General features: G+C 49.5%; 41 protein-coding genes across 41 annotated transcripts in view; 16 read left to right on the forward strand and 25 right to left on the reverse strand.

The window, feature by feature from the left end:
* Positions 1–3,863: 3,863 nt before the first annotated feature.
* Positions 3,864–5,117, forward strand: Triagg1_2797 (uncharacterized protein; the record flags this gene model as incomplete). Its single annotated transcript, XM_062897017.1, has 3 exons — positions 3,864–3,912; positions 4,074–4,721; positions 4,795–5,117. The coding sequence occupies 3 exons, from the start codon at positions 3,864–3,866 to the stop codon at positions 5,115–5,117; spliced, it is 1,020 nt and encodes a 339-aa protein (XP_062758414.1).
* Positions 5,118–13,364: 8,247 nt separating this feature from the next.
* Positions 13,365–14,097, reverse strand: Triagg1_2798 (uncharacterized protein; the record flags this gene model as incomplete). The annotated part of the gene is made up of 3 exons (XM_062897018.1): positions 13,365–13,789; positions 13,866–14,013; positions 14,068–14,097. 3 exons carry the CDS (start codon positions 14,095–14,097, stop codon positions 13,365–13,367), a joined length of 603 nt encoding a protein of 200 aa, XP_062758415.1.
* An 832-nt stretch (positions 14,098–14,929) lies between these two features.
* Positions 14,930–17,525, forward strand: Triagg1_2799 (CAZyme family GH3; the record flags this gene model as incomplete). Its single annotated transcript, XM_062897021.1, has 2 exons — positions 14,930–14,999; positions 15,079–17,525. The coding sequence occupies 2 exons, from the start codon at positions 14,930–14,932 to the stop codon at positions 17,523–17,525; spliced, it is 2,517 nt and encodes an 838-aa protein (XP_062758416.1).
* Positions 17,526–18,378: 853 nt separating this feature from the next.
* On the reverse strand, positions 18,379–21,922 carry Triagg1_2800 (transcriptional regulator family: Fungal Specific TF; the record flags this gene model as incomplete). Its single annotated transcript, XM_062897022.1, has 5 exons — positions 18,379–19,399; positions 19,665–20,073; positions 20,372–20,877; positions 20,919–21,373; positions 21,806–21,922. The coding sequence occupies 5 exons, from the start codon at positions 21,920–21,922 to the stop codon at positions 18,379–18,381; spliced, it is 2,508 nt and encodes an 835-aa protein (XP_062758417.1).
* Positions 21,923–22,962: 1,040 nt separating this feature from the next.
* On the reverse strand, positions 22,963–24,950 carry Triagg1_2801 (uncharacterized protein; the record flags this gene model as incomplete). The annotated part of the gene is made up of 3 exons (XM_062897023.1): positions 22,963–24,184; positions 24,249–24,810; positions 24,881–24,950. The coding sequence occupies 3 exons, from the start codon at positions 24,948–24,950 to the stop codon at positions 22,963–22,965; spliced, it is 1,854 nt and encodes a 617-aa protein (XP_062758418.1).
* Positions 24,951–31,608: 6,658 nt separating this feature from the next.
* Positions 31,609–35,151, forward strand: Triagg1_2802 (uncharacterized protein; the record flags this gene model as incomplete). The annotated part of the gene is made up of 5 exons (XM_062897024.1): positions 31,609–31,652; positions 31,698–31,726; positions 31,790–32,367; positions 32,494–32,900; positions 33,036–35,151. The coding sequence occupies 5 exons, from the start codon at positions 31,609–31,611 to the stop codon at positions 35,149–35,151; spliced, it is 3,174 nt and encodes a 1,057-aa protein (XP_062758419.1).
* Positions 35,152–36,287: 1,136 nt separating this feature from the next.
* Positions 36,288–39,547, reverse strand: Triagg1_2803 (CAZyme family GH31; the record flags this gene model as incomplete). The annotated part of the gene is made up of 3 exons (XM_062897025.1): positions 36,288–38,208; positions 38,278–38,899; positions 39,067–39,547. The coding sequence occupies 3 exons, from the start codon at positions 39,545–39,547 to the stop codon at positions 36,288–36,290; spliced, it is 3,024 nt and encodes a 1,007-aa protein (XP_062758420.1).
* A 3,709-nt stretch (positions 39,548–43,256) lies between these two features.
* Positions 43,257–44,620, forward strand: Triagg1_2804 (uncharacterized protein; the record flags this gene model as incomplete). Its single annotated transcript, XM_062897026.1, has 2 exons — positions 43,257–43,860; positions 43,953–44,620. The coding sequence occupies 2 exons, from the start codon at positions 43,257–43,259 to the stop codon at positions 44,618–44,620; spliced, it is 1,272 nt and encodes a 423-aa protein (XP_062758421.1).
* A 462-nt stretch (positions 44,621–45,082) lies between these two features.
* Positions 45,083–46,914, reverse strand: Triagg1_2805 (uncharacterized protein; the record flags this gene model as incomplete). Its single annotated transcript, XM_062897027.1, has 3 exons — positions 45,083–46,588; positions 46,662–46,716; positions 46,778–46,914. The coding sequence occupies 3 exons, from the start codon at positions 46,912–46,914 to the stop codon at positions 45,083–45,085; spliced, it is 1,698 nt and encodes a 565-aa protein (XP_062758422.1).
* Positions 46,915–47,355: 441 nt separating this feature from the next.
* Positions 47,356–50,104, forward strand: Triagg1_2806 (uncharacterized protein; the record flags this gene model as incomplete). Its single annotated transcript, XM_062897028.1, has 3 exons — positions 47,356–47,360; positions 47,427–49,779; positions 49,859–50,104. The coding sequence occupies 3 exons, from the start codon at positions 47,356–47,358 to the stop codon at positions 50,102–50,104; spliced, it is 2,604 nt and encodes an 867-aa protein (XP_062758423.1).
* A 259-nt stretch (positions 50,105–50,363) lies between these two features.
* Positions 50,364–51,713, reverse strand: Triagg1_2807 (uncharacterized protein; the record flags this gene model as incomplete). Its single annotated transcript, XM_062897029.1, has 3 exons — positions 50,364–50,843; positions 50,899–51,025; positions 51,073–51,713. The coding sequence occupies 3 exons, from the start codon at positions 51,711–51,713 to the stop codon at positions 50,364–50,366; spliced, it is 1,248 nt and encodes a 415-aa protein (XP_062758424.1).
* A 2,218-nt stretch (positions 51,714–53,931) lies between these two features.
* Positions 53,932–55,508, reverse strand: Triagg1_2808 (uncharacterized protein; the record flags this gene model as incomplete). Its single annotated transcript, XM_062897030.1, has 2 exons — positions 53,932–55,287; positions 55,347–55,508. The coding sequence occupies 2 exons, from the start codon at positions 55,506–55,508 to the stop codon at positions 53,932–53,934; spliced, it is 1,518 nt and encodes a 505-aa protein (XP_062758425.1).
* A 979-nt stretch (positions 55,509–56,487) lies between these two features.
* Triagg1_2809 (uncharacterized protein) lies at positions 56,488–60,627 on the reverse strand (the record flags this gene model as incomplete). Its single annotated transcript, XM_062897032.1, has 5 exons — positions 56,488–56,759; positions 56,874–57,491; positions 57,607–58,338; positions 58,822–59,294; positions 59,363–60,627. 5 exons carry the CDS (start codon positions 60,625–60,627, stop codon positions 56,488–56,490), a joined length of 3,360 nt encoding a protein of 1,119 aa, XP_062758426.1.
* Positions 60,628–61,284: 657 nt separating this feature from the next.
* On the reverse strand, positions 61,285–62,583 carry Triagg1_2810 (uncharacterized protein; the record flags this gene model as incomplete). The annotated part of the gene is made up of 1 exon (XM_062897033.1): positions 61,285–62,583. The coding sequence occupies one exon, from the start codon at positions 62,581–62,583 to the stop codon at positions 61,285–61,287; it is 1,299 nt and encodes a 432-aa protein (XP_062758427.1).
* A 491-nt stretch (positions 62,584–63,074) lies between these two features.
* Triagg1_2811 (transcriptional regulator family: Fungal Specific TF) lies at positions 63,075–64,739 on the forward strand (the record flags this gene model as incomplete). The annotated part of the gene is made up of 1 exon (XM_062897034.1): positions 63,075–64,739. One exon carries the CDS (start codon positions 63,075–63,077, stop codon positions 64,737–64,739), a length of 1,665 nt encoding a protein of 554 aa, XP_062758428.1.
* Positions 64,740–65,091: 352 nt separating this feature from the next.
* Positions 65,092–65,861, reverse strand: Triagg1_2812 (uncharacterized protein; the record flags this gene model as incomplete). The annotated part of the gene is made up of 2 exons (XM_062897035.1): positions 65,092–65,646; positions 65,709–65,861. 2 exons carry the CDS (start codon positions 65,859–65,861, stop codon positions 65,092–65,094), a joined length of 708 nt encoding a protein of 235 aa, XP_062758429.1.
* Positions 65,862–66,748: 887 nt separating this feature from the next.
* Triagg1_2813 (uncharacterized protein) lies at positions 66,749–67,789 on the reverse strand (the record flags this gene model as incomplete). The annotated part of the gene is made up of 3 exons (XM_062897036.1): positions 66,749–67,207; positions 67,267–67,686; positions 67,757–67,789. 3 exons carry the CDS (start codon positions 67,787–67,789, stop codon positions 66,749–66,751), a joined length of 912 nt encoding a protein of 303 aa, XP_062758430.1.
* Positions 67,790–68,382: 593 nt separating this feature from the next.
* On the forward strand, positions 68,383–70,269 carry Triagg1_2814 (transcriptional regulator family: Fungal Specific TF; the record flags this gene model as incomplete). The annotated part of the gene is made up of 5 exons (XM_062897037.1): positions 68,383–69,278; positions 69,362–69,458; positions 69,522–69,793; positions 69,844–70,160; positions 70,214–70,269. 5 exons carry the CDS (start codon positions 68,383–68,385, stop codon positions 70,267–70,269), a joined length of 1,638 nt encoding a protein of 545 aa, XP_062758431.1.
* Positions 70,270–70,595: 326 nt separating this feature from the next.
* Positions 70,596–71,582, reverse strand: Triagg1_2815 (uncharacterized protein; the record flags this gene model as incomplete). The annotated part of the gene is made up of 3 exons (XM_062897038.1): positions 70,596–70,838; positions 70,932–71,179; positions 71,285–71,582. 3 exons carry the CDS (start codon positions 71,580–71,582, stop codon positions 70,596–70,598), a joined length of 789 nt encoding a protein of 262 aa, XP_062758432.1.
* Positions 71,583–75,286: 3,704 nt separating this feature from the next.
* Triagg1_2816 (uncharacterized protein) lies at positions 75,287–76,514 on the forward strand (the record flags this gene model as incomplete). The annotated part of the gene is made up of 2 exons (XM_062897039.1): positions 75,287–75,320; positions 75,505–76,514. The coding sequence occupies 2 exons, from the start codon at positions 75,287–75,289 to the stop codon at positions 76,512–76,514; spliced, it is 1,044 nt and encodes a 347-aa protein (XP_062758433.1).
* A 425-nt stretch (positions 76,515–76,939) lies between these two features.
* Positions 76,940–77,833, reverse strand: Triagg1_2817 (uncharacterized protein; the record flags this gene model as incomplete). The annotated part of the gene is made up of 3 exons (XM_062897040.1): positions 76,940–76,982; positions 77,059–77,455; positions 77,560–77,833. 3 exons carry the CDS (start codon positions 77,831–77,833, stop codon positions 76,940–76,942), a joined length of 714 nt encoding a protein of 237 aa, XP_062758434.1.
* A 2,412-nt stretch (positions 77,834–80,245) lies between these two features.
* Positions 80,246–81,805, forward strand: Triagg1_2818 (uncharacterized protein; the record flags this gene model as incomplete). Its single annotated transcript, XM_062897041.1, has 1 exon — positions 80,246–81,805. One exon carries the CDS (start codon positions 80,246–80,248, stop codon positions 81,803–81,805), a length of 1,560 nt encoding a protein of 519 aa, XP_062758435.1.
* A 198-nt stretch (positions 81,806–82,003) lies between these two features.
* Triagg1_2819 (CAZyme family GH28) lies at positions 82,004–85,731 on the reverse strand (the record flags this gene model as incomplete). Its single annotated transcript, XM_062897043.1, has 8 exons — positions 82,004–82,116; positions 82,173–82,596; positions 82,649–82,708; positions 82,755–83,585; positions 83,657–83,945; positions 84,054–84,109; positions 84,474–85,085; positions 85,135–85,731. 8 exons carry the CDS (start codon positions 85,729–85,731, stop codon positions 82,004–82,006), a joined length of 2,982 nt encoding a protein of 993 aa, XP_062758436.1.
* A 1,960-nt stretch (positions 85,732–87,691) lies between these two features.
* Positions 87,692–89,551, forward strand: Triagg1_2820 (uncharacterized protein; the record flags this gene model as incomplete). The annotated part of the gene is made up of 7 exons (XM_062897044.1): positions 87,692–87,720; positions 87,777–87,888; positions 87,947–88,033; positions 88,091–88,806; positions 88,865–88,953; positions 89,010–89,166; positions 89,224–89,551. 7 exons carry the CDS (start codon positions 87,692–87,694, stop codon positions 89,549–89,551), a joined length of 1,518 nt encoding a protein of 505 aa, XP_062758437.1.
* A 238-nt stretch (positions 89,552–89,789) lies between these two features.
* Triagg1_2821 (uncharacterized protein) lies at positions 89,790–92,270 on the reverse strand (the record flags this gene model as incomplete). The annotated part of the gene is made up of 5 exons (XM_062897045.1): positions 89,790–90,396; positions 90,467–90,814; positions 90,866–90,934; positions 91,042–91,938; positions 92,053–92,270. The coding sequence occupies 5 exons, from the start codon at positions 92,268–92,270 to the stop codon at positions 89,790–89,792; spliced, it is 2,139 nt and encodes a 712-aa protein (XP_062758438.1).
* Positions 92,271–93,101: 831 nt separating this feature from the next.
* Triagg1_2822 (uncharacterized protein) lies at positions 93,102–93,847 on the reverse strand (the record flags this gene model as incomplete). The annotated part of the gene is made up of 2 exons (XM_062897046.1): positions 93,102–93,704; positions 93,815–93,847. 2 exons carry the CDS (start codon positions 93,845–93,847, stop codon positions 93,102–93,104), a joined length of 636 nt encoding a protein of 211 aa, XP_062758439.1.
* Positions 93,848–94,556: 709 nt separating this feature from the next.
* Triagg1_2823 (uncharacterized protein) lies at positions 94,557–95,816 on the forward strand (the record flags this gene model as incomplete). Its single annotated transcript, XM_062897047.1, has 3 exons — positions 94,557–95,239; positions 95,298–95,524; positions 95,584–95,816. The coding sequence occupies 3 exons, from the start codon at positions 94,557–94,559 to the stop codon at positions 95,814–95,816; spliced, it is 1,143 nt and encodes a 380-aa protein (XP_062758440.1).
* Positions 95,817–96,102: 286 nt separating this feature from the next.
* Positions 96,103–97,741, reverse strand: Triagg1_2824 (uncharacterized protein; the record flags this gene model as incomplete). Its single annotated transcript, XM_062897048.1, has 3 exons — positions 96,103–96,339; positions 96,401–97,429; positions 97,502–97,741. 3 exons carry the CDS (start codon positions 97,739–97,741, stop codon positions 96,103–96,105), a joined length of 1,506 nt encoding a protein of 501 aa, XP_062758441.1.
* A 651-nt stretch (positions 97,742–98,392) lies between these two features.
* Triagg1_2825 (transcriptional regulator family: Fungal Specific TF) lies at positions 98,393–100,694 on the reverse strand (the record flags this gene model as incomplete). Its single annotated transcript, XM_062897049.1, has 5 exons — positions 98,393–98,899; positions 98,953–98,987; positions 99,039–99,138; positions 99,183–100,434; positions 100,501–100,694. 5 exons carry the CDS (start codon positions 100,692–100,694, stop codon positions 98,393–98,395), a joined length of 2,088 nt encoding a protein of 695 aa, XP_062758442.1.
* Positions 100,695–101,507: 813 nt separating this feature from the next.
* Positions 101,508–103,047, reverse strand: Triagg1_2826 (uncharacterized protein; the record flags this gene model as incomplete). Its single annotated transcript, XM_062897050.1, has 4 exons — positions 101,508–101,917; positions 101,986–102,001; positions 102,065–102,562; positions 102,619–103,047. 4 exons carry the CDS (start codon positions 103,045–103,047, stop codon positions 101,508–101,510), a joined length of 1,353 nt encoding a protein of 450 aa, XP_062758443.1.
* Positions 103,048–108,599: 5,552 nt separating this feature from the next.
* Positions 108,600–110,435, reverse strand: Triagg1_2827 (uncharacterized protein; the record flags this gene model as incomplete). The annotated part of the gene is made up of 4 exons (XM_062897051.1): positions 108,600–108,721; positions 108,794–109,184; positions 109,243–110,100; positions 110,160–110,435. 4 exons carry the CDS (start codon positions 110,433–110,435, stop codon positions 108,600–108,602), a joined length of 1,647 nt encoding a protein of 548 aa, XP_062758444.1.
* A 3,000-nt stretch (positions 110,436–113,435) lies between these two features.
* On the forward strand, positions 113,436–115,388 carry Triagg1_2828 (CAZyme family AA2; the record flags this gene model as incomplete). The annotated part of the gene is made up of 5 exons (XM_062897052.1): positions 113,436–114,107; positions 114,189–114,247; positions 114,320–114,614; positions 114,684–115,049; positions 115,116–115,388. The coding sequence occupies 5 exons, from the start codon at positions 113,436–113,438 to the stop codon at positions 115,386–115,388; spliced, it is 1,665 nt and encodes a 554-aa protein (XP_062758445.1).
* A 1,392-nt stretch (positions 115,389–116,780) lies between these two features.
* On the forward strand, positions 116,781–118,010 carry Triagg1_2829 (uncharacterized protein; the record flags this gene model as incomplete). Its single annotated transcript, XM_062897054.1, has 4 exons — positions 116,781–116,945; positions 117,016–117,408; positions 117,465–117,908; positions 117,966–118,010. 4 exons carry the CDS (start codon positions 116,781–116,783, stop codon positions 118,008–118,010), a joined length of 1,047 nt encoding a protein of 348 aa, XP_062758446.1.
* Positions 118,011–118,505: 495 nt separating this feature from the next.
* Triagg1_2830 (uncharacterized protein) lies at positions 118,506–119,426 on the reverse strand (the record flags this gene model as incomplete). The annotated part of the gene is made up of 4 exons (XM_062897055.1): positions 118,506–118,581; positions 118,638–118,780; positions 118,835–119,296; positions 119,367–119,426. The coding sequence occupies 4 exons, from the start codon at positions 119,424–119,426 to the stop codon at positions 118,506–118,508; spliced, it is 741 nt and encodes a 246-aa protein (XP_062758447.1).
* Positions 119,427–122,456: 3,030 nt separating this feature from the next.
* Triagg1_2831 (uncharacterized protein) lies at positions 122,457–124,102 on the reverse strand (the record flags this gene model as incomplete). The annotated part of the gene is made up of 2 exons (XM_062897056.1): positions 122,457–123,511; positions 123,571–124,102. The coding sequence occupies 2 exons, from the start codon at positions 124,100–124,102 to the stop codon at positions 122,457–122,459; spliced, it is 1,587 nt and encodes a 528-aa protein (XP_062758448.1).
* A 1,635-nt stretch (positions 124,103–125,737) lies between these two features.
* On the forward strand, positions 125,738–126,826 carry Triagg1_2832 (uncharacterized protein; the record flags this gene model as incomplete). Its single annotated transcript, XM_062897057.1, has 4 exons — positions 125,738–125,988; positions 126,054–126,229; positions 126,301–126,622; positions 126,688–126,826. The coding sequence occupies 4 exons, from the start codon at positions 125,738–125,740 to the stop codon at positions 126,824–126,826; spliced, it is 888 nt and encodes a 295-aa protein (XP_062758449.1).
* Positions 126,827–127,242: 416 nt separating this feature from the next.
* Positions 127,243–128,478, reverse strand: Triagg1_2833 (uncharacterized protein; the record flags this gene model as incomplete). Its single annotated transcript, XM_062897058.1, has 1 exon — positions 127,243–128,478. One exon carries the CDS (start codon positions 128,476–128,478, stop codon positions 127,243–127,245), a length of 1,236 nt encoding a protein of 411 aa, XP_062758450.1.
* A 1,268-nt stretch (positions 128,479–129,746) lies between these two features.
* On the forward strand, positions 129,747–130,637 carry Triagg1_2834 (uncharacterized protein; the record flags this gene model as incomplete). The annotated part of the gene is made up of 4 exons (XM_062897059.1): positions 129,747–129,806; positions 129,861–129,993; positions 130,067–130,323; positions 130,389–130,637. 4 exons carry the CDS (start codon positions 129,747–129,749, stop codon positions 130,635–130,637), a joined length of 699 nt encoding a protein of 232 aa, XP_062758451.1.
* Positions 130,638–131,569: 932 nt separating this feature from the next.
* Positions 131,570–132,786, forward strand: Triagg1_2835 (CAZyme family GT109; the record flags this gene model as incomplete). The annotated part of the gene is made up of 2 exons (XM_062897060.1): positions 131,570–131,899; positions 131,947–132,786. 2 exons carry the CDS (start codon positions 131,570–131,572, stop codon positions 132,784–132,786), a joined length of 1,170 nt encoding a protein of 389 aa, XP_062758452.1.
* A 65-nt stretch (positions 132,787–132,851) lies between these two features.
* On the reverse strand, positions 132,852–134,963 carry Triagg1_2836 (uncharacterized protein; the record flags this gene model as incomplete). The annotated part of the gene is made up of 1 exon (XM_062897061.1): positions 132,852–134,963. One exon carries the CDS (start codon positions 134,961–134,963, stop codon positions 132,852–132,854), a length of 2,112 nt encoding a protein of 703 aa, XP_062758453.1.
* An 812-nt stretch (positions 134,964–135,775) lies between these two features.
* The window catches only part of Triagg1_2837 (uncharacterized protein), a gene marked incomplete at both ends in the record, with an annotated part of 1,994 nt that continues 1,215 nt past the window's right edge, over positions 135,776–136,554 (reverse strand). Inside the window, 2 exons of the mRNA XM_062897062.1 lie at positions 135,776–136,274; positions 136,325–136,425. Coding sequence (XP_062758454.1) covers positions 135,776–136,274; positions 136,325–136,425 — 600 coding nt within the window. The remainder of the gene's footprint in view (positions 136,275–136,324; positions 136,426–136,554) is intronic.

Below are 136,554 nucleotides of genomic sequence, written 5' to 3' on the forward strand. Positions count from 1 at the left end.
GGTTTCTGGAAAGATTCGAAAACTTCGCCAGCCCACTAATCCTGCGTACCGGATGCCGGGATTTGCGGCGGTTCCGGCTATGGTTGGGCGCTAATGCCGATTTTGACAGATTTGACGGATGTCAAATGTCAAATACGAGTGTGTAGTAGCTGTCGCGATTGTGATTGCGATTGTGACCATCTGATGAGATTGGAAGCCCGTTCGCTCTAGATCTTTGGCCGCGCTACGCCGGAAGACGTCGGAACGGCATGGCATGGCATGGCATCACCAGCGTTTCGTTTCGTTTCGTTTCCGTTTCCGCTGGTGCGTAGGACTGGACTGGACTGGACTGGACTTGGATGTCGAGGTACTTTGGCGAATTTGCTGACATTTTGCAGTGGCGAAATGCACGATGCTGCATGGGGAAGACGCGATAAAGAGAGAGGGTGGTGATGCTAGATTAGCTCGCTGGTGGTCCCAAGCACACCTTTTGCCAATGAGAGATGAAAAAAATTGATCATTTGCTGATATGGAAGTTGATGGAGTTGAGATAGAGAGAGAGCGTATGGATTACCTCATTCTTGCTAATGACGTCGTCTGTGACCCAACGTTTCTTTTTTTCTTGTCTCGCCCCTGTACCTGGTTGCGCTGGCTTGTACGGTGCAGGTACTTGCCGGGTTCGGGTTCAGCGCTTTTGCTGACAGAGCAGAACCTCAGCCTTAGGTAAACTCATTAGTTGGGTTGTTTGTTACCTGCGAATTTCAGCAACAAACAAACAGATAGACACAGACGAATGAAGCCAGCAAATTCTGCATCGCCACCACGATGGCTAATGATGATGATGATGCTGAAGATGCTGAAGATGATGCATTCCTTGATGGCAACTCCCGAGCATCCAATCCCAAGCCCTAGAAATCTCGATCCAAGTACCTGTACTCCGTAGTCTCTGCCGCGTGGTACTCGCGCTTGTTGCTCTGCTCTCCTTGGGCTCTGGGTTCTGGGCTCTGGGGTTCCAAGGTTCCATCTTGCGGCTAGCGACTGGGCTCAATGCTAAAGATGTGAAGTCTTGGCGAGGCGGTCAGTGGCTCTAGGCCGCACATACCTGCCCATGTGCCCATCTACACCGCGCTAATGCACTAAAACTGCAAATGCAGCGTGCTACAGTGCAGTCCGAGTACAGGTGCCGCCTGTGTACTCGTAGTGCAGTAGAGTACCCGTGCAGAGTACAGGGCATGTACATGCAACCTGGACCCTGCTTGCCTGCCGCTGGCCTGGTCCGTAGGTCTTAGTACTTGCACTTGTACTTGGTGCTCTTTGCTCGCTCAACCTCCATCGAATTCTCCCTGGCCCAACTAACTTCATTTTGCTAGGCCTCTTGACCTCTTTTCGCCTGCCGTCAGCGGTATCCAACGTAGTCCTACACCAGGCTAGACGGGGGCGCCAGCCGCAGACGCCATTCGCTCTCAATGGAAACGTGTGAAGCGACAGTCGAGAGGCAGCGGCGCACACCAAGGCGTTTTAGCTGCATCTGCCGTCTGCAGTGCATGGCCAATGGCCAGAATGCCGCAGACGCCGACGCCGACGGGGGTTTTGGTCCACAAATCGCCGCCAGACGAGAACGAAGAGGCTGTTGAACGTGAAAGGAAGAGCAAACAAGAAGAAGAAGAAGAGAGAACGAGCCGGAAAGAGACGGACGGGAAGCGAAAGCGAGAGTAGAGGAGCAACAAAGAGAAACAGAGCCCAAAGAGCGAACTCGTCCGAGGCGCTTCTATTATGTCGGTTCAAGGGCAAGCCGAGGCACGGCAAAGGCCATCAACTCGATTTATGCCATTTGGAATCCATGTCGGTCAACCGCATTTCACAGCAGAGTTTTTGCTTGTCCCCTGGTGGTGAGTCCCCCAATTCGTGTTCTGGAATATTGCCATATGGCGAGATGGGGGTCCAGGGCTCTCTCTTTTTTTTTTTTCACCTGGGCTGGGACACTAACGAGGTATCGGTGGATAGGCTTCCGTCCGCTCGATAGGATAGGCGTCCCATCATCAAACCTGACCCATCCGACAAGACTCGTACTGTACGATACAGCACGTGTGTGATGGCCGGGGGCGGGCAGAGGCCATCACGGAGTAGGGTCGGAGTAGGAGCTAAAGCGACTACGCCTGCTAGCATTGCGACCCTCCAGCCCAGATCGCGATCCAGTCCATCTGGTGGAATACTGTGCGGACAGTACTGCAAAACCCCGACGTTTATTGCCGCCAGCTCGGCACTGCAGCATGTCCCAGGCACTGTATCGACGAGACAGAGACAGAGACGCAGCCGGAGCGCCTGACCATGCCTGAAGCACCCTAGCAGGCGAGTGCCGTCTTGTCAGCGAGGGCCGCCAGCACCGTCTGTCTGTCTGGCCCGGCAGAACCACACGGGAACGTGCTGTTGAGCTCCATCAGTCAAAAGTCAAGGCCGACGCGAGAGACAATAGCGTCACAGCAAGATCGGCCTGCAGGCCCCTCTCTGTCTCTTGGTCTCCCTCCGCTCTCTCCCTTGCCGCGGCCTGGAGTGCCGAGAGACGAGAGCTGCTGAAGAGGCAAAACGATCTGAGCTGTGCTTTGCAGCGACGGGCTGTCATGTCTGTCTGATGCCTCCTGTACGGTGCATCAACGGCTGGCCTCCCGCCACGACCCAGCTGCTAGCCCAGCGCCTCCCCAACGTCCACGTCCACGTCCACGTCCACGGCTCGCCTTTTCCTGCTTGCTTGCTTGCGTCCCCCAGCCTGCGGCGGTACGAGTACATGGAGTACGTGCGAATACATGCATGCGTTTCTTCGGCTGGCACTAAGGCAACGCGGTCCGAAGCAGCAGACGACGCTCTCTGGGCCTTCTCGTACAGTACTTCGCACCAAGCGTCCCGAGTGGCGTCGATGCCCTCACCCCGCAGGCTGGCTGGCCATGCCGGTCCACGCATGTACCGGGCCAGTACCAGCCAGGACCAAACTCGCAACGCCCATCTGCTGGTATCCTGCCAGTACTAGTATACGACGCCACGCCATAGCCCGCGTGCGCGAGAGCCTGCAAGTCTCGAGAGACCCGGTCGTCCGCTGGCTGCACTGGATATACAGCCACGCCCCCCCTTGGCCCCCTGGTCGCCTCCAAGTGCTTGGTCTGGTGCCTTGTATGCAGACACCCCCCGGCCTCTCCACCCAGTACAAGTACTTACCTGAGGTAAAGTACTGTCATCCCTGTCGAAAGGTACGGAAACAGAGGAGACGCTGTTCGGGGTCCACACCACCGCCTTCTAGGATGGATGGCCTCAGAGGTGTAGCAGTATATTATTATAATACGGTACCTGACGGCTTCATATTCTGGGCTCGTTTTTTTTCTTCTGTTCCACTCATTCAAAAATCACGGTCCGGATCTCTCGCCATTCGCATCCTAGACGCAATTTCCCGCCTGCTTCTGACTCTCCGTTTGTCTCAGAGCAGCACTTGAAAGCCTCGTCTACTACAGACATTGTCCAACGTCTTTTGCTCACGCTCGTGCTGCAATTGCTTCTTGACGTGGCGGCATCCGCATCTCTCATCTTGGCTCCAGCGTTTGGCGCACTCACGGGCTTCTCTGTCGTGATTGCTCTGTTGACGCCGTTGAAACAAAACCATCGTCAACCAAAGCGAAGCGGGCCCTCGTCTCTTTTTCGTAGCGCGACCCACGACAAGCTGCCTCGAATCGTTGCTGCTTCTCCATCGCCTTTGATACCCTATTTATTGCGATAGCTCCCCCACTCGATCGCCTTTGCACGGCTCCTCTGCCCTCGTCGCAACAAAAGCCGCCTAGACTGCGGCCAGCCTCATCCGACCCTTTGTTTGCATGTCCCTCATATACAAAATTGAACACACCATGCCGCGATCATCTTCCGGAGAGCCGACCAAACCGTCCAAGCGAAAGGGTAAGTTGAAATCCCCCACATGTCGACGATTGCTTGCTCCAATGCCCGCTCCGCTGGCGACAATCGCCGGTTCCGTTCATCCCAATTGCCGTTTCTTTTCACCGCCGTCATTGGGAATAAAAATCAAAAAGCTAATTGTTCAATGTCTCTGAACCCCTTAGGCACCAGAAGTGTTTCGACCCTGACGCCCTCACAGCTGGCACGCAAGCGGGCCAACGATCGTGAGGCTCAGAGAGCCATCAGAGCCAGGACCAAGGAGCACATTGAGCGTCTGGAGCGTGAACTAGCCGAGCTCAAGGGCGTCCAGAGCCGCGACAGAAAGGTGCAGGAGCTCCTCCGTCGGAACAAGTTCCTCGAACAGGAGATTGCCCGGCTCCGGGAGCACATGGGCTACACCGCCACGGACTCGTCCTATTCCTCGAATTCCGCAGGTACGCCAGGTACCATGCCCAACAACGCTCATGACCTTTACTTTGGGCCGCTAACTCCAGGTCCATCAGTCTACGACGACAATCTCAGCTCGGGCAGCGGTGCCGTGCCGAGCCCGAGGGTGTCGCCTCTGCCCTCCAGTGACTTCAACCAGATCCCCGACTACGCACAGCAGTCGTATGGCCACATCACAGGCGCCGGCGGCGAGGCGTGGCCAGCGTCCGTTGCGCCAAACCCCGTCCTGGGCAACATTTCCAGCCCCTCGTCTCCCGCCCACGGCGAGGAGTACAGCGCAGCCTACATTCCCACGAGCGTCCCCTCGATGATCCCGGCCACTCTCAAGGACATCAAGCAGGACTACGACGAGATGGACCACGGCAGTATGTATCCTTATCCCTTTCGCCACGCACCGAGGGGCACATGGGCTGACTTGAATTGCTTCTCTCCCTCCAGGTGGCCTCAGGCTCAACACCTCAACTCTGCATAATTTGCCACAGGCATATATGCAGCAACACCAGCACCAGCAACAGAACCAGCACCAGCATCAGCACCCTCAACACCCGCAGCACCACCACCACCAGCAAGCGGCGCCGCCGCCGCCACCGCTGCACGCGTACGCTCAACAGCACCAGCAACAACCGCCGCCTCACCCTGCGCACAGCGCATCGCCTCACACGCCGCTACAGCAGCGAACTCCGCAGTGGAATGCCGCGTATTCTTTATACTACCCTCCAGAGATGGCCGATAGCCACGCCAACCCTGGCATTCCTCGATGATTCGGCTCCCCTGGGACCAACTGGCCGCGTGCGTCTTTTGTGGCAAGACGCCATCCAACCAAGCTCGCATCATTGGCAACACTAAATCTTGACATCACCGAACCTTGGGATTTCGGCCACGACATGCCGCAAGCAGGACATGACTGAAGGGCGAATACAAACCCGCAGCGGCCTCCATGGCCCATCTGCATGCTTACGACGGTACAACCTTGAGGGGGCAGCAGCCAATCGGCACAATCGTGGAAGGGAGAAAAAAACCAGCTCCGACAAATGGCAAACGAATCTCGGTTGTATACTGCATCGCAGCGGTGGGCACTCAGACCAAGAGTCCAGCATTTGTCGCACCAAACAGCCACAAAGCAGGGTTGCGTTGGACAAGGCCGACAAGGCAGAGTGGAGCTGCCTTTATTTACGTGGCATCAATGAGAAGGGAGAGCAACAACGGGCTACGATGAAGCGGATTGGGTTTTGACAATCATGACATGGAGAACCAACGCAGCCAGGTCACTGAGAGCGGTGACGGCGGGTGAAGAGAGAGGCGGGGAATAGGCAAGGCGATCAAAACTTGCGATGCCTGTTTTTTTACGACTACAGAAGGGTGCTCAGGTCTGCTCTGGGACAAAAAGGAAAGCCGACACCCCATACACATATAGCATTCATCGGCGTTTGGGTCTTGCATAATGCATTTCAATCTTTGGGCGCACAAACAAACAACGGGACGACGGACACAGCACGATGCATCAGCGGGGCAAATGGGATTCGGGCGGCTCAAGATGGGAAGGGTGGTCTATTTTCTATTTTCTTTTTCTTTTCCTTTTTTTTTATCTATATCTTTTTTTTTTATCTCATCTCTTTCGCTTTTTTTTTTTTTTTTTTTGTTTCTTCGCCTTGGGAGATACCATGAGGGGAGGATTTTACTCGGCCGGCAAGTCGACGGGACTGATAGACGGATATATATACTGTTTCTTGCTTTTTTGGATACTTTTTTTTTTGTACTCGGTTTTGTCATCTTCGCTCTCCTCTTGAATGTTTTTTTTTACGAACTATTTTGTCAGGTTCCTTGGTCTTTTTCTTTGTCTTGTTCATGTATTTGTTTCTATAGACTTGCGCGTTGCTACGGATTTTAGACAAACTTCCTATAGAGGAACTATGAGACTATGAAAAATTAGATGCCATTTTATCGCCAGGCTTTTATATGTGGTGCAAGTTTGATGTGGATAATGCTGTGTCATTGGATTAGACAGCCTATTACCCATCTCACTACCTTGTTAATGTATATGTAAATGCAGTAGTACAGTAGTCTAGTCAGCAGTTTATTGACCGGTTTACGAAAAGAGCAAGCCCCAAATTTCACTCACCTCCGCCAAACCAACCAACCAACCAACCAACCCCAGATATCAAACCACCGAATCTTCTTTCAACTTGTACCGCGACTTACCGCCTCCATCGGCCTTCGCCAAATCTAGAACCCCCCCAGCCTCGGCTGCATCAAAAGCTGCCACATGGCGTGCCGGAAACGAAGAGCCAAAGTGCCGGCGGTTTTTGCTGCGCTCCTAGTTCGACCAGACTAAATTAAAAGCCAGGGGGGAGGGGAGAAAATAAACAGGCTATTGCCCATACTATAGGCTACTAGCACGGGGGTTTTTCATTTTATTTTAGCAACCAAATAAAAATATGCAGAGCAACAGAGCAAAAAAAACGCAGGAAGCTCAATTAGGGGGGCGTAAGCGCCGTTTTTTTTTTTTTTTTCTTCTTCCTCTTCTCTTCTCGAGGCTATTGTTGGGTTCGAGCCATGCCTTTTCCATGCGGACGTGCATGGCGGGCGAAAGCTTTAGCATTTTCCGGCCGCAAAAATAGTTTGGACTGGGGGGCGTGGAAGGATTGACCTGGTGCTATTTAGCTCTTTTCTGCTCTGTTTGTTGTTGGGGGGCGCGGCGGGATGCTTATATTAACTTCACTCGAGCATCTGGTTGGCCGAGGGGGGGAGCGTGAGAGCGTGAGCTGAGCAATGGAGCAAGATCTGGGCTGAGCCAAGATGGTGGATGAGCCGGGGGTGAAGGCGGCTCATGAGCTACTGTCGATGGAGAAGGCTGGTTCATGTTGTGTGCTCGTAAGAGCAACCTAGTAGTTTGATTCGCTCATCATGTTCCATTTTCAGCTTCAGCTTCAGCCTCACTCTCACAGCAAACCATGACCACCGCCAAGGCAGCTTTCGCTTCTTGGCGCTTCCCTCCCTGTATGTAGCTGGGTTGAGAGAATGAAAGAGCAAGCAGCTGGGGAATTCTGGCCAAGTACATGCATGCATACGTACATACTCGTACATGATTGTACGATATGTGAGAGTGAGAGAGAGTGAGAGAGAGAGAAAGTGGAGTTTGGAACAAAGAGGGGAACAGGAGAGAAGAGGGGCGTCTAAGGGGGGGCGTGTGAACGAGAAGGGAAAAAAAGAGAGCGTCCATTTCCACTCCTGGCGGTGATGGGTACAGTACAACCAATCTACTTGGCCTTGTGCTATCCGTATGAGTAATATGGACGTGAAATAGAAAAAGAAGAGGCACGTATCGTACCTCGTACAGTCTCCATTTTTAGACGCCCGCTGTGTGTCAAAGCCGATCCTATTCACGCAGAGAGTCATCATGTGTCCTCTTTTGACTTGGATTAGGAGATCAAACAAGGGCTCGCGTCGAATACGCCCGGTGAGCGCATATACTTGCGTAACGATGGGCGTGAGTCTGAGTGATCTGCTAGTAGGAGCATTAGCCAACACGGCATGTGTCTGATGTGCGGTCCAGATGACCCCCAACATAGATGGAGCCGTCTCCTTATTCATGGAGTACATGGTGCTTGACACTACTGCAGGCGGGAAAATAGAAGAAAGAAAGAAGACGTACCCGAAGTGGGATTTGACAGATTCGGAAGAGAGTGCCGAAGCATTCGCAACGCATGATTCCGGGCAAAGAAAGGTGATGAGGAGCTGCCACTCCCAATCTCCTTCCGCCCGTGAACCATGCGTCAAAAGAGCATGATGTTATTTCCCCCATGCCAGGTACAGTATGCTTGCACGGAGAAACATGTATAAATAGAAAAAAAGAACGCGGCACTGGCACCGCCGGAGGAATATCACGACGCTAAGGATGCAGCAAAAAGGCAATGACCGACCTGCAAGCCAACGCTAGCGGCTCTGTTATATCGGTATTCACCTCAGAGCCCCAAAGAACATGGGTCCAGGCCTTGTCCTTATCTGGGCGGGAATAAGGGCAGTGGCAGCGTTGCTGTACCTTGTGCTAATCAACGGCTGCCCCGATCTGAAGTTTGTGTCTGTTCTCCTCCCCCCTCTCTTCTCTCTTCTCCCTTCTCTCTTCTCGACAGACCCCTTCCGTGGCCCATCGGCCTCACTGCGGCCGGTCTAATTCAGTTAGATCTGTGCTCCTCAATGCCATTGTGCTCATGTCTGGGGTATCCAGGCTGTTTCGGGGATTATGACGGCCGCGGCGCGTCTACAATCCCTACGTAGTTAGCAAGGTGCATCATCTCAACACTCTAAGCTCGTTGCAGAAATTGAGTCGTTTCTTAGCACGGCCGCTTCGATTGGGGCATCGTGAAAGGAATAGCGGCATCACCGTGTCGAGATAACCTGGGGAAAGGGGGAATGCATGAGGGTGTTTCGGTTTCGTACAGCTGGTCTATCCCATTCCAGCGCCCGTTGTAAACCGAGTCCTTTCGCACAAAGGAGATGTGGAAGATGCGTTATCCTCTGCAGCAACTGAAACACCAGTGACGGCATGAAGCCAACTCCAAGAAGAGACGATGGAATGCTTGCAGTGGACAGAGAAAAGCAAAGGGCTTCACAGAATGCTCACGAGTCTCTGTCATAAGTAAACAAGTTGACGTGCGCGTAGCTGTCGATGGTGTCGTTGTATCAAATCCAGCCTCCTATCAGAGGCTATGAACACCCTATCGCCGCCATATGCAAACAACCACTTGCCAGAGTAACATGGTTCAAAAACAGGCCCCAGAAGCAGATGCCGATGTAACGGGATCACCAGGCACGGGACGTTGGACATGGCCACCGCACCTGCAGGATGGCGTTTGAGGCGGGACAGGGCCTCCTAATCTGAACACCGAACCGATTCCGGGCTTCTGCGAGCATTCGAAACGGCAGCAACTGGCGGCTGAGTTGATTCCGTAATTTGTGGCTTGCGTACTCGTATGCACGACGAACATGGGCCCCAGTCTCATAGCAGTGAAAAGCGAATGCCGTGCCCTAAGCCCCCAAAGACTGATGAGATAAGCCTTCCGTCCACTGCCTGGCTTCCATCTGCTGGAGAAGATGGAACCAATAGAGAAGCACGCCGAGGGCTCTAGCATTGGCCCAAAAGGGGAAAAGCTGTCAAAAATGAAGAGAAAAAACTTAAACAGCGGTATGGAGATGTCAAGCGGCACGGTACATGAGGGTACAAACGGTACAAGCAAGCACAACGACCCCAGTTTTGAGCGTCTCATCATTTCTCAGAGGGAGGGGCGTACAAGTATCTTCTTTTGCTCTCACTCTCCTTTCGATCCGCCGCGTGCTTTGTTGAGGAAGAGAAAGCCCACTGAGAAAGCGCCGGGGCTCCTGATCCAGAGAGCAGAGCATATCCGCTTCCTGCATGCACCAACCTGGCAACGACCCTCCTGTCCCCTCCCAAAGGGCTGAAAAATAAAAGAGCCCACCGGACCGTTCCAGACGCTGGTTGGACAGCTGGGCCTTATGCGGTGGGTTTATGGCAGCGGAGCAGCGAAAATAGCGAGTATCAAGTGTGAAGAAATTGGCCGAAGTTGACCGAGCCGTTTCGGTGGCTGACCAAGGGGGAAGGGCGGGAGAAGCGCGCTAGAAGGACTATCGAAGCTTTGCTGTTGTTCTCTGGTAATCCTGGCCCCGCAGGGGGGAGGGGGGTGTAAGAATCTCGGGTTGAACAAGAGCCTGGCATCTCGTGTGTACTCGTACTGTACTTCCAACAAGAACTGCACTAGCACTCGTACTTGTGCAAGCATGCACACCCCTCCCCACCCCTCCCTTTGCTGTAGAAATTTCCACGAGGAGACCCTGTTAGGCCAGTTTTGGCCTGGATGATGACATATGTTGAGAGAAAAGAGGGTGCCAGGGAAAAGGGATAGCGTTGTGGCGAAACGACGAAGCACGAGGAGAGGGAAAAGCGAAAATCCGAATACCAGACAAAAGGGAAGAAGAAGAAGAAGAAGAAGAAAAGAGAAACAAATTCCCCCAAGGAGAGCAGAAAGGATGACAAAGCAGATGAGCCAACCGGTTGTCGATTCGCGTGGATCAAGCAGCGCTTGAGCTGAGGGCACCAGCTGGTGGCTGGAATCCGCCGCTGCCCGTAGCTCCGATCACAAATATCCTCCTCCATTCAGGTTTGGGACATGGGGGTCACAAATTGCTGGTGCCTGCTGAGAGCTGAAGGGTTGCGACTCCATCGAAACCCACCTGCTGTCTCCGTCCAAGTGCTCTAGTTTGTATGCATCAATGCGCATCTGCGGAGAGGAAGAACAGAGCACTAAACTGCATATCGTGGCACTCGCATCGATGACACGAATAGTTGCTGTAAGCTCCCAAACTCCCCCTCCTTCTCATGCGTGCTCCGTACTCGTACAGTACTTGTACTTGCAATCAATATGAAGTCGGTGAGCCCACTTAAAAGACGCATCGTGAGACTCGGGTACCAGCAACCCCGAGGCACCTCGATTCACGCCCAAAGCATTATTGCGGAAGAAGAGGGAGAGCGTCATGGTCGTCGGGAGACCCGAGAGGCGACGCTTGGACGAATAAAATGAGATTGGAGCCTCTTCGTAAAATGCTCTTCGCACGTGCCCAAGGATTGACGTTTCCCATTTGTGCTCTGTTACTCTCAGCCTTTGCTGCGATTTTGGAGCAGTACCTATGTAAAGACGGGATCAAGCGATCCAATCCAAAGAGGCCGCCTAACCACCTTGGCTTCCTTGGCCGCCAAATCACTCACACAGATACACGCCCCTTGCGCATTCGTCCATGTTTTCGATGCAAATGTACCTGTACTGTGCATGCTTCGTTGTCCATACTTGCTTGTACCTGTAGAGCTGCCCGCTTCTACTGTACGGCGAGATGCGTCGGCAGTTGAACCAACAGCTGTGGATACGACGATCCAATGGAGAAAGGGGGCTCCGCCGAGCCTGTAACATCGGTTTCCTTTAGTGCCATCCCCATCCATCCAGACTATCGTGTCTAGATAACGGTGGGATGAAGCCATCAGAACCTAGACTGCTCGACTAGACGTTCTAGTGCCAGGCCGTTCAGGGGCTCTCGCGTCGATCAACGCCAATTAGCTCCCTTGCTTGAGCGGGAATCGCGCCTATGGTGTGCTGCTGTAATTTCTCACAAAGGCCGTTGAGCAGGCCATTTGTGCGTCAACTCGGCAACAGGCCTCATCGACAAAGGCGATTGAGCGGCGATAGCAGAGGTGTGAAGATGGTTTGAGACATTGGGTAGCATCGCCAGCTGAGAGTGCCCACCCCAATACCACTCCAATCCCCATTGGCTACCTCCAATGAGCCGCGTTTGCAAATGCCAAAATCGGCGTCTTTATGCCTCTGCATCGGGGGGGGAGGCGTTTCAACATGACATTCCATCGAAGCCACGCTTGGCCGTATTCTTCGGATTCCGTAAAACCACCACGCTTATTCTTCGAGGAAGCGACAAGAGAAAGCGGTCTCAAACCGATACGAGCATAGTATGCTCTGCTCGCAAGGTAAAAGGTGTATCCGCTCAGGTTTGCGCCCCGATTATCCAGCGGCATTCGCCTATGTCCGTCGCTACGGAGTACATGCCGCCACGGTCAAGATGATGTGCAAGACTAAGGAGGCGACGGGACCAGGTTCTCCGCATGTTGTAAGAGGTTTTGATGCCGCGAGATAAAAGACACGCCGCAATGTATCAAAGTACAAGTCCTCACGCAAGCAAAGCATCAATACTCCCTGAAGTTGCTGAAATGAACCCTCGAATCCTTGATCTGGCCCCTTTTCTTCGTGCCAAGTTTCGTGGCTGGCTTTTCCTGTGCGCTTGTTTTACAGTGACACTCGCGTGGCTTCATGACTGGAATTTAACTCAGACCACATCTACCCTTTTCTTCTTTCCCACGGCAATGCAATCGTAATCGAGCGGGGGTGCGAAGCGAGAAGACGAAACGGTGTCATGACCAAATCCCTTGCAGTCGACACAATCAGATTATGTGAGTAACGTCGGCTAACTGAACGTATACTGTCGGTCGATCTCACAAGTGGGATATCCGAGGACGCGGTTGAAATGGTGAGATTCTCATCGCAGGGCCCCGGATCTAGGTACCGTCGCCCCACGCGGACCATCGCACATGTGATGGATGACGACGATCCATGATGAAAGACTAGCAGAGCCTCATACAAAGACAAACGACGTTGGCTTGCTCTGCCCAATCCTGCTCCCACCTCATTTCTTGCTGCTGCAACGCCAATCGATGCGCGAGAAAGGCGGACCAGACTTGGAATTGGTGACCGTCGGAAAAGCACAATTCCAGTCGTAACAATTCCCGCAAAGAGTCTTAGCAGAAAGCCACCGCGCTGAGGAATTCCCCTGTCGAAAGCGTCATGGATACTGCCGTTCAGCCGCAGGAAAAGGAGATAAGGCACCGATGTGTCGATTTAGCCCTTTTGAAATATCTCCGACATACAGGTCCCCTGATTAGGAGACCAAGGTAGCATTGGGCGGGATCTCCAGGATCCCACCGTAAGATCACGCATCGTCCAGCCTTACCGGCCCCCACAAGCCCCTGCGCGGTGCCCTTGATGATAGTCCCGCTAGCCATGCAGCCCGTCCAACCCCAGATTATCTGTGGTAATCAGTGATTTGACAGAGCGTGGAGCAGAAAGCGTGGAGCGGGAAGGCCGTCGCATTTAGGTGCCAAACCTCTTCCCACTTTGACCCGTGGTTCGGCCACAAGAGACATTATTAGGGTCAGGAGAATAAGCACGGCGTCCTCTTGGCAAATTACCACGTCTGGGACCATTGTGTACACCGTCCAGGCAAACGCGCATTGCATGGCTGACCATCGCCATCGTCAATGGCAGGAGGTCAGCCGCATACAGGGAATGTCGTCCCAGGTCGAAACCGTTCGCTAAACCGACCGGTCTACTCTGTGGTACCGGTACTTGCGTGATGAGGATTCGGCATGATGTGACGGCTCATATTTTCCAGTCTGACAGCGGCGTTGACCAGGGACGGACAAGCATCCGGATGCTCCCAGTAGGCGGCGGAATGAGTGCGGCGAAAGAGTTGTACTGCCGCCACACAGCAGAGTCAATACGGAGTACCCAGCAGTTTACTACCAGGTATTCACACGCAGGAGTGCTGACAGAGGCAAGGACCCTGACTGCCAAGCCGACTGGGGGTGCGAGGATAGCTGCTGGACACAAGGTACGGAGCAGCATGCCGAAAATCTGTAACTGCCAGGACACCATGCTGTATGACGGCGGAAGCACCCCAGATTCAGCCGTGGTGTTTATGCCACCTGTGCCGAAGGGCCAACAATGTCCCTTGCCTGACAGCATGAAGCAGAAGCAGACATTGTCCGAGTGAGCCGGCGTGTCACGGCGGCAAGCTGGAAGCACTGCGTAACAATCAATGTGTTAGCCTCCCATCGTCAACACCAACGAGGCCCCAATCGTGACAAGTCAAGTGCCCACCTGTCTCCGTCTCCGTCCCCGTCTCCGTCCCCCGTTCCCGTTGTGGAACGCCCTGTGATCCGACAGCCGGGATCAGATCCACCGCGATCATCACCGTCAGTAGATTCGATGGTGGAGTCTCGTCGAGATCAAACGCGATACCCGTTGCCTTGGGATGTCGATACGGCGTTTATCCGAAGCCCGAAGCCCAGAAGCAACGAACCATCATCACCGCCCACATGACCTGGAGCATCTTTCAGGGTCGGTCGGGGAGCGTCGCTCGTAACTCACCGAGCCGACTCGGCCAAGCCTCTCCGCACCGGCTTTCGCTTGGGGATGGCGGAGTCCGATGTCGAACTCTGTGTCCAATAATTTCGGCGGGCCTCGCGCGGGTAAACTCGACAGCCTCGACACCGATTGGCTGTCATTCAGCCTCATCCTCGGCATAACCACGGGTGCTCGGCTATAGCAAGGGTATACCACGGCTGAACATCCCTGCCCGCAGCTAATGGCGGGGAGCATCGCGGGGAAACTCGTCCAATATCCTCCTCGTGATAAGAAGGTTGGGATGATGGCGCGGCTTCGGAGAATCCTGCTGCTGCTTTTCCATCGATACGAATCTGCCAAGCTGGGCGAGTAAGCCCGTTAGTGGCAGGAGGAGCTGCTTGCTTGCTGATTCTTTTTACGTTTCTCCGAAGTTCTCGCGACGAATCCAATTCCCCACGGCCAACATGGGGATTCCCATCTTTGTGACCGACGGCTATATAAGTTGCCCGGGCTGTTCGTCTTGCTGGTTCGTTTTTCGTTGACTTGCTTGTCTTCATCCCATTCCAGTGTCTCCGTGATAGACTCTGGTTTTCTCTCTGCTCTTCTTTCTCTTATGACTTGATTGCTGCGGCGTGCTAGAGGCTACCCTGCAGTCGGTGTGAATTATATTGTTGCTGTTATTGAGCATCTTTGTTTTGACATAGAGCGGTAACACGGCCGTGTTCTGTTGTGTGTCGAGGAAGAATTGCCTCGTCAGAAACCCCGTCTGACACGACTCCTCCCAAACCACTCTTCATCACCCCCTCACATCTCCCAACATGGCTGATATCGACGTTGAAGCCGTGCTGAAAAAGCTGACCTTGGCCGAAAAGGTCGAGCTGCTGGCAGGTGAGCTATATTGTCTACAGAGACATACCATCATATTCCATATTCACCGAATCAACGAGTGATTGACAACCCCTTCAAGGCATCGACTTCTGGCACACAAAGGCCCTCCCCAAGCATGGCGTCCCGTCACTGCGCTTCACAGACGGCCCCAACGGTGTAAGAGGCACCAAGTTCTTCAACGGAGTGCCTGCGGCTTGCTTCCCATGCGGCACTTCGCTCGGTTCCACATTCAACCAGCCGCTGCTCGAAGAGGCAGGTAAAATGATGGGCAAGGAGGCCATCGCCAAGAGCGCCCATGTGATCCTCGGGCCGACTATCAACATGCAACGCTCCCCTCTCGGTGGACGAGGATTCGAGTCCATTGGCGAAGATCCCTTCCTCGCTGGCCTTGGTGCCGCGGCTCTCGTCCGCGGCATCCAGAGCACCGGAGTCCAGGCCACCATCAAGCACTTCCTGTGCAATGATCAGGAGGACAGGCGCATGACGGTGCAGAGCATCGTCACCGAGCGGGCGCTGCGGGAGATTTACGCGCTGCCCTTTCAGATTGCCGTCCGAGACGCCCAACCGGGTGCGTTTATGACGGCGTACAACGGCATCAATGGCGTGCCGTGCAGCGAGAACCCCAAGTACCTCGACGAGATGCTCCGGAAGGAATGGGGCTGGAAGGGCCTGGTCATGAGCGACTGGTACGGGACTTACAGCACCACCGCTGCCGTCGTGGCAGGGCTCGACCTCGAGATGCCCGGCCCCCCACGATTCCGAGGAGACACGCTCAAGTTCAACGTCTCCAACGGAAAGCCCTTTGTCCACGTCATCGACCAGCGCGCCAGAGAAGTGCTCCAGTTCGTCAAGACGTGTGCTGCCTCTGGCGTCAAGGAGAACGGCCCCGAGACAACCGTCAACAACACCCCCGAGACGGCGGCCCTGCTCCGAAAGATTGGCAACGAGGGCATCGTCCTGCTCAAGAACGACAACAACGTCTTGCCCCTGAAGAAGGACAAGAAGACGCTGATCCTCGGCCCCAACGCCAAGCAGGCAACGTACCACGGCGGAGGTTCTGCCGCCCTCAAGGCCTACTACGCAGTCACCCCCTTTGACGGCCTCAGCAAGCAGCTCGCGACACCGCCCTCGTACACCGTTGGCGCCTACACGCACCGCTTCCTCCCCGTGCTGGGCGAGCAGTGCTCAACGCCGGGCGACGACGGAGCCCAGGGCATGCGCTGGCGAGTCTTCAACCAGCCCCCCGGAACCCCTGGCCGGCAGCACATCGACGAGCTCTTCTTCACCAAGACGGACATGCACCTGGTGGACTACTACAACCCCGACGCCGCGGACACGTGGTACGCCGACATGGAGGGCACTTACACCGCCGACGAGGACTGCACGTACGAGATCGGCCTCGTCGTGTGCGGCACGGCAAAGGCCTACGTCGACGACAAGCTCGTCGTCGACAACGCCACGCACCAGGTCGCCGGCGACGCCTTCTTCGGCTCGGCCACGCGCGAGGAGACGGGCCGCGTCAACCTCGCCAAGGGCAAGACGTACAAGTTCAAGGTCGAGTTCGGCTCGGCGCCGACGTACACGCTCAAGGGCGACACCATCGTGCCGGGCCACGGGTCGCTGCGCGTCGGCGGCTGCAAGGTCATCGACGACCAGGCCGAGATCAACAAGTCCGTTGCGCTGGCCAAGGAGCACGACCAGGTCATCATCTGCGCCGGGCTCAACGCCGACTGGGAGACGGAGGGCGCCGACCGCGCCAGCATGAAGCTCCCCGGCGTGCTGGACCAGCTCATCGCCGAGGTCGCCGCCGCCAACGCCAACACCGTCGTCGTCATGCAGACGGGCACCCCCGAGGAGATGCCCTGGCTGGCCGCCACGCCCGCCGTCCTCCAGGCCTGGTACGGCGGCAACGAGACGGGCAACTCCATCGCCGACGTCATCTTTGGCGACTACAACCCCTCGGGCAAGCTGCCCCTCAGCTTCCCCAAGCGCCTGCGGGACAACCCGGCCTTCCTCAACTACCGCACCGAGGCCGGCCGCACCCTCTACGGCGAGGACGTCTACGTCGGCTACCGCTACTACGAGTTCGCCGACAGGGACGTCAACTTCCCCTTTGGCCACGGCCTCTCCTACACAACCTTTGCCTTTTCCAAGCTGGCCGTCTCCCGCGCTGCCGACGGCGACAAGCTCAGCGTCTCGCTCGCCGTCACAAACACGGGCTCCGTCCCCGGCGCGCAGGTCGCCCAGCTGTACGTCCGGCCCCTGCAGCCCGCCAAGATCAACCGCCCCGTCAAGGAGCTCAAGGGCTTCGCAAAGGTCGACCTGCAGCCCGGCGAGACCAAGACGGTGACGATTGCCGAGCAGGAAAAGTACCTGGCCTCGTACTACGACGAGGAACGCGGCGAGTGGTGTGTCGAAAGGGGCGAGTACGAAATCATTGTTAGTGACAGCAGTGTCGTGACGGACGGGGTTGCGCTCAAGGCGTCGTTTACAGTGGAGGAGTCGTACTGGTGGTCTGGTCTATAAAGAGATCCACATGATATTGTGTGGGAAATAATACCATTCACTGTTTGATATTTTGCTGGTTTCTTATTTGTACCATAAAAGAACGACGTCATGGATGGAATTATCAAATCAACAAGTTGTTTTTCTGTCTCAACAGCTCATTAGAATGTTCGTATTGCTTGCATTAAAACTAGGTTAAAAAAAACACCAACAACTAATAATAATAGTAATAGTAACAACCCCCCTCGATACTGTGTTTCCACCTAAGAAGGCAAGGTAGATAGATCCCAGCAGCAGAAAACCTTGATTCGCCAGATTTGTTCCCCCCCCCCTTTACTCCCGACATATCCACCTCTCTTGTTGTTTTTTTGTAACCCCAAAAAACTGGCCTCACGAGGTTAACCCCGAAGAAAACAAACACATCGCCTATGAAGATGGTCCCCGAAAATAGTAATTCACCACTCCAAAATAAAAAGAAAATCAAGCTGGTTCGCGTCAGAGGCCGTTGGGTAAAGTCGTCCCGCTTGCCCGTTTCCCCCCACCACCGTGATGCATTCAGCCCCTGTACCATCCTAGTCCCGAAACAAACTCGCAACTCGGTATGCAAATCTGGCCACACCACTTCCGTGTAAGTCGAGTCGCTTCCAATCATTGGCCACCTTGCGTGCCGATTGGAAACCCGCCGGGAGCAGCCGCATGCTTCGAATATCAAAGGAAAACTCCTGCATGGAGCACATGCATATATATATATCACGCCTCCTCTTACCGCGGAGATCAAATCGTTCAGTCGTCCTCTCTCAGTGCGCCACTGCATGATGATACACCAGAAGATACTACCCTCCATCAAAGGCCCCAGTCGAAGAGCGGCTCCGATCTATTCAATCAGCTCATGATCGTCGTTGCACCGTACGTTGGCAACCACTTCCGGGATGCTCGCCTCACGCAGAATAAACCCATGCTTCTCCACCACAATCTCTCCCCCAAGAGGCCCTCTCTCGTACACCATGCCTCCCTGCTGGACGTGCCCTCCCCGCAGCCAGCGCTGCAGGCTCAGGGCAGTATTTGCCGCGTTGATGGCGACGTGCCAGTTTTCCAGCCCAATCGTCATCCAGCCGACGACGGACAAAGTCTTGATGAATCGTGCAGGCGGCGAATTGTGGCAGCTCGGCACGGCCGCCGCCATGACCCAGATGAAGACGCCGACGGCCGTCTTCCAAAAGGGCACCGTCACCTCCCACACCAGCTCCCAGAGCTTCAAGAAATCAGTCTCTCCCAGGATCTCGGTGGTGGGGACTCGAGCAATGATGGCGCGGTAGTAGACCGAGGCAGTCACACGGATGCAGCGATACATGGCGTCATTCTTGGTCCTGGCCAGGCGAGCACTCGCGCTCTCTTCCACGGGGGCGGGCGGCGAGCCGTTGGAGGACGCGGCATCGTGGCTCCTTGGCGAGGATGTGTCGTAGTCGGAGCTGCTCGCTGGGGAAGTCCCCGCCCCCTCGTATCCGGTAGTCTCCCACATGCAGTCGTCACCCTCGTCGGCCGGATGCCCCGTCGCCTCCTCTTCCTCGTAGAGTGGGATGTTCTCCGGCATCCGATCCAGCCTGTTTAGCGCCCACAGGGCCGCGTCTGTCACATTCTGCAGGTCTTGCGCGGTTGGCGATGGAGGCAAGGATTGCACGGTTTGGATAATGAGTCTTACGTCGTCCAGGATCTGGGCAGAGCTTCGATGAAGCTTCAATGCCGATCCCGGGTCGACAAAGTGTGGCCAGCCAGATAAAAAGGGGGAGTTGAAGGCGGTTTGATAGGGGACCATGAAATCATCACGAAATTCAAATTCACCCTGACCGTAAATGTCAGGCTCGATATCATGAGCAATGGCAATGGCAATATCGTGACTAGATGGGGTTTGAATAGTTAGCACCACAAAAACAAAGAAATCAACCAAAGAGGACAGGCTCAATGGCTACGTAGCAGTGAAAATGGAACGACGGGGGAGAGACGGGAGACGAGATGAAACTGCACGTTAGCTCTCGCACATGCAGCAAGTAGCACGGCGACTGACAGGCCACGCTTTCAGAAATCAAGGGGGTGGGTATGGTATGCAACGGGGGAAAAGGGCCATGATGGTACTACAACAACTAGCGGGAGGGCAACACTCACATGAGCACGGTTTTGGCTAAGAAACCACCCATCCCAAGGTCCTGGAGACCGCCCCTCATTCTAATCATGGTCTTGAGGCCCGCCATGTGGGCACGCAGTTCTTCAGTGGTGCCCCAGTACCAGGAGTCCATGACCATCTGGGCGGCTCCCATGATGGCGGCATCGCCGGTCTGCGTCCTAGTCGAGCTTAGGTGCTCGTTGAGCATACGGTGAACGACGCCTTTGTAGGCCCAGACGAGCATCTTGGGCACTCGGCCCGTCTCCTTGAGGAAGCATACCGCCGTGTAGAGCACTATCTGAAGCAGAAGAGGGTCCTTGATGGACAGCGGAACCCAGTGTTTCATAAATCGACTTTCAGGATCCGGGTTTCCGTCTATGGAAGCCTTGAAGCGAGATAGAAGTTGGAGATCTGTGAAGGACAAGATACGTGTTAGTGTTAGTGGCCAGAATTTCATTACCTTGCTTCCCCCCCTGCTCGACTCTAAGCTGGCTGGCGGCCCCCCTACCAAGCTCTTTGAAAATGCAGCACGCTTCAAGACAGCACTAGCAGCAATGCTCGTCTTTGCGCCACCCTGACGAGGAATCAAAGGCGATTTTCTATCACTCCATGCACACGCGCATGCATGCACATACTTACGATAATAGGAAAGAGACGAGGGGGGAGGGGAGGGGAGGCGATGGGATGGGATGGGAATTTTGTCACGTACGTATTCGGACGAGCTCAATGTTTAACCTGGTTGGCTCCATAGGCAGGTTCCGCAGTTGATCGTCCAAGCCTCCAATCATGACGGGCGGTTGAGCAGCCTGCTGTAAGGCGCGCATGAGTTGAGGGCCGTCGATGCTCCATTCGTCGTTGACGATGCGGTTAGTGACCTTCAAGCGAGCCTGCAGGATTAGGCGCAGCATGGCAAAGACAGACTTTGGCTTGAGCGTGCCCGTCTCGTCCGTGACTACGACGCGGAACGGGTCCGAGGCCGACGACGACCTGTGCGAAGAAGAGGCATCCTGGTCGTGCGAAGAGCGAGAAACCACCTCGCCTTGGGCAACTACCGGCGCAGCCGAGAGCCCGTCCGCAATGCCGCTGGCGGCGACGACGCCCTCGACCTGGAGAATGGCATCCTGGATGTCGGACAGGTTGAGATGGGCGTAGCCTCCTTCCAGCACAACCTTGACGTTTTTCGAGGTGCTCCCTGGAGATCCGGCACTCGCAGGCCTATGAGAATTTGGCGGTGATGTCAGCTTATCGTTCTAAACCTTTTGAAAAAGACAAGACCGGGCAGTAGTGCGCGTGCGTCAGTGTGCTGTAAGAGGCAAACGGCATTATAAGCCAATTTCCTCCCCCCTTCCTTTCTTTTTTCCCGCCTCTTCCCATGTCCTTCTTCCCCGGTCTTTTCTCTCTCTTCCCTTTTCTGTCTGGGTGCGTGCATTGGCACCCGATTGGGAGAGAGACTCGAGGCATCTGCCGGCGAAGCTCCAAACCAGGGGAGTGGGTTGGGCTGTTCGGCCTTGTGGGGGAGCTGAAGCCGTAGTCTGTCCATTCCCCACAGGAGCTGTCCTCCGAAGTCCCTGTCCTGTCTGGCCCCCCCAAGGAGATGGATAAGGGTGGGAGGGACGTGGGATGGTGGCAGACGAGTGGAGAGGGATCGGTTGTCGTTGTGGTTTGGTTGTGGTTTGATGGGAGGCGGGAAGCAAATACTAACCTCTTGTTGCTTCGTTTGATGTTATATTCGCACGTCGGCTGTGGGAATCGACGGACGCAGTTGCTACACGGTCGGCCTTGGTCGCACTACAAGCCACGCTCGAGTCAGTTTGTTTTTCTCTTCTCTTGTTCTTCGTCTTGATCATCATCTCTTCTTTTTCCCTTTTCTCCTTCTAAAACAGACAACCACCACACCGGGTTTAGAGAGGATTTGCGGTCGCTCTCACGCTGCCCATGTGCTACTGGTCGGTGACGAGGATTCGGAACATGCCCGTCCCTGCCAGCTCCAACCGCAGGGGGTTCGGACTTTGAACTTATATCTAAGGACTGCTGGCGCCGCGGGAAATGCAAAATGGAAAACCGCTCCCCCCCCCGGAAAAAAAAAAAAAGCTCTGGGCAGCAGCAACAGCAGCAGCAGCAGCAACACTTTGCATCTACTAACCTTTTGCTTGCGGCGTCGACACTCGGTGCACGAATTGCCCCTAGCCTTGATGGCCATGTTTGCGGCTAACCGGCGGTGATGGGGCAGATGCCCCTGCACCTGCATCGTGTCGGACATTAACGTGAGCACCGGCGCGCGGCCGATGGTCGTGTCTGTCTTGCTCTGTCCATCTACCTAGGTAGATGATTCTCAAATTCACGCACGTAAGAAAGCCAGAGCCAAAGCAAGCATAGCCTCGATAAGCTACACGCCAGATCGACATGGTAACAATCCTGCCGTGAGCCACCCTGGATGGACCCCTTTTGGTCGCGTTCATGGGCCTCCGAGCAGGCAGCCCTTTTCAAAGCCCTTTACAGTAAAAGGATTCATCCATCCTGTCAACCACGCCAAGTGCCATTAAATGCGTGTTGTATGCGGAATCAAACACCAAACGTACTCATTCCAGACAAATCACATGCCAGAGATCTGTAGCATCTCGCCATATTCACATAGTCAACCACCAACAAAGACATGAGAACCACCTCACCTACTTGGACAAATCAGAGAAGATAGCAAAATAACATGTCAAGAATATTGAATACTATGCGAGGGCAAAAAGGCGAAAAAGTGCCCCCCCATCTAAATTTAGAGTACATGCATCTAATAAGTGGCGTCCAATACGGAACAGAAACATGAACATGCCCCGTCTTACTACTGCTGACTCGTCGATCTGATCCAAGCAACACATCATTTTCCCATCCGTCACAAAATGTTTTGCCTTTCCCTTGCAGCTCCGTGGATCACGGCAAGCCACCGGGTGTACACCATGCCAGATCCTCACTGGCCACCCATTTTATATCCCGCTTGCCCGCCTCTCCCTCCCTCCGCAGTCACATCTCATATTCCCAAAAAAGAGCAACTGTTTTTGAGCCGCCGCCGTCCGTGGTATCGATCAAAAGCAACATGTTAGTCGTGAAGAACAAGCAAAAGATCCAACCCTTGCTCCTCGTCCTCCCAGAAAAGTGAATAGAAAAAAAAATATAGACAATGAAGAAGAAGAAGAAGAAGAAGAAGAAGAAGAAGAAGAAGAAGAAGAAGAAGACGAAAGAAATCATGGCATCATCGTATCACAAATCGTCATCCATACCGCCGTAATTTCCTCCCTTGCTCCTCGCCCACTAATACTGTAGATAATCCGGCTTCCGTGCCATGTTGACCGGGGGCGGGCATTCGTCGTCATCGACGGGATAAGGTGGAATCGACGTCTCCGAATCTCGCGGTCGATGGCCGTACTCGGACAAGGGGGTCTTGGGTGGCAGAGGCGGCGCCATCTTGGAGGGTATCGACAGCGGCTCGATTCGAGAGTACCCCTTGGGAGGCACTGCGGGCAGCTGATACTTGGATTCTTCGTCGGGGCTCGTAATGGCAATCGGATCGTCGGAATACGCGACCCTGTACTGGCTCGGCGCCGGCGACATGTCCACAGTCTCCTTCTCAGATGCGGGACTGACGGTTCTGCCGTAGCGTGAATGTCCGGTGCTTGGCCGGATGTGGTCGCCAGAGACTCTGGGGGAGGACAAGGCATTTGCCTGCAGGTGTAGACTGTCGGCCCCTGATTCGAAAGACGACCGACTCGGGGGGCTCTGCGGGCTGTGGGAGAGGAAGCCAACCGGGGAGTCGCCGGGAAGCTCCACGGCAAAAGGCTGCTCAAAGTTGTTCTCCGACGTCGACTTGACCAGCTCGGGCACGGTGGCGTTGTTTCGCTGTTCCCACCGTACCTTTGCCCTGTGAATCTTGGCCAGCCTGGTCGAGATGCCGTGGATCATCTGCTGCTCGTCTGGGCGGGACATGTATCGTCGAGTGCCGGTGCTGATGTCGCTCAGCCGGTTCCACTCGTTCATTCCAAACTCGCCGACTCCCACTTCGACGTTGAGGCGGTAGTAGTTTTCGACATTGACTCCGCGCTTCGCCAGGTGCTCGTGGAGCATGTACTCGTGAATCTTCTCGCAGCCTTCGATCTTGGAAATCATCTTCCTCCGCGCCTCGGCGAACTCGCCCAAGAAGCCTTCGTACCACACCTGCTGGTTTCCATCGCTTCCACGAGGGCGTCTTCCGGTGCCGACACTGACAAACACCCCGACCTCTCGTCCTGGCCACTCGTTGATGACGGCCTCGTCCAGAGCCTCGGGGGAGGGGTTGAAGGTGCCGGCTCCGTCATCGTGGAAGACGGACTGACCAATCTGGACGGGTTTAAAAGCAAGGCCAATAGAGCAAGTTGCCCGTCCGGCCTGCCAGATCTTGCAGTCGAATTCCGGCGGTGGCTCTTTGCGCGAATCGTAGGACCGTAACAGGACGGGGGGCGTCCCTCGTCCGGATCCTTTGTACATTGCAGTCACGGCACTAGGTCGTTTATCAAGTCAGCCATGTATGCGCAAAAACAATGGGCAGGAAACTTGGCTCTTACGTCTTGGTCCTATTCTCTCTCGCATCATATAATCTTGCATTTCCATTCCCGAATTTCAAATGGCCGGACGGCCGCGTGGAGACATGGCTGGAAGGACCGCGTGCACTGAAGCTGATGGTGCTGGCGTTGCTAGAATGCCGCTTTGGAGACCCCGACGACCGGCGGGACGAATCAAGCGGGTTGACCACTTCCGTCTCGGCGTCGTTGCCCTCCTTGTGGTACACGGTGTGCTCCCAAACTCCCTGCTTGATGGCGTCTTCCAGCCTGCTGGCCTTGAAAAGCGTAGATCGGTATGGGATGCCGGCAATCGTCTTGTCGGTCTCGAACACCATCTTGGTCATGCGAACGTACAGCTCCTTGCACGTCTCCAAGTCCAGACGCAGCCGGCCCAGCATGATTGCGATCAGCCCGCCCGTGCCCGTGCCGACAATCAGGTCGAAATGATCGCAGGGTTTTGGGATTTCATGCCTGCGAGGCGCGCGGCCTTCGATGTCGACAAATGCGCGGTGCATGAGTTCCTGGATGATGATGAGCATGGAGTAACCGCGAACGCCTCCTCCGTCTGTGCGAGTTGGGCATTAGCAAAGCTATTCGACGACATGAAAAAATGAAGGATGGGTGGATCATCATACCGAGAGAGAGAATGCGCAGAGGGGGCCCTTTGGTGGTGTCCGACCTCCGGACTCCGTACGAGTCCATCATTGCCGATGCGAAACAGTCGGGCTCTGAGATGCGTAGATTCGGATCGGATCGGAGAATGGAGGTTGTCGCGATGTGATGTGAGAGAGAGCGATGCTGCTTGTTCGGGTCGAGATTTTGCGCTTTAAGCGTCTTATCAAAGAGGAACCAACGTTTCTTGGAATGCGACCAATCAAATATCCAGTACCGCCTCCTAAATTCTTTGGTGCTGATTCGCAGCCAAACCAAAGTCGCAGTCAGTCGCAGTCGCAGATTCGGATGCGCTGGGTTGGCAAATGTCCAAATGTCGCGCGGTCGGTGATGACGGCTTTGTCAGGTGAAGAATGCAAGAACAGAATTAGAACGATAGGTAGGTACAGTAAGATACGACAAAGACAAGGTACGTGTAAGGTGTAAGAATCGAAGAGGGCACATGCAAACATGGAACCTCAGGCAGTCATGATGAATGACAGCAATCATTTATCATTACTCCCCAAAAGTGTGCCGTGACGCAATCGGCCGGACATGCCCAAGCCCAAGTCAAGGGCTCAAATGCTAGCTTGAAGCATCCATGGAAGCGGAGGGGTGAGGCGATGGGGCGAGAGGCGCAGCCGAAGAACCGCTAAGCAACGTCACAGGGTGCTGTGGGCCGCTACAGAAGCGCTATAGACGTGGAGCTACAGCGCCCGAAGCATGGACGAACGGCTTTTCTGCTTTGCATGCGCTGCTGAGGGATGATCCGGTGCGCTGGTCAGGAACGGGCTTCCCGGGATACGCGAAGCTTCAAGTACCGAAGCTGCCGTTTGGTTGCAAGAGGAGAGGGATAAACGGCAAATGGAGATGCGGTCTTTTGCTTCTTCTTCTTCTTTCTTTTTATTTCTTGTTTTTCTTGTTTTTCTTGTTATGCTTCGGAAGGTATGTAATAAGCGAGAGAAGCCGGCCGGGAGAATGGCTGAGAGCCAAGAAGCTGCGAAAAAAAAAAAACGACGCCGGTTGCCAAGTCTCACTTGTTGCCGTCACGAGGAGGCCGGGTGTGACGGCTGCAACACGATACGATATGACGATACAGTACTCTATACATGTGATTTCACTCTCTGTCTCTCTCTCTCATCTTTGGAAGCCCTCTGGCATCATTACAGATACAGCTTCTCCGTGTCCATTTCGATCTGGGAACCCTCGTTCTTTGTCCTTGTTCAAAAATCCCATCTTCCTTCTGTTTCTCTCTAGAGACAACGCTAACGAACCCCCCCTTGTCCGTGTGGGTGCTTTGTTTCGTGGGGATTGAAGTTTTTCCAGCCTTTGGGGGCTGTGCAGGTTGGCATTAATCCCAAGGGTGCCTGGCGGGGGGACAGAGAATGTGAGACGCTGGTTGATATGACTGGATGAGGATGGAATCCAAGCCACGTGATGGCTGCACATCATGATACCAAATGGGAACAGCGTGTTGAAGGTATTTCAAGGTGACCATCGCCAGAGTGTATTTACGATCAGATGGACCAAATCAACGCCCAGAGGATGGGTTAGATAAGAGGGCAATACCTCGCTCTCAGCCGGTGTACTGTAAGATTCCGATATCGAGGTCAACGGTACATACGTCTCCCGTTGGCACAAAGTGGTAAGCTGAGAAAGCCCTTTGTCAGGAGGATCGAAAGATTACACACATCGCTCTCTCAGACCGACTGCGCCCCGTACAGTATTCCATAAGGGTTCACGGCTACGAGCACTCGTACTCGACTCGTACTAGGGATGAGAATCTGATTCCCTGCCGCATCGCATGTTTATTCCATCATGGCGACTTACATAAGACGGCATCGCCAGCTTGGCCCAAAGTCAATATAGAGGTGAGCGTTGGCAAAAGCACATGCATGTTAGCGCCTTTACGTCAGGATTTCGTATTCAATGTGACTGCGAGTTCCCTCGCCACCTGTCGACGTGATGAGCATGAGGCCTCGTAGGAGGACATTCATCTGATTTGATTTCATTCCGGACAGCTGAGTTGAAGAGGCGAAGAATCGGTGAGGGTGAGGGCAAGGGTGAGTATTGGATGGATGACTTCGCTTCTCTAGCGCTGGCGGCTCGAGGCGCAGACGGTTTGTCTTGTACGGCACGCCACGTATATGGAATCGCTACCGCACTCGTACCTACAGCAAATGAATGAATGAATGTGTAATCCGTACGTGGACCTGCAGCAAGCATTGCTGATGAGGTTGTAGATGGGAGCTGATCACTTCAAATCATGGGTACATGTATGTACGAGAGCATGTAACGAGCCTGGCACTTGGTTGCACGACAGAAACAAAGAACGAGACGCGCAAGACAAAAATAGAATGTGGCTGCAACGTTAAAAACCTGTGGCTGACGATCAAGTCAAAGTCAATTACGCGTAGCCGCTAGCAATTCGCAGGCGCGGTGGCAAGTTTCTTGTTTCTTTGACGGGATTAGCACCCATGAGCTCTGGTGGAAGCTCCCACTTTCGTCACGGCAGATGTACTGGACGTGTTACCAAAATGGGAGAGTCGCGAGATGATCTTTAACCACAGGTAGGTATGAATTTTTGAAAGGCGTTCTACGGCTCCTGATTCGGCGGCGTGTTGTTGTTTGCATTGCCACGCTTCTCTGGGAGACCTGAACCACCCCCGTCTTCCGCGGACTCAGCCTCGCTGTACAACCTATCACACCTCGTATACGATTCTGGAGTACATGTACAGTATGTACAATAAAATCCCAAAATGCCCTGATGAGAGCGTTTCTATATCAGGCAAAGAAGAAGACAAAAAGAAACGAGCGTATGCAATCAAGTCTCGTAATGCCCCCGGAGTCTTGAGTATATTTGTGGCTACGCCGCCTGGAGCTTCAAGGTGCTACAGGTAGTAGATGGAGCTGCATATCTGTACATGCAGCATGTGCATTGCATTGGCTGAAAGGCCGACTTGGCTGACACTCCTATTCATCTCTGCCCTGCCGGGCACCTCAGCCCTTTCGTACCTGTACTGTAGCATGTCGGTGAGCTGCCTTGCATACGTGTAAAGTGTTCATCATGAGTCGACAACGCCAAAGGATTTCATATACTAGGATAGATCACCCAGTGTGTGTACGAAAAATGGGGGCAATGTGTGAGGTGCACCTATCAATAGGATCAAGGCTGAGAGATGAAGTGCACAGCACCACTACGTACGTGTAGATGGGAGCTACGAGGCTGCTGTGTGCGTGGTCATCGTATCTACATGTACATATGATGTATCGAGTAACGGGAGCAATCCCCTTTTCTCCAGTCCATTCCGTGTGCCATGAATGCCTCATCGGCGGTTCAATGCCAGCTGCGGTGATACCAACAGCCGCAAAGGCCATAGCTACATGTGGTAAAAACCTGAATCCTCCGCACGAATCAGGCGCAATCCGACTCTGTGGCGCTTCAGAGGCAATCAAACGAAACCCAGGGCAAGCTGAGCTGTGCGGCGGGTTTTGTCCGGATTGCATCGAGCCAGGGCATGTGTGCCGTCCCGCGGGCCAGGTCCATGTATGTGTAATAAGGTACATGTATTCATGGCTTTGAGCACAATTCTCACTAGGTAGCTCTCTGCCGTGAGATTAGTAGGTACTCCATATGTGTACAGGATATTGATATCAAATATTGTTGATAAGCTGAAGCAAGCGCCGCCAAGCAAGTGAGCAGCAGCACGGCGAATGATAGGCGGCAGCGTCTCTGTCGTGGACGCAGACCCGTGTGTGGTTTCAGGCGGCACGGCAGAAACCCCATTTGCCGGGGACGATCCAATGACGTGCATAGGACTCGTGCAATAGGTGCTGAGTGATGATGTACGAGTGCTCGTACGGTAGCATCCCCAAAGAGACAAGAACATCCATATCCTGGGAGGATAAATGTACTCACCTGCAGAAACGAGTGCCCGCAAGTTGCTCACAGGCCTCGCTCGCGTACATACACGGATGGACGCCGTGTACATGTGAATTGATGGATGACACTAGCAGCAGCACTTGTGCTTCAAACAGACGGACGAGAGAGCCAAGGCGTTAAGCGATGGCACTGTTCAGCCGCGGATGAGGAACCAAGAGGCCACGCCACGGACAGCACCGAGCTTCTGCAGCTTTTCCCAAGTACCTGGTCGTGCTGAATTGGATTCCAATAAGTCGCCACTGGCTCCAGGCACGGCAGACGGACGGACGGACGGGACGAAGGCGTTGTTGGATGGAGCCACCCAAGAAAAACGACGACTCGGCTCACGGAATCAATCAATCAATCAATCAATTGGAGATGAAGAGCAAACCACATCAACCCAGACGGTGAGGGTGAGCCTTGCCTTGCCTCGCCTCGCCTCGCCTCGCCCACGGCCTCACGGCTTCCGAGACAAGACACACCCTGATGCCGCCACCTTGTTGTTACCCCATGCGAGCTATGCCCGGCACAGCCTAGAAGCAGGACGCGACGTCGAAACGGTAAATTGGCAGCGAGTTTCGGCAGGCCGCTAGCCCAGGCGAGGGGGCGCCAATCAGACGGGCCTGGTTCCCTCTGGGTCCATGGCCTTTGGGGTTGTTCGGGCGAGGCTGCGAGGTGATTCGCCTGGGGCTGATGTGTCGAGGCTAGAAAGGACGAGAGAGCAGAGCCCTGGGGCACATGGCGAATCAAGCCAGCCCTCTCAGGCAACGCGTCAGCCCACACGCGGAGACAATCCGCTGCTGCGTGGTCTAAGCCGAGTCGAGTCAGCTGCGTCTACGAGTTACTGCCAGTCCAGTACAGTACAGAACATGTACGAGTGCTCGTTGGTATGACGAGGGAGGGACGGGATTCGAAGTGGCGTGGCGTTGGCGCGGGTGCCCGGGGCTGCGGTCCTGGGAACCGGGCCTTGCTGCTGAAGAAATTCCAAAGCTTGGGTTTGGAAACAAGGGCACACGTCTGGTTCGATTTGTGCATGTGCGTGCATGCATGTATGTACATCCAAGTACTGTAGGTATGCGAGGTCGGACCACCGTGTACTCGTACTGTTGAAGGAATCAGTGCAAGTAGGTACACGTACAGACGTGCGTTCAACATGACATGTCAGGTAGCGACTTGACAGTTGATGTTTGCCGGTCCCTTGCGCGAGACGAGATTGGGATGGACAAGGTCGAGGTGGTTGTTGACGTCTGGTGAGGTGAGTTTAGGGCACAAGGCGGCTGCAATCATGGGATCTTTCAATTCCAATGGATCACAGTATAATGCCAGACATCAATCCCGACTTGCACATGTATTTTCAGGGCACATGCCCGTATCGTATTACCGCTGGGCCGGGCATCCTTCGGAGTCGGGGTGCAAAGCTGCGTATTGCCGTGAAGGGGCACCCTTCAAGTTTAGTACATGTACTCGTACAGGGCAGCCAGTGGTTGGTTGGGCAGGAATACGTCGATTGCATTGCATGTCTCGAACGTTGCTCATCCTGCCGGTCAAGGATCAGGACTATGGCTTTGTTGAGCTGCAAGGCAAGGGTCAAACGTCGAGAGAGAGAGAGAGAGTGGATGAGCCATTCAATCACCTGAGAGGCGTGAAGCAACCAACAGCCCGTCCCTAGTACATGCAGTAACGGCTTTGCGGAGTGATCCATATCATTATGTGACCATTGATTCAATATATTGAAGGAATATGGGCGCTATTGACTACCTGAGTATTAGGTACATGTACGAATCTACTAGATGGAGCGAGCCTTGTCTGCTTGATGCTCACAAGCTCACTCTGCGGCGGTAAGAGGTACAACGGAAGCATCTGCAACAATCACGATACAGCAGGCCTACATGCACATCTACCTGAACGGTACTACACCAAGAGAGCTGTATCAACGTGCACAAAGCAAAGCACCCTCGTGTACGTGTGTGTTGCACCAGATGCATGCATGTATGCACCATACATACAGGTATACTTGACGAGTAATACTCTTTTGTATTTGCCCAAGCCGCAAAGACAGTTTAAAAAAGGGCAAACGAGGTGCCCAGAAGAGCAGCATCACGCACCCGACCCTTGGCGGATTAAAATAAAATAAAAATAAAAATAAAAACCCGCGAGCTTCTGCACCCCTTGCCCTGTGTCGTTTCATCCAAATAAACGGCCCCCTCTCCTCTCTCCCGTCCTTGTCCAGTCGCGCTGTACTGGTGCATGTGCCGAACTGCGCGATGGTACATGCGTGTACTCGTACAAGTGCCTCCCGGCTATTTTGTGCCTGTGACATGCAATGCCGTCCAGCCAATGATGGATCATGTCATCAATGTCGGATGTCATCAACGCTACATGTACCTACCTGAGGCCGCCACCGCACCGGCCCTCGATAGGCACGATCAATGACCTCAACTGTCAGTTTAGGCTGGGACTGGCACAGGCCAATTGCCGCCACAGCAGAACAGCAGATCAAATCGTGGCAATCAGTAGCCTCAAATCAAGTCAAATCAATCAAATCGAAGCACTGGAAGCGATCAAATCAAATCCACTGGGGACTGACTGGACCTAATGAAAAGAGCTCCAGCCGTCTGTCTGTGGACTGAAAGGCTCTCTCAGCAGTCTCCGTCAAACCTCGCCTACCGGCCAATGGCAGCGCCGCCGGGGGCCTGCACAGCCAGGCGGCCCGCCAACTAAAATATAGCGGCTTGCCCTTCCCTGAGCGCCCCCAGCGCCGGAAGCCGTCGGCCAGTGGACTGGGGCTCAATGGATGCGCTCAGGCTGGGCTGGGCTGGGCTGGGCTGGACCCGGTACCGCCCTCGGTAGCGCATCTCGCAGCGCCTACAGAGTACCAGTGCCAGTGCCAGTGCCAGTGCCAGTACCGGTACGGCACAGGGACCCGCCCGCCTCTCGATTAACTGGCAGCCACTGCACTGACGATTTACAGCCTCGCCGCCAGCCCAGAGCCTTGAACCACAACCTGACCTCCCCTCCCCCCCCCAAAACACCCAGCCTTACCCTCTTCTCGCTCCTTTGCTGTCTCACCTTCATTCTCTCAAACTGCTTCTCCCAGCCGGCCGTCGTTTTGCTCCTGTTCCTGCTCCTGCTCCTGCTCCTGCTTCCTCACTCCCAGCCTCGAATCCGCCCCAATTGCCGCGTGCCGCTTCTCTCTCGCCGCCTCCGACGCTCTGCTCTGCTCTGCTCTGCTCTGCACGTCCTCGCTGCATCAATTCCGGCGTCTGGTTCGAAAAGCTGCCGACTGCTCCGCCTGGCCTCGCCCAGCCTCAGTCGATCCGTGCCTCTCCAAAAGAAAGAAGAAGAAAAAACCTGCTACCACAACAGCCGTCTCGCCTCGTCTCGCCTCGTCTCTCGCCGTCCCACGTCGCCTTTCCTCTTCTCTTCTTCTTCTTGTCGCCGCCGAGCCCGTCGATGGAACCGTCCAGTAAAAAGCGGAAGCTGGCTCCCAAGGTCAACACCTCTGTGGCTCCCAACCCTCAGCCTGCTGCGCAGTATTCCCACGAAACGGTTAGCCTTGCGTCTCTCCCCCCAACCTCTCGACTACCTGTTTGCTACCATCTCTCTTCCATCCGCCTCCCTTCCCATCGCCTTCTTCGCCCTCACTACACTGTTCTCGTAATTCGTTGCTAACAGATCGTCGCCCATTTCCAGCCGCCACAGCAACAGCCTTACCCCGTACACGATGCCCCGGTTGCCGAACGACAAGACTTCGAGGCCTTTGCGCGTCATCTGCAGGATGCGGCCATGCTGATACAGCGCCAGACGGAGCGCCCGCCTCACAGCGACGTCTCCGTCCTGCTGCTGAGCTGGGAAGAGGATCGTACAGTGGACGAGGACGTTGCCGCGGTAGAGCAGGTCATGCAGAAGCAGTACGGCTTCACCACGCAGCGCTGGCAGATCCCCACCGTCCCAAACCCAAGCATCAAGCTCGGCGTCCAAATGGCGTCCTTTCTCGAAAACGCAAGGCCCAACCACCTCCTCATTATATACTACGCTGGCCACGGATATGCCGGTCCCGATGGCCAGCTGTATTGGGCCTGGTGAGTTTCATCCTTGGGCCCTCGCCATCCCCTGCCTCTCTCTCTACCTACCTCTCTGCCTCTGCATCACTGCTTCACTACACCATGCGTGTCGCCATCGTCATCGTCATAATCTCTAATCACTTGTCCGTCTAGCAATGCGCGCGAGGATGCTGCCAAACTCAAATGGGATGGTGTGCGGTGCTTGTTCGAAGATGCCCAGTCCGACATTCTCCTGCTTCTCGATACATGTGCCGACCCCGAACCCGCAGCTGCGGGTAGCCACGGTGTGAAGCAGGCCATTGCGGCATGCTCCCGAGAGCACAAGCTCCGACAGGAACCTGGCCAGCGCTCATTCAGCTCCTTTCTGGTGGAAGCGCTTCGCAAGCTGAGCGCGGGACAGCAGCCTTTCAACGTCCAGCGGCTTTACGACGAGACCCGTGCCCTGAAGCAGCAGCAGCGTGTCAAGAGCCCAACTCCCGCAAGTAGCGCAACGGCTTCCGCCTCGCCCGTCATGCCCATATTCTTCACCCTGACTCCCGGCAAGGGGCAAAACTTGATGCTGGCGTCCATGGTCGGCAGGACGCCCCTGCCTCCCCTGAATGGCGTAGATGCGCCGGATGGGCAGAGTAGTCGCGCACGTGAAGACCATCTCATCGACCCGGATTCCGTAGCTGACATCAGATTCGAAGAGCCCCGGATATTGGTCTGCACAACATTTGTCGGGGATGCGAGCCCGGACATGTCTTACTTTCACCAGTGGCTACAGAACAAGCCGACCCTGGGCGCCACCATCGCCGTCGAGGGCATGTTCCTTGGCCCGCCCACAATGCTTCTCATCTCCATGCCCCACTCCATATGGAATGTCGTCCAGCACGATAAGGTCTGCTGCTTCTTGGGCTACATTAGCTCTCACAACATGATTCATCTGTATGAAAAGCTGGTTGGGCCTGCCGGTATCCGCCCCTCTGCCAAAGAAGTAGAGGACGGCCGTATCCTGCTGGAAGCCAGGGAGCTGGCGGCGGGAACGCCTTCGCGGGCTCGGCGGGATCCCGATCCGTATCTGCACGCGGCAGCTCGAGACGGCCTCGAGTACAGGTCGCAAAGTAGTCCGTCCGGAGCGACCTACACTCCAGCGCCCCCTCGAGCCATCGCTCCCATCAAGCCAAAGGACGAGGTGGAAGATTCCGCAGAGATGCAAGAAGCCGCAGAGCAGCTCAAGGCCCTCAGTCATGTTCGACCTAGAAGTGATGATGGCCCTCCGGCTGCCCCCGTTCCAGCTCCCCCAGCTGCTGCTGCTGCCGCTGCCGCTGCCGCTGCGCCTCCCCCCGTGCGGCACCGAACAACGCTTCCGGATGGCATTCCTGAGTCGAGGCATATTGAGCCAAACATTCCACGCGACGTCAATGATTCTGGGGTTGGCGATGCCATGGCACTAGACTCGACCCCATTGCGTATGAAGGCACCGCGACGGTCCCTCCCCAAGCAGGAGACTAGATGTGATCACTGTACTCATGCGCCTTTCAAAGATTCTTCGTCTCTTCGGAAGCACATTGCGGCAGCCCATACCCGGCCTTTTCCCTGCGCCTTTTCCTTTGCCGGCTGCGCCAGCACCTTTGGGTCCAAGAATGAATGGAAGCGCCACATCGCTTCCCAGCACCTCTGCTTGACGTACTACTGCTGTTCGGCTTGCCCGCAGAGCTCGCAAGAAGGCAAGGGCAATGAATTCAACCGAAAGGATCTCTTCACTCAGCATCTCCGCCGAATGCACGCCCCGTTCCAGATCAAGAGGACCATTGCCAAAGGCGACAGCAAGCTGCAGGCCGAATGGGATGCGCACGTCAAAGACATGCAGCAGTCCTGCCTAGTTACCAGGCGGCATCCTCCACAGAAGTCGGCCTGTCCCCGGAAAGAGTGCAACGCCCTTTTCGAGGGGCCCACGTCTTGGGACGAGTGGACAGAGCACGTTGGGCGGCACATGGAGAAGGGCGAGGGCCAGCGGCTGGGCATCGACAAGCTGCTGGCGGAGTGGGCTCTTGACGAGGGCATCATCGAGCTGAAGGGCGATGGCGAGTATCGTTTGTGCGCCACAAACGGCGTCCTCGCCGGTGGCAGCAACGGCAGCGTGAATAATGGCGTTGCTGGTTCTTCTCAGCCAGCTCTGGAGCACAAGGAGTCCAATGCCTCTCTGGCGGAAAATGCGTCTTCGGCGGATGAGACCCAAGCCGTGGAAGTCAAGTCGACGGACGACATGGAAATGGCAGAAGGATGAAGATGTCCTCCTTCCGCCAGCCTAACATGGCCGACGCCATTTCCGACTCTCTCCATTAGAACTCTCCCTGTGCATGTATACACGACATCTTTCCTTTGCGTCTACAAACCCGAGAATGACTCACGAAAGCCACGATACGGAAGCCTTGTTTGCATATCTCATTGTTCTTGTGTTGTCCCTTTTCTCTTCCATCCCGTCAGTCATTCCCGTTGCATTCATCTTTGCTATCATAGTGTACTCTCAAGGCCAAAGGTTACTGCTGCCCATGGGCGTTTGTTTTTCTTTTCTGTTTCATTTCCGCCATCTGAATTCTGACTGGCCCTAGTACCATTTTCCCCCCTATTTTTTCTTTCTATTTGTCCTGCTTTTCTCATGGGAGGCGTTGGTATGGTTTGAAACCGTAGGGAAAGCATCAAACGGTGATAAAAACGGAGTCTGTGTTTCTCATGCTACTACTGTTGAATAGTGCTCTTCCAAAGCAGGCAAAGGAGCGTTTTCTTACACGACGTCGGGAGGGAGAGGGGGCATGGCCCTATCCGAGATTGATGGGCGGGAAGGGGGAGGATACAAAGGCATACAAACCGAATAAAATGACGAGAGAAAAAAATCAGAACTGAAAGGGGGAGGGAAAGGGAGGAGGAGAGATGTGCGATTTTCCAAAGCTTCGTCTATCGGTTAGAATGGTAGAGTAAGAGCGCTCCAGTTCGTTCGGATCAGCGAGTCTTTCCTTTTGTTTTGGTGTGTGACGATGTTTTCTTTTCACTTCTTTTCTTCATGGACATGATGGGGGTGGTGATGTCCTCATCAAGGAATACGTGGCATACTGCTACTTCCACCAACACCCACCAACACCACCTACCTACCTAGGTACTGTGTATGAACGAAGAACAGTTCGAAAGCACAATGAGCGACATGTGCTACAGGCTCAGGAAGACACAGTGAGATGAAAATAATAATGAAAAGTTGATCCAAAAGTCGTAATTGTTCATACACTAAACTCTACTGCTCCTAAGATACTGATACTTTATGTACATGAAGCCCGCTGGGCATAAAGGGGGGGACAAAAAACACCATATCCGCAGGTTATGCCAAGCGAGTGAAACCAGAAAGACATCCTAAAAGGAAAAAAAGCACCTCTAGCCGATTCTGACAGAGGCAGGACCGCTAAACGGCAGGTTGACGTTGAAAGTCTGGCTGTTTGCGCTTCCAGAGCTGGACTTGGCAGAGGCAGTCTTGCCGCCGATGATGGTCACCTTGGAAATGACAAAGGGCACTCGGAGGCTGAACTGGCCGCCCAGGATGAAGATGCCCTTCTTGTAGGTAAAGGTGACGTGGGTGGTGGCCTTTTGGTTGACGGAGACGCCGTCGTCAAGGTACAGCTCGCCCGTCGCGGATCCGGAGGCGTCGAGGGCGATCTGAAGCTCAAAGTTCTGCTTGCGGAGCTCGGTGGTGGTGTTGGTGGACTTGACGCGCAGGGGCAGGATGACGCCGCCGCGGATGAAGAGCGGGATGGACGTGATGTCGACGTTGCTGATGAGGTGGTTGGTGGCGCCGCCGTCGATGCGCGCGTGGGTGTACCAGTCGTAAAAGATGTCGTCGGGGAGGTAGACGCTGACGCTGGTAGACCCTTGCTGCGTGACGGGGGCGACGATGATGCCGGGGCCGAAGAAGTACTGCAGCTCGAGGGCCCAGGTGGCCGCGTCGCTCGGGTAGTGGAAGAACATGGGGCTCACGGCCGGCGTGCCGTCGGTATGCTGGCGGTACAGGGCTGTGTAGATGTAGTCCAGCAGGCGGTAGCGAATGTCAATGGCCTTCTTCGCGCTGCTGGCGACCGAGGGCCAGCGGTAGAACTCCTGGCCAACGTTGCCAAGGTCGTTGTGGTTGCGGTAGAAGGTGTTGAAGGCGCCCAGCGAGGCCCAGCGCGCGCAGAGCTCCTCGTTGGTGTTGCCGCCGAAGCCGCAGACGTCGGAGCCCACGAAGCCGAACTGGAACAAGGAGGTAAAGGCCAGCATCGTGCGGATGGACACGGTGTAGTAGCTCCACTGCGACATGTTGTCTCCCAGCCAGTGGCCGACCTTGGAGCCCGCGCCGGCAAAGGTGCTGCGCGTGATGACCAGGGGGCGGAGGCCCGGTCGACGAGACAGCATGGCGTCGTGCGAGGCCGTCGACATCATGGTGCCGTAGAGGTTGTGGGTGTCGTACATGGCCAGGCCGTTCTGGTGGATGAGGTCGGTGTTGACGGTGTGGTTGGAGATGCCACCCTTGTCAGCGTTCCACGAGTCCTGGAAGGCGGCCTTGTTGTGGATGGCGTACTTGGGGTACAGCAGATCACGGCCGGGAAGACCCTTCTGATCACCCTTGCCATGGTTGCTTGCACTGTTCCCATTGCTCGCCGCCGCGTTGACGGCGTTGACGGGCGGACTGCCGCTGCCCGTGTTGATTTGGAGAGGCTCAACTTGGCTATCGCGCTTGTTGGAGCAACCGCCAGGCTGGAAATCGCACGGCCAGCCGGGCAGCGGACGAGGAGGCGCGCGGACCGCCGGTGGGGCCGGGGGATAGCCCTTGGCGGCGGCATACGGGTCGGCACAGGGGAAGTTGCACGGGAAGTTGCTGGGCTCGTTCATGTCGATCCACAGAGCGTCAATGTCCAGGCCCGTCTCGGCGTTGAAAAAGGTCTGGAACTGGCCGTTCCAGTACGACTGGGCGTTGGCGGAGAACCAATCGGGGAAGACGGTGACACCGGGCCAGACGACGCCGATCCAGACGGAGCCGTTGGCCCTCAGCAGGAACACGTTGTCCTCGAGGCCCTGGTTGGCAGGCGGATAGTCTTGGTAGGCGACGGCTGGGTCAACCATGACGACGTAGTGCTGGTCGTTTGCGTGCAGGTGGTCAACGAGCTCACGCATCATGGGCATGGGGAAACGGTCTGGGTCGACGGAAAAGACGCGGCGGCGGTCCATGTAGTCAATGTCCGTCCACATGGTCTCCAAGGGAATGCCCGCCAAGCTGTAGTTTTGGACAACTTCGGCGACGTTGTAGGCATCTTGGTAACCATATCTGCGAGAGAGGGCAATTCATGTGAGCTGACTGTTCTTCAATTTGGGATGATGTGTGTTTCCGTCTTACCTGCACTGGTGGAAACCGAGACCCCAGTACGGCTGCATGGTTGGGAAGCCAGCAAATTCACCATACTGCTGCACCGCTGCCACGGGAGTAGGCCCAGCAACAAAGTAAAAGTCGAACACGCCACCGATGGTATTGTATTCAAGATACTGGTTGCCGGAAGCGTCCTGGTTGATCATGATGTCCATGCCGTTGGAATTGAGGAAGAAGACGCCATGGGAGCCCGTGGCACGGTGCTCCAGGTAGAAGGGGTGCGTTCCGTAGAGATTGGCATTGCTGGGAATGCCATAGCTGTCCTGGTTCCACATCGTGCGGATGTAGTTGGACGTCTTGAGGCGAAGAGGGTCAGAATGCTCGCCCAAGCCGTACAGGTTGGGGTTCGCGGGCAGGCTTGTCCGGAGGCGGAGGTACTGGGACTCAAAGACGAGAGAGGCGGCCGAGGTGTCAAAGAGGACCTCGCCGGTTTTGGCGCGGGTGACTTTGAACGAAAAAGGGTTGGCCGTGTAGCTGAATTTGAGGTTGCTTGCCTGGGACCAGACGGAGCCGCCGGGACGGGGGAAGACGGATTCGGGGACTTGGTAGACCTGGTTGTCCTTGTCCTGGATGAGGACGTGAAGGCGGTCCTCTGGGCAACACGTTAGCTTGACAGGCTCAATTGATCAAGTTTCGCTGTTGAAACCAATGCTGTGAGGGAACGATTGGCTCAAGGAGCATAGATGGCCCACTCAGCCGAGGATGCCCTCAAAACTGGCAGGGAGAGCAGTGAAGCAGCGCATGTTTACATGTACTTACCAGTCTGGTACGTGACCTGAAGAATGAGATTCGGGAGGTCGGTCCCGTACACATTGCAAGCCGTACCGGCCAGCGTCAGGTCGGCCGTGACGCCGGTGGGCGAGACGCGAACATTGGTGGCCTTGTAGCCCGGGCACGCATCGACGGTGCCCGCAACCGCGTCGTCTCTGTGGAAGAGGGCCGCGGCAGAGGCAAGCCCTGCATAGAGGAGGGCCTTCCAGTACACCATTGTCGCAGCGAAGACGATGGCAACGGTGATGAGGACGGCGGGAGAGGGTAAAGATGCTCTGGCTGGGACTGGGGGTCGTGGAGCGCCGTGCCTGGCGGCGGCCATCTTGGGGGAGCCCATCTTGTATACAAATAGCCGTGCTCGTTCGGCTCGGAATCGTCCAAGACACTGAATGCCGTTGCTCCTGCCTTGCACGCCTAGCTCGTCAGCTGTCACCCTCGTCACATCTCCAGCGAGTGCGACATTGGACATGGCAGATCCAAGTTGCAATTCCAGGCAGTGGGACGGGAGGAGACGAGGAGGTGCGTGGGGCATGCATCATATCATGCATACGAGTCTAACAAGGACAAGACCAGAGCAAGACACGGGACCCCGGCAAATGGGGCCCCCGAGCCGGGTTCAAGCTCAACCATTTGCTCGTCCGTTCCTCGGGGAGCCATTGAGTGAGGCCTTGCGTACCTTGGCACGAGTAGTACCTCCGTGGGTAGGTAATACGGCAGTCGGGATGGTTGGACTCGATGCAATTGGCCGTTGCTGGGGGAAACGGCGTCTGTGGCCGCGAGGAGAAACGAGACACGGGCGCCAAGGTCGGGCGAGAGAGATTGACGAGGCTGGGGGCAGACAAGGCGCCAAGCAGGAGAGGGTGAGACAGGCAAATCAAAGGACAATTGGTGGTTGAGCGTGGGTGGAAGTCAAGTGCCGATCCCGTTCAAGGGCAGAGTTGGACCCATGCCAATGCGAGCAGGGGTGGGAGTCCTCAGGCATCGACGAGTTTAGTAGTTGTCAAGTATGTACATAAACATTGAGTGTTGAGCTCTGTTGACCGGAATTCGATACAATGCTCACAGCCCAGAGTGTAGCATTGCTAGAGAGCCTACAGCAAGAATTACATTGCCATCCAATTTCATTGTCTCGATGCATCCGAGCAACACTTGATGCAACCTCGGAGCACAAGGTTCAACGAGGTCACAAGGCACGGCGTCCGATTCATTTCTCGAGGTGCACAGCAGCACAGCTCCATGCGGGTGGGCCTCCCCCGGACGCTACAGGGCTCTCAGCGGGCTCCTGGTGGCCTGTACCTGCGCTTCTCCCCCAACTTCCCCGCACCAAACTCGCCGAGAAGGGCAGTACAAAGTGCGGGCAGGGCGCCTGGCGGGTCTTTTTCGCCGGCTGGGCCCTTAGTAGAGCCCACTACACACTGGGACAATGGCGTTTTGCCGTCGGGAATAGGTGCGATGCCTCGACTGCATGTGCTATCACCGACTTGCATCGCTGTGTACATATGTATGGATGTCCGGTATTATTATTGCACGCTGGCCGCCACAGGGAGGGGGGCACTGGGATATTCAGGGGAAAACCTGAAAGCAAAAGGTCGCCGCTACTGTGTGTGCTTTGGGCGCTCCATCCAATCCAGGTGCCGCAACGGGCCGAATTGCAAGGAAACTACTACTATAATTGACGAAAGGGATGGAGCTGGAAATGAGGCACTCGGATGCTCGCATCGACGGCGCAAGGGACCTTTTGAGGCTGTGGTGGATTCAATCATGAATTCATGACACGACCGCCAACTGCAGCGCCCAACTTGAGTGAGTAGTAGCAGCAAGGTATGGGAAGCAAAGTACATGTATCTACTTGTACGTAGGATCGATACATGCCCTCTGAGTCACTCGTAGTTGACCCTTGGAGCGGCTGTCAGGTATTATTACATGGACATTGATGTGTGTTCCATCAATACATGTATCTCAGTTTCTCCCCCGCACCCAAGCATACCAGGTAGTAAAGTACTACAATCAGATCATCCGACGTTGCCAGCGTTGCAGCACTACCATCGATCTATCATCATGCGAGACCCCTTGCGTCCAGCTACGGCACGGATCCCGAGACCTAAACGTGCAAAGGGTAGCATCTTGGGGTGGCATTGAAAAGCTTGAAGCTCAAGATATCCATCATGGACCGGAGTCTGCAAATATGCTCCATAGCAGTTTGTGCGCATGTGACACACTCATCTCCGTCGTGTATGCTTCTTTTCTTCGCCTTCACAAGCATCATCGGACTCTCTCCGCTTTCCCCGCTCAATCGTACGAGACTTCAAACTTGGAAATCCCACCGTAGCTTCACATACTCTTGTCTCCAGTAGTTTCACCGCGAAGTTCCGAAGTGTCAAGGGGGTGTGGTGGTTCGTCGTCTGCCAACCGGCGGGCTTGGTTAGTGTCACGACCCATGGCTCATGGGATCCCGGTCAAACATTAAATGAGAGATCTCTTGCAGTTCCACCGGGATTGGTAATGAGTTGGATTTATCCGTTCATCGTTTTACGTCCACAACCAGATCCGTACAACACATTCCTACCACATGTTCGCCACGAGACTAGAGTCTTCTCCCATGTATTGCTGCAGGTCTAAGTGGTAGGACCATGTGAACAACAACTTTAGTATAACAACTTTGCCGTTTCCGACCCTTCAGCAGCTACGGATCCGTCTATACAGGAGCCTGACCTTCTTGTATAGGTCAAGATTGCGCATCAACTTTTTCAAAGAATCCATAGATCACATTTCTTCGGCTCTGCCTCGGTCTCTTATGTACATTAGACGTGCTGAAGCCGCTGCGCTGCGATGTAACGCTGCAGCCTGCTATACTAATCGCGTCTATGTGGATTCTCCATTTTCGCTCCGCATGTTGATCTGTCGAGGGGACAAAAGTGATGAGATTCATATCATCGCATATCTAAATCTTGACTCGCACCGCTAGCAATGCTACAAAAGAACCTCGGCTGCTATTCAGACAATGCAATGGGGTTGAGACCAAAGCAATACAATGGATGTGATGTGGTTGTGGAGTACTGGGCCGGGCATGTGCGCTTACATCACCAGAACTACCTAACCTAGACAAGAAGAAATTCTGGCCGTCATCGCCTTAATTTGATGCCTATAGTGGTCTCATAGTGGCAAAACAAAGAAAGAGAGAGAGAGAGAGAGAGAAATACCTAGTAGGTAGCTGATGAAAGGTAGGTATTCGGTAGTTCATGTGCACGATGAAGTGCAAAGACGCATAGCGCGTGGCTTAGTATGTTCTCGGTAAGGAAAATAAGCTTAATCGCGAAGAGAATAATGGCGGAGGTACAGGCTTGCCATCGAAGGCTCCCGTGCTACATCAGTGTACTTTGGAGTGTATCACTGAATAAGGATAACAAGAGATACCAAAACGATGAAAGAGGGAAAGAAAATAGATGGACCGGATGCCAGACATTATCACGACCGCGTATGATGCATGCACGTACAAAGGCCAAGTCTCCATCTCAAGCTTCCACTGCTGCAGGGCTGTACGTATAGACTCATACTGCCCCAAGGTGAAGACTGCACGTGACTCTTTGCTCTTCAATTGATTCAAAGCACATGATTGCATCTACGGCGGAAAGACAAAATGGATGGATCAATTGATTTCATAATACAATGCGCAATGCATAAAAACGCATGCACTACGGAGAGAGACAAATCGAAATGATACGCTGTGAGGCGACGAATTGCAGCGCGTTAGCCAGAGTCCAGAGTCCCCGCCAGGCGAGTACATGCGATCCGCCCAGCGACACCGCAGAAACGGCTGTACCTGGATCTGTATCACTCGTGAGCCACCTGGCGGCCCCCTTGCGTCGAGAGAAGAGCAAAAGAGAGAGAGACAGAGAGAGAGGGCAGAAGCTGCAGAATTGGGCAACCTATCTTAACCTGCCATTGGCATCAGCATCAGCATCAGCGTCAAGCATCGGCATTCAATCACCGTCCAGCGCTGGCTTTGCCCCTCTAACTCTACCTGCCACAGGTTCAGGTACTTCAACTAACTGGGCTGGAACTGGCTCAATGCTGCCGACGGCCAAAGTATAGCAGCGCCCGCCATTCGCTGTCCCGGTACTTGCATTGCACTGATCCTAGCCAACATTTGTTACCTTGACCCGTTCAAGGCCCCAACAATGGCAGCCGAAGCGCCAGAGCCTCAGATCTTCGCTAACCTGCACCAAGATCAAGCCACGCGCGACATGAGCTTTGCGGCTCCGCTCAACCTGGATCCTCTTGCCCAACAGCAGCAGCAGAATCAGATCCAGATTCAGATTCAGATCCAGGCTCAGGCTCAGGCTCAAGCGCAGGCCCAGGCTCAGGCACGGCATCAACAGCAGCAGCAGCAGCAGCAGCTCCAACAGCAACAGCAACTCCAACAGACTCTCCACCAGCAGCAACTCCAACAACACTATCTCCAGCAGCAATACCTCCAGCAGCAGCATCAACAGCAGCAGCAGCAGCTCCAACAGCAGGCCCTCTACCATCAGCAACAGCAGCAGATGAACGGCATGAACGGCGCCAACATGGGCGCTGTCATGCCCGCGCCCACGCCCGCCGGCCACCAGGCCGAGCTCAACTACATCTACGGCATGGTCGAGGAGCTGAGTCGACAGCTGGCTGACAACAGAAGGGTCACCGAGGACATTGTCAGCGGGCTGGGCAGAGTGCGGAACAAGGCAAAGGCCCAGGGCCTGGCCAACGGCGACGTGATTTCCTCTGCCGCCGACGACATCAACGGTGCGTGTGTTTTCTGAATGTCCTTTTGTCTTTTTGCCGCGACTGCGCTTGAATGCTTTTGCGATTTGCCAACACCTCTCTCTCTCTGGCAGCCCAAGAATCCAACCTCGACAGCATCATCTCCGAACTATCGGAATCCTTCGACAGAGCCAAGCACAGCCGCGACGCAAACGCCGCCCTCCTCACCCAGTACGCCAACGCCCTCTCCCTCATGCTCAAGCAGTTCCACGACTACAAGTCCAAGCACGTCGCCGACGTCGCCGCCTGGCACCGCTCCTACCGCGCGCAGCTCGACGAGGCCCGCCGCGAGAACAGCCGCCTGCGTGAGCAGATCTGGGAGATGCAGACGCACGCCGCCCGCGCCAACGAGTCGCTGCGCAAGTTCCGCCGCAGGTACGATGAGGACGAGGAGAGGTTCGCCAAGCGCGTCGACGACACCGCCCTCAGGCAGGAGGTGCGCTTCTGGAAGCGCATGGCCATGCCGGAGCTCGAGGACGACGATCCCTACTGGAGCGGGGATGACGACATCATTGACGAGGCTGAGAAGGAGAGGCTGCGGGAGCTGGAGCTCCGCGCCGCCCAGGAGCAACATATGGTCGATAGCCAGGGCGAAGACAGTGACGAGCAGCACCACTTGTCGTCCATGGGCATGATGGGCGGCATCGCCATGGTGAGGGAGGAGTCTTCTGGACAGATCTTGCCTATACCACCTCCTCGGCCGCTCAGTGCGGCGTCTAGCACGGGGTCAACCGGTAGATGACCTGGGACGAATCAAAACGGACAGCAACGGATAGCTATTTCCCAAGAACGAGGCATGAACTGTTTAATGGAGTTTTCCCTCATGCACCAAAATGATACTTGGAGAAAAGGGGGGGAATGAGAAACGAAAGGCCGGCGAGATCCTCATCACGATGCCACAAGTGATGGCTGGGCTGGGCTGGACTACGAAATGTAGATACATGTAATGGCGCGATCAGTGTTTAGGCAGCTGACAATTACTATTGTTAAACCCAAATGAAATATAACGAACATGACACAAACATTTTACAGTCCGATTTCAGGGCAGCCCTAGGCCCTTGTTCTTATTTGCATTAAGTCCGTTTCAGTGATCCCGCTTTCCAAGCCCTTTGTGGTCTCTCAAAACCTAATAATACATGCAAGAGAATATTACATCGTCCAATAAGACAACGGCGAGCAAGCACTCCTCATAACGTATGACAGTCTAGTAGCCGCTTTGCTCTCTTCTGCCGTCACCATCCTTATCCCCGTTCTCCTTGGAAGAAGCGGCGGCCTCGCCCGCCTCCTTGATCCCCTGCTCATCGCCTCGCAGCTTTGCAAAGTACGCCTTGATATCCTCCGCGCCCACGGCCTTGCCGCTCTCCGCAAACTGCTTGAAGAATGGCGTCAGCTGCTCCTTGAGGTGGTTGTACGCCATGACGCCCTCGATGGCTCTGACGCGATCCATGTTGCGCAGGGCGCTCTCGCCACGGTCAAGCAAGCTGCCGCTTCCGTGCGTCGAGCCTCCGTGTTCAGAAGCGCCGTCGTCGGACAGAGGGGGTTCGTAGACTTCCTCCTCTTCCAGTAACTGGGGGTGGGCGTTCAGTTTACCGTAGCAGTCTGAGCAATGGCAGAGCTTTTCGCGAAAGTCCTCTTTGAAGAAGAGAGAGAAGCGGCCCTTGGGCGCGGCAGGTAGATTGGGCAGCTTGCATGAAGTTGGGCCATCTGTCTTGGCGGCTTCTTCCGCGACCTGAACTGCTGGCTTGGCGTCATCTCCGTCCACGGCGGGTTGAGCTGTGTTAACTCCAGCAGTAGTAGATTCGATCACTGGCGCCTCGCTCTCGCTCTTAATGCGCTTTGCGTCTGATTGCTCTTCATCTCCGTCGTCTTCGGCCTTGCGCTTCTTGGACGCAGCTGTGGCCGTGCTGTCGTTGGATGGCGACGACGCAGTACCAGCTTCGCGTACCTCTAGAAATATGGCTGGTAGAAAGCCCGATGTTCCTGCATACTGTTTGATCCACGGGTTTGCGTCCAAACATTTGTAACATAAGAAGCCTTCAAAGTCGTCTTCGCTTGGAAATCCGGGAGGCATCGGTGGCTCGTCATCTTCGTCTTCGACCGCAACATCGCCACTGGTTTCGACTGCGCCATTGTTTGACTGCCCCTCGTCCTTCTCTGTGATTGTCGCAAGGGCACCCCCGTTGGTATGATGGTCTATCTTCATTGGTACCGGCTTTGATTTGCCCTTGTCCATCTGTTCGTACCACTTGGGTCCCGTGCCCACCAGGCAACCAGGGTGATACCAGTCCTCTCCACAGCCTCCAGTCTCTTGAGTCCCTAGCCCAAGGCATTGGAACATGGTTCCCTTCTGCTGGAATGGGTCATAGTCGCATTCGCAGCCGCAGAAACGGTTTTTGAAATTGTGGTTGTACTTGTTATTGGCATCCGGCTCTTCGGAATGGACGTTGCCCTTGGTATTGGTCTCGCTATTGATGCGCAGGGTGCATGGGCTGGTAGACGGGATGCGCGTCGTTCCGCAATCGCAGGTAAAGTTTCTCTTCTGGAAGATCTCGACAAGAGTGTGTTCGCCATGGCATGAGACGGAGCACGCGTAGCACATGCCCGCAGGAGTCCAGCTGTCTCCCGCTTTGGTCGGCGCAGGGTTGCAGGTCAAGCAGGCGAAGACATTCTGTCGTAGCGGTCCGAGGATCTTGGTGCATGTCTCGATGCTCTGGACAGTATCGACATCAGCTGTTTGTACACGGATGACGCTGATGGTCCGTAAAGATGGGACAGGTACATACGTAAGGTAAAGCTTCGCGAGCATCGGCCTCGAGGATTTGCTGATCGCGGAGAAAGCTATGAAACAGGTCAGACGATTGCATTCAGTAGCAAGATCCAATTCCCAGCCGCAACCTACTCGGCGGCAGTTTGAGAGTCGTCCGACGCCCGTGACTGCTGGGAGAAGCTGTTGCTGCGACCAGTGACAGGCGCTGCTTTCGTCTCTGCAATGGACGGCGTGTCCATCGCGGTCGGTGGAGGCGAATCGCCAGACATGGTTGCTGGCGGTGAACAAGTTGATGGGATGGAACCAGCAGCAGCGAAAGATGCGATGGATGATTAAAGTTTAGAAGAAGCTGAAGGTAGCCTGGAGATAAGGACGACGGCACTGTATAGCTTTGAAACTCAAGACCTGTTTGGTAGACATATTAAGCTGGACGCGAGATTAGTAAGAAAATACTGGCCTCATGCTTATCTAATTTTGTCGCATCACCTCGAGAACGAATAAAAACCACTTTACGCGTCGGTGCCAAACGGGATTAGCGCACGCCCATTAACGCGTCTTCAGCGCGTCCAGCACCTGAGCTCTGGCCAATTGCTCCCTAATCTCGCCGCCCCCCACAAACCAAGACGCTGCATCCTTGAATTTTCAGCTTCTCCAAGCAGAGCAGCCGAAACCACCGACCACCAGCGGGAGCCCATTGAACAGCCGCCGCCATGAGGTACGTCGATTGTGACTGTGTTGTGTTCTCTACACAATGATTCTCCTAACACTTTCATCAACGCAGCTCTCCCCTTCGTGATCATCCCGCATCTGCCAATGTCGGCTCTGCCCCGCGATCAGGCCGCAAGCGCTCACGCCCCGATGGCGACGATGTTTCCACGCCCGGTGGGCTGAGCTCCAGCCCATTGCCATCGTCTCCGCCTGGGCCGTTTAACATTGCCCATGGAGTCGACGAAGACGAGGAAATTGAAGAGGAGGCGGAGATTCAGGACGACATCGACGACATTGACGAGATGGCCGACGACGACGTTGACCTGTTCCGTGAAGGCTTCGAGGCCGATTACAGAGACAGAGAAGACGACGTCTACGAGGGCGCAGGACTGGATGACGAGGGCGATTTTGATTCTATGGACCTGGGCGAGAGACGACGGCTGGAGGCTCAGCTCAACCGACGAGACAGAGAAGTTGCCCGCCGGCAAAGGATTCCAGCCGCCTATCTTCCCGGCGATGACGATGACGGCGACATTGACCTGACGGCGCAGCCTCGCAGACGGAGACATCACTACGATGAAGATCCAGATGTTGCCATGGATGCCGACATCATGGACGAGGAGCTCTCCCTAGAAGCTCTGGGCGATGTCAAGGCCTCCAATCTGACCGAGTGGGTGTCTCAGCCTCCAGTCCAGCGAACCATCAAGCGCGAATTCAAGGCCTTCTTGACATCATACATTGATGCATCTGGATCTTCCGTCTACGGTAATCGTATTCGCACACTCGGTGAGGTCAACGCAGAGTCGTTGGAGGTCTCTTATGAGCATCTGGCTGAAAGCAAGGCCATCCTTGCCTACTTCCTTGCCAATGCCCCTGCTGAGATGCTCAAGCTGTTTGACCAAGTGGCCATGGATGTTGTGCTCCTTCACTACCCCGATTACGAGCGAATTCACTCCGAAATCCATGTTCGCATCTTCGACCTACCCGTTCACTACACGCTTCGACAGCTGCGTCAGTCACACCTCAACTGCCTTGTGCGCGTCAGCGGAGTCGTCACGCGCCGAAGCGGTGTCTTCCCCCAGCTCAAATATGTCAAATTCGACTGTGGCAAGTGTGGCGAGACGCTGGGTCCCTTCCAGCAAGAGTCCCATGTGGAGGTCAAGGTTACGTTCTGCCAGAGCTGCCAGTCTCGCGGACCTTTTACCTTGAACTCGGAGAAGACCGTCTACCGAAACTACCAGAGACTTACTCTGCAGGAGTCTCCAGGAACTGTTCCTGCCGGACGTCTTCCCCGTCACCGAGAAGTCATCCTGCTGTGGGATCTCATTGACAAGGCCAAGCCCGGCGAAGAGATTGAGGTGACGGGCATTTACCGAAACAACTACGACGCACAGCTGAACAACCGCAACGGTTTCCCCGTTTTTGCAACCATCCTTGAGGCTAACAACGTCGTCAAGTCTCACGATCAACTCGCTGGATTCCGCTTGACTGAAGAGGATGAGCAAGAGATTCGCAAGCTGGCCCGCGACCCTAACATTGTGGACAGAATCGTCAACTCCATCGCCCCCAGCATTTACGGACACACAGACATCAAGACTGCAGTTGCTCTGTCTCTGTTTGGTGGTGTTGCCAAGACTGGTAGGGGAGCCCATCATGTTCGTGGTGACATCAACGTGCTCCTTCTCGGTGACCCTGGAACTGCCAAGTCGCAAGTCCTCAAATATGTCGAGAAAACAGCACACAGAGCCGTCTTTGCGACTGGTCAGGGTGCCAGCGCCGTCGGTCTGACGGCTAGTGTCCGTCGAGACCCCCTGACGAGCGAATGGACACTCGAGGGCGGTGCTCTTGTTTTGGCCGATAGAGGCACTTGTCTCATTGACGAGTTCGACAAGATGAACGACCAAGACAGAACCTCGATTCACGAGGCCATGGAACAGCAAACCATCTCCATCTCCAAGGCTGGTATCGTGACGACTTTGCAAGCCCGCTGCGGTATCATTGCCGCGGCTAACCCGTTGGGAGGCCGTTACAACTCAATGATTCCCTTCTCGGCCAACGTGGAGCTGACAGAGCCCATCTTGTCGCGTTTCGACATTCTGTGCGTTGTGCGGGATTTGGTCGAACCATCTGAGGACGAGCGGCTGGCGAGGTTTATCGTTGGCTCTCACGGTCGGAGCCATCCCTTGTCGCAGGCCCGCCCAGACACCAATGCTGCTACCCAGGACACCGCCATGGATACCCAGCAGACAACTGCATCCAGAGGCCAGCGCGACGGCGAGATTTCCCAGGGACTTTTGCGTAAATACATCTTGTATGCTCGAGAACGCTGCAGCCCCAAGCTCTACCACATGGATGAAGACAAGGTAGCCCGTCTGTTTGCAGACATGCGAAGAGAGTCCCTTGCCACGGGCGCGTATCCAATTACTGTAAGTCCGAGCCCATTTCCGTCTGAGAGTTATACATCTCTGGCCGCCACAATGTGATACTAATGTGAGGTGTTCTTAGGTCCGTCATCTTGAAGCCATCATTCGAATCAGCGAAGCATTCTGCAGGATGCGTCTTTCTGAGTATTGCTCAGCGCAGGATATTGACCGTGCCATTGCGGTAACGGTGGAGAGTTTTGTTGGCAGTCAAAAGGTCAGCTGCAAGAAGGCCCTGGCACGCGCCTTTGCCAAGTACACGCTTGCTCGGCCAGGTGCCAAGAAAGGAGCGAATGCATCGCAGAGGCGGCCAGAAGCTGTGATGGCTTAATCAATTTGACCAAGGATGTAAGGGCATTTGGCATGATAATGGGGATAAGGGGATCTATGGGTGTGTTTTGCTTTCAAAAAGACGATGACTATGCCATGGCTAGAATACTGAGGGCGTTTGGAATTGACTCGAGTAGCATATGACTAAAACTAGTTGCAATTTTTTATAATGCTGGCTTTTTGCAATCTCAAGAGCACTTTATGGAAATGACTATACTAAGAAATACTGGTAATAGTTTGACGCCTTATCGTACATTGCTTCAAATGAAAACCCAAAGCAAAAGACCGACTGCATACAAAGTCGCAGACTGAGGATAAGCAAAGTCACCTCCAGAAGTTTGGTCAACTGCTTCCGTTGACACATCTTCATTATACGCCCCGGTTGCGGCAAAAGATGACAACACATCGTCTACGCTCGACTGAGCAACTGCGTCAGAATAGCTCTTTGCGCGCCACTCGGCATCCAATGGGTCAGCAAGCATCAGGTCTGACGCATTGTAACCCAGCCCCTGAACGGCCGTGAGGTTAAAAGCGTCCATCATGGCGTGATCTTCGTGGATGGCGTTGTGGCAGTGGAACATGTACACGCCAGAAAACGGGGCAAAGGAGACTGCGATTGTGACTGTTTCTTCTGGGCCGAGCACGGCGATGTCTTTGAGGGCTGCTTTCTCGTAAGGCTCGACGGTGTTGCGGCCGCCCGAGCGGGAGATGAGCTGGAAATCCACCAGGTGGACGTGGATCTGCCAGCATATGTTGGTCAGTATATCAGCATGTGGTGTTGAATAGGTTACATACCGGATGGCTCCAGTAGGGGTTATGATTCTCCAGGACCCAAACTTCCGAGGCTCCTGATTGAGGTGCTGCAAGGACTCTGTTCTTGACATCGGTAAATGGCACACCATTAATTACCCACTCGTCGTCCCTATTCGCTGTTAGTGGTGACTCTCTTCATAGAGGATACAGACTTACGATTTGTCAAACTTGAATGTCCGGTGAACCAGCGTGCCAGTTGGTGGGGAGCTTATTGAGATTAAGGATGACGGAGGCGAGTTATTGTTGGCGCCGGAAGAAACTGTTGATCCCACGTTGAATTGCATGACGAGATTAGTCTCTGAAAAGTCCTGAGAGTCAAAAACATTTCGCTGGTTCATAAGAGTCAGATTGCGGTTCTCAAAACCCGAAAAGTCGACAACCACTTCCCATCTCTCTGCCATGGCGGTCGTCAACTCAGTGGTCGTCGCTGTGGTACTCAAAAATCCAGAGTCCGATGCGACAACTTGGAGGGGCAATGTGTTTCCGCTGCTGCTATCCATTATACTGAGGATAAAGGTTCGACTAAGAGCTGAGTTTAGAAATCGAAATCGGTATTTTCTGGGCTCGACAGATAGGAACGGCCAAGGTTGGCCGTTCACTTCGATGATATCACCGTAGACGCTGCTAGTCTCTTGAGCTACCGAAGTAAGATTGCCGGTGGAAGTGTATTGCTTTGAGTTGAGGGCGAGCGGAATGTCGTATTTGCCTTGAGGAAGGCCAAGTCGGGCCTCCACCTCGGCGTCTTCGATGATATAGAAGCCCGCTAGACCACTAAACAGGTTGACAGAGGTGATCATATTTGCGTGGTCTTCTTCTTGTTAGAACTGGATAGACGGATTGGGCGAGGATGGTATGCACCGTGGTACCAAAGAGTTCTGGCGGTATTCGAGTTTGGAAAGTAGTAGTCCTTGTACTCGCCTGGCTGAATCAAATCCTCGGCCCAGCCATCCCAGACTGCGCGGGAGTTTGAGCCATGAAGATGCAGTACAGACGGTTGATCTAAGGTGGTGAATCATGTCAGATTTGGCCCAGCGTGACTCGAGGAGGGTTTGGGTTACCATTGTGATTGACAACGCGTACTACACTTTGTACACCGCGTTGTACTCTAAAGATTGGGCCTGGAGATATTCCGTTATATCCTACAAGGCTAGTCTTGGCGAGGTTTGGATATATCTGGGCTTGAAACGATGTGATGTTGAGTTGATAAAAATCAATGGTTACGTTTGCACTGGTATCATTATAGGAGCTATTTAAGATGATTAGTTTGATTCGACCTAAAGAAATGACAAAGTCAAAACACTTATAGAAAAGAACATGCGTTGACAGAGACGTACCGAAGTGGCTTAATAACTGGCGGTATAGGGACAGGAAATTGGAAAGCGTAATTGTATGGTGGTGACACTGATGATTTGTCCGATGGGTCATGATCTGACGATGATCCATGTTTTGATCCCGCATTTACGAAAGGAGCAGAAAAAAGTTGGATAAAGAGAGTGAAGATAAAGAGCTTGTTAGTCATTTTGAACGTGTCTAAACGATTGTCGATCAGTACACATTCAGGAACAGCGACATGGCCATAAGTTAAATACACGGGTTTTTAAGCAATTATACTATAATTTAAGCAGCATAGGCTGATTCTAGACTACAATCAACATCTTTTGATACAATAGACGTATAGAAAAAAATAGCCACTGAGTCTGGCGCGTCGACTGCGTAAGCTGCCGGTCTTAGACGGGTGTGGGACTCGGCCGAGTACATGGGCAGAAGGAAAATCGCAATTTTTAACACTGCCCTGGAATCAAGCATATTAAGCAACAAAGTGAATCTGTACAACTGTTGCCCAAGCCTTGATCTTTATTTGATGCACCTAGTGCGTTTCATGCATAAGATACGGCAAGCTGTAGTTCATAATCATTGCTTAAACACTGTTACAATTACGAGTATCGTGGTTCTTACCACGGAGAACTGGTATGTAAAATCCGTTCGGTGAGCAAGTAATTGTGGTATTGAAGCTGCATAGCATTGCCTAGACCTTATGGCTGCTTCCTCTTAGTAGCCAATCCGATATTCACCCTGATGCTGCCAAGTCTATATGTCTTCATCTCCATCCATGTGTTGCCCAGTGTAACGCTTTTACCATCGTGAATAGCGTCAAACCCTGCCTTAATCCGATAAACTGGGTGACTAGAGACTCGAATTAGCAACCTATCGCACCAATGCACTTTGATAGTTGCTACTTACTATACTAGACTCAATCTCCGCCTCAACGTTTAGCCAGTTCACGGCCAAGGCAACTGTGAATAGCATGCAGTGTGGAGGGAATGCCCAGCCTGTCGCCAGTCGATAACCTACAATCGGAAGCGGCAGATTCTCGCATTTGTAGTGAAGAAGGACAAATCCGCATACTGCGAATAAGAGTGATACTAAGTAGTACTTTAGAGCCATTTTGGACTACAATATGCTGTACTGCTTGCTCGTATTTTAGAAGTGCCGTTGTGTATTAGCAGATGGGATAACTGTCCTATCGAATTGGAAATACCCGTTACAGTTTAATTGTCAAAAGGTATATATATATTGAGTGTATAGTAACTGGCACGGAAGTTATTACTGTAGACGCGGAGGAAAGCTCAGAGCATCGTCGTAATCTGTATCGCCGTAACCTGTACTGTCGTAATCCGTTACATCGCTAGTCTGTTGGAACCTACCGTAAGAAATCGGTTATTAATAGGTTGTATGCTCGGCCGACAGCATCAGGGCGGCGCAGTTAAAATCCGTCGTACGTTTACAGCCACAAACATAATGATTCCACCTTTATCCATCATGCTTTCAATACTACCTCGTTCGAAAACGCGGTTTGACAAAACGGATTCTAAATATCACGTTACATTGTTTATCAATCGAAAATACAAAGAAGACACCCCATGCTTCAAAACAACATACATACTGCGCTCATCAAGAGATCAAAAAAGGTAAACCTTAAGCTCGCGGCAGGCTACGAACAAAGAAGCTAGCAGATCAATTCTCGAGAAAATCTATATCTGGTAAAAGTTTCAGAACTGAGACTAGCAGGAAATGCCCTATCTTAAAACAAAGAGAGTAATGTGTTTCCTTCTCCCAAATTACGACACAGGCTTGCAGTGTACTCAAGATTATTCGACGTGGTGGGATTGTGAGCCCCGTTGAGAGAGGCGCCTCGCGGCGGAGAAGATGCAGGCACACAGTCAGCATTGCGGAAAGAATATCGAGTTTGAAGAGACGGGCGAGGAGGTTTGTGTTATCCGGCCGGTTTTGCTCTTCCAGATCTCGGTGATGCACCAGAATTGCCAGGCTGCATTCCAGAGAAACCCAGTACGAAACTTGATACTCTAACGGGGCGGCGAGCTGCAATGCGTGAGAACGGTGCAGCACGAGGAGAATACGGCGGAAAAACATGTCCAACGTCATGTAAAGCCTCGGCTTGCCATGTATGCTACCCAATAAAGCATCCATGAGTTGGCGCACATGGTCATGATGCTTCACCACCTCGTCGTACAATGGCTTCTCACTATCACTAGTGATTCTGCAGATTATATGACATATTGACGGGTAGATGCTGATTAACATTACCCATGGGTCATTTGTCTGGAAGGTGGATGGTGGTGGATGTTTGGTGAACATGTCGGCCGATACAAGCAATGGCTTTCCCGTCATCGTGGCGACTTGTACGCAAAAGTATACGATGATGGACCACAGCGCCTGGCTAGACTGCCAAGCACGAATCCCCTCACGCGACTCATCCAGTGGCGCTCGCTGTTTGTGCAATTCCATTCCAACGGCGGCACGCGTGACAATACCCAGTAATGTCCAACACGAATCGAACGTACGACATGTCGTACTAACCGTTTGCTTAGCAAGAACCATGAGACAGAGAGTCCTTATGGCCAACATGTCTGGTTGAACCATGAAGGGTGTCTTGCTCAGACAAGCCTCTGCTGCTATGCAGAGTTCGATTGTTGAATGCTGGTCCCTCGTCACGGCGAAGCATCCCAGTGCTAATACCATCAAGAAGCTGGCTAGCCAGGCCATATCTGCCGCCCTGGGGTCATTCCAAAATGCGTCGATCACAGGCAGAAACGTGGAGGTGTCAATAATGGGATGACTTGTCTGGTAGAGGACTAAGTAGCCATCTATATAAGATTGATACTTCTCTCTATGGCGCTGGAGGAGGTCTTGGACAGTGTCCATGGATGCAAATTTGGCAGCTGCCGGACTGTTAAATGGAAAGTTCTCTGGTACTATAGAGTCGTCTTGAGCTCCCATCTTTTGTTGGCGAATAAAGTCGGGGATCAGGTCACGGACCTGAAGACCATTACGCCCAGCTTGCAGTTTTAACTGTAATTGCATTTAGTTAGTTTGGCCCAACTGAATCACTCTGTGCTCCGAATACCTACCGTCGATAATACTTCGGTCCAGTGGGTAGCGCTCCGACTCTGTGAATGCCATGCCTCGATAATGCTGTCGGGGTCTTTTGCAACTTGTTGTGGACTGGCGTTTGACGGGTTGATCTTTTCTGCCCTGTGGTGATATGCGCACGACTTGCCCCAGCCAGACATGCGGCATCGTGAGCAGGGTAGTTCCTTGTCACACTTGACCTTGAGTCGATGGCATCGTATGCAAGAGAGCTGGGCTCGTTGCCGGTTTCTTACAAGGCCAGGTTGCTTGTCACTGTTGTTTCCCGGACTCACATCAAGTTCAGGATGTGAGACTGAAGAGAGTGAGAGTTGTGCCGCAGACTGTGGAAGTGTATCGATTATCGAAATGGATGACCCAGAGTCAGACCCATGCGTGAGCGGACAAACACCAAGTGAACAGGTGACATCTGCCCTGGTACATCTCTGACATGACGGTTTCGATTGATTGCATTGAAGCTTGAGCAGCCGGCAGCGACTGCATGTGCGGATCTCCCTCTTGACTCTTCTGACGGGCATGCTGCAGCGTCAGTGGCGGCGATTGTAAAGGGAAGGGGGGCACAAGTCGATTTTGAGATATGTTGAATCCCCTGGTTGAATCTGATCTGATTGAAGAGAGAATAAGCATACATGAAGTGTGTAGAGACAAGTTTGCCGTACTGTAGTGATTTATCGCGAAGCTAGGGTACTGCAACAATCTCCTATGTCTGTCTCATAACCCAAAGTCTAGCGCTTAGTGTTGAGCCTCGGCCGAGACAGTACCCGCTTACAACCGATGACTTACGACGCTGGTCCCGTTATATTTTCCCGCCAATAACAACTGGAGATCAAACTGGTTGACTGCTAATATCGAGTGATTCGACTGATCTACGGGTTAGAGTAAATACAATCATAAGCATATTGAAGCATATTGCAACTTCCAGAGTATTTGTTTTCAGCAATAGTCATTGACTGCCCATCTAGTTGTTTATTTACTAGTGGATGACATTTGCGACTCACATGTGTTTTTTGGGAAGTGAGAGGTGTTATTTAACGTAGGAAACGAATGTATTGATTAACGTAAGTTATATTAGATACACCACAACACGGACTGACAAATAGGAACATTCAGGTCTGTCAGTAATTATCTTATCCACAATAACTGCGAAGCAGCGTCGGAGCATGCCATGCATTCAGCCTCACACGTAGAGCGGGCAACAGTCTTCTGTTTCTTTGCAGACCATGCAATAGTACTGCCGTTCAACTGAACAACGTAAGCCCTAACGGACTTGGCTGTGTCGGGGTCGGAGTTGTATGATGCATCAGCGTAAACTTCCAAATGAACTGACAGCGCAGACTTGTTCGTTGGTGTCATGCCGTCATCATGCAATCGTCGGTAGACCAATGCGCGTTCAGCTGTACGACGGAGATACCGCAAGACCTGTTTCATGCCGTTCATGTGCTGTTAGCTGGGATCTGTATTGTAGGATGACAGTATGGAAATTAGAAAAGCTAGGTCAGGGCGTGTACCCGTCACGAGAAAGTTAATTAATCCAGACAACTGTTGGTATTCCACAACATCTGCCCGTTCATCGTCGCCGGACGAACGTGGGTACAAAGTGCCTGTATCAAGTGGTGTGTCGCGACCCTTGCTGTTCGCCATTCCAAACCGCTGGAGAATGCGTTTGACGTATCCGGACTGGCTGATGGTGATTTGTTGGGACGTTTGTGTAACTTCCAAGCCCAAAAGGTAACGGCAAGGTCCAAGGTCTTTGCATTTGTATCTGGTTGACAAGAGTGTTTTGAAAGAGACCACCTGTTCGTCTGTCCCGGTAATGACGATGTCGTCGACGTACACCGCAACAATCAGATCATGACGTTGGAAAACACACGGGTTAGAAGGCAAAGACACCATCTTCATGTTCTTTATAGTTCGTTTAAGTGTGCCAAACCACTTACGTCCTGATTGTTTGAGACCGTATAGTGCCTTGGCAAGGCGCAGAGCGATTGGTTTGTCTGTCTGGCATTTGTAGCCATCAGGTACGGACATGTACACTTCGTGGGATAGGTTAGAATAGAGGTAAGCAGTTTCGGCCCGCAAAGCCAAGTCGGATAACAAACCAAAGGGAGTCGTAGCGGGCAACCGGACTATACGTTTCATCGTAGTTTAGTCCGTGTATTTGTGTGAAGCCGCGGGCGACTAGTCGGGCTTTGTGTCGCAATAGATGGCCCCGTGCGTTATATTTCTTTGCGAAAACCTAACGTGGAGTCATAATTGGTTGTCCTTTTGGCAATGGTGTTTCAACCCATACGCCTTTCGTCGTAAGGGCAGACAGTTCAGCGTCTGCAGCACGTTGCCAGTGTGTTAACTCAGACGAACGAAGTGCTTGTGTAAGTGTGGTAGGTATATCATCGTCCACCGCAATCATTGCGAAAGCAATCACACAATCATTATCCTCAGCAGCCGGTTTTGCCGTATACGTTTTGCCGTATCGTGGACCTCTTCTTGTAGCTGGTGGAGATGGTGTGTTGGTGGACGAGGCTTGGGATGTTAACAAAGGGGTCGACTGCCGAACAGTGTTAATAACTCGGGAAGGAGGTGACCACGGTGATCTGTTCATTCCAGGTGTTGTGGGCGTTGTTGGTGTCGTTTGTCCCGTCTGTTGGGCAGCTGGTGTGTTCGTTCTTGTGGTACTTTGCATGTGTGGTAGTTGAATCATGGGTATTTCCGCGGATGTAGAACGTTTGTTCCCAGGCTGTAGGGATACGGCCGGCTCCCCAGGCGGCTGAACGTCTTCAAGGTCCCAATGCACCTTGTTTGCCGCGGAGAGAAATCGTACGTTTGACAGCGTGGCTGTTGTAATGGCTCGTCTCGTTGGCACGTACAGGCGCATCACAGACGGGCTCTCAAATCCCACAAGGAACGCACGCTCAGCCCGATCGTGCAATTTGGTTCCCGGTTGGCGGGCCTTACGAGGAATATGTAGGTAACAGTCTGACATGTACGGTTTAAGGTAACTGATTGTCAGTTTTGTACTATATAGGGCTTCGAACGGTGTAATACTATTCGTTAAGCCGCGGTGCAGTTTAATATTCTTAACGTACGCGGCATGGGAGATAGCCTCCGGCCACAGAAAGAGGTAATTGTCGTCCATTATTATCATTCACGCGTTTATCACAACAGTATATATATCGTTTAATGCAGCCGTTGGATTTATAGTAATAAGGTAGCAATTGTTTATAACGTGTGCCTGTCAGGCGGAGTATGTTTATTATCGCTAGACCTGTGAACTCTCCTCCTCCATCTGTGTAAAAGAACTTAACAGTGACCTTAAAGTGCATCTAGATTATGTATATAAAGTCGTTAAGAACTTAGGAAATATCCGTCTTTTATTAAAAAAAAAACGCATCTAAATAAAACAAGTCTGTTCATTAAGAAACAGTATAAAGTAATAAGACTTCGAGAGGGAGGGCGTACTGAATTTGCCGGAGAGGTCAGTGTGTATGACATCAAAGGGCCATTGGGCTCGTTCATGTCCGTCCAACACAGCAAGTGTGGTAAGTTTTCTGGAGGTAGATTTAGCCATTTCACAGTCATAACAATGCCAGTCAGGAGGCTTTGTCGGAACTGTGTTTCCGTCGGCGTACAGACGCTGTGCTGTGTTGCGAGACATACGGGACATGACCAACAGAACGATGGAAGTCTTTGTAATGGGAAAAGCAGCGTTATCCGTGTGGGTTTCGTCAGGCTGATAAATGATATAGCCAAAGTCGTCGGCTGTGTGTATGTCATCCTCTGCTTGTATTTTGAAACCTCCGTCATGGAATTTCGCCCACATGGCGCACTTTCCTCCGTTTGTGTAGACGGTGATGTTGTCCGCGTGTCCCGTCAGACGAAAGCGATGACGAACGTGAGACCAGCTGAACAGTCTGGTGTTGGTCAGATACCGACTGTAGAGTATGTTAGTAAAGATCGTTAGTTTGGTGGCCCCGTCAGGGAGTCGCAACAACAGGCGAACGGATCCAATCCCTTCGACTGGCAGTTTGGCGCCGCCAGCGATGGATATAGTTCCTTTGCGCGGTCGTAGGTCAAAGAAACCCGTCTGATGGCCTGACATGTGTCTGGAGGCACCGGAATCAAAGATCCATGCAGACGTTGAAGCGACAGAAAGAGATTGGGGGTAACGTTTACCGCAAACGCATGGATAGCGTCGTCATCAGTCAGGTCCACGATGTGTTGACTTTCCAGCGTGGCAGATCGTGTGCCCAGTGTAGTTGAACGTGTTTCTGGTACAACAGATGCTGTATGTGATGGGCTTGATGCTGCGTACGTAGCCACAAAGGCTTGTACTTCGTCAGTATCAGAGGTCTCATCGTCGTCATCACCGGAGTCAGATGTGGTTGCCTGACAGGCATTGTGTTTGCCTTTCTTCGATTTGTTTGGCACATTCGTCTTGTTTTTGTTCTTGTCTTTCTGTTTCTTGAAGTCCGCCAGTTTGTGACAGTTCGTGTATACGTGGCCAACGAAGGCAAGGTTGTGTTTCCTGCACCATGTGCATTCGTCATTGTTGGTTGCTGATCGAGGGTTTGTGCGTTTTCCTGCAGTCTTGGTGTACAAGGCCTTTTCATCCATTGGCTGTTGACGTCTGTACGCGATGTCAAACATCTTCGGTTCAATGTCAACGAACTTGTTGACGCCGCGAGTAGACAGATTGTCAACCACGTTGTCCATTGACTCAGGCAACGTTGACAGAAAGAATAAGCCTTTGATAGACTGGGAAGAGAAAACGGCCAGGAGGTTTTTGGCCAGTTCGTGTTCAGATGTACGGCAGCGTCGTTCCATGTTAACCCAGGTCTGATGAAACGCGTCAAGGTGTTGGACGAGGTCTTCGTTCTCATCAAAACGCATAGACGTTAATCGTCTGAACTGTTGGATGGTGGAGTGTGCCGTATCTCGGTCATATCTATCCGCCAGTGCTGTCCATGCCTGACTGGCTGTCGAGGCTGTTGTGACAAGCATAACGATGTCTTCGTGCACTGCCGACATCAGCATAACCATTGCTTTGTTGTCGTCCTTCTTCCATTTCGTCTGTAGAGCCGTTTCAGCGTCTGTAGGCGGCGAGGAAACAGTGGGTGCCTTCCCATCAGAAACAACATCCCACAGTTCAGCGTAGCGGAACGCGATGGTCCAAGCCGCACGCCATTCGGCGTAGTTGTCACCTCTGCTGTTGAGCCGTGGCAGACTCGAAGGGTCCAGTTTGAAGGAGAAGCCGGCGGTAGCCATCGTCAAGGTTAGCCGTTTGTTCAGCAGAAATAGACAGTAGGGGAAAAGATGGACGGCCAGAGAGAATGGGTATGATAGTGATTCGTGATAGTGTTGATAAACAGTCAATGTTTGCCGACAACTTGTCTGATAACGCGTTCACAGGCGGTCTGCGCGTTTTTTTCGAGGGACTGGTTGGTGATGTGTCAATCACGTCAGTGTCTCCGCGGGGTTTGTCCGTGTGTGCAGAAGTGCAGAAGCGTGTGTCAGATACGTTGTGCGTTCGTGTGACTGCTTTGTAGATATCTCAAAAGTGGTGCGTTCCAAAACGATTAAACGTATGAAAGAACGAGGCCAGCGGAGCGCCGGGCTCATAACCTGTTATTTAACGTAGGAAACGAATGTATTGATTAACGTAAGTTATATTAGATACACTGTATGTTCGTTGTTGTTTATATAGATATACCAACGCCACCATAAATAAGCTTCCGAACAACCTTCTACCTGTGTGTCTCTGTTCCTTCCAACAAGAGGTAGTGACATGGCTTTACAAGAAATATAATATACGACTGTTCTATTATTGGATGCTTCAACATCTCCCATGCAAAGACAGAGATGAACATGATGCTACAGGAGTGCCTACACTCCAAAGGTTCTAAGTGAATAAATTATCCTCATCTACACCTTTACCATGAGCTTGGACCCAGCTTTGGCAATCCTTGCCGCCAAAGCCATCAGGGCTCCAAGCAGAATGCACGAAGCAGCAAACATTTGCGCCCCTAAATAGCTCCCCCCTTGTCTCTCTATTATGGCGCCGCAAATAGCTGGACCCGTGAGAGTTGAGAAACTAACGAATCCAAGAATCATGCCGACACGTGTACCGGTTTTGCTGGGATCGGGAGTCATGGTTGTGGCGACAGCTGGGAAGAGCGCCTGCAATGCTGCGGCAATCAGTCCATATACAATGGCAAAAGCATACAGCCCAACGGCCGATGATACTGCTGCCCAGCAAAATACAAGCAAGCTGGCACCAAAGCTCATTGGAATTAGCATATTGAGTATTCCGACCCGTTTATCGGCCACAATTGTTGGCAGAACGCGTCCGAGGATGCCAACACCGTTGAGAACCATGACTAGGTTGATCGGTTCCTTGATCCCGATCTTGTCTCGAGCGTAGGTTCCGAGATAAAAGAATGCAAAATAGAGACCCCAAAAATTGAGAAACATGCTTAGAGAGAAGAGTAGGAATGGCACATCGCTGAAGGCGGATGTGTCTGTCCACCCCCCCGTCTTCTGCGGTGGGAGACGAGGCCTGAACCAGATCAAGCAAGGGATATAGGTCGCAAGCATGATGAAGCCCATGATTCTTAGAGTCCAGGGAAACCCAAAGTTGTTGTGGAAAATGAGCTGGTTAATCAGGACTGGGTACACGAGCCCGCCCACAGCGGCGCCAGCAGCAGAAACGCCGACGGCAAAGGCTCGATATTTCTTAAAGTACTGGGAGAGAACGGCTATGGCTGGGCAAAAGGTCAAGCCGTTTCCGATACCAAGACAAACAGACTGCGCCAGAAAAATCTGCCAGTAAGCCGTGCAAAGCGATGTCATGAAGATGCCCAAGAGTTGGAGGAACACCCCGCACGCGAATGTGATTCGAAAATGGCCAGCGTCGGTCAGACGCCCTGAGAAAGCGCCAATGGAAAAGAGGAAGAAGACTTGGACACTGCCTATCCAGGAGATGGAAGACTGAGATTTGCCGAGAGTCTGCGTGTAATACTCTTGAAAGACGCCATAGCCGTTTGCTACGCCCCAGGTGTTGAAGAAGATGATGTGCATGAGCAGAACATGCATCCACGCCGTGAAGCCGCCATCGGGAGGATCACTAGGCTTATCTTGGAGCTCTTGGCTGCCCAGAGCTGTCTGGTCTGTATTGCATGAAACATTTCCATCGGCTTCTTCTTCTTCCTTTTCGAACCCCATTATTCGATATGACAGAGCCTTGTGGTTGTGGTCTTATCAGCTGCCGTGTACATGTATATGATCCCTCGTGCTAAGATTGACGACTTGGTGTAGGCATACTGCAAAATTGAACGTATGAAGCCGAGCCAAATCTCTTCTCCTAGCCAGGAAGACAACGAAGATCCAAGTTCTTCATTGCATTTAAAGCAGTGAAGGGTTTCCTTCATACCGCCTTGTTATCAACTGCCTAAAGCTGATCTCCGCCCCCCAATAATACACGTACCCTCTACCCGCTTTATGCGTGATAGCCGTTGACTCCCGTTATTCCCGCCAGCGCTGTTTCTTGTTTTAGTAGAAGTCCCCGTAAGTCAGCCCGGCTCCCGCAAACGGAACTCCGTTCAATGTCTCTTGGCCAATCTCTCAAGCTGCTGAATACAGCCAAGAGAAGAGAATTAAAATTAAAAAAAAATTGTTCACCTTGCATAATTTCTGTGACAGTTGATTGTGGCGTCATGACTCGACTGGAAGGGCGCAAACGATCAAAGCTCGCATGCCAGACGTGTCGCGACCTCAAGCGGAGGTGTGACGGCGCTCATCCATGTGGGACATGCGTTCGATTCGAGTATCATTGCAATTACCAGGTGGCCAGGAGAAGAAGAGAACCGGATCGTAACCCGGGCCCGACCGGAGATCCGGCGCCGGCGCTGCCGAGTTTGCAGTCTCCCCTTGACGATGTCGCATCATCGACGGCGAGTTCGCATGCCCAGGCTCGCTCAGTGGAGGCGAATTCATGTCCTGCATTTGTCAGGAGCATGGCTCTGCGGCTGGATCCCAAAAGAAACCCGAGGATGCACAGCTTTGCCTGGAACGCCTTTCTTGGATCACGGCGGACTTTACATGTGCATACTCCGGCCGTCCAATCGATTACGGATGTGGTATCCCAAAAGAGGCTACAAGAGCTAGCAGCCGTATATCTTGGAAAGGTTGACCCGGTTTATGGATTCATCGATCGCGAACAAGTTCTTCAGCGTATACAGCAGAGATGGGCCTCCCGGAATGCTACTCATGTACAAGATGCTGTGCTTTGTGGCATCGCTGCCCTGGGATGTTTGTTCTCGCAGATAAACGCTGACACGGCCGAGGTCTCGTTGGTAGAGTTGGCAAGAGTCTTGCTTGAGAAGACCTTATCAACCCTCTCGTCCGCCGATAGCATTACAGCATGGCTGCTCCGTGTCATCTATCTTAGGATTGCGGACACGCATTATGCTGCTTGGATGGCGAGCTGTACGGTGATGCACATGATAGATGCTGCTGGTCTCAATATAGAAGCCCCGGAGGAAGCCATGGATCCGGCCCCTCACCAAGAGATCAGTCTAGAGCTAAGGAAGAGGATAGTGTCTATTGCTCAGCATCTCAACATATGGATGTCGTTTGACATGGGGCTGACCCGCGTCGCTCTACCCGACACAATCACGACAGTCCCTTTGGTGCGAGAGGGGGACTTCACCAGCGAGCTAATAGAGTTGCTTCCATTATCAATAGAGCTCGACCCCCAAAGGAAACCCACCGCATTTGAGCTGGAATATGCGCTGCAAGTAGTGCTCGGCCGCACGCATTCCAGCCCACCGTCGGTTCTTGCTCAGTGTAACTTGGCGCTCTGTCTCTGTCGCCGACTGCGGTCGATGGACGTTGCGCTGACGGATTCTGTGCTCCAGCAGGTGCTCACGCTGACATCAAATGGGATTCGAGCTGTCCAAGCAGTATTGACTGCTCGCTCCCCTTGGCATCAGATGACCTATGTGCCGTTTCAGATTGTGTGTGTGTTGCTTGCTATAGATACGGTTTCGTCAATCTCTCAGCTACGAGACGCAATGCAATGTCTTCAAGATGTATGCGCCGTCTACAATACGGAGGCAACGCAGGAGGCATTAAGAACGGCACGCTCACTCGTCTTACTACATCAAAGAGGCAAAGAGATGTTTGCTTCGGCTTTGAGTGAGATATTGAAGAGCCGCCCAATGAGTCCCATTGGAGATGTCACAGACGATTGCCATGTACTGGATGATACAACCGGCACGAATAATTTTTCGGACCAATTTTTCGGCCTACAATATAACGATATGGATCAACTTCTGAGCGCCGACTTCTTCTGGAATATTACCAACAATAGGTTTTAATACGCATAAAAGCTCAATATAATATCAATATTCTACTTTCTTAACCCCTTCCCGTTATTCAGATGCCTAAGCTGACGCTGCTTTAACATGAGGAAGCCCCTGGGTGTAATCTGAGTAATGCCTGAGTTGGCTAGACTGTTTGATCCAGGCCCTAGTAAGTTCAAAGGGCCTGTATACTCCTGGCTGGCACGATATGTAGGCAGGATACGATAAGTTACAGGTAGATGCAAAGTAGCAACATTATATGACTAGGTAGTTAAGTCTGTCAAGTACTTTCTCAAATTGGTTGACTTGAGATGGGTAAATGAAGTCAAAGTAGGAAGAGTGTGACGAGATTGAGTCAAAGTTACTGTCAAGCTCGTCGGCTGACAGCAGGCATCTGGCCAATCCACTCAGACGCGCCAGTTTCTGAAGCGTCAACTAGCCATCTGGTCAAAGATGCTCTCTTCTGTGAACTCGTCCATCCGGCTCCTCCCAATGGACCAACGTACACATCCGTCTGTTCCCTGTCCTGCTCCCAACTGGCGAGATCCGACCCTCCCGATATGATTCCGATACGGAATAGTGTCCAGTCAATGTTTTGGGTGATTTCCTTGTCCTCAAATGCTTCACCGATAGAGAGAATATTGTGGTATGGACCGGAAGCAAGAAGGTGTACCATCATTGCAAAGAAGGCTCGTGTCACGGATCCTTTGTCCTCGGGCGCGTAGATGGAGAGAGTTGCCATAGCAAAAATACGCCGGACACCGTGTTGACGCATGAGTGGGAATATTGCGCGGTAGTAGTCGGCGTACTCGGTGTTGGCCGGCTGGCGCATGTTGACGGGGCCGAGGAACGAAATGACAGTGTGGCATTTCGAAATGGCTGTCGAAAGCGCATTCGTGTCGGTCATTTCTCCCTTGACAACCTGAGAATAGCTTAAACTTTGGGTTCTAGAATGGACAGCACGCAACCGGGGGAGAGGATTACTTCAAATAACTTGTTTGATATAAATTCTTCGGGGAGTTTTGCTGGATTTCTGGCGAAAACAACCGTCCCATGATGGCGATGGAGGAGTTCCCGGATGAGACAAACGCCAGCCAGACCGGTTCCACCGAGGACGAGAATCTTATCTCCAGCCATTTGCGACGGATTTCCAAGCTCAGGAATAACACAGAAGAGAATAAATCTTACGGAATCTATGAATACTTGAATGGACGATTCTTTCGTTTTATGTCTGCGGAGTGACTGTGTAGAGGGTGTACTCGTATAGCAAGTAGGCTCACTTACCTCCAATCTGTCTAGTCAGGAACCTGAGAGAGGCCACTAGCTTCTCTAGGAAACCGCTCGGAGCCCTGATTTGGAGTGAGAGCGGGATCAATCCCTTTGACGAGAAGCCAAATTCTAACTATATTTGGAACCTACACAGTTCAAATCAATAAGACACGATGAAAGCCGACGAGTGTAATCAGAAGGTGCTTAACCAGACTGGAAACTACGCGGCGTTCCTTGCTAGGCGATTTCTTTGCCACCTTGATAATGATCTAGCCCTTCTTCTGCGGGGGGTTTCGTCTTTCAGCAATGCTGCACAATCTTGCTTGGCCGTTTTGTGTCACTGGCTGCCTGGCTTCTAGGAGACAAGAGGACGCCTTTAGAGAAATCGCATCCAGTTTAGGCCCACTGCGAGCGTTTGGCAAATTCAAGAATGCGCTTTGTTTGCTTCGAAAAGTGTGGCAGATGCGAGGACAGATGGATACCGATGCTTGAGATTTTACGAGATGTTTCAGAGTTCTTGATGCGAGTGCCCTGCTCATTTGAGACTTCAATTAACCAAATTTGATGCCGAAAAGATGGTATGGCAGAGGGACCTCCCACAAGCTGGGGAACGAATTATTCGCAGTGACGAGGGGATTGAATAAGCCACAGTTATGTATTTATTGTAATTGATTCAATAGTTCTAAATATAATATTCGATATACCATCCTCGGGTAAAACTGTGAGATACTCTCAGCAGTAGAAACCATGGTAGACTACTGAATCTCACTGAGCTCCTTCTTGATACTTTCTCGCAGACTCAGGTTATCCTTGATTCCCAATAAGTCGGCATCGTTATTTTCGATGTCGACTGGGTGCTGAGACTCGTCCGCCAGGAATGTATACTGGACAAAAGGGACCACAGATTTGTAGTAGTCGCCTTTTGCTACACTGTCGTTTGCCGCTTTTATCAAGTCACTACCCTTCTGATGGGTAACCTGGAACTTGGAACCAGTCTCTTCTTCGAAAATCTTCAAAACCTCGTTTTGAGTGATGGCGAAGGAGAATATAGATAGATACTTGTTTGCAGTCTCTTCCGGCTTCTTCAAGATGGCGGCAACGGCTTCTCCGATAAAAGAGACATGTGTCGCTGCGTATGGCTTATCACCAGAGTCGACAATCGTTGCAGTCTTGTCCTTGGCATTGATTCCGAGTAGAAACTGAGTTTTGATGCCCTGTTGTATTTGTAAGATAAATATGCGGTGCGCGTTTCAACGGGTAACTGGGATCTTACCCAGTCAAAGAACAGCCCAACTGCCAATCCTGTCCAACTGAACCAAGGGTTCTTCTTGACAACTTCGGAAAGATAATCGGTCACGCTGAGTTTGTTAGCCAGGACCCAACCGAGACTCTTTTTCTCGGTGCGTCGCGTATCGACACCAAACTCGGATGGCATAAATCGTCGAACCTTGGCGGCGACAGCGGCATCGATGATTGTTCTCTGGTCGCCCACCGCTGCGGGTGAGATTGTAGAAACAAGAGCATCATGGCCTTGGAGAACACTTTCGACCGCTTCTTTTGAAGTTATATCAATTCTTTTGACAGTGACTCTATCGGTAAAGGTTGCTTGTGACTCGAGTCGAGTAATAACTGTGACTTCAAACCCGGCATCTAATAGTCCGTTGACGACATGGGGACCAAGGTTTCCAGATCCCTATGAACTGATCATTAGCAAGACTGAAACATTGTGTGGACGAGTATTCTTCTAGAATAGATCAACTTACGCCCAAAACCGCAACCTTTCTAATAGCGGCCATGTTTATGCTGATTGATCGTAATGAGGGTGTTTCGTAAGGTAGAGTGGAGGATCTCTTAACTGATTGTTGAGATGTTTGTTATTGCATGAGAAGAGGTTAAAAACACAAGATAACTCAAGACTTTATATATTGCAATGTCTGTTACATTAAGCATAACTTAATGTTTCGTATACAAATGACGAAAGGTCCGCTGCTGATGAAGCATCGCTGGATTACATGCTTCCAAGTCCGCGATTACTATCCTTACTATCCCAATACGCACACGGAATGATACGCTAATATGACAGTCCGTCTTTGTTTGCCAAGGATTAAAGCCCTTGATTCCAATCCTCCGAGTAGAAACATTATGATGTCGTCAGGATCAGTCTTCGGTATGTTCCGCCTGCCCTATGACGAAGTGCAATTGTGTTAATGGCTAATGAAGGGTGGATTTACGATGAGTAAACAGCTTGGTCTAGTCTCAACATTACGCGATTCGTGTCGGCTTTTCGGCGATAATGTCGGAGCCTGGCGGTCATCAGATGATAAATCACCGCAACTACCGCAATATACCGCAACGCGTTGGCTTTCAATCAGTCCTCCTCGTTGCAAAAATGGAATCTCAGCAGTCATTAGCCAGCATTTCCTGCTTCTCGTGCCGTCACAGCAAAAGGCGCTGCGATAAAACTCTACCGACATGCCAGCTTTGCATTCGTAGGGGAGTGGATTGTTGTTATCCTAAGCGCCGAGCCCAGAAATATGTTGTTCTACTGGAGGGAGATGAAACGAACGAAGACGCCATAACAGGAAGACATGATGCATTGGTAAACAAAGCAGCTGATAGTGACCCCTCGAGCGATTGGGAGCAACAAGCACCGTTGGGGACCTCAGGTCCTACAGCGAGCGCCATTCAATCATTCGGCACGGCTACAGCCATTCAGTTTATTGCACCTATACTTTTCCGCGAAGCGCATTTAGAGATCCCGCGCATCAATATCACGATTCCTAGCCATGTTGCCGCCCTCACAGGAGAATTCGAGCAAATTCGCGACATATCTGCAACATTCTTCTCACAAGTTGTTATATGGACCCCCGTCATCTTTCGAAAGAATTTCTTCAACATTGCCCTGAATCCATTATCTCCCCGACGAACTGAAGGCATCCTCCTCTCGCTATGCATGAAGTTGTACTGCATGCCAACTGCCAAAGATGGGCCAGATGGAAGAACAGCACTCTACAAGGCAACAAAACAGTTCTACTGCGAGGTAGAATCCGCTGGAATCCTGTCCATCTGTATTTTGCAATCAGCAATCTTGATTGCCGTCTATGAGATCGGACACGCCATCTATCCTGCTGCCTATTTGACTGTTGGAGCCTGTGCCAGGTATGGCGTTGCACTGGGCTTAGACAAGCTGCTCGTGGATTTGACGGGAGAGAATAACGCGGGAAGACCTTGGATGGAAGTGGAAGAGATGAGAAGAGTTTGGTGGGGGATACTCATATTAGATCGGTACGTTTCATGGCGTAATTTCGTTTTGAAGAGTGAAACTTCTTCACTCTCTCTGTGAGATGATTGACTAACCTGGGATACAGATTCCTGAACCTTGGTAACCCACTGAGAGGCCTGACAACAAGAGATCCAGAGTACGATGATTATCTTCCGGTGGATGATGAGACATTTCTGAACGCGGTGAGAACTGTTCTTCCTTGACTAACAATGGGCGACACCACTAATGGGCTCACTACTGCTTAGACTGCGAAGCCTCAAGATAACCTGAGAATATCTGCTGCTTTCAATCTTAAAATGGGCGTATTTGCACGATTAGCCCAAACAACCTATTTAGTAAATCAGGCTCTCAAGTTCTTGTCATCTCTTCCGCCACCGGGAGACCCGAAGGACACCGTCGATATTGCAAAGGATACCGCGCAACTACGACGCACAATTACGGCATTGCTCTCTGTAACTAAGTCGGAATTTGACGCCCACGATCTCGCAACCTGCTGTCAAACTGCGATTTCCTATTGGTATGTCATGCTGGCGTAGAAGTCCATGATCACCATTGACCCGTGTTTAGTGCCATATTGTTACTTCAAGATGCTCATTGGCGGCGCGTGCGCATCAGTTCAACAGAAGACGCTTACAAACACTTGTTTGCAGAATCGGAACGTGCCTTGGAAAACCTGACACGCATGGCATTCTGTCTTCGTAAGGACGCAGAAGAGGGGTTATGCTTGGATAAAGAGTTTCCTGTGTTTCTCATGCAAATAGTGTATCAGGGAGCATTGAGCACAATTGAGATGGGTCAAGGCAACCCAAACGAAGAAATCAAGGAAAGAGTGGCAATATTCAAATGGCTGATCCAGCACCTACAGTCCAGATGGCGGGTGGCAAGTAAGTGTAAACATAACAAGAGTCAGTGGGAATCGCTAACAGTGTTCATATAGGCATATATCTGTCCATCTTACAATCCAAAGAAGCATTGATGGCATCTGTTGTCTAAAAGTTGACGAATTCCCGTAATGTAAATCAGTTCAAGGGGATACGTCTGGCTTAGTTCTCAAACAATACAAGCATACAAGTTGAAAATATGTTATGAGAGTAGATGGGTCCCAACCAGCTCCATAGGAAATAGCTCGCAGCTTGGAAGACTTGGTGGATTTCGAATCAGAAGCTCAATTATTGTAATGCGTAATATAATACCACTATGAGAGACTTCTATGTATTCCTTCTTTGCGATAGCCCTCATACCAGTGCTATTTACTGAGAAACAGGATCTGCCAGACCATCATGATGCAGTTTCCATCTTCTGCTACCATGAAGAGTGTTTTACACAATTCCGCCGCTAGCGGAAATGTACTGGCCTGTAATCCAACGACTCTTCTCGTCTGCTAGAAGTAGAACCGCATCGGCGATGTCATTCACCGTTCCAACTCTCTCTTCAGCTCTTGTGAGAGAAATAAGCCACTGCTTCATAGCTTGTGAGTTGGGGTCACCGGCCGGTACCGAATCTGTATCCACTGGCCCTGGTGCTATAGTGTTAATGGTGATGCCTTTGCCGTCACGACCAATCTATCGGCATATTAGCAAACCCATCCTGTTTCGATTCCAACTATTGGCTCCATATATATCGTGTCGGGTTTCACCATTAAAGAGCAAACTTACTTCTCGCGATAGAGCAAAGGTTAGCTGATCCATGGCTGCTTTAGCAGCGCCATAAATTGGCAATTTGTAAAAGCCCATTTTCGAAGCGACAGTTCCGATGTTGATAACACGGCCCCCTTGGGGTATATGTGGGTATGCAGCTTGCAGAAGGAGGACCGGTCCGACCACTACTACCCCAAACACCTTGAGAATGTCTTCCCCTGGGGTTTGAAGAGTCGGCGTGTATGTTGCTATGGCAGCATTGTTTACTTTGAATAATAGCAGAATTAGCATTCAATCATAGTTGAGTAACTGCGGGTGTTGTCCCTAAGAGAAAGGGACACCTGGCTACAACAAACGAGAAGGATTCTTACCAATAATGTCAATATGATCGACCTTGAATCCGCTTAAGGTGCCCTCGACAATCTTTTTGGTTCCTTCTGGAGTAGAAACGTCCGCCTGTATGCAAATAACGCTTCCTTTACCAGCAGCAGCCTCGATAGTAGAGACAACCTCCACAGCCCTTGCTGCAGATGCGTCGGACACATGGTTAATTGTGACTCGGGCTCCGGCACGAGCTAGCGTGAGCGCGATGGCAGCCCCGATTCCATTCTCTTTCCCCGAACCAGTGATTATTGCAATCTTGTTTGCGAGAGGACCTTCTACCGCCATCTTGAAGAAGTTGAGATGTTGCTGTGATGATTCTGTCGTGTGGATTTGAACTGTAGGGAAATTGTGAAGAGAGTGAGTACACGCTTCTTATATAGTAGATCTTATTCGTTCACGGTTGCATGTTTAGAACATAATGTATGGAGTTACTTTACAGAAGTACATTACTTCAGACCTATGAAACTTTGTGATTCCAAAGCCTCTACTACTAGAATCTGAACGTATTACCTATAACAGGCAACAGTCTTTTTTTAGTTGCAGTTTCTGTACTCTACAGTGACTTTACAAACCGAGTAGCAAGAGTTACCCGTACTCTACTAGCTGTATGTGGTGTTGCAAAAGTATCTCGATTAGAAAATCGTGATTATGAATCTCATCGTGATTGACAATCGGGGAACATGCGACAACCGAAGGAGGAACCGTGCTCTCCTAAGATCAATATAGGCTTGACCTCTTACCAGACTATTCAATACAAAAATCACATTTTATATAAAGTACCCAGTTTATTAAGCTAACAAGAGGGCTATTAGAGTATAGTAAGCTGATTGTTAGCAAGACTTCTGCAAAAGAGTAACCTGATGAGGCAAATGGTGTTTTTGTCTTGCAGATTAGAAGTGGAGGGGGGTGGGGGTCCGAATAGAATATCCAGAAGGGCTGTAACTGTAGATATAGGCATAATGGCTAGTGATCAAGCATGAGAGTAGCCACGCCGGGGTCACAGATTACTCCGACGGAGAGTATTCACGGCCGGAGAGTTTCTGACTGCATCTCATGATAGTCACATACATCAAAACATACACCCTACAGGCATCTCGGTTGTTATCTTGGTGCTGATCATCATAAAGTTGGCTTACGCATCGAGAAAAGTACCAAACGAACAATTTAGATGCCCGTGGACTGCCCCAACTAGATAAGTTGAGGGGCAACTTCTATGCAAGCTAGTTGAGTCTGTTGCCCAAATCTGCATAGAATCCACTACGGTTGTCACACACGCCTTACCTTAATCGCATAAGCGGACATTTAGCTTAGGCTGGCTTAACCCTTTCTTTCAGAAGACACCACCCTCAAGCTAAAGCTGTATATTATTCTGTTGTTGCAAGTTGATGACTGTTAAATCGTACTGCATATAAGACACGTCTACTCTGGCATCAATTTGGCAGTCATAAACTTTCTCTCAACGTCATGAGCATAAAGAAAACCTCATCTGCAACCTGTACAGATGACCATGACGCTAAGTACTCCAGCAGAACCTGAAACTAACATTTCCAGCGAATTCCCTTTCAAGCTCCATGTTATCGATGTCTCGTCGTACATCTGGCGCAATATCATCCCTCATATTATGCCCAAAGCTCGATGTGTCGCCCTTGATTTAGTCGGTATGGGTTCATTATCAAAGCCGAATATTTATATCACTTTCACGAGCACGCGGAATACTTGAATGGATTTTTGGGGAAAGTCGCTCCCTCTGGCAAAGTTATCCTAGTAACACAAGACTGGGGCTCAGCTTTAGGTTTTGATTGGGCTTTCAACAATAAAAGTCGAATTGCAGGACTCGCGTTCTTCGAGTTTGTGAGGCCATTTCCAACATGGGAGGATGCATAGTAAGGGGATATTCAACAAGCCTTTCGGTCATTCAGAGTGGAGCAGACAGGAAGAAAACTCTTGAATGAGGAGAATGCGTTTATCAAGAAAGTATTGGTTGATGGAATTGCCCGATCGTTATCTGATGCAGAAATGGATTACTATTCAAGGCCATATTTACAACCATTCGAACGCAAGCCGCCGTATAGGTGGCCTAATGAAGCTCCAATTGAAGGCATGCCGTTAGATGTGAACGAAAGGCTCACAAAATCTCATGATTGGCTTCTGGAAGCAGATATTCCGACTCTACTATTTTGGGCTGATCCTGGATGGGTAATTAGAGCAGAGAAATCTCAGTGTTATGTCTTGCCCTTTGCTGTTCTAATCTAAGTCTGCTTTGTGAATGATGAACATGGTTAACCCCCATAGATTGTACAAGAGCTTATCGTTTTGTTGAGCTATATTAGCATTGGTACCAGCTTGCGTCACTGAGTTCATTGCAATTTACACCAACTTGACTCCCTACATACACGAACGTGGGTTTGGACTATCCTATGTTATCGACATTTTTCTTCGGAAAGAACAGAAAGCTACAAAGTATACTGAATGAGGCGCTGACTACAAAAATGTCATGAGCATGCTTGTTGGATACTCCAATCGAGTACCATCGAATCATTCGTAAAAAGACTGTCATCATAAACTTTGAAGAGCTTGAATCAAGACATGAAGGTGAGGTGGTATGAGAGAAAGCCACTCCAAATTTAACGATATTTTTCAATATCTTACGTTAGACTCAAGTGCCTTTTCTTCAAGGACGATAGAGAGTCTTACTTTATCCATGCTGGTTTCTTTAGGGTGCAAGCGTGCAAGAATTGCGGTGGGATGTACACTCAATGTCAACCTCGTCCTTGAAAGCCCCACCCGTCTAGCGAAGTCTGGTCAAGGGGGCACAATTGGAACACAAGAGATAAGACCTAGGTTTGACCGATATTCTTCATTTTTCTCAAAGTGGAAAAGCCCGCCTGGCCAGTGCCGTTATTTGCATACTTGACTGCCAGTGCCTACTATATTCAAGCACCGAAGTTGTGTTGGTGTCCAGCAGGAACATATCTTACCGGCTCTCAAGATAAGGGACTTCATTCTTCTATTTGTGAAGCGAAATACAGACTTACTTTTGCACATCTAGATGTTGTGCCGACGTAGATTTATATGGCTATTTAGTTGAATTGCTGACAGTCCCTCTAATTCTCATTTACCACAGGAGTGGTTAGGTGCCTAGTTTACGACATCCTTACGAATCAATCACAGGTTGACTTATGAACTTGGCTGAACACTATGGGAATACGTGGAAGACTAAAGAAGAAATGGCAAAAAGGTTTAAGGTTGCGTAATTTTGATTAGTCGATCTGGATGGGCATTAATCAGCATCGCTACCAAGAATTTACTGGTGCTCCTTGGAGGTAACCCAGAGAGTTTTGGTGCTTACGGGCTACTAGTCAAAAAATCGTTATGAAGGCACAGTTTGCAAGAGCGTGTTTGGCAAAAGAATATTTTACAAAGGCTATTATGTATAAATAGAAATAAAATATTAAATAAATAAATACTGTATAATCTACCTGAGAAAGATTTGTCTCGCAATAGGAGGCACACACACCCTTGTCTACTCCCTTGGTACCGGTATTAACCTTGCTAGTGGCCCTTGTTGGTACGGATGAACTATTGGCCAATTTCGCCGGGTGATAGTATAAGACTTACGCTCCCCTAGCAACTCGGAGAGTTTTCCATGGGGCATTTCGCGGTGCCTTTCTCCGTTGCTTCTGTTCCGAATAGTTTCTTGGAATATTAACAGGACTACGGCAATACTCATGTATTCATTTATTCAGATCCATGGAAAAGAAGATGTCAAACCGGTCGATCGAGAACGGCGGCAACTCATTCGGCAGGTCGCGATGATCAAAGCCGGGAGGGCCAGAAAAATTAAGACTGCACGCAATCGACCTTTGCCACGCAACCCTATTGTCTCTTTACCTATTCATCCAATGTTTCTTGGAACTCAGCAACCGCAGTTACTTTATAAAGATCCAGGATCAGGTCGCCGAGACCCTTTTACCGCTTATCCTGTGCAAATGTCTTCTCGCATGCACGAAATTATTGAGCAGCGTGGGTACTTACAATAAGAAGCGGATAACGATCGTTTTCTGAACTCTTTCAAAAAGACTTACGTTTCAGTTAGTTTACGTCGACCCTAAAAAGCACTTTTGCGGCTTTCGTTACTTCTGGCTTCCAATGGCCTTAGGAGACCCTGCTGCATTCCATCAGCTGCTTTGTAATGTAACATTAGCAGCCGCAACATTCACAGGATCTCCAGAAAAAGCCAGGGAAGAGTCAGTTGTTCACCATAATGCAGCAATAGCCAACGTCTTGAGTCGTCTAAGAGTTACTGGTAAGGAGCAGGCGGCCAACCTTGTTCTTCCCATCCTTGCTCTTGCCCAGCATGCCAACATGTACCGCGACACTACAAAATTCGAAGTGCACTTTGCGGCTCTCCAAAAAGTCGTACAAATCGGTGGAGGCCTTGACAGTATGACATTGGAGCCTTATACTCGCCTTCTGCTACTCTTTGTCGAAGTGAATGCTCGCGCTCGGAATGACAGCCTTCCGTTATTTCCCCTGCCAACTGACCTCTTGGAATCCTTCCAAATCAGCCTCACCAATATTGAGGATGTGGTTCATATGGATCTCGTCATGATAACCCCGCTTAGAACGCTTTTCCCAGATGGCATGGACTCGTTTGCCCAAATACTGTGCGATATGAAGAGACTGGGAGAAACATTGAACGAATATTATCGGACCATGGGGGATAAACTCTGGACAGACGCACGTATATCTGGCTTTCGTATCTGTGTTTTACTACACAAACTGCTTTCAATTCAGTCACAATCATTCGGCGATTCCATGGTCACAAAGAGTCTAAGAGATGCTACCAGGATTTCCGCTCTTCTGGGTCTAGCAGCAGTCCGAAGACGATTCTTAGCCTTTCAAGTTTTTACTGACATTCACCTCACAAAATTAAAGGATCTCCTAAACTTTCACTTCCCTACGGTTCTTTGTCATGAAAAAGGCATCGGGATCATATTGTTTTGGCAGCTCTTCATGGGAGGCATGGAAGCGACTGACCTTGAGGATTGGTCCTGGTTTGCTACTGGCATCTCGATACTGGCAACTCAACTTCAAGTTGAATCTTGGGCAGCCGCGATGGCGATTCTTCAGAATATCTTCTGGATTGATTCGGTACATTCTTCGCGAGGTCGTGCGTTGTGGGATGCGTCTCAAAGCATCATGACTATACTCTAGTAACGCGGCTGAGGGAAATCTGTGTTTGTGAATGCTTGAATATGGCGTAATAGGTGTAATGTTAGGGGCACGGTTCAACGTTGTCAAGATAAGGGGTCATATATTTTCCTTCAGGAATTTAGACAAGTTTTAGAAACGCTGTGTATGCTAAAATGCCACGCCAGGTACGTTTTGTATATGTAGGTACTTTACGGTTGTATGTGCCATAAATTATGTCGCCTCGTGCAAGTCAAACGTTGAGAGTTCAGTAATCTTAGACAAACCGAAACACAAGATGCGAATGCTATGGGTTACTATCACATGGGTCACTATAGAGGAATATGGCCATGCAAATATTGTTCCATCCTGATGACGGTAATTCTATACTATTCATTCACGCCCCCTCAATTTTGAGTATACCGCGAATAGCATGTATATTATTGTAGCTAAGTACCTCGGTAGCTGTTAAAATGCTGCTTTTCCTCTGCCCTGAAAGCATCGCAGTCTCAGCGTGGTTTCTCAGCCAACATGTTGTTCGTTTCGATCATGTCTGTGAGTCGCTCACCGCGTCAACCGAGAGGCAGCGCTCACCAGTAGAACGCGCGAGTACCACTGGTGCAGAAGTTCCACTGGCGCGTGCATCGGTCCCTTGTCGCTTTCTATCTTGCAATGGCTGGGGAAAAGGCAGCTCTTGAGTGTTAATCGCGCCACTTGAGCGTCGTGGTCAACAACGGCGCCAATGGCGAACAAACCATCTGCAGGCCGTCCGCCCTGCTCCCGAGGAGAGCCACCGGCGCGGACTAGAATTTCATTTGGCGAGCGATCAACCACTTCAAAGTGATCTGTCACAGCTGTGCCGACCTCATACGTTGAGGCAGCGAGCTGGTCTCGCGTCCACAGCTGTGAGGATGTCTCAGGGCCGTACCATTTGCGATGCAAGTGCCGTCGCTGTATGGCATAGCCTGTCTTTTGTTAGCACAAGTCACTATACTAATACGAGAGCTGAGACCACTGGTGAGGCTGAGGGGATGCTGCGGTTAGCAAAAGGAAAAAAAAAAAGACTCACCCCAGCCATGCCATACGCCACGGCAGAGCTCCAAGGCAAGATCTCCCTCTTTCTGCAACAATTCCGGACGTATGCGATTCAGAGGAATTGTCTTGACGCAGATATCGTTGGTAGCTGCGTTCTTATGCGGATTATACTTCTTGTAAGCACTGGAGCTGTAGAGCGCGTCGTTGAGAGGAATCGGCGCGATGATGCTTGTTGCCACATGGAGATAGCCTAGTGCTGCAGCTGTGCCAACAGTCACTCCCACAGCAGCCTTGCGGATGATGCCCATGATGCGAAGCAGTTGAACTTGAATTATTAAAGATATTAAATGGCGAGTCTGGTGTTGTAGTTCCGGACTGAACGCCTGATTGCACGTAGGTGTTTTGTTGAAGAGAGAGAAGAGAATTTTAACGCTTTTGAGTTTTCACTTCCCTGTGTGAACCGCACTATCTGCACATTCCGTAGCTGCAAACCTGCGTTCTTCAGCGTTTTAGCGCTGTAATCGTGCAGTTTTGGCCCACCAAACCTTGGCACCCGGCGATTATTGGTTGCCCTGGTTAGAAGCTGTCGACATCGCGACACACGATTCTGCGCGGCGTATCACGTACATCTGCCATCTAACTCGATGGTGCGCCGGATTCAAGGACTATAAACCGAGTACTTTGAGATGAGATGTATGCTACTTATTTATTATGTGTCCTCTGAAGTTTATGGTAGATGCCTATACTATACAGTTGATCATGACCGTCGTAGCAGATGTGAATATTGTGCTCCAGCTTGGTCGGATTCAATTATGCTTGCTCCCTCACAACACTACGGCGGCTGATGATTCCTAAAATGTTCGGCACTTAGTAAAGCGAAAGAATCCACAGTGTTTAGTATTGGAATCGATTTCCTAGCCACTAGGTGATTTGTGCGTCTGGAACAGAACTGGGACATGCAACAGGTACATTGGCATCCGCTCCTCGCTCCATGACGCTCAATTCATCTTTGCGCCCTACAACCTCAGGCTAAATGGTCTACAGGACTGCGGTATGATATTTTTTTTGACTCTGTCGTTAACCAAATTCTATACACAATGCCCGAGCGTGTGCTAGTCATTGGATCAACTGGCAACATTGTCACATGAGCTATCTGCGCGCAAAACAATTGGTCGCAGAAAAGGGCATAGGGAAATTCATCACGACTTGGTTGGAAGCATATAAGTTGATAAACTTCATTTAGGCATGAAACTTGATGCTCAGATGGGATGCAAACACCTCCACATGGCAAACACAGCGCTAAGTCATATGTTTGGGCATCGGCCGTCCGTTAATCAAGAGCACTGCCTTCTACAGAAACCCCTTCCAAGATTCTCTGTATAGTCATACACGACTATAAGTCATTACTGGAAGGGGCGGTAAGACTGAGGCAAAGCTAAAAATGAACTATGGCCATTCTAGTTTGCAGATCTGTAGCTGTGATTCCGGGGACAACGGATCTCGGCGCTCGTTTGCTTAGATTGATGCTAAAATATCACTCTCTTTTAAAAACGATTCATGTGGCGATGCAGAGAAGATCTCGCCATCTTTCCCCCTCCGTCAAGTGCCAAACGCATGCTTACGCTCTAGCTCGGCTCGGGTCAACCATGGCATCGGAATGCCCCAGATACTTTGATGTTTACTCCGTATCTTGTAAAACAAGTTGTAGTAACAGTGCCTTGTAGCGTCAATCAATAATGCGGAGGGCAATGGACTTCAACTCATGCCATCTCTCCGCCACACTCGATGTTGGTTCCTATTGAGCTCCAGACAATCAAGCCTTTTGCTTGCCCCCCAGGCACAAACGTATCCGGTGATACGGGGCGCTCCGTGCTCTAACAAAAGATCCGGCCAAGATTACCACGCGCAGCCTTAGTGCCCGGAAGCTTAGCCGACAGATAATATCTTCCGGCCAACGGGGAGCAAATTGCCCACCGAATGTCGGATAGACGGTGCCGTAGCGTCGTGCTATCATGTTGCTAACGCTCCATCTTTGGCCACTAGTGCCCATTCCATTATCAGCCTGACAATGCCCCTGATACAGATGGACTTGAATCCAAGTTTGATGATAGAAAGGAAGAGTCGCTCTATGTATTGAGCTCATATAGTTGAGCACGAGAACAGTGTTCAAAAGTTGCTGTAAGCTGCTCGGCAATGAAAGGGACAACGATTTGTCATAACTCCGAGATGTCGTTTCACATTCCTCTCGACCCCTCACTCGATCAGCAGTAAGACATTAACGATACGTGATGCATACTCGTACTACGAACAGCCGGCCTTCATATCGAGTCTCCACCCCGCAATATCCAATGACCAGCGTACATAATTTGCGTTCTTCATTCTCCAGATGGGGCAAGAATCGGGTTTGGTGAGCCGACGGCCTCCAGCAATCAGACCTTCTAACTACGGGAAAGGCGACTTGCTTCAGGCCTTTGGTAGCGTACCGAAGATAAGCCTACCAACAACCTACCTCGTACAATCTTTTTGGGTCGCGTGAGAGGGCCGCTAAGAAAAATTGGTTGAGCAGGGGTATCGCTTCGGGGACTCGTCTTATCTGAAGAGGAAAAAAATGATATGTTAAAAGCAACTGCTCCGCACTGACTCAAGTTTCAACTGAGGAGAAAAAAAAAGGTGCGACTTTCCGACCTCTTCCCCAGGCTTTCACAGCCAGATCTTTCCAAATGGATTACGACCCTGAAAGCGGCCACCGGGCGGCTGGCCATCCTGGCAATGAGAAGGATGTCACGGCCGTTGTATCTGATGATACCTCGGGACAGTCTTTCCCCAGCGGGCCAAAGAGCGGTCTGTTGTTCCGACTGCGCAACTTGGAAGCCCAGATGGATAGGAAGCTTGGTATTGAATCCGAAGCCATCAACCGCAAACAGGAAGAAGACAAGAAACCGGTTCCGTGGATTGAGCAGTTGACGATGGCCTTACTATGGGCTAGCGGAACCATGAACACATCTTGCTTCGCAACAGGCTTTCTAGGCGCCGAGTTCGGACTGAGCCTCAAGCAGGCCATTCTTGTCACAATCTTTGGCTCGCTTCTTGGTGGCGCTGTTACCGGCTACTGTGCAACCTTTGGAGCTGCGACTGGATTACGACAAATCAGTGTCAGCCGCTACAGCTTTGGCTGGTGGCCCAACAAACTCATTGCCCTACTCAACAGCATCCAGCAGATGGGCTGGGCGGCTGTGTCATGTATCACAGGTGGTCTTGCCTTGACGGCCGTATCCGACGGTCACGTCTCACTGATCCTTGGTATCGTCATTTTGGCTGCGGTGGCATTGGCCATCTCGTTCGTCGGACTGAACGCTATTCTGGTTTACGAACGATATGCCTGGATCATCTTTTTCGTCATCTTCCTCATCATCTTTGGCGAAACCGGTCGCTTTGCAGACAACGCTTCACCGCCGGCTGCCACAGGAGCTACCCTTAGTGGTGCTATTCTCAGTTTGCTGGCCATCGTGTACGGTTCAAGCGCCTCCTGGTGCACCATGGTCAGTGATTACTACGTTCACTATCCGGCCAATGTCAGTCGCGTCAAAGTCTTTCTGATGACCTCCCTTGGCATTGCGATCCCTACCTCAATTGGCATGGTTGCCGGCTGCGTTGTTGCCTCGGCGTTGAACACGAAACCCGAATGGAGCGATGCGTATGACGAGGGACTGGGTTATCTGATCCAAACAATGTTGTATCCGCGCGGATTCGCAAAGTTTTTACTTACATTGCTCGTTCTATCCGGTATCAACACCAATGTCATCAGTATTTACAGCGCCGCTATTTCATTTCAGCAGCTCTCGCGACCCTTTGCTCAAATCCCCCGATTCATCTGGACGATTTTTTGCTTTCTTTGCATTCTTGCTCTGGCTCTCGGTGGCAGAGAACAGCTGAATGCTTACTTGCAGAACTTTTTGAGTCTTCTTGGATACTGGTGCACTAGCTACGCCATTATTTTGTTCCAAGAGCATTTCATCTTTCGCAAGGGCAATTTCAACAACTACGACCTTGAAGGCTGGAATGACCCCGCAAGACTACCCCTCGGCATTGGAGCCTCGGTTGCATTCGGCCTCGGCATTGTATCCTGGGTTATGGGCATGGATGAAACTTGGTACATCGGACCTCTTGCGAAACTTATTGGAGACTACGGCGGTGATGTTGCCAACGAGTTTACGTTTGTGGTAACGGCATTGACCTATGCACCGGCCAGATATCTGGAATTGAAGTTTTTCGGACGGTAAAGAAATAGCCGATCTGTATATACGATAGCGTTGCTTTTTTACGTTGGAGGGTATGATACCTAGAGAGAGGGTCGTGGGCAATGTGCTCCATGCTCCATTTAGTAGTCTTAATACAGACGATAAATAAAGATGACGACATATCTGAGTCAACGTCTTAATTGGATAATCGGTGTCTAGATTGAATCTTGGGTAGCCTAGCTAAGCTAACAGATCTGCGATCACCTTTGCTAGTGCCAATGTCTTTTCCTCCTGAAGCCTTCTGCCAACAACCTGGAGTCCTATAGGGCTTCCGTCGTGTATTTCCGGATCGTCTGTAGCTATTCTCAGCTTCCATCAAGTGAAATCTTTTCCTTGGGAAAGTACTTACATGATTCGAACACCTGCTGATCAGCAGGATTAGCGCGAGTGTAGTCAGTGTCGACAACATCGACATCCTTGTCAACGTAAGTGACTGGAAAAGCCACCGAAGAATAGTCCAGGACGTTAAAAATCGTCGAATATGTGACATAACGATATTGGTTAGGCCTAGTTCCTCCATAGGGAGACACCGGTGAAATGAAAGCCTCCACAGGCTGTCCCGAGCGTGTGAGGTCAGCAGTACTGTTCCAGTAGTCGAGGTACTCTTTTCGGTATTTGCGCCTGGCAATATTGTTTGCCGCAATATCACTAGCCATTTTCTGCTCCACCGGCTTGTTGCCATATCGTCTCGAGATGTGTGAAATGACTGGTTCACCCGAGAGGCCAAACGAGTTATGAATGTCTTCTCCTCCGTCATACATCCAGGCTTCCACCTGTATAGGCACATTTAGTATAGTAAATATTCGCAGGTAGTATGAGATTTACCGCAATGTCCAACCCTCTAGAATGAGGTGGTGGCTTCCATTCGATAACCTTGAGACGATTCTGTCAACATCCTTGTGTTTGTCCTTGACTGAGATGAGACACAAACCTCGTGACCAGCATTTTCCAAAGCTTTCACCACAATCTCAATAGCCCTTCGGACTGGTGGACTAGGTATGACAACGTCGTCTCTTCTCAATATACCGAATGACAACTTTTCAGAGCTTTTGAGCTTCTCAATCATAGCTTGTAGCCGACTAGCGTGTTCATCTCTCCATGGGAGTTCAATGACCATTGGGTCATGTAACCAAGGCTGCATGCTCAGCAGAGCCTTCATTACAAAGGTCAAAGACCGAAGGGTTGTAGCCATGGGTCCCACGACAGAGAGAATGCTCTCTTGACCATCCATGCTGTTTGGAGTTCTTTCATAAGGCAATCGACTAGTGGATGACCGCAGGCCGTAAACACCGTTGAAACTGGCGGGAATACGAATTGACCCCCCAATGTCGGTTCCCATGCCCACGGGACTACCCCGAAGACTCAGTAGTGCGCCTTCACCACCACTGCTGCCACCAGCACTTAGATGACGGTTTTTAGGGTTGAATAAGTATCCGACAATGTGGTTTTGCGTCTCCGGTGACATCAACGATGGCGGCACACTGGTCTTGCAGTAGAAAACGGCTCCGAGTTGCCGCAAATCCGTAACCAACTGGCTTTCAAAGTGTCGCTCTTTACCAGTACCTTTTTGGCCTTCAAAGGTGCCTATCCATCCAACGTATCCCATCGTGGTTTCAGCGCCTCTGACGTGAAACTGGTCTTTCAGGCTTATTGGTAATCCATGCAGCGGGCCGATGGGTTCCTTATGTTCATGGTAGTATGCGTCAAGCGTGTCGGCATGTTCCAAGGCAACATCGATGAAGATATCAAGCAAGCAATTTGTCTAATAAGTTGCTCAGCTTCCAAGCTCAAGAAGAAAGAGAGGATATCGGAATAGCAAATCGATCAACTAACCAGTTGATGGGCGATTGTCGCTCGGTGGCAAAAGGCTTCTGTAACGTCTCGAGCCGACCATTTTCCAGTTGTCGTATGTTCCAAGATCCCGACGGCATCGGTTTCGGTGATTTCAACCTCACTTGCGGTTAAGAATTGCTGGATATATTTGCCAGTGATATCACGTTGTTTCTCGGCAGCTGGGATGGCAATATTCAACCGCCAATGTTCTGGGATACCATCCAAAATTGCCTTCGCCTTACTCTCGGCGATGGTCTCGAAGTTTTGCGACATGGTGTATGATAGCCAGCTGCTTACTGAAGCGTCATCAATGTCAATCTAAAGCCAGTGAAGATTGCCATTTCCTGATAAGAAGCGGGGGATCGCAGTTGTTGTTGATTGTGTCCATCCTACATACCCCGCAGATGGCCGCGAACTCGAGTCGCACAGCATTCCGTCATTGGTCAGTGCAAGCTACACGTTTATCGTAGTATGAAAAAGAAGCTGGAGGAGGAGGGGTAGAGAATATGTCAAGTTTCCTTGAAATTAGTGTATATTTTGCCCTTTTCGTCCCTTCCACTGCATGGATCTTTCTTAAGAATGTTTACAGCAAATCACCATACATACTACCATCGCCACATCCCAAAATGTTCAACAAGTTCAAGAATCCGCCGATACGCAATTTATGTCCAAGAGGCTCTCATCCATGTTGGTGCAGATCCATTGGGGAGTCTTGCCGCTTGGATCAGTCACGGATATGTTGTGCGCGGCAATGTTTAAACACTTCTATAAACCTCTTTGTCAATACAGGCGGCACACTTCGTATACCTTTACTTACCTCAGTTGAGGAGCATGTTAGAGTCCCAACCTTGGGGTCATATTTGGTTGACGTCGTCCCCCACATGTTCTTAAAAACGACATCGCTTATGGTCATGTTGGAGGGATACTTGTCGCAGATAGTTTGGTTGCTTTGTCCATAACATTGGTTGATCTCAATCGCCCAGTCGTTGTTGTTATTGTAAATCGTATCGTAAGTAACGTTCTTGACGTAACCAGCTCCCCCGCCTCCTGATAGGCCGGGTTCGAATGGGGTGTCAGTACCAGGCCACACTTTAATCCGGGCACCATCGCTCGCATTCGACATCGAGATGTTGTAGACGTAAATGTTCTCAACTATATCATACTCTGCCGGATATTGGCCCAGTGAGCCGACCGATATTCCATGTGAGCCGTTGCATTGCATGCCTTGCACAATTATGTTTGTGCTATTGGGCTTGAAGGACACGCAGTCGTCGCTATTATTGACATGCGAATCTTGGATGACAACTGAGTCGCTTCTAAACGTGTCCCATCCATCGCCGTTCTTGGCAGGGTTTTTGCTCTCACTCTTCACAGCAATGTCAATATTGCTAACCAGGATATCACTACTATTAGCGATGAGGTTAAACCACTGGAAGTGTCAGTATTTGCTTCATTCTAAGGGCCTAATGATTACTCACATCAGGAGAATTCCGCATTTTGAGACCCGTGACGGACCCGCGTTCAAGTCCGTCTAGGACGAACAAAATTGGCCGTAAGAGTGTAGGCTCGGCCGCAAACGCATCGTACCAAGCTTGGCCATTCCCATCGATCAAGCCCTGTCCCCCGCCATAGATGTTGACATCTTTCCCTCCGAAGCGCCAAAAAGCGGACGAATTTTGGAAGTCATACTTGAACGAGTTCTTCACCCAATAGTCAATGTCATTGGTGAATTTGATAATGCCGGTAATAGCCACATCTACAGCCTCTAGGAACGTGAGATCAAGTGGAGAGGCAATAGTATAGTCCTCATTCAAGATCACGACGCCACCCTTATTACACTTCTTGAAAGCTTTGAGAATCTCAGGGGCATCGTCAGTCTTGCCGTGACGGCCAAAACCATGGCAGCTAGGGACATAACAGGTCTTGTGGCGTTTCGGAGAGTGAGGAAATTGATGTCCGGGCGTCTTGGGTCCCCAATGGAGGTTGGGCCTGCTAATCACGGTCTTGTGGGCGCTGATGGGATCAAAAAAGGATAGAACTGTCACCCCAAATGTGAGAATACTAAGAATAGTCATTGTGACTCTTTTGCTTCGGGAGAAACGGTATATGTCTAGGTAAACCAGATTGTGGTGAGCCTAAGATACTACAATTCGCTCACGTTCCATGCGTTTGAGAGATGATTTATGTACAACTACTTCAATTCATCCGGAAATTTGCCTATTTGCTGCCCGAATCGCGAAAAGCAAAGATGAAGATCAATCATAACATATATATTGTACCGGCGTTTGATATACCCAATATTAGGCGCCACTTACTTCGTCCCTCGGGGCATGTAAATGAGTAACAGGTACACTATTCAAAGCAGTCAGGATATTCCACCAATAAGAGTATGACAAGTCCATGTGATTCTTCCCCCGCAAAAGCATGGGGATGAAAATCTCATCTTCGGATGCGGGGGTGGATGCCCGTACAAGGCCAATCTTAGAACCACTCTTGACGCATCGTACAGATGTGCTCGTGGCCTGGATCCCGTACATACATACATTGGCGGTGGATCTTACGGCTTTGAATGGGACCGTACTGATGACCTTGAATGGAGCGGCTATCATATTGGCTAATGCATGCGGAAAGGCTTATCCGAACGAATGAAGTGGTAGGATGGGAAGGATGTGAACGCGGTTCGGGTTACAAAAAGAATCATGTTACATCCAACTATTAGCTTAGTTGGGCTATAACTAAAGCAGGAATTGTATTGATCAATCCCCAATACCGACCATTTCCCGACGTGCTCTTCTTGATCATGAGAACGAGTAACGGCTCGGGGTATTTACGGCCGAGCAGAAGCCGACCAGGAGTGCCTCTTACCTGTGCCCTCATTCTCACCCAGCACTATACCCTGTAGTAGTAACTTCGATTATCCATGTTTTATAATAAGGTTAGTAAAGTATTCATCGGTCGAAGCCTCATCGGGGAGGTTAAAGGCGATCTCTGTGTCGGTTTCTCCGCTTCCGAGCCGCCTGAGGATGTTCAACTGTTTGTCCGACAAACTAAAACTCCCCCGCAATCTTTGGTCTCATATATGTTCAGAAAGCGCTGATTAGTCCATGTAGAGCGAGTGTGGCTCAACAGTCGCTTCAGCTGCCAATATGTAGTAGCACTTTTAGTTCAGAAGCGCACGACATGTGAATGGCGTCTCTCTATACCCAATCGCCATGTATCAATTAACATGTTTCTCAATGGTATTTACTCAGCCAAGAGCCCTATGGCTATTACCCCAAATACTCACCAACATCTGGGTGTGACTGAGCTTGCCAAATATGGCGATACGACCTGCACATATCTGAATTGAGGTTGCCTACCCTTACGACGATTGGATGGCACTGGGGTAGTAAACTAAATCAATATACATGTACTGTGCATTATGACTACTGATCAAGCGCGTACATGTGGCCAACTCGTGGCCATCTCAGCTACAGTTGCCTATCCGACCTTTCCTTTCACCCATGTGCATATTGGCCACATTTCCATCTGATCTGCTTTCTCATTTCACGGTATGGATGGAAAATTCCAATTTCCGGCACTAGTATATTCGTAGGATGCATCCAGCGCGCAATGGCGAGACTTGGCGGGTGCAAGCCAGTGCATGTTTTAACAGCTGGATGCCGCATACCTCCTGGAGTCATAGCCTTCACACAATATTCACGAAGAATTAGCCGTAACGGCCTATATGGATTACGCGTATGAAAACATCCCAAAAATAAAGCCTAACCTCTCAGGGAATCGGTTACTGAAGGAAGCAAGTAACCTGCACTATGGTCATACTGTGCATAAAATTGGCCTTGGCACCTTGGAGTAGGAGCTGGGTGTTGGAGCCAACGTGGTGACTTTGCGGAACTTCTGCGTCTCTGTTTATTTATTTAAGTCTCAACTGAGGCTTTCTCGTAGGTATATGTTCAAAGTTCCCTAGTAGTCCATCTTTATGTGTCATTTCATCCATATGATATAAGTCGGAAAACAGCCTTGTAGTTTCTCATCATGGCGTCCTCAAAAAGGGCGTACAATTGGTAAGACATGACTTTATTGCTCTACAGACAATAGCCCATCTAAGTTTGATTTCCAGGTATATATCCATGGTGGCGGCAATGTGCATGGTTCTCTACGGATATGATGCTTCAGTGTACAATTCTGTTCAAGGCTCACAGAACTGGTTGGCATATTTTGATCTTGATACCGTGGGTGATGTGTAGGTCGCAATGACTGGCTCGGACTCGATATTAACATGTTGCACAGGAACGGGACACATATATGATTGGCCTGATAAACACATCATACACTATCGGTGCAATTGTTGCAGGCTTCTTCTTTGGCGGTCCTCTTGTGAGTCCTGTCGCGTGCAGTCTTATCCAACCATACATAAACCGACAAGGTGTATAGGCAGACTATTTAGGACGACGATGGGGCATGTGGACTGGATGCCTTCTTACAGTTATCGCCACCTTTATGCAAACATTTGCTCCCCGACATAACTTGGGCTGCTTCATTGCTGGGCGTGTCCTTGTCGGTCTTGGGCAAGGCATTGCTTTGACGTCTGGGCCAGTCTATATCGGCGAAATGGCACCACCTCCTATCCGCGGTCTTATTATGGCTTTCTGGCAGCTATTCTATTCTGTGGGATCATTCATTGCCTATTGGATCAACTACGCTTGCTCTCTCCATCGCAGTAAGCTGGGCGAGTGGGACTGGAAAATGGTGGTAATTTTCCAGATCATGGTTCCCATCATCATCATGATTTTATTACCATTCCAGCCAGAATCCCCACGTTGGCATATAAAGAAGAATGGCAATATCGAAGCTGCCAAGTCTGCCCTTCGTAAGATTCGTGACACCGAGCAGGAAGTTGAGGATGAGGTTTTGGCTATCCGCGAAGCGCTTGAATACGAAAAAGAAGCCATCAGCAATAATTACACCGCGCTGTTCAAGGATCCTTCTATTCGCAAACGACTTTATCTCGCCTTTATAATTAATGTTGGACAGCAGCTCAGTGGCCAAGGCACACTCAACACCTATTCCACCGCCATTTACAAGAAAGTGTGGACATCGACCCAAACCATCAATCTGATCAACGCTCTAAATGCAACATTTGGCATCCTGTGAGAATCCTCACTATCCAATCACAGTCTATTGCATCTAAAATCTAATCTTGGGCAGGTTCACTCTTAACGCGACATGGACGGCCGACCGTTTTGGCCGCCGGTGGCTGTTCATCATCGGAGGCATCGGCATGGGTATTTGCATGCGTGAGTCGGTCGTCTTGAATGGTTGTCGTTTGCACAATAATATTAACTGCCGATAGTGTTGGTTCCTGTAATCGGCCAGACTACTCCCGACATTAACGGTACCAAATCGAAGCCTGTCGGAATCGCGATTGTGTTCCTTTTATTTTTCTTCATTTTCTTTTATAAGCCCTCTTGGGGCGCAACCACTTGGATTTGGACATCTGAGATCTTCAGGTAACACAGCCACGTCCGCTAGCAACCAACTCAGTTGTTCTAACCATCTCATACCAGTATGAACGTTCGTGCCCAGGCAATCGGCATGTGTAGTCAGATGCAAAATGTCGCCAATACGATCTTCCAACAATTCTTTCCAACATTTTTGAAGAACGAAGGTCTCAAATGCCTGTATTTCTTTATGGCGACGAATTTCCTCCTCGTTGTATTCGTCTATTTCTTCATTCCCGAGACGAAGCAAATTCCGCTGGAAGAAATCGACGTTCTTTTTGGCGGTGCTAATCACGTTGATAAGGGTGCTCAGATACTTGGTGGTCCTGATATTAACACTAAAGAAGTTCATGTAGTTGATCAGAGCGAGGATAACAAGATAACAGCGGTATAGGGGCACATTCTAACTATAATAACAAACAACCATACGAGGAAACTTGTTATGATCTATGCTCGGAAACTGAAACAAACGCTCGCATTGTGGTGATTCTTTAATTAGATATGGGGATGCAATTTGATGTGTGCTCAGTTAGTCGGCTCTCCCAGATTGTCCTTCTATAATCCACCGATTCAATTTCAATTCCTCCCTAGTATCCTTCCAGTCCAGCAACAGGGGCTTGTTTCATAACGTTCTATCTCGTTTCTAATTCGTTTTCTTCACTTGTCTCTCTTGAAGAGTCTACCGACATTTCGTTGAGTCGTCGTGCAAGATTCTCCAATTTTGCCGCCTCTGGGTCTTTCTCTCGGCCAACAATAGGTATTGGCCATTCGGATTGGACATGTGATATAATCAGAGGATCATCATCTTCTGTAATGTTCCAATGGATATACCCTTGCAAGAACCTCAAATCTTGAGGCAATAAGCGATTACGTAGCAGCCGATATACGGCGGAGGCCACGTGTACATGCTGTCCTTGATCATACAGACCCTTGATGCAGGGAATTAATGTTGACATCATGTGCTTGAAACGCTCGTGATCAACTTCAGAAGACCTTAATCTCTCCAGCGCGGCAAAGCCTACGTTCGAGAGGAAAAACGTAAGATATGTGTTGCAAGACTCGTAACTGTGTCGTAGATAGTAGATGCGGACGATGGTTTCTAGTCGAATCATAGCTGCTGAAATAGCCTCTTGTAATAATTCATCGTCATTTTCGTTAGACATAATGATGGACGCGAAGGATCTGTCGTTATTAACAGGCGTCTGCAACAGTGTCAAAATGGTGGCGTGGTATTCCATACTTTCGTGAAGTGTCAGCAAGCCAATATATAAAAACTACATGTAGTATGGTGGAATCAAGGGGCACTCACTGCAACCTTAATTGTGCTGGAAAGACAATATTGCTGGGATGTAGCGGTACCGACAGGCAGGCTAGCCACGATTCCAGTTGGGCTCGAAGATTCGACTTCACATTGGCTGGGAGAGTCCTCCCAACATTTTCTGGCTTGAATAGTGAAACTGCAATGGCGTTGAGAATAATCTTCAACTTTGTGTCTGCACAGAAGAAATGCGGGAAATAGAGCGAGGTGAAGGTGTTATTTGCAGGATATTTTAGAATGAAGTCACCGTACCACGACGGTTCTGCATATGGGTCGGGAAGAGGAAATTTGGGCGGGATCGTAATCATAGGACTTTTGAAGTAGTAATAGCCCATTATGCTGTTATTCAAGTCAGTCATTGATAAGCCACAAAAGACATCATTGACATACGTCTGATACTTGTAAAGGCACCAAGCGGTGAAGTCTCTTGCGTGCCTTAGGGTCTTGTCGCCAATGTAGCTATTATCGCTAAATAGCTCCAGGTGTTCTGCTATTTCCATTGCTCTGTTTAGGTACGTCAACCCCAGCTTGTCTACGCCATCGTTGACGTATATGCCATTAAAAACCACGGCGGCTTGTAGAGTTGGAAGATCTGCTCTTTCGGACCGTAATTCCCAAAGTCGCCGAGCTTCTGCAAGAAAGCGATAGCCGATATTTTCAGGGTTCCAGAACTGTTCGCGATTTTGGATCCCCGAATAGCAATGCTGTAACGGTTAGCTTGCTTCCAACGTTGCTTGAATACTTCAAAGGGGGGAAACACCGAAGCCTGGGCCAAGAGGGCATTTACGAGAAGCGAAGAGCAGAATCGCTCATCGCCGTCTGTAAGAGCCTGGATGAAAATGTCTTTTTGAAATATCGTATATGACGAATACTCATGAAGAAAATACGCGTGTAGCAAGGCCCTCATGAGCTCATTATCAGCGGAAACGGCCGTCCAGCGTGATACGTCGACGGAAGAGAGTCGCGTGTTTACAATCTCGGCGCTGTGATAAGGTTGTGTGTAGATGTACTGTGGCGATCCTGATCTGGTATTTACCTGATTTAGGGGTACGGTAAGCTGTTGCTGGTTTTGGTCGTGGAAGGTTGCCTCGAAGATTAAGGACCTGAGATATAGGTTGTCACCAGTCTGGAGGGCCGCTGGCATTGTTGTGACAAAAGGAAATTCGTATCGACGTTGTGTCTCGGGAGTCAGAGAGAGCTGGAGAAGAAGGTTCCCTTCCGTAATCTGCCCCATTACTGTTTTGATGTCTGCACCTCGCCGGATCAAACGAAAGATTGCCTGAGAGTCACTGGGTGGCATCCTTTGGAGGGCATCGTAGAATTCCTCATAATCGCTGGTCTTTTGTTTCACTTCTTGGAATTTCCGCTTCAGTACTCCTGAGTTCGTTTCGGTCGCGTTGGCTGATGTGTAGTGACAGTCTATCCCTTTCTGCACGCACGAGATACATTTCGGCCGACTTCCACTACACTGAATTGTACACACGCTTAGCTTTCAACTCTCTGATTTTTTGATTACCTGGAGCCCCTAGACATACTCGTGTTTTCCGTTTCCGACAAGATTCACAGGCGACACTCACGCCAATCCGGCGAGATGGTAGACGGCCTCGGCGTTGGGCAGCAGCAGGAGCGGATTCGGAGACGGGGCCTGGGGCAATCCGACGAGGACCCGATGCTGCCGCGCGAGATGTACTTTGAGGCATTGCGAGGCCGGGAAATGTATGAAGCTCCCTACTCGCGAACGAGGTGGTGAAGAATAATCAGCACGGAGAGTGACTCCTGCCATTGAGAGCAGCATGGTTTGACCAGGGTCACAGCCATCGAGTCCGAGATGGCATGGTCTTTCGACACGTGCGGCTGTCCAATCAGATGGAGTGGAGGCAGCTCCGAAATGCTACCACCAGGAGAGCGTGTGCGTTTGGTACTGTACTTGCTGGAGAGTGTTAGAGGCACCGTTCTGATTCGTACAACCTACGACGCCCCGCCACCGTATCTCGCATTTCAGTGGTAGCCGTCATGAAATCCATCATACCGTTCTCTTGAATGAGCATTTGATTAAGGGCAGTTCTGGGTCCAAAAATGTGCAGTTGGTCAAATTGGGAGCGTGAAGGGATGGGAAATTAGCTTTAGAATTTCAAGACCATAATAACACTAATTAGTTCATACGCGCTTATCCCTCCCTCACTTGGCATATCCTGCAATAGTGATCTTAACAGCTGATTATGTTTGGTACCAGAGAGCCCGATTGCTAATCTAACGAAAGCGATTTTCACTTCACATGTTGCGCTACTATCAACGGTATAATAGACCCCCACAACGGCCCGAGGCACTTGTATTACTATATACAGCTGAAAATAAGGTAAGAGTAGTCCGGATCACCGTACTCCGTACAGAAGGGGACCATGGAGCAACTGCATCACCAGTGGCTGTAAAACCACAAGGTACTGACTTTTCTTCGTAGACATCAAAAGGCCGGCAAATGAAGATTGCCACAATGCTGCCTCTGTATATGACGTCTACGAATAAATCAAACGCAAATCACCATGGCCTCTGCGAAGAGCAGCGTCAACGGGAATACTCGCAACAGATTGACCAAGTTCAAAACTCGCAGGTTGCTCGCAGTGTAGCACTAGACCGATTGTCCCTTCTCACCAGTGCTGCTGAAACCCTTCTCCATCTCGATAAAGCAAATGTCATCAGGCAAGGCCACGCTGGCGAACCTTTCTCGTGGAAACGGCATCGTTTCTCCCGTCTTCTGATATCCCTGGCGCATATACCACTCAATCAGTGTCTTGCGCGTCGAAAGGGCGTTGAGCGAGAACTTTTCCACGTTCCAGGTCTGTCGACAATAAGCTTCGGCATAAGCAAGGACCGAGCGTCCAACACCGCCTTGTTGATAACGTTCGTTGACTGCAATCATGGAAATGCGACCACAGTCAATGCCGCGCTTAGCGACCTCGATGGACGCGACTAGGGTATCGGTGTCATCCAAGGCCATGAGAACCGCATTGTCGGGGTTCACAATCCTGGGCATCACCTCTTCAACACTGATTCGAAAGGTCGACGCGAGTTCCGCAATTCCAGTCCAATCCGGCCTGCTATCCACCGCGCGAAACGCGGACTCGACAAGTTGCTGAATTTGCCCCGCGTCTTCAACAGTTGCTGGGCGGAATCGGAGGTTGCTGGAGGCCATGTTGTCGCTGCCGAGAGGAGACAAGACGATAAAGTTGGTCTAGATTCGTGATTTGCGCTGTAGCTTTGCTGAAAAGATGGTGATTGAATCCTATTCTTCGAGTCAGCCACTGCGATGCTTATATACTCTTCTCTTGTTCTGTAACTTACGACGCATCGCGTGTTCCTGGCATCGAGCTTCATTATGTTTAGAGCCTTTGCTGAAACAAGGGCGCTAATGACGCTGTGGGATTCGTTTCCATGGCCTGTAAATCACTCTCTCTTCTAGAGCCATTCTCCTACAACGCGTTCTCTGCCTAGCAGGAGCTATGTCAAGACGCGATGCAAAAGGCGCGCAAATAGCATTAAATACGTGCACGCATGACCAAAAGCAACGCCCTTTAGCATCCCAAAAACAAGATTTTTGACAATTATTATCGCTTGGCATTTTTGCGCGAAATATCTCATTTAAATGAATCATGTGCTGAATCTATGAGAGATTTCCAAATATCCACGAATATCCACGGTCTGCATTGGGCTCACCGACTCCGCGCCAATTACTTGATACCGTCAATCGCATCCAATTCATAGTTCTCTTACGAGTCTGCTCCCTCAGAAATTCTCCTCTCGGCGTATGAATTCCGGCTGAATTCTCTCGGCTGCTCGCCTGCGCTAGAACTTCCATTCACCCCCACTGGCTGGCAATTTGACGCGACGACTGCCATCACGGGAGGCGCTTTAACTCCCCGAGACTGTGTAGGGTGGGATGGCGATTGTAGCGGCGCAGTCATGTTAAATAGTGGTGGCAGCTATTGAGTCGCACTGTTTTTCTTTTCTTTTATTAGTTGCTATAACCTTCATTTTATTCTCATCGTTATAAAGAATTACTGTAATTTCTTTTTTTTTCATCATCATGTTTGGCAAGATCGCTCTCGAAGAGTGCTGGACGATTCAAGAAGAATTGGCCAACAATGATCCTGGTAAATTCGTTGCAGCCGGGACAGGATCTCGTTTGACAAACGAGCTGCTTGACATTCATGGCACGCGATTGAAGCAGATGGACGAGAATAATGTTGATTTCATGGTTCTCTCATTCAACTCTCCAGGGTGCCAGGGCATCTCTGACAAGCCTCAAGCCGAGGCCCAAGCCACTTTGGCAAACGATCGCATGGAAGCTGAGGTGATGAAAGCACCAAATCGGTTCGCGGCCTTTGCAGCACTGAGTATGCATGACCCAGCGCAGGCAGCAGCAGAGCTCCGCCGTTGCATGACGGAGAAGAAGGGCTTTGTTGGGGTACTGCTCAACGATTATCAAAGCTGTGGAGAGGATGGCAACGGCATGCTGTATTACGATCAGCCAGAGTACGATGTATTCTGGCAGGCGGCTAATGACCTTGAAGCTCCTGTATACATGCATCCACGCCCCTCAAATAAGCTGATTCACAAGTTGATGTGGGACGGCCGTCCTTGGCTCGACTTTTCTGCCTTGGGATACGCGGATCGTCTCAATATGCATATTCTGGGTATCGTCACAAACGGTGTATTGGACCGATTTCCAAAGGTCAAGATGATTTTTGGACATATGGGTGAGCATATGTAAGTTTCATGGTCATTCTCAGTCCTAGATTCTACGCTGATGCTGACCTGACTCAAGTCCGTATGACATCTACCGCATTGATCATAAGCTTGATCGCAGCCGGTTCCCCAATATGCCTATGCGTAAGGATAAACTTGTTCGTGATTATTTTGGCGAACAGCTTTTCATTACAACTTCTGGCCATTTCTCTACACCTGCGTTAATGTGCGCCATGGGTGAAGTTGGCGTACAATCCATCATGTTTTCCATAGATTACCCCTTCGAAAGCATCCCAAATGCTTGCGGTATGTTCACCCCTTGCACCAAGTGCCTTGAAATACACTCCTCTGACAATATTTTACAGCATGGTGGGACGAACATGTGTCGGCAAGCGTTAATCAACACGACTACACGAACATGGGCCGTAACAACGTGCTGAAGATTATCCCAAGATTAACAGAAGAGCCGCACAACTTGAAAGCCATGACACCACAGGAATGTAGAGTAGGGGGACTAGCCGTCAATCAGGGGGAGGTATGCTATGGTCTTTACAACAAATCTTGGAACAAGCGGGAGATTAAGATTGTGCCTTCTTAATAAACGTTTATATGATAAAGTAGCTTAAGTCTTTAGAGTAGCATAACTCTGGCACTCCGAAAGAGAATGGAATTGTTATAAGTTTTCTTTTTTCTTTTTGGCATGCTTACAAGTACGCTTCACATCGATTATATGGTCATTTAATATGCACATGAGCGTTTAAAGATATGAACATTACCAGATATTGTGGAGAGAGGTATTGCGTATAAAATTACTACCAAATTACATGCAATAACATAGCCTCCTTTGCTAATGGAAAATAATAATAAAGTAGCCTTGCCAGTTACTACAAGTCTTGATGAAAAGTCGGCTTGCCAAGGCGCTTCCTCCACTCCGCACCCTTATAATAGAGAGGAATGAGCGGCAAGAAGAATGCAAAAGTAATCATTGCCAGCGTGATCCAGGCATCCTCAATCCCAATCAAGTTTGCAAAAGGAATGGCATAAAATCCAATGGTGAAACTGTACACTTGCCTTCCGAAATTGATCAACGAGCCGAGTTCGGGGGATTGCGGTTTGTAGCACTTGATAGCACAAAAGGTTAGTTTGTTATAAACATGACTGAAGGACTTGAATGACCCTCACTTCTGCGGTGTAAGTATAAACACCGGTAGTAATAACCTGCAAGCCAAAACTGGCGATGGCAATTCCCATAGCGACTCCGATCCAATGGGTTTTATTCTGAAGGCAGACACCCTCGATGATAATGCCAAGAGGGGTTATGAATGCAGAGGGAATGATGCCCAACAGTCGATCCTCCGGGCTGCGCTCGCCGCCACGCCTCAGTGCGCGCCTTTCACTGATCCAGTCTGATACGCCTCCAGCAAACAATTCGCCAATAAGACTGCCAACCGTAATCGGAATACCCAACAAGAGACCGGTTTGTTGTGGTTTGAAGTGATAAATTTTGCCAAAGAGATTTGCACTAGTGATGATGAACAGGATGCTACCATAGGCGAAGCACAGCGAGTAGCACCAAGTAGGTATCACGACGCTTGGATACATCATCATCTGGAATGGCCGGAAAAAGTCCACAGGGCGCACCTTGCGCGTGGGATGTGCCCGCCTCTTCATGAGCATGTTCGACCTCCATGATTGAGACGGACGCGCCAGAGCCTCAGGAGTGCGAGAGTATAGCGTTTCGGGAACGGTTAAGATGAAGATGACGAGGACGCCTCCTGTGATAATGGCTGGAACGTAGAAGCACCAGTGCCAGCTCAGATTCTTCTCGATATAACCACCGATAAGAGGCGCGATGTGTCCACCGGTCAGGAAACTGATAGTATAGACGCCCATATAGAGGCCTCTCTCATGAGCAAAATACATGTCGCAAACACTGGCACTTCCCAAACCCAGTGGCACACAGCCAAAGAAACCGTTGAGGCATCGAAGAGCTATAAGAGTCCCGTAGTTTTTGGCCGCTCCAGACGATCCGCACATGGCGACGGCGACGGCGACAGTGCCGATATACACAGGCCGACGCCCATAGACGTTGGCGATTGGGTTCCAAAAGATTGAGGAGAAACCGCCCAGCAAGATGAATGTGCTCGTCACATAGGCAGTTGTAACAAGGTCCTTGTGAAGGAATTCCGATAGAGGAACAAACGCTGGCGTCTGAAGTAGGCCAACATCTCGTTAGTAAAGCTCACGAGCAGATGTTCGAGTTGGAGATGTGGAAACACGCACAATTAAAGAGGCACTGAACAAGGCAAGAAACGAAAAAAGGGAGACCTCGGCAAGAACCATCAGCTTCAGCCAACGATTCCAATTGAGCGGGTCTTTCGGGTCGTCCGTAGGCTGTGGAGAGAGAGGCAGACCGCGAGGGTCCAGCTTCAATGGCCCGGGAGCTTCTTCCTCATGTTTAGCAGTGCCGCTATTCTGGGAATGATCTTCGGCAGCGGATGCCTCCGCTTTATCTAGCGACATTGTTATCCGGGTAAGAAATCACAGAGTGAAAACCGAAAGTGTCTTGAAGTGGGTTGAAGAAAATGAAGAGTGGGAAAAATTCCAGCTATGCATAATCGAGAACTAAGTCTGGCCATTCTCTTGTTGAAATCTGTCTCCATGCAACGTTGCTACGTGTGGTATTTATCATCTGCAGCGCGCCTGGCCCTGTGATGAAACGGTATGTTGGTCGTGATGGCGGACGGCTTTTCGGGGGGAGTTTAGATGTATCCCCCACACTCTCAGACGCCACCAATCTACGGCAGATAATACCTGAATGAGAGGCTATGCAACAGTAGTTTGCTAACTAGCGGACAGCGAACTGTGGGGTAGAATGTCACTAAAACAAGCGGTAGAGAGAGCTTGGTCTGGGGTTATCAGCCGGGCAGTCGACGCGGAGATGCTTCGCGGAACTGATATTGATGCTATTCTGCGTTTGTAAGAACGCTGTTCTGCTGCTACCAACGACACGGTAGGCCGCAATTATACGCATATACACATCATATCGTACAATATGAAAGAATTTACAGTGACTAACTAGTATAGCTTTCATATTATGCTGAACCAAAGAAATACAAGGCCGGCTTGCCAATGTGAAGCTCTAATCCCCATCATCCATCTCAATGAAGATAGTTATCCGGGGATTCCGCTAAGAGCCGTTGGAGATTGCATCAGCGACTCAGCACTGGGATTCTCCACACCCCACGACCACGTGGCCGAACCTAGAGATGAATGGAGCTCTAGTTGAGAGCCTAGATCCATTGTAAGATCCTGTGTGGTATCCCAAAGAGACCACAGGTCGACGTCGCCATCTTCCATCGCCTCATCTGCTGTCATTGTTGTGCAGTTACTGTAGATTGCGGTCTCTGTTGCCCCCCGATTGCTACCTGTCATGACGGTTGGGGGTGTGCTGTATCGCTCAAGTGACCTTCGTCTGTCTTCTGGCATAGTTCTATCTAGTACTCCAAGTAATTGCTGCAGAAACGCATAAGCTCTCTGTGCGCAGAGATGGTTGACAGACATTTGCCGGATCATATTGACCGCTTGGTCTAGATGCACCAAAGCACTCCGGTCATCCTGAAAATCGGGGTCAACGACGTGAGACACGATGATGAGGATGGAAGTGAACACTAGGTCACTCTGTAAGCCAAGGTCATTTTACACAGGTAATTCCATTCAACTTACGATAATACAAGTTGAACCAACTTGGTCCCATTGCACTCTTGGTCTGTTCATGTCGTTCGGCCACCAGCCGAATCGTTTCTTCAGCTGTACTCACACAGATCTGCCGACTCCGTTGCAGCATGCTGGTTCGTAGTCGGCCGCCTTCCCATCCTTTGGTAGATGGGACTGAAGAACTGGATACCGAGGACAATGCACTAAGACCTGACACCAACGACTGTCTGTGTATCAAAATGCAAACCATGTTGGCACGGAGCGCAAGAATCAGCGCTGCCTCATCTCCTCGTAGAGAGGCTTCCCGAATCCGGAGCCTATTAGGCACTTCGGCTTGCCAAGTCTCAAATTCTTCGTCAAGTCTGACCAAGTCTGCCAATGCCGGTTGGTCACCTAGCACTGTTATAGCTTCTAATAGGCGGTATAGTTTGGAGACCTGTAAAAAGAATGAAATGCTTGAAGTGGTGTGAACGGAGGGAAATAATAGCCTGTTTGGCCGAATGCAATCGTCGTCTAAATCCTCTGGGGGAGGGGTTGTGAATGTAGTCGTGGAAGTTGCAGCAGGACGGCCGTACATCATGCTGAGTAATTTATCCAAGCCGAAGCACGCATACCACACACGTTTACGAACTTCTTGATCTATGCAATCAAATTGATCTGGGTCGGGTGGCCGGTGTAACTCGAGATCATAGGCTATACGGATCGCAAGTCCCAAGACCGTCCAGCATTCGTCACTGTAGCTAGAGCTCTGTAGGTAGCGGGCACCGAGGAGAAGAGCCTGGACCTTTTCGATCTTCCAGTCTGACAACAGATTGGGCTGCATCAGCTGCATTGCCGTATTGTAGTATTTGCGAGAGGTAATATCGGAATCTCCGTGACCTTGTCGACTATGAGCCTCGGCCAGTGCACATATCATGTTGAGGATGGCTAGAATATAGACATGATCGCTATTTCCGGAAGAAGCACGATTGCTGAGAACTTGTTCAAATTGGGCCATAATGGAGGGAACGTGGAATATCGGGGTAAGCTCATGGTGGAAGTCGAAGTATATCTGGAGCAATTCTCGGGCATTGGCAGGCGGCGAAAAGAGATTATCTGAGCCTCTCACATCGACGGAGCCATCTCGGGGAGAAGAGAAGGACTGGGCGTCGAGCTTGACTGACGGATTGTTCATAGCAGTGAGTATGAGCTGGGTGAAGGATTCGCCAGCTTTGCCACTGAGGAATATATCTGGAGTTGTTGGAAGAATGTTTTGATGCTGAGGTTGCTGTTGCTGCTGCTGCTGCTGGGAGTGACTGGCAGACCACCCGGTTGGCCGAATAGGTCGCTGTGTTGGCGGCATCTTTGTCGCCTCATACTGACTAGTCGATGGTACAGGGGATATAGTCTGAACAGCAGGTGCTGGCTGTTGTTGCATCTGCTGATTTTGGTGATATTTTTTCGCATCTCGTTGAATATCTTCAAAGTTGCGTACACGCCGTTCCAAGGATCGGATATATCTGGAGGCCGGTCAGTATTTTCCGGACTGGGACGGACGCCAAACAATAAAAGAATTCAAACCGTACACTTGTGCAGATTTGGTCATGCCCCGAAGCATCTCGTCGGATGCTTGCGCCGGGACAATATGATCGCATTTTGTCTTGCGTTGCCGGCAGCTGCGGCAGGCCACCGTCGCTCGCCGACGCTTCCTGGGCCCGTCCTTGCGGTCGGTTACAACATCAACTTGCGCTGTTGATTGTGTAATAGAAGGACTTTCCATTGTATCGCGCTGATGTGTGAATCAAGGCAGACGTCAGGTTACGACGAATTCTCGTGCGCTCACGGCGAAAGGCGGTGCTCAGAATGTTGGAACCGTCACGGACCGAGGCGCTGAAGCTGCCAATAGCACATGTGCACACAGCTGTCCTCAGCTATGGTTGCAGTGAGCTAGTGCTTCCAAACGGTATCGGTGACAGAATGGGAATCGAATTTGGACAGTCCGAGATAGCGAGGGGCCTGCGCAACGCTTCGTCTGCAGTGACAGGGCTTATTCCAAATTGCCACCCCCAGAGCCCCCAGAGCAGCCACCCCCAGTTGGATGGAATATTCATCTGGGGTGCATATCTGGGGCATTACGAGGTAACACCAGGAGACGCCACTACTAGGTAGTGCCAGGTCTAGAGTCTACCAGTCGGCTCAAGTCGGCGCGAATCTGTCCGTTTCTCAACGAAATGGTAGATATAGCGGAGCTGCTGAGCTGTCATACAGCAATTCAGATTGCTCAGCTAGCTTAAAGCCTAATCCAACTAGCTGAAAAGCTATTCAGATATATCCATGGCGGTATAATAAGCAGGGAGCGCCACAGCGGGGAGATTACAAGGACGGCATACCAGCGCGTCCACGAAGGCCCATTTCACTGAGATAGTTTCACGAGCTTCAACGAGACTGCTGCCGTTCCGGCCATGGGTGATTCGGGATTAGCTATCAACGATTTCCATCAAGTTCATTTCTGTACATGATACTATTATAACGGATGACTTAGTTTAGTTACATACACGGAAGTTTGTCTTTATGTATCTACCCTGAGAGAACACTATTCTTGCCCAACCAACACGGCACGCTCCGTTAGAGAGTTTATCATCTTGGTATCTATATACCTTTCACTGTTGTTTTGATCCACTACAAGTTGTTGCTTCGCTGCATATTCAGCTTCAATGTCTCCAGTCCATATCCACTGCATGCGATCCTTCAAGCTGTCGCGCACAAGTGGTAGACATTCTTCGTAGGCTTTCCCCTTCATCTCTGGTGTCTGCATCTCGTAGACTTCTCCAGCTTGGCGAGCAGTTGCCTGAGCCTTCTGGGCGCGAGGAAGACGGACGTCTTGGTAGAGCTGCATCCATCTTTGAAGCGCATGGGTGTCTCTGTCGGGAGACGCGGCAAGATAGTCCGCAATGGCTCTCCCCAGGATGTACCCATCCTCGATGGCTTGACCAGCACCGGCTCCTATCTTATGTTAGCCAAAGATGCATTGAACTTTTAGAAAATCACGAGAAAAGAGTGTCGGCACTCACCTTGATGTGGAAGCATCTAAAATTATTACAATATCAGTAGATGCCCAAGTGATACGTTTCATATGTGGCATGGACTTACTGCGTGCGCTGCGTCTCCCATCAACACTATTTTGCCATCCCCGTATACCCACTGGTCTAAAAGCTCGCGGTCGTTCAAAATCCACTTTGAAGGGTTCTCGTTCATAAATGATATAGTCTTGCGAACAGTAGTATCGAAAGATTCAAACTCTCTCTGAACTTCGCTTCTGTGACCTGTAGCAGTCCAGCTCTCCTTGGTGCGGTCATCATCAGAGTAGACGAAAGCCACAATGTTCAATAGTGTATTTTTGCTGATAGGAAAGGCCAGAAAGTGCTTGTCTGGACCCAGCCAGCTCACAGAATACGAATTGAATGGCCACCACGATTCGAGATCTTTAATTGGGACTAGACCACGGTAGCACATACGGCCACTGTATTTCGGGTTGTCAGAGCGAAACTGAGAGCGAATATTGGAATGGATTCCATCACATCCAACGACCAAATCCGCTGTTGCGGTCGTCCCATCGGCAAAACATAGCTCGACAAAGTTTCCTTGGTCCTAAAAGATGTTAAATCATTGTCTTCTTGTGTTCACTGGAGCGCTGTGGCATCTACCTTGAGCTCGAAGCACTTCTTATTGATGTGAAGAGTAGCCGCGTTCCGTTGCTTCACATGGTCAAACAAAAGAGACAAGAATTCAGCTCGATGGACAGGGCTTTGCCTAATCTCTTGTCGGTCGTCAACTGGAACAGTAACAATCTCACTGCCAGTGTCGTAACGGCGGAACGAAATCCAGATGCCATTCCGATGGCCAGATATTTTATTGAGGTCTTCCCCCACACCGATGCGATGAAGAAGCTTTGCAGCATTTACCCCAATGCCCAGGCCAGCCCCAATCTCCTTGTATTCTGGTGCTTGCTCGTATACATCGATGATGACACTTCCATCTTTGGGGCAGTGATGGTAAATGGAGAGAGCAGCGCAAAGGCCGCCAATGCCGCCGCCAACAATGGCGATATGGAACGGGAGCTTTTGGCTTGGCATGTTTGGGCGAATTATGGTTACTCTACAACAGCAATACTGAAGCGTTTTCATTCCTTTGGTATTGGCATTATTTATTTCTTGGCGCCCTCGTAATTCAACATTTTACAGGGAGCCTTCTGGCAAACTATCGTCTCCTACCCGCCCTCCTCCCCCGGCCCGGGGCCAACCGGGTGAGTTGTTTAACTCCCCGGGCAGTGATTCTCCCCGCGATCTTGTGCGGGGAAGATACATCTGTTTGTTTCCCGGAAGTCGCCCGGCCTGTCGCCAGGCGTGGGGCTGGATGGATATGGCGCATATTGTACGGGTAAAGATTTGGGGGCTTGTTCAATCCTCTTGCGAGAGTTCTCATATCGACCATGTCATCTAATGTGGGCTCAGACAGCTTGCCTATGATGTTGGTGACTATGTCTAACTAAAATTATGACTATTCAAGCTTGAAAGGGTCGATCGAAAATGACTCCCGCTTGTTTGCTAACCAATTGCGCAGCGTGTCAAAATTGCGACAAGTATGGACCTGGATTGAGTCGCTATAATACAAGGAGCTTTTCTTGTCTGGCCGGTATGGAATCGGGGTGAGGTCGCCATGGCATTGCACGGATTCCCGGAGGACATCGAGGCAATGGTCTAAAAGTTAGCAATGCACGAAGCTCATTTGCGTATTCAGAGACTAGAGTCGTACCGGTGTGGATGCGAAGAGGAGGGAGCCCTTTTGGGTAGTAGAAGTCTGCGTCGATGACTTTTCTAAGGTGGTTTATGCAATGTAGCAGATGAAAGATATCTAATCTATAAATTATTAATCCTTGTTGCGTCAATGAATCGCTGAATACTTACTGCACAAAATCGAGATAATCTTCAGCTTTCTCACCGAAAGCACCTTGTTTTTCCTCGGTTGTGAGGTTAAACCATCTTTCTTTAAGCTGTTAACTCATTTGGACGCAACTAGATCGAAGAATGGCCATGTCAACTTACTTTCTAATATCTCATTCCACGCCTCGTCTATCTCGCGATACGAGGTTCCTACATACGGACGAGTGGCAGCGCCACCCGTGATTTTAAATGTGCCTTCAGCCGATACTATCCCTCCAAATTGTACTTGGTGATATTGTATGTCTGGAATCGCCGGCTCTACTACAAGTAAGGGACTCTATTTTTAAAGAATGAGTGAAATGGAGTAGGCATACCGAAATCTGTTTTGGATGAAACAGATTGTACGTCCGTACTACCCACACAGGAGGATTTCTGCAGCAGCAAGAATAGTAAGAATAAACAAATGCTCAGCAAAATTGCAGAGCAAAAAGGCCAAAACCTTGAACTTCGGGCCTTGTACGGACCAGAGTCTTCGCTTCCATCATCATCTTGGAGGGGTTTGTACAATCTGCTGGACCATGTGAACATGTTCAAAGAAACCGAGATAATACCACATCTGGACGTATGGGGAGTATCGTGAGTAGGAGATTTTATAATTTCAGGACGGCTTAGGGAGCTAGGTTTGTACGTGTATTTAATAATGATGATAACCATAGGATCCCGACGGACTAATTACTTCATCTTGTATTACAAGATCAACCCACCATTAGCAAATAGAACGGAGACTTATTCAAGAAAATCAGCAAATTATCGTAGTTGAATGGATATCAATATATTTCAACCTGGCTAAACAAAGGCCTCTAGTTCCTTTGTCAAGCATGACAATGAATCCTGCTTCAGGTCCTTGAACGAAATAGGAAGCTGCATAACAATCACATCGTCAGCTTACCCGATATTTCCATATGAGGATCTCGTATCCCTGGAAATCGATCCCTTATTCATGGAAAATCGGAAGGATGAGCTTCTCAAGTACGTACCCCGCATCAAACAGTAGATCAACCTTACTTTAGGCTGTAAATACATTCTACTTTGGGTATGTGCAATGTCTTATTAATAAAGCCACTGGTGAGTGATTGATCTATAATCTTGATCTTTGATGTGCTTCTAATCTAACTAGTGACAATCGAGCAAGATATGCAGAATACTAACTCACATAAATACTAGTGCTGTCTTAGGAATTGTAACTAATATTGGACTTGATTGGTGGGATGATTTCATGTGAACAGTGAGAATCATGAATGTACGTACAAGTAAACTTGATGATGATGGCCATTGTTCACAGGTAAATATGTCATGAAGATAATCAATTCCCGAACTCCGTGGATTGATGATATTCATGACAGATGGAGGTATAAATAGGAGCACATGTCCCAGCAATTAAGAATTCACACAATCACCGACAAAGAGTTTCTTCTACCATTCAGCTCCCAGAGGACTGCAATATTACAAGCCACCCACCAACAACTTACCTCGACCACCCTCAGAATGAAGAACCTTTTTACCCTCGCCGTTACCTTTGCTTTGGCGATGACCGCTGCAGCTGCTCCTTCTGAAATTTTTGAGCGTGATGGCATAGTCTTCGACAAACGCCAATGCGGTTGTGTTGCCGGTCAGGAGTGCTGCGTTTCCGGAGATGCGGCACTTTGCTTCCCTGGATGCTAAGGTATGCTCCTTGAAACAGAGTAGTAAGTAATCTCGAGTCTAATATCGCGTTGATAGACAAAGATATAGATTATTTGGTGGATTTATAAAAGAAATGAGGTGGTACGGTGAAAGACTCGAAGATGTTTTGCAGTTATTGTATTGATTTCGGAATAATAACATCTCCTCACAGGGATAATATTATTCTGTTGCCTCGTCTGTGGAAATATTCCATCCTACAATATTCATAGTGGATCTCAATCATAACTTCATTTGTATGAATCCTGTCTGCCCAAGTAAGACGAAGTAAATATTAGTACATCAATTCAAGTTCATTTAGGTTGGAAATACAGTGTATATCATAATCAGATACTGTATTCATGTGAGGAATCTTGATCCATTAGGTAGTGTAGGACACTACTCAGCTGGGAATAACATTTCCCCGTAACGTACTCCGTGCCATACAAACACTTCGATTTACTTAGAGCCTTTCACGTCCCAAGACTTCTTCACTTTCTGCATATTTCGCATCATGCCCGGAGGCGCTCTTTACGACTCTGTTATGATCACTGCAAGATAAAAACACCCATTGAGCTCGGGGTGACTGCCATGGAGCGCTATGCGAAGCCCAGAGTTTCCGTAGCATGTCTGCCCTGTCGCAACCAACATCTGAAGTGCGACGCGAGTCATCCAACCTGTGCGCGCTGTCAGTCACTGGATAGATCATGTTCATACCCGGAATCCCGCAGAAGTGCCAGGCATCGAAACCCGGCTTTATGGAAAACCGGACTTCATCGCATCGATCCAAGTTCTTCGACTCTTCCCAGCCCGTCGGTCTCAATTTCTCAAGAGGAAGAGCTGTCAGCTAATCCTGAACTATGCATCTCCCCTTCTATGCTCTCCGTCACAGCGCATCTTGCCGAACCTGCTAGCGGATCTACTACTGTTTCCGTGAATAGCCATCTTTTAGATCTTTATTATGAGTATTTCCACCCAAGTCATCCATTTCTGTTGCCGCGCAGGACTCTTGATATGAGGCGAAGAGCTGGGCCTCCATCTCCGACCCTTCAACAGCTGACCACTACAATGGAATATGTTGGGTCGTTTTATCGGCACATTCCGATTGCAACCGAACTGTTTCCTGGTAATGACGCTAGCATTGAAATGGATGGATTTGTTGTGCAGAACACTCTCTTACGTGCAATGGCTCTGAGCATGTGTGACGATAAATCTGGCTCGGAAGTATTATTGGCTCGTGTTATTTAACACGTAAGTCTTATTGGTATGTATGAGAAAAGCTTTGCTGACACAGTTACCGATGGCGATCCCATCCTCGCGGAAAGCTGGAGACGCACTTGGTGGATGTTATATTTGACCGATGCCAATTTCTCTGTCACAAGACGTGATTTTGTACCTCTCATCACAACATCTACCCAGGGCGTCGACCTTCCGTACGAAGATGAATTATATGAACGAATGCTAAATTATTTCACGTCATTTCGTTAGTGGGATCGTGTGTTAATTCGTGTCATAGGACACTCCCCTTCAGACAGCCACGTTACTCGATTATCGCAGTCGTGAATTCGCGTTGGATGATAGACCCTTTTCTTCTTTTGCATATCTTATCGATGCCACAGAAATCTTCATCGCCGCATTAAGTGCTTCTACCCAGTACCAGGACATCACTGAAGCTGAAATTTTGTGTGGCGACTTGGAGGCGAGAGTCATCAGTTGGTTCCTAATGCTACCACGAGACAAAAGAGAGCTCACTGTGGCGCCGGGATTAATGGACCAGCTCATGTTTCAATCCCACATGATGATGTATACGTCTGTCATGGCCTGCTCAGTTGGAATGTTAGGCCTTTTGCTGACTTGCTCTAGATCTCTGGCGTTCAGAAACAAGCTTGGTATTGTTAAGGCATGTGTTGACTTCGCACATGATAGTCATCTCGGTTTGAGTTGATTCAGCGATATCTTGGAAATTTAATGCATGTTGTGGATCTTTACTAAATCTCAAGCGGGGAAAGATTATGGCTGAGTTGCTGGAATAGACGGCGGACGTTTCGCGATTCTGCGAAATTTGGTTGAGATATCTACAAGGTGTCTTTGTCCGGCTTCGCTGGCACCGCTGACATGTCGGAAATGCGCGATCGCAAGCATATTTTCGGCGCTGGCATGGTTCACATGCAACTAGGCGACCGTTTTTTGTTCGGGGTATAACCGCGCGAGATCCATCTGGGTCCATTGATAGTTGAGTGGTAGAAGAATTGGAAAGCTGAAGGTGGTTGACAGCAAGTGATTTCGTCGGTGCAATTGAATCCATACCTAATAGCGAATTAACACGTGATACCCGCTATATCAAGCTGAGCTACAGCATGCACCAAGGGCTTACAGCGGTCATTGTAAAGGCATGCAATAGAGACAAACAGTATCGAAGTTGGGAAGGTCTTTAAAGCATCAAAGGTCACCACCAATGGCAATTTTATGATGTTATTAACAACTATTCTATATTCCGTTCAATTGATCTTCTGGAAATTCTTTACATTGTTAGTTTTACTGTGCCTCGTTCACTCCCGTAGTGAATTCTCTCGTGTAACCGTTTTGACATAGGTAGGTAAGGTAGATTAGCTGGGAGGAGGACCTTTTGCAGCATGTATGTAGCGTCTCTACATTTAAATACCTTGAGCAACAGCTTGATTAAACATGAAGTTGAGTGCACAACCACAAGTCGCAGAATTTCTTGGTAAATGTTGTGTTTCATGGGGACGCAGAAACTCCGCTTGGAAAATTTGTACGCAATGTCCGTGTATGCCAGTCCTCAAAATTTTCCAATACCAGCGCCTATTTAGGCAACGGCTGTAGTCTCACCCCCGTCACCATGAATGGCTGACACGGAGCGTCAGTTTCTCTGTATGTAGGAAATTATCACATCCATAGGAGCTACTTTCACAGCGGAAGAATTTGTATGATTAGGTGTTTTACAGCTCAGTACTCTGATATTCTGCTTCAATGTACTCTCAAATCTCAAGACATGGGCCTTATAATTACTCGCCATTGATGATTGAATCCAATACCCCAGCTGTAGCAGCCAGCGCCTCGTCTTGATGCCGGTAGCCGACCAACTGAACAGCGATTGGAAGCCCTTTGTAAAATTTGGGTCCAGTATCTAAAAAAGACAGAATTAGAACGTCAGCTTTAGTCATTCAGTAGATATTATAGCTTGAGAGCATTCGCTTACAGAGCTTGTAAAGTTGGGTATCCTGATGGCCGTATTTCGCATTACTGGCATCGTCAATGGAATCTGAATCCGCCACAAAATCTACAGGAATCACTACTGCCGGGTAGTCCAGGTAGTTCCACAAGCCTGTGGAAGTCACCGTGGCCCAAGTATCCAAAGGCAGCGCAGTATGAGGTGCAGGGGGCATTAGAATAGCATCCAAATTGTTGTCACGAAAGAATCGACGATAGGTGCTTGCGGCTTCTGCCCGACGGACATTCAAGTCGAAGAATCCTTGGAGAGTTGTTTTCTGTCCCGACAAGAAGGATGATTTCTCCCCGGACAAGAGGCCAAGTGCTTTGACCGATGGCACCAATGGCTCTCCTGTTCTGTTAAGCTGTTCAAGGTAGTGCTTTTGACAGCCAATATTAGTATGTCATTTAAAAAGCGAAGAGCTCTGAGCGACGTACCTCATTGCCCAGCAAAGAAAAATAAGAAAGCAAATCATCATACCAACCATCGCTCTTCGGTAGAGTCAAGGAAACAATTTCCACGTCGTTGCTTAGTTGAAGCTTGTCAACTGCCTTCTTCAAGCCCCTTCTCACGGGGGGCACTGGTGTATAGAAACCATCGTCTTCGACCAGGCCAATTCGTAAGCTTTTGCTGGGCTTTAGATCCCTCCATGGCAATGAGACGACATTGCTATCATATTTCCACGTGTCAGCCTGCATGATGGACTTAAGAAAGAGAGCACAGTCCCGGAACGTGGTTGCCATTGGCCCAACACTCGATCGCACTCCATCTGTGCCCGGCACTGTAAGCTCTCGAGTACCACCGTGAGGAATCAGGCCTGCACTTGGTTTCATTCCATAAATTCCGTTACAAACAGATGGCACACGTATGCTTCCACCGATATCAGTACCAACCCCAAGGATGCTTCCTCTAAGAGCAAGTAGGGCGCCCTCGCCACCTGTGCTACCACCTGCAGTCATTGAGGTATTTCTGGGGTTGAGTGTCCTACCAAACACATTGTTATCACTATCCCCGGTCATGACAGTCTGCGGAACATTTGTCTTGCAATAAAGGACGGCACCGAGGTCAAGCAACATGGCGGCGATAGCACTATGTTCTTTTGCCGGTGCATTAACGTAGCAAGCTAAACCAGTTGATGTATCATGGCCTTGAATTTGGAAAGTATCTTTGATCGAGATAGGCAAGCCGAACAGCGGAGGGAATCCCTTGCCGCCTATGAAATCTTGTCGCTGGTTATCAAGTTGGCGAGCACGCTCGATTGCCTCGTCGAAAAAGATTTCCGTCAAACAATTTATCTATTCACATATTCTGGTCAGTGATGGGACTAGTTGAGACCAAACTCGATCAAACTTACCATCTGGTGAGCGATAGCTGCCCGCTTGCAAAACGCTGTCGTGACTTGCTCAACAGACCATGTACCATTCTTGATGCCCATTAGCAAGCTTGTTGCGTCATATTTGGACGTGATATCGATCTCAGTATTGCTTAAAATACCACAAGTAATCGGTACATCCAAAGGATTAATAGACTCATGAGGATTTTCTTCGTCGAGCCTCCACGCGGTAGGAATCTTTTGACTCCTCCGCAGCCTTTTTTCATGGGCAATAGCTCTGTAGCCCTTTTCAGTCATGTTTATCGTCGAGAGATAGATGTCTTCTAACGTAAGATGGCCGAATGATACTCTTTCTCTCTCATGAAAGACGCATTCATGCGCATATATATACATCTATCAATCTATCTGCTATACTGGATTTGCGATCCCACAATCTTTTCATCAACTAGCCATATTCACCAATCGACCGGATGTGAATCATATTGCTAACCGCCGCTAATAAATTCTCCGGTTCCGGTTCCACGATGCCCGCGCCAATCCTGCTCATGGTTGCAGATGCTGAGGTTGCCCATCTATAAGTAGCACTCCTAAATTAAACAGCGCAATTCGCCAGATCTTTTAAATGACCAATGGAATCCAAGGTGCCCCGCAACGTCTCCAATTTCAGTCATACCTTATCATAACCTTCCGGTCAACCTTCCGGCGGTTAACTTACTTGAACAGTCAGCAGCAAATGAGCGCCAACAGTTTTCTTTGCGGGTCGCCGAGCCTTGGTAGAATCATTGCCGAGAATCTAACAGCTCATCAATTAAACTTTTATCTTCAACTACTCATGATACAGTTCGGTGAACATTGCATCTTGCAGCCACACTGAAATAGACCGGATATATGGCGACATTTAGACGCAAAGGCCAAACTTCCAGAACGGCATGTGATCGATGTTATGAGCTAAAAGAGCGATGCGCTCGCTCAGCTATTGGCCTTGCCTGCACAAGGTGTGATCGATTAAGGCTTGTTTGCTCCATTATTCGCCCTGTACGGCCGGCAGGTCGGAGACCAAACAATTGGAACAACTCCGTCAATGGCACCGCGTCATCTGAGTCAATCATATATGGCACAAATAAGGAGGATCAAACGGACATGGATTCATGGTTTCAAAACGAAATCAGCGTCGACTTCAGGGAAAGACGACTGTTAAAGCTCCTCTTAAGCGAGCCCAAAAACTTCGGGCACCACCTCGTGAGCCCTGGCTTTGAACTTACCGAGCATCGATCGCTCGTCGCTCTTCTTCCCACAGCCATGCCGTTCCTCAAAGACGCGCTTCTATCCTATGCAAGTGGGCTGAAGTTTGCTCAGACAAGTGTGGCGGCGGATACATATGCAACTGCTAGCCATCGCTACGCATCATCTGCTATCGAAATATTGCGATCGTTAAATGTTACCAATGTACAAGAGGCAGTATTATGCCTTACCATCGGGAAAGTCTTAGTTCTAGCAGTGTATTCCTTGATAGGGATCGGCGCCGCTGAAATTTGTCAATACTGCCTTAACGCTACGACGGCATTTACAAGTATCGCCATATCATGGGACCAAGACCTAGTATCGCAGCATAGCTTCCTTATACTTATGGAAACTATGGATTGCCTGGTTCACTGCCGAAAGCCTGCACAGAGATTTCCACCACGACAAATCGGAAATATAGACCGCTATCTTGGACTTTGTTTATCCTTGCTACCTTGCTATTACGATATCTGTGTCATCAGCCATTCAATGGTTGATAATACTGAGACAGCATCCCTTGTTTACCTTTACAAGAAACTTGATGAAGTACGAGTTGCCGTGGAATCATGGCAACCGCCACCCCTGGGAGATATAACTTATCAGGTCAAAACAGTAGACATGGTTAATCTCCTTGCGCAAGCAAGAGTATATCGACTAGCGGCGTTGCTCATCATTCATCGCCTACAATACCCGTTTGGCCAGCAAGATTGCCAGGCAAACATCTGGTCAAACGAGATTATGAAAGAATTTGAACTTGCGGACTGGGCTACCAAACAAACCACTCGATGTGTAACAATGCCATATATATTCGCGGCAATAGAAATTCAGGATCTTGCGTCACGGCTCAAGGCGCTGGAGAACGTGGACAAGTATGTTGACAAATTCACCCCAACGGTTCAACGAGCTGCAAAGCGCTTTCTCTCTAGAATTTGGCTAGAGCGGGACAACAAGACAACTTATTATTGGTTTCAATCGGTGTCTAAACCTTGCCCTATTCTGCAATCTTTTGAGTTCTAGGGATTGTGATCACAATTCTTGGTAGTATTGCGCATCATAATGAAGGTGTTCCTCTGCGATCATGCCAAATTAGTGATTTATGGGAGTCTACCATAGGCCGTTCAATATAGACCGATTTAATACAACAGCGAATAGAAAAAGTGCAATTCTTGGGTAGTTATGTTGTTTTAAAGCTACATTTGGTATTTAACCAAGGATAACATTAATCTTGTAGTAATGTTACTTTGTTACCCAAGCACCATAACCATTAACCTGCCGCTTTTTACTTAGTATTGTTTACGAGGAAGCGGAAATATCACTACGCATTCTTCTAAATCAGTACTTCGCAACTATTCTACGAACTGAGATTCTTCACCGGTTGTAATGACCTTGGCGACTTGCACCAAAGCATTTGGAGACGTTCGTATACCCGTACACGGTGCGCATACGCGGCCTCACGATTCTTTGGCCAGGGTCTACGCGTTCCTGTAAGCTTAATACGAACTACATCAAGGATGTATGCATTCTTGTAAGCTTAATGAGCCCTAGGGTTACGCGTTTTTTGATGCGCCAAAAAAGTTCGCATACGCGTCCCAGCTGAATTGGTTTTGCTCAAGGATTAATTTGTCATAATGGACAAAATTAGGGTTAAATCAGAATTCAACCTGACCAATAGCGTCTCACGCAATTCACTTATGCGACCACCTACTGCAACTGCAACTGAATTATCAACGGCCTTTATGCTGGCATGCGGTTCGTTTGTAAATAGCGGACTCCGATAGGAAGGTCCATCTCCGACATTCACTGCCACGCCTGACCGCTACAAGCGTTGATGAGAAGTAACCATCCCACACAGCAGTAGCCCCTTTCATGTTACAGGATGCTATGAGTAACCATTCAACTCTTCCTTATATATTACATCAAATAAGCCACTCTGAATGAATCTTTAATATCCCTTGTGCCCATACTTGTTTACTCTGAAAGATTGACTGCCATAACCATCCCTGGATCAAAAGAATCATGGCCTGGACTCGAGCGATTACTTATGCTGTTTTAAGCTCGCACTTCTGGCTTCCTACCAAGGCTGACTACATATGGCCAAATGCGCGAATCGATGAACTTGAGAGAGAGTTATACGAACAAGAAAACCCGTTTGACGGCCCCGGTAGCACTGTGTCTTTTGTGGATGGATGCAGTGGGCCAGCTGAGCGTGCGCTTGGTATAGGGCGTAGTTTTGGTGCTGAATGGATCAGAAACGCCTATCACGACATGGCGACAGCAGATGTGTCTGCTGGAACCGGTGGCCTTGACGCCTCAATTGTTTTCGAGATGGATCGTTCTGAGAATGTTGGAGATGCATTTAGGGAAACACTTGGCATTTTCAAGGGCAGCTATAATACTCGAGCGTCTATGGCTGATTTATTTGCTATAGGCGCTGTGATGGCTGTTGGCGCGTGTTCAGATGGAAGGGTCATTGTTCCATTCAGGGGAGGTCGTGTGGACGCAGCTGGCCCAGGTCCTTCAGGTGTTCCGGAGCCTCAGCAAGACCTACCTACGCATACTCTGAGTTTTGCGAAACAAGGATTTGACACATCTGAAATGATCGCACTTGTTGCCTGTGGGCATAGTGTTGGAGGTGTGCATGGCGTGGACTTTCCAGAAATTGTTCCTAATCCTATGCCTACGACTGATGTTCGTAATTCTACGTCTCCAACCGACGGCAAGTTGGCAAACTACCAAGACTCAATTGGCTAACTTGGGGATTTATTTTAGGCAACGAACGATAATACGGTTACTTTTGATACAACGACAGACAACTTTGACAACCTCGTGTTAGTTTTGCTCTGGCGTCGCCCTGCCATAAAGTCTTTGCTCCACCAAACTAACGTCTAGCTTACCATCAGTGCCAAAGAGTTCGTTGGCAATGTTTCCCAAAACCCACTTGCGTTTGGACAAAATGAAACAACACGATCAGACTTCCGTATTTTTAACGCAGATGGCGGCGATATGATTTCACAGATGGCGTCGTCCAATGACTTTTTCCTGAGCACCTGCAACACTATGTTTGAGCGCATGCTTAACACGGTGCCGAGAGATGTTCAACTGACAGATGTTATTGAACCTCTTAAGATAAAGCCTCGAAAGTTGTCTGTTACAGTTAACGATGACGAAACGCTCTCAATAACTGGATTTATACGGGTAAGTGCTGGCTGCCCTTCCACCCGCCGCAGAAGTTTGAGATCTTGAATGGCTAACTAGCAACTAAAGATTGTTGATGACCTAATTAGTGCAAATGGAACACAGGTCATAATCCATTTATCCTCACGATCTGGTGAAGCATTGCCTGCGGCCATCGGAACGACATCACAAGGGCTGACTGCACGTTGCGGCTACCCTAATTGCGGTCCAAGCTACACCTATTTTAGATTCAACTCTACAATTCCCACTACACAGGGCGTATCGTCTTTTACCGTTGAAATTATCGACGGGGTCACTGGAAAGGCTACAAGTTATAACAATGGCGGGGGTGGATTTCCCGTGTCTGATGCTATTCTGCCAATGTTTAGCCTTTCAAGTCAGAGCACGATAACTGTCAATGATAGTGCCCAATTGCAACTCAACTTGACCGCAGCAGTAAGTGCAACCCATGATTCATGCGGTAGTTCATTTTCACACAACTAACCATTTCACAACGATAAGGTTCTAAATGCCGAGATGTATACCAACATTTCGCTCATTGTTCCGCAACCCTCAAATAAAACCGCTCCAATTAGCCCATGGACTCAGGAAATAGTTCATATGGAGCCTTTGAGCAAGATTTCTGGCACAAATTTTACACTCTACAGGGGCATATGGCAAAGCAGTGGTCCATTGACAGCAACCTCTTCGCACCCTTTCGATCTCGTTGCCCAGGGAGCGACAAAAACAGTTTCTAGTGTCTTCAACTCCTGGGATGATGTTGAATTTATCTAAACACCTTTTTTTATGTCCACGTCAATAGAGATTTTAGAGCCAGTTTATGGCAATGATCTGCTATGCAGTAATATCATGTTAATGAATTGTGTTCAATGTGCTTGAAAGAATCCAAGCTAGGTACTTTCCCCGTGCATGGAAGCTGGAATGTTTTCTTATAAGAAGAGGCAGTGTAATACTCCAGATATTGATCAGTTCGACTCGACTGAAAGGCAAGGGGGATTACACAGAGGGTTAATGCTCCCACCAAGCCTCCACATACTGGAATCAACGCACTTATGTTCGTTCCAAAGTCGAATATAGTTAATTATCCCGGTATGAGTCTCGCTGCATCGGTGATGCTAAATGTTTTGTAGGACATTTCGGAAGGTATGAGCCACCTCGCAAGTGTCGTATCTCCGGATGGTGTATGAAGCCAAGACTTGGCATTATGATTGAACCTATGTCTTTCTATTGATGATATATGTTGCATATACCATAAATATAGTTTGAAAGAACAAAGGGATTACGACCCTGTTAACCACGATTAGAAACGGCACGATAGAACGTGAGAGACGCGTATAGGTTGGCTCATGTGGTATAACGTCACATGTACAGTGCACCAGGGACCAAGGCCAGTAGTGTGGGGTCGCGGCGGATGTGTTTGCTGTTCTAGGCAATATTCTCATAATAGGAAGCGCCGTATATGGCTAGAGAGTTGCTTGGTGAAGGTAATTACTTGCCCCGGGTTTGTACGTGACATCACAAAGAATTCCAGAGCAAGAGTTTTAGTTGGCTAAACGAGAATATTGATGATGATTGTAAATGTGTTTCTCATACTATTCTCATTTTCATCGCCGCCAACCATTGCGGAGGGGCAACCATTACTGAACTACCCCCACTGTAGATGATCCACGATTGCCCCAGTCTAGCCTTGATCAGATAATGAAGATTAACATTAAAGACCTTATTAGATACTATCAGTGGAAGAGCTTATTTTCAGGAGAATACTGCCCTTTTTGTGTCCATTCGTCTCGCATCTTTATTGTGATGCCGACGGAGTCCTCGGCAGACGCTTCGCCACCCCAGCACATCGTAGTTTGCTTGCCCGGTAAGCTCCTCTACAACGTCATATGGCATATGCGAATCCCTCTATACATCTAAAAATTACAAAAATCACTAGGATGATAGTTTGCAACAGCGTAGTACCAGATGATCCAGCTGGTTTGTCAGTGCTGAGGAATTATAAATGAACTCGGTTCCTCCTCTGCAAGCGGCTATAATAATCATCAACTTCTCTCACTTTCGATTTTGTAGATGTTCAACAACAGAGAAATTGTATACTCATTAATTACTCCTGGTATCTGTTCTTTGACAGATATTTCGCTAATTAGATTTTTATACCGTTTCAAGATGGCTCTTCCTGCAACACAGAAAAAATGGGTCATTATGGGACAAGAGAAAGGCTATGATGAACTAAACTTTACCGATGGACCTATTCCGACAGTTGGAGACTACGGAGTCTTAGTCAAGTTGCATGCAGCATCATTGAATTATCGCGATCATATGATTACAAAGGTGAGGTCACTCTGAATATCTTCCGTTGGCTACACGAAGTAGATTATTCCTTTATTTACTCGTGGATTAGGGCACTTATATATTTCATCTTCATCTTCCTGTTGTTGGCGGGTCTGATGGGGCCGGGGAAATTATTGAAGTGGGATCTAAGGTTACCAAGTGGAAGAAGGGTGACAGAGTTACCACGCTCTTCAACCCGGGGCACCAATCTGGACCCATGACCAGGGCTATAATGCGCAATGGAAGTATCGGCGGCTCTTTTGACGGTACCTGGCAGCAATATGGAGTATACGAAGAGACATGGTTGGTACGCCTTGCTTCTAATCTGTCGTATCTGGAAGGGGCCTCTCTCTCAGATTGCGGATTAACAGCGTGGAATGCACTTTATGGATTAAAGGCTGTCAAACCAGGCGATTGGGTTTTAGTTCAAGGAACCGGCGGTGTTAGCCTGTTTGCTATTCAGGTAACTCTCCATGACCCTATTTTATCGATGGGTGGTAAATCTAACAAGAATACTAGTTTGCAAAAGCAGGAGGGGCTAAAGTTGTCGCTACAACGTCATCTACTAGCAAATACGATCTACTCCAACGCCTTGGTGTTGACCATATTATCAATTACGCGGGAGATAAAGACTGGGGACTAACGGCACGGAACTTCACCCCAAATGAAGAAGGGTTTGACCACATCCTCGACGTTGGAGGCCAAGAAACGCTGCCTCATAGCGTGAAGGCGATTAAGCCTGAAGGCATCGTTACTGTAATTGGAATCTTGACAGGCGTGGAGACTGCAAATGCTAGTATTTTAGACGCATTGTTGAACACTTGCACTTTTCGTGGCATTCATATTGGTTCTAAAGACCAGATGGATGACATGATGGCAGCAATAGATGCCAACAAGATTCAGCCTGTTTTGGACAAGAGAGTGTTCAAGTTAGAGGAACTGCCGGAAGGTCTTGAATACATGGTAAGTATTTTGGATTATGGACCGTTTATGATGCTATGATGCTAATAAAACGTGCAGGAAGCTCGAAAACATACTGGGAAGGTAGTAATTGAGATTCCTTGAGCGAAGCCTCGTGTATGTGGTTGGTTATGGTCAGCTGTGGATTAGAACCTATACAACTTATCTTCTATTAACTCCTAGATTCTATAACAATCGATTACTCGCTACTGAACTTATTGTGTCCAATCCAATCCTAGCTTGGTGTGTTTCCGACATCAAGAGTAGCCCATGGATTGCTCTCCCACGAGTCCGAAGTAGTCGAAACAGCCTACCAAAGAATACCACTAAAAATAAAATTATATCTCGTCTATTTAAAAGATTTCTCACAACAGAAACTGGACTAAGCCTCAGCATGTTGAACCCTTCGCATCATCGGCTCGCTGGTGGATGAGCATAGTTGTAACTCGACAGATCCCGATTCTTATCTTCTGTGGAGACACCTTTTCCCGTTTTTTTATGCCCTCCATCAGATTTCCCTCATAAAATATTAGATAATTATCTATTTAAAACACAACTTGCTTACTATTCAGAGGCTATTTGTCTAATATCAACTGTAAGCTACCACGGCAGCTCATTACCACTCCAGTCATAGAAATTCTTCTTTCCTGCCTTGAATGACTGTATAACCTTGACACTAAGTGGAAGAATTAGCACCGGCATGTAGATATAAAATGATCCTGAATAACTTACACGCCTGAGGCACTCTCAGAGATGTCAATATCTCCCCATGGATTCATATCTGTCTTCACCAATCCTGGGTGAATAAGGACAACCGGTAGACCCTGTCGGCTTAGCACAATATCGAGTTCTTTTCCTAGACGATTAAGAGCCGTCTAAATCATTTTCTCAGCAAAGATGTCTCTCGCTGTCGTTTTGGGTTTGCCCACCTTCGAGATATTATACATCGCTGTCGCATCATATCCATTCCCGAACAGTGATTCGTGAACCGCTGAGATTTTGTCGCTCAATTGCATGGATGCAAAAGAAGAAGAAAGCAGAACTAGAGTCTTCTTTTCGTACTTGGACTTTAACAAGAGAGGCAGAAACGCAGTTGCAGTATAGTATGCTCCGTAGACATTTGTCGTGATGTTTTCGATCAATGGCTGGACACCCACTTCCAAGAGGTTTCCAAAACCATTCAAGATGCCGGTGTTATATATCACAATATCCAAAGAGTCGGCTAATCGACCAATCTCTTCCGCAGCTAAATGAAGTGAGTTTGAGTCATTGGCATCAGCCGAAACAACTTGAACGCGACCACTGCTTGCGTTAATAACGTCTTGCGGCTCATTTGCCTTGCTTGGAAATCTCGCGGTGGCAAAGATAGTTGCTTCTGGGAAAACAGATAACTATCAACAGGGTTAATTACTTTTGCTGGACATTTTTCACAGGATTGGCTAAACTTGCGGCCTGCTTTACAATGCCCAGCCCGATGCCACGAGAGCCGCCAACTATGAGAATTGACTTTGGGGAAGACATTTCGCGTCGTGTGGATATTCCAATAAAATTTAAAGAACTTTGTATGTTGTTTTCTACCTTGATAGTAGCTTGATGCCCTGGAAAAGAACTATGGATGCTCGACCGCTATTTAAGACAATTCCTTTATTCCTGTGTGTTCTACGAACGTCCTTTGTAAACAGGTAATACATCATGTATGCTCTGCTTTACAAATGAAAGAGCAATTAAGTATTAAATTTATAATGTGCTTAGCTGTGATGCACCTCAGTAAGTAGCAGTTTCATGGGATATCATTTCGCTACGTAGGGTTAGAGCCAATACATGAATGACGTCGCCTTGCTCAATGTGGAAAAGTTAACCGCCTAATTTCTAGCCTCCTGCTCGCGACCTGTGCCCCGTTGCCGAGAATTCTGCTCTCAAGTGGACTAACTAAGACAATATTGGATGCCGAACACTTCCAGCAAATGCTGTAAACGGCAATTCGCGATTCACTGCAAATGGAAAGCTCATGGGATTGCGTAGTACGGATTATTTTTACGATAATTGCGCGGAAAATGTCATCATTTGATTTCATCGAGACCAACGAAGCTGGTCATTACTACCATATGTCAATACAAATCTTGCTGTATTCTGAGTTGAGTCTCTGTAAAGGACCACAGCGCGCTATATTTTGAGTACGTACTCTTCCAAAATTATACAGCTTCAGCTCTTCGCAATAGTAAACATAGTTTTTCAAGAAACATTTCATTTAAATCATTTTCCTTCCCAATTCCGCTCCATCAATTGAATTCACTGGGTAAGAGTAATTAGCAACATTGTTTAAGCTTTGATGCGAAGCATAACAAAAGTCTTGACAAATCTTGCCATCGCCATCGTGGTTTCGCCAGCTAGCATCATGATGCTGGCATAAATCCTAGCGCTATCATACCCATCAAATTGTACAATAGCACCTGTAACAGGGCTTCCGATAAACGACCTGAAGGCCATTCTAAGAAAGCACATATGTATTCGTCATTAAAATCTGCTGTCATATAAGCAATAGAAGATGGAGGCGTAGAGACAGGGATTCTGAAAAAAAGCCATGTAGTATTGCGATAGCCATAACAGAGCCTGCAGGAAATTAAATACTGAGAAGCCGATCTGATCAGCCATATAATTTGGCAGGATTTGTCCAAGGCTGCTCGATGCTTTAGTAACAGTAAGGATATAGTGTGGTGCTACACCTTCAGCATTGAGCTAAGTTGCAATAACCCACGATGCGATGAAGATATAAAAGATGAAGAAACCGCACCCCCCCCCCCCCCTACTTTAGCAATAGAGGCTCAAATTTGATTTGAGTAAGCGACTTGAAGTCTATAAGAATACGGCGCTTGTCGGCAGGTAGACGGTGTTTGGGGAGAGAAAGCGACAACTAACATGATGAATCTCATAACGCGAATGGCCCAGCCAAACCTAACTATCGAGGTCAGATGGCATAAGGCAATTGGGAAAACTATTTGCCCCTATCGATGCATCGGTACTGCCAACACGATTACAGGTGGCCTTTATGATGATAGGGAACCTCTTTTTAAGGTTATCTCTAATCATTCATCGCAGATTTATTTTGTTATCTTAGTCTTTATCAATCTCAACTACTAATATGTGAAATAATCTCTCAGGTTTGTGTCTCATCATGATTTGGATGTTGATAGCATACGCAACATAATCCTTTACTTTGAAGACGATGCCGGTTCAAATCGGACAACGAATACAGTGACTCGAGGTCGGGTGGGGCGAAGTAAAACTAGATGGTAAACGGAAACCTGATGTTGACTGAATTGACCAGTATAATACTAGCGTTGTCGGTAGATTACATATTTGCCCATCCAAGCCCACGAAAGGAAATGTGCTCCGCCGCGGCAACTGAAATTAAAGGTAGGTTATAAATAGAGGAGCACATGGAGTATATAACAAGGAGCGCACTTGTGTACGGTAGTATCATAATACCTGACAAGTTAGATGAGAGAATCGCTGATGCTATACGAGATTTGCCAAGGCTCCTCCTGTCTACTTTTAGCTTCACAATGCTCTGACTAGACTTTGAGGCAGCGCAATTCGTCGTTTGGATATTTTCGTCACTTGCCAAAACGACGCCTGTTCCTAGCTCACATTCTCCCTTTATTACTATTTGAAGAAGTAATAAACTAGCCATCATAGGGTTGGAAAATCGAGGGAAGCTGACGTTCTAATTAAATATTGGTGCAAAGTCTTAGAATGCAACAATATTGAAAATCCTTACTACTATTGACTGGATCTCATCTCTCAGTGGCTATAAAACCACTGCTCTTCAATCCGGAAATACCTCATAAGAAACTAAAGCTGAGAGCGCGGTATCTCCAGCAGATACCTAGGCGCCATCGGTATAGCCAAACTGGCGAAGTCCGACAGCGGCAATATCGAGGTAAGCTTAGCCCTATTTCCAATGGAATCTATTTCATGCGAGGTTGTAATTTACGTTTATTATGCGTTCGTTATATCCTTCAAATAGAAGTCGTATCTAATCGAAGTGCGCAGATATGGAATTACTTCAGTACAATGGCCATTGGTAAGACGTTACCAAAGCCTCCGCCAATTACATAGTCTGAGTATACGGAACCTCATCGAGAACTGCTTATGGGTGAGGATACTTGGCTTGCGGGAGCTATCATTCAGTCCCGCCTATAAACAGAGCGTAAAGACCTAAGCTGGGATTGGGCTCAACCAAAAATCCTTGTCCGGGCCCTTGCAGTAGGCGGTTTCACCAACGCCATCGTCACAAAAAGGTACAACGGCAGTCGTTCCCTGTAGGGCTACATCATAAATTCTGGAACGCATTTGCGCATCACATACGAATACCGATAAAAAATCTCAGCGATGTAACGAAATATCGATATGACATTTATCGGTTTAAAAACAGGACATTGTTGCGCATTATATCTTTACTTTGACTAAATTACCATTTAGCGTAGTGTGGGCAGGTGCATCTCATATTCTCTTATTCACTAAACGTTGTATGTCTACGCAACAATTGTTCTATGATCCAGTTGGCATCGATAGAACCGCCTTGGTCGGTACAATACTTGCACTCGACCACTTGGATGTGACAGTTTTGAGCTGAGTGTAAAAGTTCACTCCCGGTTTCCCATAAAAAGTGCTGGCCCCCCCTCCAGCCACGCTCTTTTTATTTCCTGTAAATGAGAACATTGGAAGAGGCACCGGGATTGGCACGTTTATGCCCAACTGGCCTGCCTCAATGTTCCGTCGGAATTTCTCTGCAACTGCGCCTGAGGATGTGAAGATAGCAGCACCATTTCCGTAGTCATTTGCGTTAATGAGATCGATACCCGCCTCAAGAGTGTCAACATTAACACACACTAGTACCGGACCGAATATCTCCTCTTTATAGCATTGCATCGATTGCTTGACGTTGGTGATTATCGTTGGAGCAACCCAGTTGCCATTCGGATACTTCTCTGGCTTATAACCACGACCGTCAAGAAGGATATGAGCACCTTCCACTTGCGCACTCGCAATTAGTGATTCAATCCTCGCTTTACTCTCAGGTGTAACAACAGGACCAAGATCAGCACCATGCTCAAAGCCCGCATCAACTCGCAGAGTTTTAGCTTTCTGAACAAGTTCGTCAAGCCATTGTTGGGTTTCCCCAACAAATACTGCTACAGATAGAGCCATACAACGCTGTCCTGCGGCTCCAAAAGCAGCACTGACAATGGCATCCAGGGCCGCTTCTTTGTCACTGTCAGGCATGATCAATGCATGATTCTTTGCGCCCAAGTTTGCCTGGACCCTCTTCCCATTTGCCGAGCCACGTGTGAAGATATACTCTCCAGCTTTGTTGCTTCCAACGAAGCTAATGGCTTTAATGACAGGAGAATCAATGAGAAAGTTAACGGTATCATGTGCGCCATGTACAACGTTGATGACGCCCTTTGGAAACCCAGCCTTTTCGGCTAACTCGGCAAGAATCATCGCAGCGCCGGGATCTCTCTCAGAAGGCTTTAATACCATTGTATTTCCAGTAATGGTAGCAATCGGTATGCACCAAAGAGGTATCATTGCCGGGAAATCTACACGCGATCTTCGTTAGAATCATACTAGGTTTTGGATGGCATGTGGAAGACCATACTAAACGGGCAGATTGCGGCGACAACACCAAGAGGCTCCCTATAAGTCCGGGTCTCCATGTCCTTGGCGACCTCCAAAATTTCTCCCTTCATATATTCTGGGCCGGCGCATGCGGCCTCTGCAACCTGCAGCCCGCGCAGCACATCGCCTCGCGCATCTGCAAATGTTTTGCCTTGCTCCAAGGTAATGGAAGAAGCGAGTCTATCCCAGTTCTCTTTAATCAAACTGACATAACGAAACATGATCTGTTGTCGGGCAATTATCGAGGTTTTGCTCCAGCAGCTGAAGGCATTCTGCGCTGATTCAATTGCGAGCTGTAATTCGTCGCTGGTCATCATCGGTACTCTAGTGACCAGGTTATTTGTCGCAGGATCATGGACCAGGATAAAATTCTTTGACTGAGACTGCCGGAATTCATTGTCGATAAAGTATGGCGTGTCCTTCGGTTCGGATATTTTCTCATGAGATTGAGGAAAATTGGTTGAGGTTGAGCCTAACAAGCTCGCCGCGGTTGGGTTTGAGCCTTGGGCCATTTTCAATTCCCCTGAAAAGTAATGTTGACACTCGTTTCAGGATGCAAGAGCAGCACAATGATAAGCAAGACCTGAGATTCTTATTCAGGGATGCTAGTTTGTGTTGTTAAAGAAAATATTCCCATTATTCACCCCGCAATCGTAGATGAGCCCAACCTGTGGAGATGACCAGCCTAAACATGGGGAGTTCCCAGCTCCCGTGCGGGGATAAGGCACACATGCAGGTTTGGTAAGCGTCGGCACCGATCAAAGGCCCTCGCTCAAAATTTACGAGATAAAAGCTCCAGTCTGGGAATCTCATGATGACCGGTTTTGATCTGAACCCGGCGGAGAGATTCGATGATGCGGCTTGGAATTGAGAGCATTCTAATTCCTCTAGCACACTAGTACCCAAGACATCAGGTGTTTTGCTACTGTGCAAAGAGACCGCTGTTAGAATTACTAATGGAATATAATAACTTTGAGGAGATTTCGGAGTTCTCATGCCAAGAAAAAATGTGAAAGCTGTCATCAATCAATTGTTTCAAAAATAACCCGCTAGATCGGTACAGTTTCCCTTCGTGGGTCTCTCTACTCTGTATGTAGAAGGCTATTCGAACCACCCACTGCACCTTCTTCCCTCCCAGAGTAAATATTATCAGTTTTTTCCCTTCAATAGCTTTATGGTTGGAAATCACCCTAAAGATGGTTTCTAACTTTTTTAAACTGGAAGCGAATGCTACACAGCTGCAACAAATGAATATAGCACACTGACATATTCTTCCTCTGATTTGTATTTCTGTTTCTAGTGGGTATACTTCCGTACGATGAGGTTACTCACCCATAAAGTGACTCGGGCAGCCACTTATATCCCAAGGTAGAGAGATGCTGACTTGCCGCCGACATTAGGCGAACGAAGAACAGCATCACAGCCCAAGCATGCCAAACTACATAACTGCACATTATCCACGCGCAAATATGTTAGCATTATGGCCGCTCAAAATGTAATCTAGTTTAAATTAATAATGCACGTATTGTAAGCTTTTGTGAATATTCATGTTGCGGTCTCCATCTGTTTACCTTCTCCCCTTAAGCTAACTACAATTTGAGAGGATTCTAGTTATATGTCTTGAGATGACATTGGCGTAGTAGTATATTCCGTCTAGCTGTTGTTATTCGGAAATGAATTGGTTTACTTCGTATGGCCGGAGGCTTCCTCATCTCTGCTGATAGATGACAACTTGTTTTACTAAATTTATCCTCAATACTCAGAGCTAAGCGCTAGGATATTAACTTTTCATATACGATTGAGACGCGAAAAGCTATCAAGAGTTGAATAATATTGTACAGAAAGAGAACATGGCAATAGTAAGAATTAGATAAGCACTAATTAGAAGCGTTGCTGAATGTATTACTTGTACGCCTGGAATCCCCTTTGGTTGCAGCCACAAAACTTTATATTCTGGAATAAAGATCCATCTTACACCTCTCTGCTTTCTCATTTCAACTAAATGCTCACATCTCCATAATTTTCATATTTATATAAGGGGTAGGAGCGAGTTGTTCCAATTCCTCATGAATCTTCTCTTCCGTGTAGCAACAAAACTATTAACGTTTGTCATCTGTTGAAACAAAACAAAACGTCATTTATCCAGCATGTCCGGCAAAGGGTATCTCGAGCAAACCAGTTTGCACTCACAGGCAAAATGGAGATCGGCGCTCTTAACATATCCTGGAAACCTAAAGGAGGCTTTACGAGATGCTCAGAAGGATTCAAAAAAGACATTGTTCGGTGTCGCTCAGGGGATTCCGAGCCCATTTTTAACGAAAGTGTATGCCTCCACTAGACCGGACTTTGTATGGTTTGATGTTGAACATGGCATGTTTGATCGTTTGGTGCTTCATGAGTATGGCGTCCTACGAACCAGATCTATTTCCCCCTTTAATCAACTGGGTTAGCTAACTATCATAGCGTTATTCATGCAGCCCAACACCACTCCGAAGGTCAGACCATGGCTATTGTCAGAGTGCCAAAGGAAGATGAGATTTCTTTGACTACGGCATTGGACGCGGGCGCTGCTGGCATTATCATTCCACACTGCGAAAGCAAAGAAGAGGTTGAAGAATTTATGAAAAAAATCTACTACCGTGAGTACGATTGATTTGAAATAGCAGACATAGAAAAAGACGCGTTAGCTAACCATTGACGGGATAATTAGCTCCTCTTGGTGGTCGCTCATTCAGCCCATGGGTCTTCACTCCCGGCATCTCGGATGCGTCCTTATATGCAAATGATGCGTTCAATATGAAAACTTCGAACAACCATGTCGCCGTCATCGCACAAATAGAGAGCGTCAAAGGTATTGCAAACGTGGATGATATTGCGTCCATACCCGGAATCTCAGCACTGATGTTCGGGCCTGGAGACTTCATGGCAGACGCGGGACTGGAGTTGACTCTGGGACAACCTCACCCTACTCTCGCTGCTGCCATGGAAAGCATGTCCAAAGCTAGCAAGAAACATAATGTTCCACTCTTCGGGTATGTGGATCTTCTATCCATATATGATGCTATTCAGGCCGAAACTAACCTGATACATGATATAGCGCAGCTATGAATCTCGATATGGTCCCAATGTTAATAGAATCTGGTCATAGAGCTATTATGGTCATGCTGGATGTATGGGGTATTGCTAATATGGTAAAGTCGAATCTAGAGAAGGCAAAAGGGTTCCTTTCGACTTAAAGGCCCGTCTGGCTAGGAACTCTACACTAAAAGTATTGTGTGATGAGGAAAGCACACGTCTTTGACTTTCCGACAAAATACATATACAGTATAGAAGACTACTAGAAAAATATTACTTTAGTCATGGTTTTCGTTGTCTTATATGCCTTCATTTGCACTTGGAATTCTCCTGAGCCGGTGAGTAAAAGTTTGAAAACAGCGTTGTTGTATAATTGATATAAGTGAAGTAACACTGACATGGTATAAGCCAAGAAGATGCTAGAATACATTTAGAAGAACAATTTGTACGATAAGAGGAAGCCAGAATCTAAGACAAACCCCTAGAAGAAATGTAGGAAACCAGTATGGCTTTGGCAAATAACAAATCATGCATTCGAGGTAGTCATACCAGAACATCTAAACGGCTTCCCAGTGCTTCAGGATTTCTCCCCAGAATATAACCCTGCAAGTTTTACTGCCAATGCAAGGAATTTACTCTCAAGAGCAACCGATGCAGCACCTGGGACTTTCCCAGCATGCATTGTTCCGATATTTCCCAGCACTGCAACGGCTACATCTGTTTCCTCATTCCAAAACATACTTCCATTGAAACCCAGAGTACTTCCGTTGTGACCAAACCATGCATTACCATCAGTGGTTCGCATCTTGAAGATACCATGGCCTACCCATACTCTCTCCATAATTGGTATGAGGTCCATCATGAGCTTCAGCGAGGATGGTGACAGAATCTTAGCGTTTCGAATGGCAAGTGACAGAGTACAAAGATCTTTTGGATGCGATAATTTTCCGCCGGCCACCCATTCCGTCGACATGTTCGATTTGCTTGCGTCTATGAGATCCGGGCGAGATTTAGGATATGAGAAAGCAGGACAGGCACCAGCTGTCGACAAGTACGTAGGGGTCACCCAGTGGTATCTATTGGGCATTTGGCCGGCTTGGGGCGATTCAAACCCCTCAAGGTAGGTATAGCTCAAACCCAGAGGTTCAAGCACTCGCGAGCGAATCAGACTTGCGGCTGTGACGCTTGAATGCCCTACTGATACACGAATTTCGGAGGGCATAGTTTCTGAGGAAATAAATTCTGCAACCAGACCTAGGAACGTAAAGTTGGTGTTCGAATAAGAGTATTTACCCGGAGTTGGCTGGGGATCCGGCGCTTGTACATCCGGATTACTATCATAGCGGATGTAATCCAAAGTTTCCGTGCTTGTCCAAATCTTATCAGGATCAAGATCTGACCCACGTCCCTGTCGGATCCATCGAGGATCATCTTCCCAGCTTGGAATGCCTGAACTATGGCTAAGAAGCTGGCCAATCGTAGCTCCGGAAGCATGAGGGATCCCCCGAAGAATTTCTGCAGAGACATACTGTTGAAGAGTATCACCAATGCTGAGTCTCTTTTCGTCAATGAGTTGCAAAATAACCACACTCATGAAAACTTTTGTGATGCTTCCAATTCCAGAGATGTGATTCAAAGTAAACGGGGCTTTGGTTTCTACATTCGACACCCCTGCCGTTCCTGACCAGAGAAGCCCCTCAGAGGAGGCGACCGCAGCCGTTATACCAGGAACGCCAATCTCAACGCCATCTTGAAGGCATTTTTGCAATGCGCCTTGCAAGAAACCTTTTGTAATATTCTGTTGCTCAGACATTGAATGAGGTTTTTTGATAATACAAGATGTCAATTATGCGGCTTAAGATGTTTGCAGGAACCTCACGAGGCCGATGATTCAAATTACAATTCCTATTTAAAGTCCAGTGCTTATTAGTCACAGCACGCTGTGCACCCCCTACACGTGATCAAGTATTCCGCCATCGGCCCTGATAGCAAAGAGAAATGACTGCAACATTTGTGTTTGCCCGTTTGGTGTGTAGAGAATGAGTAATAGTTGCCTGCTGATGTCAGTGCCTGCGTTGAAGCAATGAAGATTAAGACATCAAATATTGGGAGACAGCCCCGCCAGTCATTACTGAACAACGCACAGCGTGGGCGGCAATGGTAGTATTACAAGGCGCTACAACAGGCTGACCAGAACCTGAGAGAGTGCCGACTACCTTGTATTTAACCTTGCTGGACCTCACACGTGAGAGGCTTAGCGATGTATTATGCAAATCTTTGACGTTGCCTAATGACGTGTTATATCTTTCGGAAGTCTCATGTCGCCAGGCGATTTCGATATGAACAAGAGATAATGCGGCTGATTAAGGGCTTTGCCAGCACAAGATCCCGGAACAATGGCAACATCGAGTCGCAATCGATGGTATGTTATTTTAATCGCTTGCCGTATGATGTCTTGACTAATTTGTTCCAAATAAAACACCAACCGCCCATATGATTTATGTATCTTGTATTAGTATGGTTCATGGCTCAAAGCCAATTCCCAGTTGGATAAAACGTATCGCAAAATAAAGCTCCTTCTACGGCAGGAGGATAAACCTCATAGCAACTACTCACCTTAGAAATTCCGTAGACCTACCCTAGATAAGCCGTAAAAGGACCGAGTTGCCGAGAATCTTTCAGCTCCTTCTACTTTAGGGATTCTTCGTATTAGTCTGTCGTTCACGGCAAAGACGGCAAGCGTTCATTAGCTTCGCAACACGAATTGTATGGTGGATTAAATATTCAAAGGCCTCTCAACCTCATATCTTATGTTTCCAGATTGGGAATCTTCTGTAGTCCCAACGCAGGCTGCATCGTGAAATCCCATACGAATGAGAAATTTCACATTCGCCTTCCTCGAAGGTTTTAGATCGGTCCACCTACTCCGTATCTTCTGTTGGCTTAGAAACGTTCATACAATCCCAATTATCTATATAAGAATGGCTTTTCCATATGTCTTGGAATCCAAAGAATTAACTTGTATCCGCCATATTCTGTATTACAATCTTTAAATCAACTCGGCAGGACAAAGAAATCGAAATGTTGTTCACAGCGGCTATACAGTTGGCGATGGCAGGCCTGGCCTTGGGGGCTCGTACTGTTAGTTTTGCCTCTTGATAATAAGAAGATTATTGCTAACCATAGATTGAAAAGCCTCGTGCTGCGGCTGTTTCCAACCCTTCAGGCCAGAAGGTGACCAGTTCGTCAGCATTCAGCAGCGGAGCAGGCAATAATAACAATGCCAATATTTATGACGGGACCGGAAATGCTGGATCAGACACGTATAGTAAGTTCACAAATGCATATTGCATCCAATATAAAATTGTGCTTTCAGCATGCATGTTTTCTAACAGTTGTAGGGTGTTATTATGGTGGTTGGGAGAGCTTTCCCCCCGTATCTGAATGGATTGAATTTGACGCCATGTGGAATTACTCAAAGAATGCCATGGCCGAGGCTTGCGCCGACCTCGGCATAGGATCTTGCTCGAATGGCGCCGGTGCTTTTGGAGCTGGCAACAGCGGAGAGCAGACCGGCTTGATCTGGAATGCTATCCAGCAAGTTGCCCAAACCTCTTTAGTTGATCATCGATTCATTCTCGCTACAATTTTACAAGAAGTAAGATTTCAAATTCCGACCATCAAGCTGTCATGGTGTGTATGTATAGGCTGACATTTACAAAGTCCATCGGTTGTGTCAACGTCTGCCCGACTACCAACCCGGATCCCTCGCAGCCAGACAACCCTGGCTTGATGCAGTCTGATGGTGGAGTAACATTTGTTGGTAATTCGGCCAGCAATTCGGCTCAACAATCTAGTATTACCCAGATGGTCATTGATGGTACACAGGGGACAGCCTTGGGTGATGGACTGGTTCAGTGCATTAACCAATACGGCAACATTTATGAGGCAAGTCAAAGACCACGAGATTAATTTGGCGATTCTAACATCCGTCTTTTATTTAGGCTGCTCGCTGTTATAATTCGGGTTCAGTCAACGCTGGAAACTTGAATGATGGCCAAGGAGCTACGGCATCCTACGTCAATGATATTGCCAACCGGATGACTGGCTGGCTTTACTCTAACTCTAAATTCAACCAATGTTAAATGGAGCGACAGCATCGATGTGTCTCACCATTCAAGTACATATATTATAGCTATTATTAGCATGTATATTCGCAGACAAATAAACCTACTTCTCCAAGTAATCCTTTAAGGCCTAAGTTCAACATTTGCCCCACTATGCGCACCAGCATTTGAGTGTTCTCTAGGTCTTTTGCGTTTTCCTATACTGCCTATGAACCTCGCCAATGTTAGGTAAACACTAATCACTTTCAGATTGAACTCAAAATTCAGTGTGTAGGGTAATGCTTCCGCTAAGTTGCCAAGAAATAAACGATGGTAATAACGTTGGGGAAATGGTGGGGCACCTACTGTCCCCTGATTCGTGGGTGTTGTCAGGATGGAAAGTGACAGATGGAGTGGCAGAAAGATGCCACTGCCCTGTACAAATAACCGCAAGCATATGGGTTGTTACTGTCAAGTAATAGACATGAACAGTAGTGTCGAATAGATAACCTGATAGAGCCTATGATGCTTTGATATGTGTATATAGAAAGGTATACTTCGTATGTGCGCAAACAAGTACGGAGCATGTTCGAATGGATCACCTCGTAAGCAACAGTCATCCCACGAATCCATACCCCGGCACAGACGTTGTATTTTTATGGAGACATTGGAATAACATTTCTTGGAGGGAGAATATTCTCCGTGAGCAATTGATGCTTATTACTCCGTATAAAGCGAACGATCCTTAGTAGTCGGAGGTGATATGTAGCGTGTAGTCCGCGTCACGCGACCACAGCCATGTCCGTCTCTCGCATTAACGCAGCATTTTGCTTGTTTTGGATTCTCCTCTTCATATCTTCCTCTATTTTCTCATACGATGACCCGTCATCCATCTTTTTCAACGCCAATAGAGCCTACGAACAGCGCTTTTCCAGTGTGAGAGCGGCTGAGGCGGACGAATACATCCGCAATCTACCCGAGAGAGTCATACCGATCAAACCTGTCGACAAGCTGCTCTGCATCGGCATTCCTAGCATTAATCGCACGACCGAGTCGTTCCTTTCCTCCACGATCGCTACATTGTCCGATACACTCACGCCGGAAGAGCGTGCGTCTATCCGTATCGTGGTTAATCGCCCTCGGAGCACTTTGCCTATGGACAGGGTTGGCTCGAGCCGCTTGTTGATGAGGTCCTCCTATATGGCGAGCCGCCTCAAGGAAGCACCAAGTATCGTCGCATACCGCTCGACCTGAAGGAGGGGAATGTTCGTGGCGATGGCCGGGTTGAGAACATGAGACTTGACCACTCGGCGCTTGTCGAAGCGTGCAGAGAGCAAGAATACCCATACTTTGCGCTGGTGGAAGACGACATTGTTACCACTAGGGACTGGTTTCCTCGCTTCATAAAAGGGCTGACATACGTGGAGCAAAAGACCAACGAGACCACGAGGGAATGGATATACCTACGGTTGTTTTACTCGGAAATATTAATGGGATGGAACAATGAGGAATGGTTAGCCTATTCCAAATTTATCTGCCTGGTATACACCGCCGTGCTGGCTGTGTTTCTCGTTGGGCGGAAATACGTGCGCGTCGGCGCTTCGAGCGGCGTTTCGCCGCACGCGCAGCGTTACCTCGCGGCGCTCGTCTTTGGTCTCTGGTTGCCTGCTCTTATTGCTTTGTACTTCCTTTCTGGTCGTCTATTCACCGGCAGACTGAACCCCTTAAGCCTGAGCACATTGCACGGAGCACGTGAGATGCCACACTATGGGTGCTGTGCTCAGGGACTTGTCCTTCCTCAGCGACACCTGGAGGATTTCCAGGCACTGCTTAGAGATCCGCCGTACAACTTCCCTGGAGACATGATATTGGAAGATTATGCAGAAGCTCGCGGCCTTGTCAAATGGGCGCTGGAGCCGAGTGTGTTCCAGCATGTTGGGTTCAAGGAGTCTTCCGACGGAACCCGCAGGGCTGAAGTTTGGAACTTTGGGTTTGAAAGGCAATCCAAAGTCTAATCACGGGAACATATTTGTGCATGAATAAGGTCAGTAAAAAGTATATGATAAAGTATATATCTCAATCATAGCAAGAATATATCATTCGTACCATCCATCTCCCTCATGACACCCTGGACATCCATACGGCGACCCAGCAGATCTTGTTTCTCTCGTACACGCATCATTAGTATTAGGATAAGCCTGTGGTCAGCCAAACTCCCTCTCTTATCGCCAATCGAAGCATCCATGTACTCTCCGGTGCCATGGCTACGCCCTTTTGTAGAGCCGTTCATAGCTGATGCCATTTCATTCATAAATTCCGAAATCCAGTCCGCATAAATCTCGTCCGTTGTTTCAATTCCTGCAATAAAGATTGGCAGAGGCCATAGCATTGAGCGAGGCACCTTCATTAGAGACGCCAACCTGCTCTTGCGGTGTATCTGTCGAAGTTGTAAAGCGATTTTCAGTATACCGCTGGTTGCCATTGCTGCGGTCGAATCACTGCGGATATCTGGGTACAAAAATCGTGACCATAAAACTTTGGCAGATAGAAATGCCGCATAGCAAGATAACCACTGCAATGATGCCCGATCAATGTCCCGTGATGTATTTGCGGGCAGAGGTAAATGCGGAGATAGGCTACCGTTGGCACTGCGATTACTGGAACCTCTGTTGCCACCGCTTTTCCCCAAGTGTGTGACAACGTGGCGGAGTGCATTCGCCGCAGGATTTGTCGCTATTGCAAGGTCAAATTCTGTATCCATGCGCCGTATATCGAGATTTATAGCGGTCTCCTTGGCTTCCGCGAGCTCACAATGTTCCAGGAGATTGGAGTTTTGATCCAATACATGTTTCCACGAGCGATACTGAAGCATATTAGATATGAGGCAAAATGTTTCATGCGTTCGAACCGATACAGGCACTTTCTTCTCGTCTTGAACTAGCTCGTCGGCAGGATACGTTTGGCCAAAGATTTCTGACAGGTATGAATGCGAATGCGATAGAATGCGTTTGTAACTGGGATGGCGTATAAGTGCGTCGAGCAGCGTAGTCATGGCGATGTTTTCTCCACTCTTGCTGGATGACAATGGTGAGGAGAATATCCTTAGGCGGACATCGATGTAGCATAACCATAAGAGAAATTTGCATGCCAAAGCCGAAAGAGATGTATCATCTAGATGGCAGGCTAGATGCTCTTTTAGATTGTCCAACCGGCTGAGGATGGACGTAGCGTCGCCGTTTAAAACGTCGCATCTGCAGAGAAACAACACAGACGAGATTGTGATTTCGGCCTTTGAAGAAATGACATATTGGCCGGTCGGTGCAGCTGAGTTGGGCTCCAAGAAGTGATCATTTGAGTCACCGCAGCATGACAAACGCTCAAGACCTTGAGCCGCCTGAGCATAGTAAATCTTCCATGATTCGTCGTGGGATATAGAAGTTGCTGCTAAGTGCTTTGCGGCCCAAGCTAGGACTGCACACCGGAATGGAGAATCGGGACTACAGTGATTACTCTGAACGTAGTCTAGAACAAATCTCAGGTAGTTTCCTTTACCATCCTCTTTGAGAGAGTAGCCACAGCTGGCAATCCACCGCTCAAAATGAGTTAGATAAGCAGTGTCCTGATTGACATGTGGCCGGGAGATTTCCTCTAGCTGCAGTGGGGAGTCTGTTACTTTGACGCGCTTCTTTCCGTATGGTGCTGGTTCTTCCATCGGCTGTCTCCGGCGACTGCCCTCCCCGATATCGTCAAGCTGGTACTCTAGCCCGTTCATTGAGAATGTGGAATCTGGCCAGCTTGGAAATTCAATGTCTTTGTCAAAGAATGACTCGAAAGAAAAGTTAAAATCCGAGATATCTGAGAATTGAAAGCCGGTTAATCCAACAAGCTCTCCCTCTGGCCGTTGGCTGTCAAGGTTCGTGGCATCATGTGTAGATGACGTCGGCTCAAAATTCCATTTGGTTGGCCGTGCGTTGGATTCAGACGGCCACTTATCTCCAAATTCGTTATATATCATGGCAGCTAAGTCCGGGGATTGGTTTTCTCTCATGTCTAACTCTGTCACGCTTGGTGGTTGATGGCCTTCGGCATCCTCAGCAACATCCGGCTTCGTCTTGGGATGTGATGCTAAGTTCGGCGTCTTAGGGAGTTGCTGCCTTGGATTGTCTGGGGATGCGGCTAAAGAGATTCTCATGTTGCTATCAAACGATGAAATACAGGTTGCTTTTAGTCGGACGCAGTTTTGACACGGATTGCCTCCCGTACAGCGGACTTTTCGCTTTCTGCAGGTCATGCATCCTGCTCCCGTGATTAGTTTTCTGGTTTTTGATCGTGGCTACTGTTCCATAAGTTTCCCCTTTCAATCCGTCTATCAATCCCTGCTGACGATTGTTTACTTACCATGAAAGCTTCGGCGTTGTGTGCGATCCATTGTAAAAACAATTACTCAGGCATCTGGTCAGTTGGATGGGGTCAATAAAGGATGGATGCGAGCTCAGCCGCGGGAACATAGGAAGATTGTTGGTGGCCTGTCCACATTAGCGCGCGTTGAAGAAATATAGGCTATATACGAAGACGCCACTATTAATTCAGGTCCCCCTCAGCAGTGCGGTATTGGAGCAATCTACTGTGGGCGCAAATGTCATATGTGGCGATAGTGGCTACGGGCTAGAAAGTCCCAATTCCGGATGAAAGTACGAGGCCGGGTAACGATTCAAATATTCTAAGACGTTGTGGAGCATTTTACCGTTGCGAATGGATAACTTTTGCAAACGTACTCAGCTAGATGCCTATCAATCTGCCTCAGTGATGAAGAGATTCTATTATATAGCACCGACAGCAAATCACTCACACGTTGAATCAATGGGCAAAGGTTTCTTGACGACGTGGTGAGTTTCTCACCGCGCTTAATCAGAACATTCAGATTGCTACTCTTCCTAACTCCATTCCTTGTTGCTTATTTGATCCTGCTTCCCCCAAAGACCATTTTCGTGATATGTCAAAGAGCTACCAAGCATATCGAAAATAATGCAGCTCTTTGTCAGTCAGGTCAAGGAAATCATCCTCTTGTATGACATTTGGATCGACTTTGCCATACTTCTTGTCACGTTGCTTATTTTGTAAAACCAGGTAGGTCATAAGGATGAAAGCCAACACAATCAAAGCTAGGAACGAGGCGATCATTCCCCGAAATCCTGTTGGGTAAAGGGGTGCCTCTGAGTCAATGAAGAGCTGTGGTGCGACAAGATTTCCGGCCGAATAAGCAAGAAATATTCCTGCAGAGACGGCCGTCTTGCGCGACATTCCAGCGAAATTCGAAGCGACGAGGCTTAAGACCATTATATAGCTAATGGTGTTCGTGAAGAGAATGTACACGCCGGCCAAACGGGTAAGTTTGTCAGACGCGGGCACATAATACACAATCAAGCTGCCAACCAAAGGAGGTATGTTGGATAATACAATGACGACGCATCGGGCATTTTTTATATAAGAACCGATGACGCCCCTATAACCATTAGCCTACTGTAGCTATAAAACAGGATAAGAATAACCTACGCAACAATGACACTGAAAAGCTGAATGGCATGCTCGGGCATAGAGTATATAGTCGCCTCGAGGTTGGTGTATCCGAGTCCCGTTAAGATAAGCTTGTTGAACTAAAAGATTAACAGTATTAGCAACCCATTAGGTCTATAATTGATTAGACAGAGTTATGAAGGAAAGATGGGCGTTGAAAGCATCGACCTGACGGCGAAACTATGGGGTAGTATAGACTGGAAGTGTAG

This window comes from Trichoderma aggressivum, assembly GCF_033847375.1.
Source record: "Trichoderma aggressivum f. europaeum strain CBS 100526 chromosome Unknown scaffold_007, whole genome shotgun sequence".
NCBI classification, from domain to species: Eukaryota; Fungi; Ascomycota; class Sordariomycetes; order Hypocreales; family Hypocreaceae; genus Trichoderma; species Trichoderma aggressivum.